At 42.6% G+C, this 144,179-nt stretch overlaps 1 protein-coding gene across 2 annotated transcripts; it reads left to right on the top strand.

The window, feature by feature from the left end:
• Window positions 1-32,588: 32,588 nt before the first annotated feature.
• PIK3C3 (phosphatidylinositol 3-kinase catalytic subunit type 3) lies at window positions 32,589-137,953 on the top strand. 2 transcript variants are annotated; one of them, XM_087927554.1, is made up of 26 exons: window positions 32,589-32,725; window positions 33,922-34,110; window positions 34,881-35,024; window positions 35,962-36,091; window positions 37,731-37,757; window positions 46,827-46,913; window positions 51,247-51,342; window positions 52,179-52,250; window positions 54,109-54,213; window positions 55,371-55,463; window positions 59,898-60,083; window positions 64,253-64,407; window positions 68,262-68,352; window positions 70,517-70,584; window positions 73,799-73,904; window positions 76,962-77,078; window positions 78,436-78,567; window positions 82,505-82,633; window positions 83,550-83,619; window positions 86,353-86,417; window positions 90,539-90,623; window positions 91,107-91,181; window positions 101,602-101,770; window positions 109,368-109,458; window positions 130,404-130,529; window positions 137,331-137,953. In XM_087927554.1, the coding sequence occupies exons 1-26, from the start codon at window positions 32,658-32,660 to the stop codon at window positions 137,343-137,345; spliced, it is 2,691 nt and encodes an 896-aa protein (XP_087783680.1). In that variant the 5' UTR covers window positions 32,589-32,657; the 3' UTR covers window positions 137,346-137,953. The 2 variants fall into 2 exon arrangements, with proteins under 2 accessions (XP_087783680.1, XP_026569682.1); XM_026713897.2 differs by lacking the exon at window positions 37,731-37,757.
• The last annotated feature ends 6,226 nt before the right edge of the window (window positions 137,954-144,179 follow it).

Below are 144,179 nucleotides of genomic sequence, written 5' to 3'. Positions count from 1 at the left end.
GGAGTGCATGCAGTGGATGCGCGTGCGCGCGATCACCGAACCAGTAGAGGAACATGTAGGATCCCACTGCTGCTCTGGCTGCAAATAGTCCAGTGCGATACTGTGATCACCACAGCAAGAAATCCATCAGGGAAAGTTGAGGAGTCCAGGAACCAAAGGAGCAAGGCAAGTATTCAGAAATCCAGAAAGAACGCAAGGAATTTAGAAAAGTTCAAATGTCAGCACTCAACATTCCATGAATACAGCAGTCGTTCCTGACAAACGCCCCTCCCCACAGCGTCTCCTTGAGACTTAGTCCCCAGGTGTGCCTTGTGAAGAGCGGTGGGGTGCTCTCCTCCCAAGTAGCTGGGTCAGTCAGCACTGTTCTCGCTTACTCTCCACTCTCTGTGCCTGAGGATTAGGAGGAGGCAGTCCCTGCTCAGTAGCCTGAGCTCTGTTCACTGCTTTAGCCTCTCTTGGTCATCCTGCCCTCATTCTTTCCTGCCTACAAGCCATCCCAATCCTGAAAAGCTCTGGTCTGACTGGCCCTGATCCTCCCCATTTTCCTCCCAAGCCAATAAAGCCGCCCCCTCAATCTCTGATGGCTCCAGTTCCAGCTCATCTTCCCCTGTAGATTCAGTCTCCAACGGGTGCGTGACACCCAAGATTTGAGCTTAACCACTTCTAAGAAATTAAAATTATAACCCCCCCCCCCCAAATTGTATAATCCACTTTGCACATGGTTTTGAATCACTCAAATTTGGTAACCTTATACAGGGAGTTTTTGACATACAGCCACAGTTTCTGTTGCAAAGCGAGACAGCAGTGGGGTGAGTTTTGACCCATTTTCCAACCTCTTTTGCTGCAGTTGTTAAGTGACTCACTGTAGTTGTGGAGTTAGTAACAGGGTGGATAATTGAATATGGCTTTCCCGTTGACCTTGCTTGTCGGAAAGTCACAAAATGGGGACTGCTTGACCCTGGGAGGACACTGCAACTGTCATAAATAGGAGTCCAAGTGTTTGAATTTTGATCATGTGACCACAGGGAGGTTGCAACAATTGTGTGAAAAATGATCGTGTGACTTTTTTCAGTGCTGTTGCAACTTCAAATTGGTCACTAAATGAATGGTTGTAAGTCAACGACTATGTGGTTAGAAGAAATAGCCATCTGGTTCAGTTCCAAGTGGGGAGAAAGACACTGGAAACATGGAGGTTGATTGGAAAGATGGTTTAATGATGGACAGGACAACATGGGTTTGAAGACCTAGGCAGCTGAACACATGGTGTGGAGAGTGTGGGTTATTTATACCCTCCCTTGGCTCTTGCCCTTGAGTTTCCTGTTCCTGTGGCAAGGTCATGTATTCTATTGGTTTCTGAAGGGGTCACTGGTAACCAGGTAATCAGTTCTGGAGTGGAAATTTTGAGTAGTTCAGAGAACCGGCAAATCCCACCTCTGACTGGCCCCACCAACCCCATCTATTCTCTGCCTCCCAAGTCCCAGCTGACTGGCTGGGTCTTCTTTGGTTGTCCTACACAGGAGAACAGAGCTGGAAAGCAGGTTAGTGGGGTGTGGAGGGAACGGGATTTTGCAGTAACTTTCCCCCAGGAGTGCGGAGGAAATGGGGATTTTGCAGTATCCTTCCCCTGCCACGCGGACCAAGCCACGCCCACCAAGCCATGTCATGCCCACTAAGCCACGCCCATAGAACTGGTAGTAAAAACAATTGAATCCCACCACTGACTGACATCCGTTAAACTCTTCTGAAGATGTTACCTTCTAAAGATGGTAACAAAACATTCAGAAACCAACCCACAGGCTTGGAGAATGAATCTTCACCCTCTCTGTCTCTCTGTCTCTCTGTCTCTCTCTCACACACACACACACACACACACACAAACTTATGTATAAAGTTAACTTTTACTAAAGTTTTCAATCAGTGTACAAGGGTGGGCTTCAAAAATTTTAGCAAAGGGTCCTCTGCCCAGTTGCTGATTGGGTCTGGCCATGGTGGGTGTGGCCTAGTCAGCCTCCTACACCATCGGGGGCATGTTTTGCCCTCCCTGGGCTCTGGAGGCTTTCCTCAAGCTTCCAGGAGAGCAAAAACGGCCTCCTCGGGCTCCGGAGGCTCTCTGGAAGCTGGAAATGGGCCATTTCCGGCCTTCCTGAACATCCAGGAGGCCCATTTGTCACCCCTTCACCAAGCCTCCGTGAGTGCCCTGCACTTACCTGCATCCAAAATGGGACACGTGGGGACTCCTGGGAGGGGTGGGGCAGGGTGGGAGGGGCCAGCCAGGAGTGGGATTTGGAGGTTCTCTGAACTTCACAGAATCTTAGCTAGGGGCTCTCCTGGACCCCTGTGAGACCCCAGCAGCCCACCCCTGAGTGTGTGCTACCTGCTCTAACATATGCCAGTGAAACATGGACAGACTAACCTCACATATCTGAGAATCTGAAGTACCAATGATCAAAGCAAATCGATGTTAGATAAGAGTCAGTGGAATTCAAATTGGGTGGGTGGATGTCTATTGAGTGCAAAGAAACTCAAGAGTGATGACATATTTTACCCCACCCTTGGGCTCAACCTGTTGTTTATATATTGTCTTCCCAACTACGTTATTTACAAATACATAACACCTACAATAAATAAATAAGTAAGTAGGTAGGTAAGTAAATTAATAGATCTTTACAGTTACTTTAATTGCAAAAACAAAAGGCCATACTAATTGCAGAAGGCTAAAAGCATTGCTTTAAGAAAACTGCACTGCCACATCAGTCGACCAACAATCTGATGGATAGCTACTTTCCATAGTTATCTAAATCAGCAGTACACTTATCTTAACTGGTGGCTTCATTTTGCAGCAGGAAACAATAAGGATAAGATGCTAATTGAGATTTGTGTGAGTAAACCTGGAAAACAGCAAGTTAAGCCATAAAGAACAGCTTTCAAAAGGACTAATAAAGAAAGCGATGAGGACAGCACATGGATAGAGGCTGGAAATGTGTGTGTGTGTGTGTGTGTGTGTGTGTGTAGGTCTAGGTGTGTTCGGATCTTTTCCTGTGTAAGGTTAAGAGTATCTTGGTGATGTTTCGGCGAGGTCGCCAAGATATTATTAATCTTACACGGGAAAAGACCCGAACACACCTAGATCTACACACACACACACACACACACACACACACACACACACACACATATATATATATATATATATATATATATATACACACAGACACAGACACACACATAGATATATATAGAGAGAGAGACTCAAGTGCCAAAATGTTAAAATGGAGACCTGAGTTACTGAGGATTTATATATATATATATATATATATATATATATATATAAATATATATATATATATATATATATATATATATATATATATATAACCCTTGGAGATCTTGTATGGAGCAGCCTAACATCATCATCATCATCATTATTATTATTATTATTATTATTATTATTATTATTATTATTATTATTATTATTATTTAACAAGAATAACGATAGCATGAAGGACAAACAGAGCCTTAATCCCTTTTTTTTTTTGCTGTCACTTTCTGAAAGATGAGTGAAGTCAAATGGAAGAGATTCACGTCGAGGAGAAGTGAAGTCAACTTATCAATGTATATATTTGCTTTCTAGCCTGAAAGGGAACATGAAAATGAAATATAAAGGCTCTTATAAATTATAAATATAAATATATATATATATATATATATATATATATATATATATATATATATATATCACAGTTGTAAACAGCGTTTGGGGGCTCAACTCTCTGCTGGAGGATGAAAGTCATCAACTAATAGAGGGCAAGAAAGGAAGTAACAGAATGGGAAGTTATCAGTGGGAGAACCAACCTAGAACTAAGGAGAGATTTCCTGACAATGAGAAGAATTAACCAGTGGAACAGCTGGCCCTCGGAAGTTATGGGTGCTCCATCACTGAAGGCTTTTAAGTAGAGATTAGATAGCCACTTGTCTGGAATGGTATAGGATCTCCTGCTTAACCTGGGGATTGGACTAGAATAGAAGTCTTCCAAGTTCCCTTACAACTCTGTTATTCTGTTATATAGAATAGAATAGAATAGAATAGAATAGAATAGAATAGAATAGAATAGAATAGAATAGAATAGAATAGAATTCTTTATTGGCCAAGTGTGGTTGGACACACAAGGAATTTATCTTGGTGTAAATACTCTTAGTATACATAAAAGAAAAGATACATTCGTTAAGAATCATCAGGTACCACACTTAATGATAGTCATAGGGTTCAATAAGCAATCAAATTATACTAGGAAACAGTCAATATAAATCGAAAGGATACAAGCAACAAAGTTACAGCCATACAGTCACAAGTGGGAGGAGATGGGTGATAAGGAGCGATGAGAAGATTAACAGTAATAGTAGTGCAGACTTTGTAATAGTTGAACAGTGTTGAGGGAATTATTTGTTTAGCAGAGGGATGGCTTTTGGGGAAAAAACTGTTCTTGTGTCTAGTTTTCTTCATGAGTTGTATAGATAAGAAGCAACCTATGGAAACTTATAGAAGAGAGATCGTAGTAGTGGGATTCCATCTTTTTTTTTTATGACCGGTTCTGTGGGCATGGCAGGGGAAGGATCCTGCAAAATCTCCATTCCCACCCCACTAACCTGCTTTCCAGCTCCCTTCTCCTGTGCAGGACAACCAAAGAAGATCCAGCCGATCAGCTGGGACTCGGGAGGCAGAGAATAGATGGGGTTGGAGGGGCCAGTCGGAGATGGGATTGGCCGGTTCTCCGAACTGCTCACAATGTCCACTACCGGTTCTCCAGAACTGGTCAGAACCTGCTGAATACCACCTCTGAGAGGTCTCAATGTAGAACTAAATAGAAATTTCCTGACAGTGAGAACACTTAACCAGTGGAATAATTTGCCTCTGGACTTTGTGAATTCTCCAGCACTGGAAGCTTTTAAGAAGACAGCCATTTCTCTGAAATGTTATAGGGTTTCCTTGCCTGAGCAGAATGTTAGAAGACCTCCAAGCCATCAAAGGTCCCTATCAACTCTGTTATTCTGCTATTCTATTATTCTACAATTCTCCTATTGTGAAACTAAGGTTTTGTCTTTTTCTGCAACAGAGTATTGGAAGTTAAAACCCTCCCCTCTCCTAGAAAAATGAAATATTTTTTAGGATATACTCAAAAGGTAGAATATTTCCCCTAAAAGAGAAGTAGAAAATCAGAGAGGCAAAAACTCAGCCTCCCCACCTGTGTTAATGGGCCATTAAAGCCTGTCCTAGCCTATTCTACATAACAAAGGTCTACCTCCTTCAGGCAGAGCCATTCAATGGCCTTTCATTGCACCGCCCACCAAGTTTCAACCAAACTTAGCACAAAGACAACCTACAAAGCTAGCTATGATCTCTGACAGCAACCAATCAGGATCCTCTTCCTGTACCCCAGGAAGTTCAAAGCCCAACAGAGGGCATAAAACTCTCAGCATCTCTTCCCTTGTTTTTCTTCACCCAAGAGCTCCAAGGCATGTGGTCCTGTCCACCATTAAACCATCTTTCCAAGCAGTCACCATGTTTTTAGTGTCTTCCTTCCCCACTTGGAAGTGAACCCAGATGGACATCTCTTCCAACAAGAGATAAGGAGGATTGTTTTACCCTGTTTCTCCAACAATACGTCCTCCCCCAATAGGAAGTCCCAGCATGTTTTATAGGCATGAAATGAAATTAAGCCCCTCCCCCCAAATTAAGGCCTGTATTAAAACATGCGAAATGGGGGGGGAATGGGGAGGGGCTTGCTGTTAGGAAGTACTTTTGTTGCACACCCGAATATGGTGCTGCCTGCATTGACCCCAATACGAAGTGCCCCACCAACGCCGAGGTCAACATCCAAGCCATCGCCACCCGCCTGAAGATGCAAGGTGGGGGGAGAATTAAGTCACCCCCGAAAAGATGGCCTAGCCATTTTTTCGGGGTTCAAAAAAAAAAAAAAAAAGACCCGGCCTTATTATATGAGAAACACACGGTATTTTTGTTTTAATCTTTTTGTCAGATGAACCCACGTTTACATCCGAAAGCGATTTCACTTTCCTGTTTCCTTTTGATTACCCAATTTCATACTTACTTACTTTACTTTATTGATTAGCCCTTGGGCCATATCAAAGCAAAGAGTTCCAGACACAAATTATTACTAAAATCTGATTTAAAAAAAAAAGAAAACAATTTAAAACGGAATTGGAATAAAATACGACTCAAAATGAAATTGGAATAAAATACAATCTAAAATGAAACTGGAATAAAATGCAACTTAAAATGAAATTGGAATAAAATACAATAATTTAAATTACCCAATTTCACTTCTTGCTATCTTTGCTTGTTGCAGAAGAGCCAGTTAAGAAACCTGTTTTGGGCTGCGAGTATGATTAGCTGTGATTACGTGGATAGGTTCTCTCAGGTTGGTGATCCATCCAGATTGGTTTGGCCATCTTTCTTGGAAGAGAGTTCGTTGCTGCCGGGAAACAGATATAAAGCTAGGCAATGAAAAGAAAATTCAAATGAGTGAAGGGACTTCGTGAACTGAGCTGATCATGGTTGCCCCTCGCTTGTTTTCCTTCTCGTTCAGCGGTTTCTTCTCCTGCAGCATCAATGTTGAGTGGTCTTTCCTCCCATTTTTCTTTCCCGTGGTAAGAAATCACCATCACCCAGGTCCTCTTCCGTGGTCTTTCTTCAACCTTAAATAAGTTTATATTCCATGGTGTGTTTGTATTTTTCAGATCTCAACCTCTATCCTTTTTAGAATGGCCTGTACTTCATAGAGGTCCCATTCAAAGGAGAGTGAATCCCTTGGCTTGTCAATCTCGGGGCAATTTTCTAAAATTTAGGGATCCCTTCCAGACAGAAATTGCATCTCACTGGAGCATCATGTTGAGCGGGTGCTTTTATGCACGCAGAACATATGCACTTGGCAAGCTCCTTAAACAGGGGAAGGTGATTCTTTGTGTTAGTGTCTTAGGTGCTAGGAGAAAATAGGAGTGATGTTACAGATGAGTGAAGGGACTTCGTGAACTGAGGAGTGAAAATAGGAATGGCGTTCTCAATTTAGGACAATTGTATAGCTGGGAATAGATGTGTCAGGGAATCCCAGAGGAAGGAAGGAAGGAAGGAAGGAAGGAAGGAAGGAAGGAAGGAAGGAAGGAAGGAAGGAAGGAAGGAAGGGGAAAAGGATGGAGGGAAGGAAAGAAAATTAGGAGGAAAGTAAGAAGGGAAGGGGAAGGGAAGGGATGGAGGAAAGAAGGAAAGGAGGGAAAAGATGAAGGGAAGAAAAGAAGGTAAGAAGGAAGGGGGAGGGAGGGAAGGAAGGAAGGATCTTGGCTTCTGGAAAACACAAGCTTGATTTTCCCTCCAGGTGAAAATAGGTTCCATTCCAATGAGATCTTTTTTTTGTGAAAACAGTTTTATTAATTTTTACAACAAACAAAAACACATAAAACATAAAAACATCATCCTTTCCTTCATGAGTTTCCAGACAGTGTGTCGGTTGGTTTACCACTTTTTTTTGTGCATCCATTTCATAGTCTCCATTGTAGTTATATTACATAACAGCTCATATTATCAATCCACAATTATATAGTCTGATATCATTATTAAACAATCATTTGACTATAATTTTATTAATTCATACTTTAACGAGATAACTATAGTTTAGTTCATAGCATCTTCATAGAGATGATTATCCATCAGAGATGTCCCAGCGCAGGGTTTTCAAGACTTGACAACTTGAAAACTTATGGTCTTCAACTCCCAGAATTCCTCAGTCAGGAATTCCGGGAGTTGAAGTCCACAAGTCTTCAAGTTGCCAAGTTTGGACACACCCTTTCTTAGTGGATCCTGCACCAATCGGGGGGGGTGTATTTAGAAGACCTCAAAAGTCACTGGATTATCAATGACTTTGTACCTTCTCATCTTTGCAGGAATATTATCCCTGTAAGAAAACATATAGTGACGGCTTAATGGGATCCAACGTATTACTCCAGATCCTCCTTGTATTTGGGACCACCAAATGCTAAGTCCCTCTGTCCCTTTCAAAGTAGGGATGGCGCATAAAGTGGGCTTGGATTGAAAATGAAAGTTGGAGTTGAGCACGCAAGGGGCATGTAGGCAGGGGTGCGAATCACCTGGTATAACCATCGATGCGTTGAGTGCACGCTTTGCACCCGCGTGCGCCCAACTTGCACTCTGCGCGCGCGCTCCATGTTTAAAAAAGCTAAAACTTAACTTTCAACTCAGGGGTGAGATTCCAAAAATTTTAACCATTCGGTTCGGTGACGTGGCTTGGTGGGTGCCCTTCGTGTGCGTGAACACACTTTGCATGCGCGCTTGCATCAAACACGCACTTTGCGCAGGCGCAGAGGTGTCCCAACTCACCTCCTGCAAGCCTGCACTCTCCCTGTCGCCACGCAAAGCAGCTGCGCTTCAAATTCAGAAGATAAAGACGAGTATGGGAGCCCAGGTAGGTGGGTGGGCCCAATAGCAGAGCGGCGGAAAGAAGTGGTTCGGTCTCTGCTGTTCATCACCGCTACCGACTTGGCCAAACCAGGTCGAACCAGTAGAATACCACCACTGCTTCAACTGCAGTTGAAAAAATAAATAAATAGCTGAGGCGTGGCAAACTGCTTTAACAAAAAGACATAAAGCACAGGAAAGAACAGGGGTGGGCAGGTGGATGGGCCCACATGCTTGTGAGACCAAGCCAGTTTGAAGCCAGCTGATCGTTGGAACAAGGGGTCCGCCTGAACTGGGAGAGTCCCACCCCTGCATGTAGGTCTCATTGTTTTTTTTTTTTGCTTCTGTTGTTAAAAGCACATCCAAAACATGGTTCTGGAGCTGTGTTGCTATTTTGAAGACCTGCTGCTTGATAGAGCGTCATTTGTCCCCAGCTTTCCCAAGTACCAGCTGGCAGCTAAGTGACTCACATGTGTTTTCCTGACATTTAACAAATGGGAACAGCTTGCCGATCTGTGTTAAGTTACTCTGGCAAATAGTCATCAGCTATGCGGCATCAATGTTCAGGACATTAGTGAAAACATGGACACGTACCCTCAGAGAAAGAAGGGATAACAGATAACAGATAACCAGAGTTGGAAGGGACCTTGTAGGTCGTCTAGTCCAACCCCCTGCCCAAACAGGAGATTCTACACCATTTCTGACAGATGGGGAGTCCAATCTCTTCTTGAAGGTCTCAAGGGATGGCGCTTCCACAACTTCCGAAGGAAACTTCTCTTCCATGGGTTGATTGTTCTCACTGTTAGAACATTTATCCTTATTTCTAGGTTGAATTTCTCCTTGTTCAGTTTCCATCCATTATTCCTTGTGTGGCCTTTGGGGTGCCTTGGAAAATAACTGTTATTTCCTTCCTCTTCTCTGTGGCAGCCCCTCAAATATTGGAAGACTGCTATCATGTCTCCCCCGGTCCTTCTCTTCCCTAGACTAGCCATGCCCAGTTCCTGTAACCGTTCTTCAGTCTCCAGTCTCTTAATCATCCTGGTTGCTCTTTTCTGCACCTTTTCTAGAGTCTCAACATCTTTTTTTATAATGTGGTGACCAAAACGGCAATGGAAAGATGAGAAACATAGGTGAAATAGCTGAAGGGTGGTGGTGTCCCAAAATTATTTGGGGAACAGCTTCTCTAGAGAAAGATATTTGGTGGTTGGATCTATCGAGACTGTGGAGGTAGATCTTAGTTGGCCATGTTTGTCTGAGGTCTTTGTTGCTCTTTGAGTTCAGTTGTTTTCTTGAAAACATTTCATTACCCAACTAGGTAGTAGCATCATCAGTGCAACAAGGGAGAGGGGTTTGGTCTCTCTGTTGTGGGAAGCCCCTTCTCCTTTTCGAAGGATGAAATATTTTGGGGAAAATTAAAAGAGGCAGATTATTATATTTCCCCAAAGGAAGGATGGAGAAACATGTTCCAGATCCTATTTCCTGCGTAGTAAAACAGCTTCCAGCAGAAATCTTTAGAGATGGAGATGAAGAAATCCTGGCCAATCTATTCATAAACAAAATATCTTCAGCTCCAGAGTGATGGGATTAAGAAGGACAGGACAGGACTGTTTAGGACATAATAGGATTAACCCACCACGGTTGAAATAGCAAAAGAAACAAAAGCCCCTTCCTTGCACAATCCTCAGAACAGTTCAAACTTCAAAGTCACAGAAACCTATAAAGATCCATCCACTCATTCAACCATTTGGTCAGCTGTCCCAGAACCGCACACTCTGTGTGTGTGTGTGTGTGTGTGTGTTGCTTCTACTCTTCAATAAAGAGAGTCTTTCTCTCCAATCGGACTCCATGTTATTTCCAGCATTTTTCTCCCAGCTTGGAACTGACTCAGATGTATTTTCCTTCCAACAATGTATGTGTGCATGTGTGTGTGTGCATGTGCGCACGCACACACACACACACATACACACATATTGTTGGAAGGAAGATACATCTGATTCAGTTCCAAGCTGAGAGAAAGATGCTGGAAATAACATGGAGTTTTCGAAAGCATGTAAACAATGCAAGTAGAAAAATAGGGATCACTTTGGTGGGAAGGCAACAACGTTCCGTGCACCTTCAGCATAATCATGGAGATGTCTTCGGACAACGCTGGATCTTCGGCTTTGTAACGGTGATGAACACTACCCCCTAGAGCCAGAAATGACTCTCACGCATGTGCAAGGGGAACCTTTACCTATTTATTTTTTTTATTTTATTTGGTTTGTCCATTGCTTACAAGATAATAGGTATAAGTAAAAGCATAGTTATGAACACATAGATACATATAAGAAAAATAAAAGAAACAATAGGATAGGACGGTAGGCACATTGGTGCACTTATGCACGCCCCCTACAGACCTCTTAGGAAAGGGGTGAGGTCAATAGTAGACAGTCTAAAGTTAAAGTTTTTTGGGGTTTGGGGAAGAAACCACAGAGTCTGGTAGAGTATTCCAGACATTGATCACTCTGTTGCTGAAGTTGTATTTCCTGCAATCAAGTTTGGTGCGGTTTACCTTGAGTTTGTATCTATTGTTTGCTCTTATGTTGTTATGGTTGAAGCTGAAGAATTCATTGACAGGTAGGATGTTGCAATGTATGATTTTATATACTATACTTACTATACTATACTTTTATATACTATACGTATACTCATACTATACGTATGATTTTATATACTATACCTATACTGAAGTTCCAGGTTTTCTAGGTCTAGAATTTCAAGTCTGGTGGCATAAGGTATTCTGCAACGAGTAGAGGAGTGGAGAACTCTTCTTGTGAAATATTTTTGGACTTTCTCAACTGTGCTAATATCAGATACATAATGTGGGTTCCAGACTGATGAGCTGTATTCGAGTATTAGTCTAGCAAATGTTTTGTATGCTCTAGTTATTAGTGTAATATTACCAGAGAAAAAGCTATGTAAGATTAGGTTAACAACTCTTAATGCCTTTTTGGCTATGTAGTTACAGTGGGCTCTAGCACTTAGGTGACTTGAGATGAGTACTCCAAGATCCTTGACAGAGTTTGGATCATCAACAAGTTCTTGACTATTCAGCCGGTATTTTATTTTCTGATTTTTTTTTGCCAATATGTAAGAAGAGCATTTATTTGTTGAGATTTGAAGTTGCCATTTGTTTGACCATTCTGATACATAGTTGAGGTCTTTTTGAAGGATAGCAGAATTATCTGTGGTGTTGAATAGCTTTACATCATCAGCGAAGAGAACATAGTTGCTCTTGATATGATCACAGAAGTCATTTATGTAGAGTATGAAGAGAGTTGTTCCTAGAACACTGCCTTGGGGGACACCACTGTTGACAGGTACAGAATTTGATAGGACACTCCCAATTTTGACTATTTGTTGTCTTTTTGACAGGAATACTTCCATCCAGTTATGCAGGTGTCCAGAGATACCATAAGATTTTAGTTTTAGGAGTAGTTTGTTGTGTACCACTGAATCAAAGGCTTTACAGAAGTCTAGTTGTTGTTAATGTCTGTGTGTCTATTGATGGGTAGTTTGTCAGAGTGCCAGACTTTTAGAAATCTCCGTGGCATTTTGTGGACCTGGACTTGATGATGTTACCTAATTTGGATCATGAAACATCTGCAAGAAAACCAGCAAGCTCAGACAGCATCAAAGTCTCCCCTACTCAACCAATAATACAGATATATTCACCATAATATGCCTGTGTTCCTTTCTCTTATTCCCTTCCTACACCTTTTTCCCCCCTCGTTCTATTTTCTTATATTTATTTTGAAAGAGACAGAAAAGCTGAAGTAGGCAGATGAGGATCCCATTGTAAATGGGATATCTTAAAGTACTGACAATTTTAATTAGTGGCTATTAATTCTACTAATATACTTCTCAAAAAATTTGTGCTGGCTTTGCATATATCACAGCATACAAGCTTTTATTCGTGGGGGGGCGGGGGGGAGGATTCCGAATTGATTTGAGAAGGAGTTGGCTTCCAAAGTGTGACAAAGGGGCAGAAGTGCAGGATTTTTGTTGGTTTTTTTTTTTGTAATTTTTCACAAGATGGTCTTAAATTCAGGTTATTCTTCTTTTCAGAAACAATATGGCGATGATGTGGTTTTCAGTAGAAAACAGAATAATAGGCTTGGAAGGGACCTTGGAGATCATTTAATCCAACCCCCTGGTCAATCAGAAAACCCTATACCATTTCAGATAAGGGTTTGTCCAAACTCTTCTTAAAAAGAGAGAGACATTGGCAGAATACGGGAATAGTGAGGGCTCCGGGTTGAAATGAGGGGTCTTTGGTCCTCTCTGAGCTTAGCAGTTTTCTTGCAGACCAATTATAGTCTAGTACTGTGATGGTGAACCTATGGTGTGCGTGCCAGAGGTGGCATGAAGAGCCCTCTCTCTGGGCACATGAGCCGTTGCTCCAGCTCAGCTCCTCTGTGCATGCACATGCACACCTCCTGCCGACCAGCTGGTCTTTGGGTCTCTGCTGCGTACGTGCAGGGGGGCGGGGTGCAGGTCATGGGGTGGGTGCCTGCGCAGGGCATGCATGCATTGCATTGGGCTGCACGCATGCGCTTTGGGCACTTGGGGCTGAAAAGATTAGCCATCCCTGGTACCTAGGGATGAGACAACCCAATTTAGAACATATAATGATAGGGTTGGAAGGAACCTTGGAGGTCTTCCAAACCAACCCCCTGGTCAAGCAGGAAACCCTATACTATTTCAGAAAAGTGGTTGTCCAATCTCTTCTTAAAAGCTTCCAGCGTTGGAGTTTCTGAAGGCAAGCCATTCCACTGATGGATGGTTCTCACATTAGGAAATTTCTCCTTAGTTCTAGGTTGCTTCTGCCCTTGATGAATTTCCATCCAATGCTTCTTGTCCTGCCTTCAGGTGCTTTGGAGAATAGCTTGACTCTCTCTTCTTTGGGGAAACCCCTTAAATATTGGAAGGCTGCTATCATGTCACCCCTAGTCCTTCTATTCTCTAGACCAGACAGACACAATTCCTGCAATGTTCTTCATAGGTTTTAGCCTCCAAGGCCTTTAATCTTCTTTGTAGCTCTTCTCTGCACTCTTTCTACTGTCTCAACATCTTTTGAAATATCCTGGTGACCAAAACTGGGTGCAATATTCCAACTTGTTCTTCCCTTTGAAAGACAATGGAAGAATTCAGTAGCATGGACCTCTCTGAAGAACAGAAACCCTGTAAAAATGCATTTTTATTTGATGGAATGAAGGAAAGTGGGCTGCATTTGCTCAGGTTGGACTTATTGTTGGACAAAGTTGGACTCCTTTGATAGGTTGTCCAGATTCTATTATTCTGCCCTACTACAATAAAGAACATTTTTTAAATGATCCCATATCAGTTTATGAGATGAAAACGAACCCCACATAACCCTGGTCCACAAATGAGTAATGTAGAAAAGCAATTTAGAACAGAGTTCTCCTAAGAACCTTCATTAATCATGCATTTCTGCCCCGTTTTGAGTGACAATGCTTTTCTGTTGTGTTCTTAAAGTAAGAATGAATTTAAGCTGGTGCTAACATGTATTGATCTGTGATTTCCCCTCAAACAGTTCATAATAATGCTTATTTAGTAGGTGCATTCAAATTTTATCCTTGCTTTCATTAGGGAGCTCAGAGTATCAAATATGACTCCTTTGTTATAAAATAGACGGCATTTAAAACCTGCTAGGTTAGCCAAAATGTTCAAAAATATGCCTAGCAAAGGTTGGAAATGTAACCAAAAATCTGGCACGTATTATCATATGTGGTGGACTTGTGCTAAAGCAAAAAAAAAATTTGGATATATGTATTTGGACAATTTTGGACAAAAAATACCCATGCTAGAAAAGATATCAGGAAAATATCTAGATCTTAAACCTGAACTTTTTTGTTTAAATTAGGTATAGTACCAGAACAATTTGATAAACAAAGTGTATATTTAATATTGCCTGTATTAATAGCAGCGAGGATTGTACTTGTGCAGCAGAGGTGGTATTCAGCAGGTCCTGAACAGTTCTGGAGAACCAGTAGTGGAAATTTTGAGTAGTTCAGAGAACCGGCAAATCTCACTTCTGACTGGCCCCGCCCTCATCTATTCTCCACCTCCTGAGTCCCAGCTGATTGGCTGGGTCTTCTTTGGTTGCCCTGCACAGGAGAACGGAGCTGGAAAGCAGGTTAGTGGGGTGGGGAGGGAATGGGGATTTTGCAGTATATCCTTCCCCTGCCACGCCCACCAAGCCACACCCACAGAACTGGTAGAATCCCACCCATTGTTGTTCAGCATTGGAAAAATGAAGAAATGCCACTAGATGAAGAGGTAGTTAAGAAGATATTGGACTGTGTAGAAATGGACAGACTTACACTGAAGATTAAACAGAAAGAAGATACAGTACAGAATACTACCAAACATAGAATTTATTTTATCAATGGCTGGAAAAAAGGGGGTAAAGATCAGGAATATAATTTGCACTGTCAAGCAAACAAAACAACCCAGACAATGTGATATTTATTAAGCACTAATGAATGTAATAGTAGAAAATTAATAAAACTTTATTTTAAAATATATAACTCCTTTGTTTCTATTGTTTTATCTTAGAAACATAACTTGAGCTGTAAATTAGGTTGAGGGACTGAAGGTAGACTTAAATACACGTAGTCCTTGACTTACAATTGCTCATTTAGTGAACATTGAAAATTACGACGGCACTGAAAAAAGTGACTGTTATATATAAAAATAGCATATGTATTTGCCTATTACATCTAAGAAAGTATAGAACCAAAGGGACTCCATTTTTGTTTGTAATGTGACCTTCTAGAAAGATATCTGAACACTTATATAAGCATGTTTTGTAACTTTTTATTCTGTAAAGTTAAAAATATTATGTCCTTGGCTGGAGTGGGGGTTTATACTGTATTTTGGCTTGAGATTTCATATCAGAAAGGCTGGTTGTCCTGAATTTACAGAATTGGTTAATGATCCATTGTGTTCAGAAGAACATAATAGGAAGATGTCATGAGAACAAGGGTGGTTTCCAAAGATAAGGAAACAGGTGGTATGCTATGGGTGTGGCATAGAGATTTACATAGCTAGATTGATTGTGAACCCAGGAAAGGGCAGACACTGTATATATTCCACAGCCTTCCTGGAGAAATATGTCTTTTGCCATTAGCAGAATTCCCTTTTGTAAAAGCTTAATAATAAAGTTCTTGTTTACTGTCTCCAGTTGTGTTTTGTGATTTTTTTAGACAGTGACTTAAGACCATTTTTCACACTTACGACCATTGCAACATCTCTACAGTCCCATGATCAAAATATAGATGCTTTGCCAACTGATTCATATTTATGACGGCTAGTCGTTTCTGGCTCTAGGGGTCGGTGCTCTTCTCCATTACAAAGCAGAAGAGCCAGTGCTGTCCAAAAACGTCTCCGTGGTCATGTGGATGTCATGACTAAATGCTGAAGGTGCATGGAACACTGTTACCTTCCCACCAAAGGGGACCCTATTTTTCTACTTGCATTTTTACATGCTTTCAAACTGCTAGGTTGGCAGAAGCTGGGACAAGGAATGGGAGCTCACTCCATTATGTGGCGCTAGGGATTCAAACCACTGAACTGCCGATTTTTCTGGTCGACAAGCTCAGCATCTTAGCCAGTGAACCACCACCTCCCTGCCTGAAATAGATAGATAGATAGATAGATAGATAGATAGATAGATAGATAGATAGATAGATAGATAGATAGACAGACAGACAGACAGACAGACAGACAGAGATACATACACAAAAAATTCCTTGAAGATTATTTCGCTTCATTTCCAGGGCTGAGGTTGCTAATTTAAAAATAGGGCCTCAATTGTCCTGATGAGACCAACACATTTATTGTTCCCATTGTTTAGGAAATGCAGGCTAACCACAATATGGAACACAAAATGCTAAATGATCTAGGTTTAAAAGACTTTGGATACATGCAAAGAACACTGTAGATTAGAAAACTGGGGTTAAAACTTCAAGAATGCTGAAAAGACACAGCCAGCGATTTATCCTTATTGTTTTAAAAATATTTTCAATACTGTAAATTTTCCTGCCTTCTCCTCTCTCATTCTTTTCCTCTTCTCCCTCCTCTATCATTTTAATTTCCTCCATCCCTCCCTCTTCTGTCTTTCTTTCCTTCTCCTTTTCCTTCTCCTTCTCCCCCTCTCCCATTCTTTTCTGCCTTTCTCCCTAGCCTATCATTTCAATTTCCTTCCTTCCTTCTTCCCTGCTCTTTTTCTACTCTCTCCCTAACTTATCATTTCAATTTCTTCCCTCTCCCCTCCCTCCTTCCCTTTCGTCCCTTTCCTTCCTTCCTTTCCCTTCTCCTTTCCCATTCTTTTCTGCCTCTCTCCAAGCCTATCATTTCAATTTCCTTCCTTCTTTCCTTCTTTCCTTCTTTCCTTCTTTCCTTCCTTCCTTCCTTCCTTCCTTCCTTCCTTCTTCCCTGTTCTTTTTCTCCTTTCTCCCTAACTTATCATTTCAATTTCTTCCCTCCCTCCCTTCCCCTTCTCCTTTCCCCTTCTTTTCCTCCTCTCTCCCTATCATTTCATTTCATTTCAATTTCCCCCTCCCTCCCTTCCTTCCTCCTATCATTTCAAATTCCCTCCTTCCCTCTCAATACTGAATATCTACAGTATCTAAATTGCACCCCATTCCTTCTCCTCCCTTCCCCATATCTTCCTCAGTCAACCTTCCCTCCTCCTTCCTCTCCTGCTACTGTCAAAACTGCCACGCTTGTGATGAGGAGGCCAGACCCCAAGGATGCCTTGGCTTGCTTCGATGTGAAGCCCTCTGACCTGGCAAGGTTTCCCTGCTAATCCCAAACGCCCAAGAGCGGCTTAGAGTCATGCAGCAGGAAAGAGAAAAAAAAAAACACGCAGCAGGCCCTCTTCAGCATGCACACGCTCCCCATTTACACCGTCTCTTGATTCTTTTGTGGGGGATTTGCTTCCCCCGATGAGAAAACGGAGCCTTGCGATAACGCCAAGCACGGTGAAGGCAGAAGAAAAGGTTCCTAGCGCCATCAAGTCTATTCACAATAGACTTAATATATCACAACATCCGGTAACATTGAACTGCAAAACCAGGGCACGCAAAACCTTTGCCAGACCAATTCTCAAATACAGCTCATCCGCCTGGAATCCATACTGTCTAACGGACATTAATACAATTGAGCGAGTCCAGAGGTATTTCACGAGAAGATGACTCCACTCCTTAGCTTGCAATATTATTATCCTACCAGACTTGAAATGTTGGACCTGAACAAATGTCAGCCTTCAAGATCTCTTCTACATCTTTTTTACTTCTATGCATCTTTCGGATGTCATTAGTAAGGGGGGTGGGGGGAGGGGGGATTGGAAGGGAAGAGAGCTGGAGGTGTTACATTCCTGTGTTGTAAATGAGAAGGAAGAGAGGGAGTATAGAATTCTTCTTCTTAAGTTTCTGTTTCCTTGCTCAACTGTCTTTTTACTGTGCAACTGCTAAATTTTATCAAAATATGTCAAGGTCAACGGACAGAAGCCTCATCACCACTTGCAGATGCCCACATGATCACATTCAGAACTTTTTATTGGAGGAAGATCTTGGACTTTGGGGGGGTGGGATCAATTTCACCCCTTTGTATATGTGATCTGCGCGCCTAATTTCTTAGATTCAGAATTCTACCTGTAGCTACCACTTTAAAAATTCAGTAAAAGTTCCTTTACTCTAATCTATGGAGTTGAAGTATTTCTTTCTTGGATTTTGAATGGAGCTCAGACTGACAACAACCTAAAACTATGGCCGCCTACGGTCTGATCTAAGCTTAGTACACAAAATTGTCTGCTACAGCGTCCTACCTGTCAATGACTACTTCAGCTTCAACTGCAATAACACACGGGCAAACAATAGGTACAAACTCAAAATAAAACGCTCCAAACTCGAAAGCAGAAAATATGACTTCAGCAACAGAGTGGTCAGCGCCTGAAACTCACTATCTGACTCTGTTCTTACGTCCTCAAACCCCCAAAACTTTTAACCTTAAACTGTCTACCGTGGACCTCACTCCATTCCTGAGAGGGGGCGTGCATAAGCGCACCAGAGCGCCTACCGTCCCTGTCCTACTGTTCCCATTTATTCATATTCATTTACTATGTATATATTTATACCTGTTTATACTTATAGGTGTATAAGTTATGTTCGTACTTATACTTGTTTTCTCAAACATGCTTGACAAACATCAGTTGTTGTAGTTCTATGGTCCTTGGTGCTCTCTAAGCTTGGTTGTTTTCTTGCAGATGTTTCATTACCCAACTAGGTAACATCATCAGTGCTAGAAGGGAGTAGAGGTTGCTCTCTGTTTATATACCAGTGGTTGCCCTGTTGGTGTTGGAGGGAATGTTCTAAGGGGGTGTGTGTGGTTTACTTGATTAGGTTGTTATTTACTGTGGGGTCCTTGGTGCTCCCTGAGTTTGCTTATTTTATTGCAGACATCTTATTACCCAACTAGATAACATCATCAGTGCTAGAAAGAAGTGGGGTTTGTTCTCGGTGGACCAAATTTTATATATATAGAGAGAGCAAACCCCATTCCCAAGAAAACAGCAAATCTCAGAGAATACCCAGGAACCCCACAGCCCTCCTCTTCCTCCTCCTCCACTCCACACACCCCACTCCCTTCTAGTACTGATGAAGTTACCTAGTTGGGTAATGAAATATCTGCAAGAAAACAATGAAGCTCAGGGAGTACCAGGAAACCCACAGCCCCTCCTCCTCCTCCTCCTCCTCCTCCACTCCACAAACCCCACTCCCTTCTAACACTGATTACCGTATTTTTCAGAGTATAAGACACATTTTTTTCCACCCCCAAAAGTGGGTGGAAATGTCTGTGCATCTTATACAGCCCCGCCCACCCACCAGCCCCCGCCCTTCGGCCTCTGCCTCCCAGCCATTTGCCTCCTTGCAGCAAGCAGCAAACAGCCTGGTCAGCTTCAGTACCGCCTGATTCGAACAAGCAGCTGATTGTCGTTTGGATCTGCCTCCCGACCATCAGCTGTTTCAGGCTGCGAGGGATCGCCATCGCCGATTGCTGCCTCCGCGCACCCCATTTCTATTTTTGGCTTCCGTGTGCCTCGTTTTCTGCCTGTTCCGATCCCCATCCCCCGGAATGGGCTGAAAATGGGGCATACGGAGGCCAAAAACGGAGTGCGCGGAGTCCGAAAGTAGAATGTGGAGGCCGACAATAGGCCTGTGGAGGCAGCAATCGGCGATGGAGATTCCTGCAGCCTGAAACAGCTGATAGTCGGGAGGCCGATCCAACTGACTTGTGCTAATCAGGCTTTGCTGAGGCTGAAACAGGCTGTTTGCTGTAAGGAGGCAAACGGCAGATTTTTTTTTTTCTTGTTTTCCTCCCCAAAAGCTAGGTGCGTGTTATACTTCGGAGTGTCTTATACTCCGGAAAATACAGTAGTTAGTGGGATAATAAAATATCTGCAAGAAAACAACCAAGCTCATAGAGCAACAAGGAACCCCACCGTTCTCTTCCTCCTCCTTCTCCTCCTCCTTCTCCATCTGTACATTGACAAAATTTCCAAAAAGGCCATGCTGCTTGGGTCTGCATACTTACTACGCCGATGCATTATAACATCCTAGGAACCTGAAAAGAATTTGATGCGTACAAAGGCCAACACAGCTAAAGAAGCGGCAGCTGTGATTTCACGTTGTTGTGTATATAATACTCACAACGCATCTTTCCTGCCATCTAGTGGCTGTCCAGTGGCACAGTCAAAATCCTTATTGATGCTCTACGATCAGCACTACAAACCAAGCCAAAATCATAAAACAGACCCTGACCGTGTTGCTGTAATTGGATGCCACGTCGGTATTGTGGCCGGTCATAATTTGAAATACGAAGAAGCCAGTTGGCATAAAAAATATCCTTTCTGCTTGGAAATTGCGTCGAAGAAGCAGAATGTGAATTGTGAGAATGGAGGTTTGTTCTCTGAATTTGTGGGTGGGCTTCTGAATATTTCATTACCGGGGTAGGTAACAGCTTCAGCAAAAAAAATAAAAAAAAATAAGAGAATGTCAGTGTTGATATTCTTCTGCTTATAACGGCTTTGTGTGGCGAGTAGGTCTTGCAACAGGAGGGTCACATCAGGTGAGAAACTTGTGATGGGTCTCGTGCTAGTGATGGGTCAGGTAAGGGCGCTCCAAGCCTGGGATTCCACAGGTAATTCCATCAACAGGTGCATCAACCTACAACTAGCCACAAATCCCTGCGAACTCAAATCAACCGCACAACCAACTAGCGACAGCACCTACCCTCAACTAATCCATGCAACCCCCCAACCTCCTAAAGACCCTCACCTGATGTGACCTCTTCACCACAAGACCCATTACAAGTCCCTCCCTTGACATGACCTACCCTTGACCCCTCACATGATCCATCACAAGACCCACAAGACTGTTGTCTGACCCAAACCTTGTTCCAAGTAAACAAACAGGAAACAGAGGTAACAGCAAAAACTTTTCATGATTCTTTACGAATTCCGTTCCTTCCCGGTTAAAAGGCTGTTTCAAACCAATTGTCTCTGATAAGAACGAGCCTTGCCGAGGTTGTGCAAGGCTGCCAAGAACACTAGATAAAGTTACTAAGAAATATTTCAAACACAAAGAGTCTCCAACTACCGACCAAGATATTCCGAACGTCCACTAGGCTTGAGTGCAAAAACTTCTTTGCTTCCTGCAAAGAACTCCGGTTTCTCAGCTGGCTTTTATCTCTTGAGGGAGGGGCCATTGCCTTGCAGCCTTACTCCCAAGTCACCCATGCTGCTGCAGCTGCTCTTTCCTTCGAGCAGTCCAGCGCGCACACGCACTGGGCACAGGCTCCTCGGGGGACTCTTCATCACTGCTTCCAGCCTCCACAATCTCTGAAGGTCGCACTCCACTCCCTGATGGTCCTGGCCCCGTTCCTGCCTCACACGCAGGACCCTCATCTGAGTCCTCGCTCTCCGAGACCTCAGCCATCCCACCTGCTGCCGGTGAACCAAACAGACTCTCACCTGACGTGATTCACACCTGATCCATCCCAAGATCCTCACCTGACATGACCTCCCCATCATCCAACCTACTGACTCCATGAAGCCCTTATAAGCAGAAGAATACAGACACTGATATCCCCTAAATGCTGCTGAAAATGTTACCTAGCTTGGTAATGAAACCAACTTCAGAAACCAACGCACAAGCTTGGAGAACGAAGCTTTGCTCGCATCCTACATCCCAGCCAGAGATATTCAGAGCTCTTGCATATCAATTATGGACCCGACTTGTCCTGAAAATGGTCAGCCAAAAATCAGCTGCAAGCTTGCAGTCCTTTCTTCTGTCATAAAGTTAGTTTAGACCTGTCCCTCTCATCTTAAGCCACCTCGCAGGTAGTCCTTGACTTACAACCATTCATACAGTGACCGTTTGAAGTCACAATAGCACTTGAAAAAGTGTCTTTTGAATGTTTTTCACACTGATGACCACTGCAGCATCCCCAGGGTCACATGATCAAAATTCAGATGCTCGGCAGCTGGTTCATACTTATGACTGTTGCTGTGTCACACGGTCCTCCTTTTGCGACCTTCTGACAAGAAAAGTCCATGGGGAAGCCAGTTTCAGTTAACAACCTTGTTACTAACTTAACCATTGCGGGGATTCACTTAACATGAGAGGTTGAAAAATGGAGCAAAAATTCATACGACAAATGTCTTATTTAGCAATGGAAATTTGGGGCTCAATTTTAGTTGTAGGTCGAGGACTACCTTATATGAAGAAAATCGGGGAATGGGAGCATCATAGTATATATCCTTGACTTGCCTCATCCAAATTCGGTTAAATGTCCAAATAAAAGTAGTGCAACAGCCTAAATCCAGCTCTGTTTCTAAGAGAGAGTCCGTATCCTGCAAACTGAGATGACTAGAGATAAAGTGACAATTTCTGGAGGAGAAATTTATAAATAAAACGTGCTATGAGATCCTCATCAAATGCATGCCAAATGTCACCGCTATCCTCCAGCCATTTCTTCTTCTCTTCAGTTTATCCTCTAGGTACCAAAAACATCCAGCCTCAGAGGCCACAATAGCAGAGTGCCAAACTGAAAAGGCTGTTCTGCAATCTTTATTCTACAACAAAAATGGACTGGATTTGAGTTAAGGCATTAGTCTATGGGTATGGATCATCATCTCATTTTAGCCATTAAAAGGGAATGATTGGTGCAAAATCACACGTCTGGCTTTTATGGCTAAAGTAGGACTGGAACTCACAGTCTCCTGGTAATTGGCCCAAAATCATGTAACTGGTTTTAATGTCTAAGACAAGACTAGAACTCACAGTCTCATAACTTCTAGCCTGCTGATCCAACAAGAGACATAATATCAGAGCACAATGCTGTATGAATTAACACCAATGTCTCCTAGGTGGAATAAACAGAGACTTGCAAATCAGAGGATATAAATTCAAGGTATGCATTTAGATCTGTATTGGGATGACTACGAAATGACTCATAAATTTTTTTTCTATCTCAGGAATATTTTTCAAGATGTCCATTTTTCTTTTCAAGCTTAAAACAAATAAAAAGAGGTTTAGTTCTCTGTTTATGTCAATTTCTTCCCTCATTCTTAGTTCGGTTTGAAAAAATATCTTCCAATTCTCTTCCAGAATGCCTTTTTTAAAAAAAATAACTTTAAAGCATCAATATTGGGTGGAAAAGTTCCTAATTCTTGTGCTTTGTCTCCATCTAGTGGTCGACCCCTGAATATGCCTTTCAGAAATCTTTTGGTATAGATGTCTTAATGGAATAATGCTGTTTTTTTAAAAAAAAATAATAGTCAGATAATTGTGCTGATTTTTAATTAGTGCATTCGTTTTTCAAGCATGGGCAACTGGCATGTCAACATGTGAAATTTATTGTTGATTTATTTATTGATGGTGCCGAACCAAGTAGCAGGAAAGCCTTGCTTTAAAGATGCCTGCCCCAATTCCTTTTTTCCAAATTAATATACTTCTTAAAAATCTTCTTAATGAGTTTACAATTGCTTCTACTACTTGCGTTGATGAAGATTAAAAGCTTTGAAGCTCTCAGTTTTTCCCCAGATCCTCTGGTCTCTTCTCAGTGGTGAGGATTATAAACGATAAATAATTAAATGAGGGAAGAAGGGAGGGAGGAAGGAATTGTTTGTGAATGACCCAAAGACTGCTAGAAAAAAAATCCATCACAAATTTCTTTTAAAAACCGGATGGGTGTTTGACTAGGTTGTTGACTGAATGGACAAAACATTTTGGATGTTCACCAGCATGCACTTCCAAATATTTCTTGTCTGCAAAATTATGCCTAGGAGGTATGGAGATTTGAGCAAAGACACCAACATGACTTTCTTAATGTGTTTGGGTTTCATAGTTTTATTGTGGCTTTCATGCTGTTTTAACTTTTGATTGGGGGTGGGGCGGGGACACCCAGAGTTGGTGAAAAGATGGGAGGCTTTATAAATATTTTAAATAAATGAGTAGAATAAATAATGTATAAATCACAAAACCACTTCTTCTTCCTCCTCCCTCTTCTCCTCCTTCTCTTCCTCCTCTTCCTCCTCCTCTTCTTCTTCTTCCTTCCTCCTCCTCTTCTTCCTCCTTCTCCTCCTCCTCTTCTTCTCTTCCTCCCCCTCCTCCTTCCTTCTCCTCCCTCTTCTTCCTCCTCCTCTTCCTCTTTCTTCTTCTTTCCTCCTCCTCTTCTTCCTCCTCCCTCTTCTTCCTCCTCCTTCTCCTTCCCTCCTCCTCTTTCTTCTTCTTCTTTCCTCCTTCTCTTCTCCTCCCTTCTTCCTCCTCCTCCTCCTCCTCCTTTCTTCCTCCTCCTCCTCCTCCCTTTTTCTTCCTCCTCCCTCTTTCCTTCCTCCTCCTCCCTCCTCCTCCTCCTCCTCCTCCTCCTCCTCCTCCTCCTCCTCCTCCTCCTCCTCCTCCTCCTCCTCCTCCTCTTCTTCTTCTTCTTCTTCTTCTCCTTCTTCTTCTTCTTCTTCTTCTTCTTCTTCTTCTTCTTTCTCCTTCCTCCTCCTCCTCCTCCTCCTCCTCCTCCTTCAGAGACTCTTAAGAAAACATTCCATTAAGTATCAATCTTCTTAGCACTTTTTTCTTCTTTACAGCCCACAGAATAATACAGACTTTTCAATAATAAGTGAGGGCATGCACAGGAGATTAATGACTTGGATTAGGAACTGAATACCCAATTGAGATGATTAGATATAGGAGGTTTAAGTCAAAGTTAAGCCATGCAATTTGAATTTTCTCATGTCATTAGCTTTACAAAAGCCATCAGGCTTTCTCTCTGGGGAATGGACCCCCATCCTTTCCGGTGGAGGAAGTATCCTCTGAAAAGCTCTCCTCACCCAAACATATAACCCCAATATTTCTTTTCATGCCTGATCTTCAGAATACATAAAAAAGAGTAGCCTACCTTCTCGGAATTTTGCTGGATAGCCCAGATATTTTGATATTTGAATGTTAACCTTTCTTTTAAGCAGATTCATAAAGGTAGTTCTTGATTTATGATCATAACTTGAGCCAGGCAATTGTCCGTAAATCAAGGACTACTTGTATTTTATCTGTCATGTTTGGTTGCTCTGCTTTCTGCTTTCTTACAGAAATGCAAGATCGAGATTGCAAAGATGCACATAACCACCAGGGAGCAGCAAAGTCACAACATTTCAGTTTCTCTCTCCTGCCCTCCTATGGTCTCTGAAATTTTTGCACTCTAGATCTGGTATTCCCTGGAGGGAGGAAGGGAGAGAGAGGGAGAGAGACACAGAGAGAGAAACAGAGAGAGAGAGAGAGAGAGAGAGAGAGACAGAGGCAGAGAGAGAGAGAGACAGACAGACAGACAGACAGACAGAGACATAAACCTTATTTATGGGGAATATTAGTTCCTCTCTTTTTTTCTTTCCCAGTCAAAAATCACTTCAATATTTTTTTTCTCCTATGTTTTAGATCAAGCGTCTTCAAAGCTGGCAACTTTAAGATGTGTTGGCTTCAACTCCAAAAATTCCTGAGCCAGCCATGCTGGCTGGGGAATTCTGGGAGTTGAACTCCCCAAATCTTAAAGTTGCCAACTTTGGAGATCCTTGCTTTACATATTAATAGTCATTACTCATTTTGATTTGGATCTGAATTTGATTAAGGGGGTGGTGGCTAAAACATAGGAAGAATAGTTACAGGTATTGGTTATGTCTAGTTTAACTAAAAGAAGGACTAAGGGTGACATGATTGCAGTGTTCCAATATCTCAGGGGCTGCCACAAAGAAGAGGGAGTCAAGCTATTCTCCATAGCACCTGAAGGCAGGACAAGAAGCAATGGATGGAGACTAATCAAGGAGAAAAGCAATCTGGAACTAGGAGGAATTCCTGACAGAACAATTAATCATTGGAACAACTTACCTCCAGAAGTTATAAATGCTCCAACACTGGAGGTTTTTAAGAAGATTGGATAACCATTTGTCTGAAACGGTATAGGGGTTTCTGCCTGTGCAGAGGGTTGGACTGAAAGATATCCAAAATCCCTTCCAACTCTGTCATTCTGATTTGATTGTAATCCTAGAGGCAAGTATATAGGGGAAGGAGTGAGCACTCCCATGTCACAATGGGAAATTGCTCTGAGGAGTTCTCAAATTGCTGGACAGACCCTTTTTGCTTGCAATGGATCTGTTACTTGGAACCCTGATACCTATAGTGTCAACAGACAGGGTTCAATAAATGTCAAAATGCCTCTTTTTTCCACTTGAAGAGAGAGAATAGAAGAGAAGAGTTGGAAGGATCTTGGAGATCTTCTAGTCCAACCCTCTGTTTAGGCAGGAAACCCTATACCATTTCAGACAAATCCCTTCTTAAAAACTTCCAGTGTTGGGGGTTTCCGGTTTGAGTTTCTTCAGCGACAGACCAAAACCTCGTCTCTGCAAGGCTTCGATCCGTGCTAGCCGCTGGAGCGCCCTGAACCGGTTGGTTTCGGGGCTAAGCCACCCAGTAGAGGTGGTGAAGAAAGGGGAGACTGCCTGCAGGGTTGAGGAGAGCCGCATCTCTCCTCCCCAGCTGGCCATTACTCCCTTTCCCGAAGGCGGTTGCAGCAGTGGTCAGAAATGGCCAGCACAAAGAAGAACTCGACCGGAAAAGAATGTGCAGGAGGAAGATAAGAAAAGAAAGTTTTGGTTGACCGGGTCAAACAGCAAAAGCAACAAATAAGGTACCCTGGAATTGAAACTGTTAAAAAACAATAACATTGTCCCCTAAGAAGATTTTTAAGCTGTGAAGGAGAGAGAAAAAGGAAAAGATTTGGTTTTCTCCTTTTCCTATACTGACAGCTAAGAGACTTAAGCAAGAAATTGGAAAAAAATCCTCTTTGACATCAATAAGCATTTAATGCTGAAAATAAAAAGTCAAAGGGATAATAAAGATTTCTGGATAATTGAAAGTTTTTGAAAACAGGAAAGGAGAGAAAAAGAATCAAAGGGCAGGATCTGGAAGTGGGGAGACTGCCTGGAATTAAAAAAAGAACTTACAGCAAAATCTCAACAAGACTTCCAAAAGATATATTCTAACTGAAATATCGCAACAAAAACCCCAGGAAGAGAAAGTCGAAAAAGAAATAAGAAGATATAACTCAGGACTATCTGGATTACTTGATGATTTCTGGATTCTTGGTTATTGTTTTGAATAACTAAAATCAGTCGGGTGGTTGTTTAAAACTGTTTAAAATGGCCCCACTTTTAGAAGAACTGAAAATGGAACTTAAAAAGTACAAAGAAGATGCACAAGAAGGGAGAGGTTCTTTTGGCTTCGTATTTTAGTTCTTAGAAATGGAGATTTGGAATTATGAGAAACAACAAGAAATGCCTGCAGAACAAGAAGATTGCGACAAAGAAGAAGCCATCTTTAATGAACAAGTAATCTTAGACAGGGGGGAAAAAGGAAAGGGGGGAAAGAGAATGGAAAGTTTAAGATTGGGAAAAACAGCTCCAAAAAAAAAAAAAATAGAGTGAAAAATAAGTATAAAATCAGAAAGCAATAGAAGAGGGAAATGCAGAAGAGGGAATTAGAACTAGAGAGACAAGGGGGTAAAAATGGGAGGGAGAAGATGAGAGGGAAGAAAGAAAGGAAAAGAAGTTATAAAGGACAGAAGCAAAATATAGAGAAACAGGGTCTATTTAGAGATAATGGGTGAAAACTTAATGGAAAAAGGGATTCTGCAAAGGTACATAAGACAGTATGGTTATATTAGAAATAGAAATAATTTTAGAAAATATGAAACAATGTATGATTAAAATGTCTGATAAAATAGCTATCGTAATTCAGTGGAATGCTTGTCAATAAATAAATGTAACAAAAGGTGTATTTAATGATTTATAAAACATATGTGAAGAGAAATAAGGGAAAATTAATTATGGAGATTATATGTGTTTTTAAGGAAGTATGATATTTAATTGAAAAGAAGTGTTGAAGATGTTAAGATTTTAATGATTATTAATGATAGAACTGAACTGGAATGGAATGAGGTTTTAAAATTACATATATTTACAATCTTTCTTTTTTTAAAAAGAATATAGTGTGTATTATAAGAATGTACCAAGCAGAATTTGATTGGAAGTTATGTATTATGTATTATACTGAAGGTCATAAACTTAAGTATATATTGAAGTTTAAATAAAAGTTGAATGGATGTAATTAAAAGATATAAAGGTGCCATACTACAATTAGTAACTACAGGAGAAAATTCGTTTAATGAGAAAAGATAATATGAAATTGAAACAGAACAGACAAAAGTATAAATATAATGATTTGAATTGAGATGAGATAATCAAAATAAAATTTAGAAAATTAAAAGAGGGGAAAAACTATATAGAAAATGTAAAATAGTATAAGATATGGGATAGAATACAAAAAGGAGTGTGAAATTGAGTTTTGTGTCTGTATTAAGAAGTTCAACCCGGGACCATGCTATTTTTAAAAAAGATATTTTACTTGTATTTTGTATGTGTGAAAACCCAAATAAAGTTTTATTAAAAAAACAACAAAACACTTCCAGTGTTGGAGCATCCACAACTTCTGGAGGCAAGTTGTTCCACTGATTAATTATTCTCACTTTCAGGAAATTTCTCCTTAGTTCTAAGTTGCTTCTCTCCTTGGTTAGTTTCTATCCATTGCTTCTTGTCCTGCCTTCAGGTGCTTTGGAGAATAGATTGATCCCCACTCTTCTCTATGGCAGCTTTGGTATAATTAGATGCAAAAGAAATCTTCCTAATGTAAACTATATGTGTATGAATAGAAAAAAAAGAATAAAAGGAAGCGAAAAGCCACAAAGCTGATGGAAGACTTTCTCTTCCAGAGATAACTTTTGACTGAGATCTTTTATTCTTCTGGATAGACTTGAAACCAACCTGAAAAAAGGCCAGATATACATATAAAATATTGCATAGAGATCCGATCTTTGGAAGGTGTAAAACTGTCTGATGGGAAAAATATCCTGATGATATTAATGTCACCCTTGATGGAAATATAAAATACTTGCATTGTTATCTCAAGTCATCCAAACAAGGAACATTTGTACGTGCAAATCTGTATCAGTTTATCACCACAGACAAACACGCAGTTGGCTTTCTCAAACGTAGAAACCACATTTGTGGCTTTTTTTGCAAGTCGAAGAGAGTTACAGATTATCTTGGAAGGAAAGATATTTTCACAGCCGAAATAGATCAAGAGGGAATTGCAGATTCTTGATTTAATAACATCAACCACCCGTTTTGCTTTCCAAATACACACTTGGATACCTGTACAAATGGTCTGAAGCTTTATGTAGAAGGCCAAATAAATTCAGGGCAAGTTATACACTGTTGGGAGAATATTTTCAGGGAGTGGGGGGGAGAGTGTGTTGAACTATAGACTTGTTCAAATGATTTTGTGCATTAGTGTCTCTGAGATTTCAAATGTAGCTGTTTTAACTTTTGATGGGGAGTCATCCAGAGTTGGTTAGAAGCATGGCAGCTATATAGATTTTTTCAAATAAATACAAATAAGGGAGTGAGCAAGGGAGGGAGGAAGGAAGTGGCGATGGAGTGAGGGAGAAAAAAGAAAAAGAAAGGAAAGAAAGAAGGGAGGGAGGAGGAGGAGCAAGAAATAAAATGAAATGAAAAAGGAAGGAAGGGGAAAAAGAAAGAGAGAGAGGAGGGAGAGATGGAGGGAAGAAGGAAGGATAAAGAAGGAAGGGAAAGGAAGGAAAGGAGGGAGGGAGGAGCAAGAAATAAATGAAATGAAATGAAAAAGGAGAGGAGAGAGAAAGAAAGAAAAAGAGAAAGAGGCAGGAGAGAGGAGGAAGGAGGAAGAAAGAGTAGAAGAGAGCGAGGGTGGCAGGAAGCAAGGAGGATGGAAGGAAGAATGGAAGGAAGGAGAGAAGAAATAAGGAAGGGAGAGAGAGAGGGATTATAGAAGGTAGGGTGGCAGGAAGCAGGGATGAAGGAGGGAGAAAGAAGGAAGGGAAAGGAAGGAAGGTAAAAGAAACAAGGAAGGAAAGAAGGGAGGAAGGGAAGGTGGAAGGAAGGAAAGAATGTAGAAAAATCTGATCCCACCCATGTGTTTGTAGCACAGACTTTCTAATCTGATTCATCAAAAACATTTGATGCAGCTTCACTCCCCAAAAGTTTTTTTCTCTCCTCCCCATCTAACATAAGGCATAGTTAAATTTCCCACGGCTTACTTTTGTTAAGATTCTACTCACAGGTTTTCTTCTTGTATGTTTCTAAGCAAAGCAAATATTTGAATAGCAATTCATGTCCACAATACTTATTTTCCATTCACGTTCCACGCTCAGTATAATATCACACGAGCAAGCTCTCATCAGCGTGGAAAATCAGAGACTGTAACAATGCATTTGTGAACTTACAGCATAAGCATCGCTTCAATTTTTCTATTACAGTGCGATTTTAGCATTTCACAATAAAAACATGGAGGGAGAGCTCAGAATTCATTATCTTTTACCTTAACGTTGAGGGGTGTTTAGCAATTAGATGCTGAAATATTTATTCAACAATGCAAGCTGTGTTTGGCGAGATATTTGACCATCTCCGAAGTCATTAATTGTTTCTTTGTTGAAGAATAACATTTGCATCATGGGCTACATAATGTTTGTCTTGTAGAATAATAACATTTCATAATAAAAAGCTGCAGGCAGGTCCAGCTTTGTTATAAATTCCTCTTTATTGTTTAATGCTGCCCAGAATCACCCCGTGGTTAAGATGGGTGGCAAATAAATTTAATAAATGAATACATACATACATACAAAAAAATTAGGTTATGTAGCAATGAAAGGTCCAAGGAAACACATAGACCTCCAGAATGTCTATGCAAAAACCTTAATAATGCAGTCATTTAGGGTTACGGACTGCCTTCCAAGAAGCTTTGAAATAGAATACTTTATTGGCCAAGTGTGATTGGACACACAAGGAATTTGTCTTGGTGCAAATGTTCTCAATATACATAAAATAAAAGATACATTCGTCAAGAGTTAAGAATCATAAGGTGCAACACTTAATAATAGTCATGTGGTACAATAAGCAATCAAGTCATACTAGGAAACAGTCAATGTAAATCGTTAGGATACAAGGATAAAGTTACAGTCATACAGTCACAAGTGAGAGGAGATGGGTGATAAAGAGTGACGAGCAGATTAATAGTAACAGTAATGCAGACTTTGTAAATAGTTGTACGGTGTTGAGGGAATTATTTGTTTAGCAGAGTGATGGCGTTCGGGGAAAAAAACTGTCCTTGTGTCTAGTTGTTCAGTGCCCTACAGCGTCGTTTTGAGAGTTAGGAATTGAAACAGTTTATGTCTGGGATGTGAGGGATCTGTAGATATTTTCACAGCCCTCTTTTTGACCTGTGCAGTATACACGTCCTTGATGGAAGGCAGGTTGGTAGTAATTGTTTTTTCTGCAGTCCTAATTATCCTCTGAAGTCTGTGTCTGTCCTGTTGGGTTGCAGAACCAAACCAGACAGTCATAGAGGTGCAGATGACAGACTCAATGATTCCTCTGTAGAACTGGATCAGCAGCTCCTTGGCCAGTTTGAGCTTTCTGAGCTATCTATCTACCATTTATCTATCATCTATCCATCTATCATCCATCTATCATCTATCTATCATTTATCTATCATCTATCATCCATCCATCCATCCATCCATCTTTTATCTATCTATCCATCCATCATCTATCATTTATCTGCCATCTATCATCCATCCATCCATCTTTTATCTATCTATCCATCCATCATCTATCCATCATCCATCCATCCAGCATCTATCTATCATTTATCTATCATCTATCATCCATCCATCCTTTATTCATCCATCCATCCATCCATCTGTAGCATCTATCTACCCTGTCTCTTTAACTAACTAAAAACTATTCCGTTCAATTCCCTTTCCTCTGTTATTCCTTTTTCTTTTTTCCTTCTTAGTTTATTTTAGTTTCTATTCCATTTTCCTCTTGCATCTTAAAAATTTGAATAAAATAATATTTATTTTTTTAAAAAAAGATTTTAACCCCCCCTCCCTCGCCCGAAACTGCTTTAGACGGTCCCAGCTTCTGGAAGTGCAAAGTTCATAAACCGACTTAGAAATAAAAAAATCTGCGGACGAAAAGAAAACAAACTCCACCTCACCCAGTATATTAAACCGAATTTTTTTTTTTTTTTGGTCCAAATTCTTCTCTCTTTGTACGGAAAAAAAAACAAAACAAAACCACAGGGCGCTGCCATCTTGGTCCATTTCCCGTGGGCGCGGCCATCTTTTCCCCTCCCTCCTCTCCCCACGCCCTTCTTCCGTACAACGCCGCTCGCCATCTTAGCGTAGGGCAAAAGAAAGCCGCCCCGCAACGAGGAAAAGGGTTGTCGTTGCCCTTTCTCGGACCGTAGAGTGGGCGGGGCGCTCGCGCTCCAATGAAGACGCGCCCCCGGGAGCGCCTCCGGCCGCGGATTGGACGGCTGGGGAAGAGCGCGGGGGGAGGGAGGCGTACGAAAGCATCAGCTGGTTGCCGATGACAGAGCAGCGGGAGGGTTGGCGCACCAGCCGCCATGGGGGAAACGGAGAAGTTCTACTATGTGTACAGCTGCGATCTGGACCTGAACGTGCAGCTGAAGATGTGAGTGCCCCACCACCCCGCCCCCGAGGATGCGCATGCTCTGTCCTTTCCCCCCAGTTTTTTTTTTTTTTTTTTTTTTTTTTTTGCGGAGGCGGGGGTGATGGGGGCATTGGTCCTCTCTCCCAAGGGGTCAGACTTGGGGGAAGGGAGGAGAGGTCCCTGCATTGCAATGAGTTGGGATGAGAGAGGAGGGGGCGGAGGTCCCTGCCTTGCAAATAACTGGGGAGGGAGGAGGGGTCCTTGCTTTGCAAATAATTGGGGAGGGAGGAGAGGTCTTCTTTGCAATGATTTGGGACCCTTTTCTTCTCTTGCTGGATGCCTAACTACCCCTGTCTTGCAAGGTGCATCTCTGTCCCCTGGTGATTGGTCCAAAGTCACCCAGCCGGCTTTCATGCCTAAGGTGGAACTAGACTAGAGCTCATGTCTCCTGGCGATTGGTCCAAAGTCACCCAGTTGGCTTTCATGCCTAAGGTGGGACTAGACTAGAGTTCATGTCTCCTGGTGATTGGTCCAAAGTAACTACCCCTGTCTTGCAAGGTGCATCTCTGTCCCCTGGTGATTGGTCCAAAGTCACCCAGCCGGCTTTCATGCCTAAGGTGGGACTAGATCTCACCTTCTCCTGGTGATTGGCCCAAAGTCACCCAGCCAGGTTTCATGCCTAAGGTGGGACTAGACTAGAGTTCATGTCTCCTGGTGATTGGTCCAAAGTCACCCAGCCAGCTTTCATGCCTAAAGTGGGACTAGACTAGAGCTCATGTCTCCTGGCGATTGGTCCAAAGTCACCCAGTTGGCTTTCATGCCTAACCTAAGGTTGGACTAGAACTCACCATCTCCTGGTGATCGACACAAGATCACCCAGTTGGCTTTCATGCCTAAGGTGAGACTAGATCTCACCCTCTCCTGGTGATTGGCCCAAAGTCATCCAGCCAACTTCCACGCCGAAGTGGGGACTGGAGCTCACTATCTTCTGTCGATCGATCCAAAGTCACCCAGCCGGCTTTCACACCTAAGGGGAGACTAGAACTTAAGGTCTCCTGATGATTGGTCCAACATCACCCAGCCAATGTTCATGCTTAGGGCTCAAATTCACGGTCTTCTGCTTTCTAGCCTGGTGCCTTAACCACTACACCAAACCTCCATTATCATGTTCGCTAATAACATACTCAAATCTTTGTTTTTCTGCTTTGTCCACTTAGAGGCAGCTTGGAAGGGAAGAGAGAGCAGAAGAGCTACAAAGCAGTTTTGGAAAATCCCATGCTGAGGTTCTCTGGGTTGTACCAAGAAACGTGTTCTGACCTATATGTCACCTGCCAGGTGTTTGCAGAAGGAAAGCCTCTCGCTCTCCCTGTCCGGACGTCCTACAAAGCTTTTAGCACCAGGTGGAAGTAAGTCCTCTGGGTTGAGGATCACTAGCGTGGATCCTAAAGATCTCATCTGGACGTCTATGGAGATTCTCTGTCATCCTGGTCAAAAGAAACAAGAGGAAACTGGACTTTCTGGTTTTTCTTTAAAGATGTTTTGCTTCTCATCCAAGAAGCTTCTTCAGCTCTGACTGAATGGTAGAGGATGGAAGAATTTATACTCATTGCAGACAGCTGGTTATTTGCTCCTTTTAGAAGTCATTGAGCCACCTATGTCAAAATTAAACAGCCCTCTGTCAACAGAGGAGGAGGAATACATTATTTATCTCCACTCTACAATTTTCAACAGTTCCAAGATGGTTCCACACCCATTTGCACCACTCGGCTGAGCCTGAGGACACAGATAAACCTCCAAATGGCCTCAATAATTCTCTAAAATAATGCAAGTGACCAGCCTTTTTCAGGGAATATAAATCCTTCCATTCCTCATCATCCAGATCTCATCTGGATGACTATGGAAACTCTCGGTCATCCAGGTTATAGTTGTCCCAAGTGTTCTTTTTTTTCAAGAGGCAACAAGTCTTAAAGTTGCCAAGGTTGGAGAGCCCTGTTTCAGAGTTCATCTAGAAATTTCTACAAGATAGTTTATTCATTATGGTGACGGCAATGGAAATAAATGGATTGATCATGTTAACAGTATAGTGGGGTCAATAACTGAGTCAGATTTTGAGGTTCTAATCTAGGGAGGGTTAGACCGGTGTAAATCTGAACTAAAACTTAACTTTTCTCCTCAGCTGGAATGAATGGTTAAAACTGCCAGTTAAATACCCTGATTTGCCCCGAAATGCTCAGGTGGCCTTCACAATATGGGACATCTATGGACCTGGGAAAGCAGTCCCTGTGGGTGGCACCACGGTCTCTCTCTTTGGGAAATATGGGTGAGTTGTTTTTCCTTCTCTTCTGCTGTATATTGTTATAATGCTATTATCCTTCTCATCTTTTCTATAGGACCTTCTCCTATTGGTATCTCATGGTTATATTACTTTGCTGTTTATATGTACACTGAGAGCTTATGCGCTGGAGACAAATTCCTTGTGGGTCCAATCACACTTGACCAATAAAGAACTATTCCTACTCTACTCTACTCTACTCTACTCTACTCTACTATTCTACTCTACTCTACTCTACTCTACTCTACTCTATTCTTCACTCTACTTCTCTACTCTACTCTACTCTCTCTACTCTACTCTACTCTACTCTACTCTACTCTCTCTGCTCTACTCTACTCTACTCTACTCTACTCTATTCTGTTCTGTTCTGTTCTGTTCTCTGCTCTGCTCTACTCTACTCTATCTCTATTCTTCTATTCTATTCTATTCTATTCTATTCTATTCTATTCTATTCTATTCACTCTACTCTACTTACTCTACTTCTATTCTATTCTATTCTATTCTATTCTGTTCTGTTCTGTTCTATTCTACTCTACTCTACTCTACTCTACTTCTATTCTATTCTATTCTGCTCTGCTCTATTCTATTCTATTCTATTCTATTCTATTCTATTCTATTCTATTCTATTCTATTCTATTCTACTCTACTCTACTCTATTCTATTCTATTCTATTCTATTCTATTTTATTCTATTCTATTCTATTCTATTCTATTCTATTCTATTCTATTCTATTCTATTCTATTCTATTCTATTCTATTCTATTCTATTCTATTTTACTCTACTCTACTCTACTCTACACTACTCTACACTACTCTTATTCTACTCTACTCCTGTCCTATCCTATCCTATCCTATCCTATCCCATCCCATCCCATCCCATCCCATCCCATTATAGCTGTCTCTTTAAATCTGCCTTCCATTCATAGGATGTTCCGTCAAGGAATGCATGATCTCAAAGTATGGCCCAATGTGGAAGCCGATGGTTCTGAGCCCACCAAGACTCCTGGGAAAACAAGCAGTACCTTTTCAGAAGACAAGATGAGTCGGTTAGCCAAGGTAAGGAGAAACTCTCCTTGTTTGTTGTTCTACTTCACCTGAAGGCAGGACAAGAAGGAATGGATGGAAATGAATCAAGAAGAGAAGCAACCTAGGGTTAAGGAGGCATTTCCTAACAATGAAAACAATTAATCAGTGGAACGCCTCCAGAAGTTGTGGGTGCCCCATCTCCAGAGGTTTTTGAAGAAGAGATTGGACAACCACTTGTCTGAAATAGTATGGGGTTTCCTTCCTAAGCAGGGGGTTGGAGTAGAAGACCTTCCAGGTCCCTTCTAACTCTCTTATTATATTACTAATGGTTTGATTGCTTACAGTTATGATTTTACCATGGTTGTTTGAGAAGGATGTAAACCAGAGTTGAAGCCATGAACTGAATCAAGAGTTCATTCTAGAAGTTAAAGCACGTTTAGAGGCAGTTTGGTTTAGTAGTGAAGGCACCTTGCTAGAAAGCAGGAGACTGTGAATTCAAGTCCCACCTTAAGAATGAAAACCGGCTGGGTGACTTTGGATCAATCACCAGGAGATTGTGAGTTCTAGTCTAAGTCTTAGAAGCAGCTGAGCGTTCTTGTGAGAATAAAAGACAGGAAGCTCTGTTTTATCTCTCTCCGTTGAGACTCAAATAAAACATATAGTTTCGTAATTCGTGGGATCTTTGGATCAGTTAATGCCAGATGCCCTAGAAACGTAGGTCATCTTGCAGACCTTCTATGCCAGGGATGTCCAACCTTGGTGACTTTAAGACTTGTGGGCTTCAACTCCCAGTATTCCTCAGCCAGCCATGCTGAGGAACACTGGGAGTTGAAATCCACAAGTCTTAAAGTCATCAAGGTCGAACATCTCTTTCTATGCTATCTTTTGCAGTGATAGGAACACGACATTCCCATGGGGAGTTTCCATCTTCATCGGTCACTCTGAAGATCCGTTTCTGGGAAGGGAGATTTTGTTTCCTGTTCTCAAAGAAGGACTATCTTCTCCCATCTCATGTCTTAGCCATGGAGATTCTCAGTCATTCAGGTCATGGTTGTCCCAAGGGTGCTTTTTCAAAAGGCAACTGGACTTTGTTTTTTCCTTGAAAAAGTTTCACTTATCAGTCAAGAAGCTTCTTGAAGTTGAAGAACTTCAAGTTCTTCAGAACTGAAGAAGCTTCTTGGATGAGAAGCAAAAGGTCTTCAAGAAAAAGCAAAGACCAGTTGCCTTTTGGGAAAGAAAACACCTTTGGGATCTCATATCTTATTTCTTCACCCTGTCTCATCTTTGGGTCTGTTCCTTGTTTCTCTTGTGATGCTGTTCTTCTTGGGATCAATCACTCTTGCTAGATAAAATCAACCTATTTTCTGCTTTCCGTATCCCTCTGGCTAAGCTTAACCACATTGCTAAACCTTTGACCTATTAGATGAAGGGTCTTCAAACTTGGGCAAGTTTAAGACTTGTGGACTTCAACTCCCAAAATTCCTGAGCTAACGTGACTGGAGGAGGAATTCTGGGAGTTGAAATCCACAAGTTTTAAAGCTATCAAGTTTGAAGACCCCTGCTCTAGTTAGATCAAGGTCCCATTTCCAGAGGAATTCAAGGATGGGTAAAGATCTCAGTTCCATTTTTGAGACGTGCAGCTAACAGATAGGTTTTTTTTTCAATGTAGGCCTCAGGCGAGGAACATTTGGAGGAAGTAAGTACCAAGGAACCATGGCTTGTTGTTGGCACCAGTCTTTGGAAAAGCACATGGTTGCAACTTCCTGAGGACTAACATCCTAATTTAAGCTTTATTAGATTTGTCCACATGTCAGTTTGCTCCTTTAGTACCTGTTAACCCTCCTGAGCTTCATAATCGGGTTTCAGCATTGGCCAAAACTTTCGTTTAGCTGCATACGTTACATGACAAGCTTTAAACCATGATTCACAATCCACAATGATGAAGATCACGTATTGTGCTGAGTCAAAGAAGGAATATAGTAGTTTTAAGTTGGAGTCCAAACCTGTTCTGCCCAGGGCTTCCCAAAAGCACAAAACTCCTGATCCCGATAAAACGCCTTTTATTTCGGTTAAAGTGAATTCCTCTCATTCACTTTCCAACATAGTCCCGGCCAGTAATCTTTCAAGAGATTGTACAACTACAGACCTTTATCAGGCTTGGACAGTTGCCAGACTGATATCTTCCAAACGCCACTCTATAGCAGACAAAATACTTGGCAAGAAGTCAGATCTTCACCCTAATAAATTGAACTAAATTGTCTCCTGCAAACACTACTGCCCTTTCGCTTCTCTTTATTCCCTATGGAAGGGGCCATTCACCATCCACCTTTACTCCCAAGTCGACCCTTGTTTCTTAAATGTTCCCTTCTCCTGCCAGCTCTGTGCATGCGCACATTAGGAACAGGCTCCAGCTGTTCTTCTTCCCCACTGCTCTCTGATTCCAAAGACAGCTGATAACTGTCGGCCCCATCTCTGTCTCCAACACAGAGCATTTGTCAGAGCCTTCCCCAGATTCCAGGACTGGCCCATGTTCCTCCCCAACCTCCTCACTGTCCGAGTCTGTGGCCACAGAACCCAGTGTGAGACAGACCAGAATTTAATGGAGTTTTATTATCCCTAGAATGCAGGTTTTGATAATAAGTTAAGATCCATGCTTGAAGTATATGTATCGATATCTATACAGGTAGTCCTCGACTTATGGCCACAGCATTTCTTTTGCTAAGTGAGACAGTTGCTAACTGACTTTTGTTCCAACTTACCACCCTTCTTCCACTGTTTTTAAGTGAATCATTACAGTCGTTAAATTAGTCACACGGTTGTTGAGTTAATCTGGTTTCCCCAGTGGAATTGCTTGTCCGAAGGTCTCCAAAGGGGAATCCCAGGACCCTGGGACAGTACAGCGGTCATAAATGTGAAACCAGTTGCCAAGCATCTGAATTTGGATCATGTGAATGCTACAACGGTCGTAAGTGTGAAAAATGGACTTCAGCAGGGATGAGATTCAGCCGGTTCGGGCGAATTGGATGTTAAATTTATATCTGGTTCGCTGAACCAATAGTTGAATCAACTAACTGACCACGCCCACCCCTCCCCTCCCCTTCCGGCCCAAGAGTCTCCACGTGGTCCATTTTAGATGCAGGTAAGTGCAGGGTCTGCACGGTCTCGGGGAGGGCAAAAAACGGCCCTCCTAGAAGTTCTGGAAGTCCAGAAACGGGCCTGTTTCTGGCTTCCACAGGGCCTCCGGAGCCCGATGGAGGCCGTTCTCATCCAGAGGCCCTAGGGAAGCCTCCGGACTCTGGGGAAAGTGAAAAATGGCCCTCCTGGAAGTTCCGATAGACCACGCCCACCATGGCCACATCCACCCAGCATCTGGTCAGAGAACCGGTTGTTAGGATTTTTGAATCCCACCCCTGGATGTAAGTCACCTTTTCCAGTCCCACTGTAACTTAGAAATGTCGCTAAACGAACTTGTAAGTCGAGGACCACCTTGTAACATATAAAAAAAACTAGATACATTTGGCTCTTTGTAATTGTCCTGATGGATTTTTATTAACATTGTTGTGGACATTTTTAGATTATAGCCCTGGTACTTTCCTAATGATTGCCCATTCAATCAGTAGTCCAGGACGACACTGCTTAGCTTCTGTGAGCAGCCGTAGTTGACTAGATAATTTTATTTATTTTTATCTAGTTGTTCCATTTGAGCCGCCAGTCTCAACTTAGTGCCTCTGGGTTTAACTAGTTGCTGGAACAAATTAACTTTAGTCATAAATAAAGTCTCATTTATCCTAGTGAATCTCCCTTCTTATGCTTGGCTCAGAGTTTTTTTTTGTTGTTGTTGTTGTTCTGTAATAAATCAGAGAGAGATTACTAATTTGCAGGCAGGCCTTTGTCTCCAATGACCATAAATATTATTTTCCTATTAATAAAGACTGACATATAAATACTTGGGCACTTTTTCATTCATCTCCAGTTTAGTGGAAATATTTCAAAAAACAACAACAAAAGGCAACCATGTTTAGGTGATTCTCATCTTCTGATATTAACGCTGGCTGGATTTCCATTTAATTATGGACCCTTTTGATATGGCATAAAAGTTACCGAGGTGCAGAATTTGGAAGTGTGAATGTCTCATAACATACTTAATCCGATTAGATGAAGACGGAGCAATTATAGTTACACGGCACACTAAGTTTGATTAACGCCAACCATTCTTAATTTTTTAATGGGTTAGCATGATGTAGGAGTCTCCCTTGGTTGATAATTGGCATTCAGGATCCTCAATTGTACAGCTAGTCCTTAACTTACGACCAGAGATGGGATTCTACCGGTTTGGATTGGTTCAGGTGAACCGGATGTTAAATTCACATCTGGTTCGCCAAACCGTTAATTGAACCAACTGGCTGGCCCCACCCTTCCCAGGAGTCTCTACGCAGCCCATTTAGTTGCAGATAAGTGCAGGGTCCACGTGGAGGTTCTGGGAGGGTGAAAACCGGGCTGAACCAGAGGTTCTGGAAGTCCGAAAGCAGGTCTGTTTCCGGCTTCCGGAGGCCTTCCAGATCCCCAGGGGAGGCTGTTTGCGCCATCCCAGTGGCCCGAGGGAAGCCTCTGGACTCTGGGGAAGCGAAAAAATGGCCGAACCAGAAATTCTAGAAGTCAGGAAACAGGCCTGTTTCCAGCTTCCAGAGGCTCTTCAGAGCCTGGCGGGTGGACATTTTTACCCTCCCAGACACCTGAGGGAAGCCTCCGGACTCTGGGGAAGTGGAAAAATGGCCATACTGGAAGTTCCGGTAGACCACGCCCACCATGGCCACACCCACCCAGCAACTGGGCAGCGAACTGGTTGCTGGGATTTTTGAATCCAGCCCCTGCTTACGACCACAGTTGAGCACCAGATTTACATTGCTAAATGAGACATTAAGTGATACTTGTGCCAGTTTACAACTCTTCTTGCCTCCTATCTTGTTAAGCGAATCATCGCAATTGTTTAAGTTAGTGACACGGACGTTAATTGAATCTGTCTTCCTCCTTTAACTTTACTCGTCAGAAGGTTGCAAAAGCAGGTCACGTGACCCCAGGGCCCCGCAACCGTCATAAATATGAAACCAGTTCCCAAGCGTCCATATTTTAATCGCGTAACCATGGGAAGATACTGCAAAGGTCATAAGTGTGAAAAAAAAATCATGTCTCTTTTTTTCCCAGTGGCAGTGTAACTTTGAATGGTCACTAAACAGACTGTGGTAAGTCTAGGACTAGCTGTACACCTAAAGTCTATATAGTTGCAAGCTGTAGACACATTTCATAAAACAGAAGCAAGTCTTTATATATAAGCGAAATACCACTCACACATCATCACAAAATCTCCTGAACCGTAAAACCTACAAACTTGAAATTTGGCATGTATGTTCCTTGGCTCCTAGGTGCTCACTAAGAAAGGATTTTTCAAAATGACCATCGGAGCGTTAGTATTTCGTATAATATTATTAACACGCTCTGTTGCTAAGGAGTTCTACCCTCCCGCCCCACCTGAAAAGAAATCTCTTCCAAATGCAAAAACACAATCAGAGGAGTTTCAGTTTCACAGCACCAAGCAGCTTTAGTACAGAACAGTTGAGCTAAGCCACGCCCAGGCTCCTTGCTGTCTCCTTCTTGCTCACAAAGCAAATACTGTTTCAGTTTCCAAACAGCCCTCAACTCTCACACACTGACAGGACGCTAGCCAAATGAATACCGATGGATGCTGGTAGGCAGAGGAAGATTTCCTCCCCCCGTTATTTTCCTCCCCAAAAAGTAAGCACAACCACATAGTTTCTTGCAAAGTATGGATATCGGGCTAGTAAATGGATAAATACAGAGATACTCAGTCATCCAGGTCATGGTTGTCGCCGAGGTGCTTTTTTCAGGGGGCAACTGGACTTTGTTTTTTCTTTGAAGATGTTTCGCTTCTTATCAAAGAAGCTTCTTCCGCTCTGACTATGGGTGGTGGGGAAGGGGAGGATTTATATTCCAGTCAGAACTGAAGAACCTTCTTGGATGAAAAGTGAAACATCTTCAAAGAAAAAACAAGAAAGTCCGGCTGCCTCCTGGAAAAAAGCCCAAATACAAACGCCAACAGTAAAGTAATAATTGGCTTACAGATGATTAACTTTCCACTTTCACATCACATTAAACCCTTAATACCTCAGAGCCTAGACATTTATCTTATCAGAAGGCATAAAATTCCATATTTGGGGTATACAACCCCATATCTGTGGAAAAATGCACGAACATGGGATGGTTAGGGTAAAGCAAAAATAATAATAATATTGAAGTTTTAACGATCCCATTGGGATCTATTCTAACACCTCAAAGCGTAGGAGGGTTAATTGAATAGATAATAGCTTTGTGATCGCTGCTGGTTTTTCTCAAATTTTATTTTAACTGTTTTGACTAAAACTGTTGCCTCAAAAGTGTGTAGCAAAGCTTAATGTTGCCGTCCTGATTTTTTTTAAATGTCTTTTTGGAATGATTTTCTTTTCTTTTTCTTTGCATTTTGGTATAGACCAGTTCCCCCAATGAGGTTGCTGTGTGAGGTTTATTCCGAGTACTAATTTTAAAAGCTTTTTACTGTTTAATCCCATAAGGAAACTTGGCATGTTTGATTTTCTGTTGATGCTTTCTGGTTTTCTGAGTCTTGATGAGTCTTTGAAAAGTACCCCTATATGTACCGCATGTGTTGAGATGTAATGATAGAAAGTAATAATTTTGAAGGCTTTACGTGTTGGAAGGCCCAGTCTACAACAAAGCTAAACCCAATGCAAGATTTGCTGCCATCTCCGAGCACTTCACAAAAAAGTTCTGGGTTTATTGTCACAAGAATATACGCCCTGCCCTGTCACTAGACTAGACACACCCATGAAGCAATGGGGTACGTCTAGTCTAGTGAAAAAGGAAGACTGGGGTAACATGATAGTAGCGTTGCATTGAGAAGAGGGAGTCAACCTATTTCTCCAAAGAACCAGAAGGCAAGATATGAAACAAGGGATGGAAACTAAGCAAGGAGAGAAGCAACATAGCAGTAAGGAGAAATATCCTAACAGTGAGAACAATAAAATAAGATAAGAAAAAATGAGATAAGATAAGATGATAAGATAACTTCTTTTGACTTTTTTGTGAGCACACTGGCCCACATTAAAAGTAGAATTCTGTTGCCTGCTCTCAAGAGAAGTATATCTATCCAAAACACATACATAACACTTACACACATGCCTTATACATACAAATATATATCTGCACACACACATACACACACACAGACACATACTGTCAGCTGTGCCTCCATTTAAAATCCAAGAAAGAAAACCTTAGGCTCCATTTTTACAGAGAAAAGTACTTTTACTGGATAACAAAGGAAATATAAGATCTGAGGCAAAAGGCGTGGAAATTAAATTTTGAAAGTTATCCCAAGTCCCCTCCCCCAACAATTCAAACTGAATATCCAATCTGAGGTGTGTATAATGTCATGTGGGTACATCTTCAGGTGGCGTCTCATACATCTGGTGTGCCAAGACGGTTGACCTTGACCTAGAAAAGATAAGTGGCTGCATTTGCACGCTAAGCAGGAAAGCACCCCAACTTTTACAGTTCATATAACTTCAACATCCAGCACCCTTCCCCCCCAAAAGGCCCAATTATCCCTCCCCCCATTTCCATGGCAACTGGCAAGAGCCAATCAGGAAAAGATGTCAGGACTTCCTGTTTTGAGCTTCCCCAAAGACGGACCACTGACCACGATTGTGCGCGGCTTTGGTTAGTGCTTCGGCATCGGAGAACCCCAATCCTTTGGATGTGGGGCAGAAGCTACCTCGTAGGGGTGGCAGAGGAAGGGGAGACCGTCAGCTGGGTAGAGGGGAATCACAAATCCCCTTCCCAGCTTGGCAATTGCTCCCTCCCAAAGACGTCTGAAGCGGTGGTCTAAAATGGCCACCCTGAAGGGGAAGATTAGACTGGAATAAGATTGTGCAGGAGAGAGAGAAAGAAGCGAACAACAGGAGGAACTGGAGGATATAATCAAATGGAAGATATCCCCAGGATTAACATTTCAAATAATCTTTAAGAAAGGATCTAAGTAGCGAAGGAAAAGATGTCAGGAAGAAGATCTGGGAGGCTGACACACACATATGTATTTAATCACTGTCCATTTTAATACATAGTGGAAAGAGGAAACTTGAGCGATCAGAAGGTTGATACTATATGGAACAAAACTCTGAACTAAATTTAGATGACTGAATTAACTGGGGGAGCAGCTTGCTATCCCAAAGTTGTGGGTGCTCCATCACTGGAGGCTTTCAAGAAGACACTGGACAGGCACTTGTCTGGAATGGAATAGGCAGGGGTGGGATTCTACCGGTTCGGATAGGTTAGGGCAAACCGGGTGTTAAATTTACATCTGGTTCGCCGAACCGGTAGTCGAACCGACCGTCTGACCCCATCCACCGCTCCCCTACCCTCTCAGGAGTCTCCATGCGGCCCGTTTTAGAGGCAGATAAGTGCAGAGTCTGCATGGAAACTCTGGGAGGGCGAAAAACAGACCAAACCGGAAGTCCCGCAAGTCCAGAAATGAGCCTGTTTCCGGCTCCCAGAGGGCCTCTAGAACCCGGGGAGGCCGTTTTCACCCTCCCAGAGGCCCGAAGGAAGCCTCCGGATTCTGGGGAAGGCGAAAAGCAGCCCTCCTGGAAGTTCCGGGAGGTCACACCCACCATGGCCATGCCCACCCAACAACCAGGCAGAGAACCAGTTGCTGGGATGTTTGAATCCCACCCCTGAGAATAGGGTCTCCTGCTTGAGCAGTGGGTTGGACTAGATGAGCTCCAAGGTTTCTTTCCCTACCAGAGCAATTCTGATTTATCTTTCCTGTTTTCCTTTCCTTCCAAACATGGTCATGGGACACCAGCAGAATATGCTGACAAACTTTATCAGCTAAGCTAGTTTTATAACTGCATTGAGTGATCTTAGACTTACTGGGAAAAAAACACACACAGACATATACCCATAGACGCATGTAGCCTTCATTGCTAAATGGTTTCCTAGTGGTATTCACACAACCCATAGTTTACTTGTGCTAAATGTAGAGTCGGCTTGGTTTTATTCCATTTTCTGAGTTTGCAGATACCGAACTGTTAAGAAAGCTGTAGGCTGGATTCCTACGAGATACAGGTTGTTGTTGTATTTATTATTTATTAACAATATTGATAAATATTAATATTTATGTATTAATTTATATGGCCACCAAACTGACTCATGAGGGTCCTGGGCAGTTTACAAACCCAGATAAAGCCCAGATACAAACCCTAATAAAGTCCTCTCTCTCTAATGATAACAATCAAATCAACTACTTGATGGGCTCCATATTACCTTGGATTATACATGCCTCGTGGCAAAAACCATGTCTTCAGGGCTTTTGGAAGGAATATTAAAGTGAGGGCCAGCTTTATCTCCATAGCCTTGGTGGCGCAATGGTTAGAGTGCAGTACTGCAGGCGACTTCTGCTGATTGTCGGCTGCCTGCAATTTGGCAGTTCAAATCCCACCAGGCTCAAGGTTGACTCAGCCTTCCATATTTCTGAGGTGGGTAAAATGAGGACCCAGATTGTTGGGGGCAACAGGCTGACTCTGTAAACCTCTTTGAGAAGTGGTGAAGTGGTATATAAGTCTAAGTGCTATTGCTATGTTTCACAGGCTGGGAACCACTACAGAGTAGGCCCTTCTTCTTGGTTACACTAAATAGACCTCCTTAAGAAAGAGGCTCCTTGACTTACCTGTTTCTCTGCTCTGGTGGATTGGGTAGATGGAACCCATGACCACAATCACAGGACCTGGAGATGAACAAGGAAGTATTGTCCTTAGTTCAGTGTCTTAGCACTCTATGGCTCTTTAGTTTACCTCTGTGCCGAATCCATGTAATGCAGTGGTGAAAATATTGGACTAAGAGACCTATGTTCTAATCCAGATCTCTCCAAAGTCAGCAACTTTAAGACTTGTGGACTTCAGTTCCCAGAATTCCCCAGCCAGTATGGCTGGTTGAGGAATTCTGGGAATTGAAGTTCAAAAGTTACCAAGTCTGGAGACTTCTGTTCTAAGCCAACCTTGCCTTGACTTTGGGATGGTTGTTGTCAACTCCAACAACAACTTCTTCTCCTTCTCCTCCTCCGCCTTCTTCCTCTTCCTCTCCTCCTTTTCCTTCCTTCTCTTCCTCAACTTCTTTTCTTCCTTTTTTCCTCCTCCTCCTCCTTCCTCCTCTTCCTTAACTTTCTTCTTTTTCCTCCTCTCCTCCTTCTTTTCTTTTCTTCCTTTCCTCCTTCTCCCCCTATGAATGATAGATGACAAATGATAAATAGATAATGGATAAAAGATAGCTTGATAGATAAATAGGTAGTTAGACAGACAGACAGAAATATGTAGGTAGGTAGATACATAAGTAGATAGATATGCAGGTAGGTAAATAGATAGATATGTAGGTAGGTAAATAGATATGTAGGTTGGTAGGTAGATACATAGGTAGATACGTAGGTAGCTAGATTCCTAGGTAAATAGATAGGTAGGTAAATAGGTAGCTAGATACATAGGTAGGTAAACAAGTAGGTAAATAGATAGATAGCAAGAGAGAGAGAGAGTGAGAGACAATCAATGAGAATACACACATATACATATTAATGTGTATAATATCTTCAACATGGCAACTTCTTTCTGTCCAGCAAAATAACAATCTTCTATTTTTTTCCTTCCAGCTCACCAAATCTCACAGGCAAGGGCACATGGTCAAAGTCGATTGGCTGGATAGGTTGACCTTTCGAGAAATTGAAATGATCAATGAGGTACGTCATGGGCCTTGATGAGTTTTGGAGCCATGGCTAATGGGGAAACAGTGGTGCACAACCGGTGCCTGATCTTTCAGGAAATATTCTCAGTTCTGCAGTTTTCTTCTCATCTCAGGTTGTTAGCACTCTCTCTGAGAGCTGTTGAGGACACTTGGGTTTAATGTATGCCCTCAGCGTCACTTCAGTAAAAGTGCAAATGGGTGTGGAATCTTCTTGGAGCCGCTGAAAGGACTGAGTTTGTTAGTGTTTGGGGACAAACCCCCAAGCAGAGTGCACAGCAGCAGTCAAGCCAGGCAGCCAAATGAGAAGGAGGCTGGGCCCAAGAGTATACACACACTGGAGACAAAAACACTGTTTGTAGTTTTAAATAGTTATTTAATTCACACAGAGTTTAAGCAGTGTCAATCAGTCCATATGTCATTATCCAATATATCCATCCAGTAACCTAGTCCATTAACTAGTCAGTACTATGTCTTTATCTGCTTGTAAATCGTCTCCTTCCGATACCTTTCTCTCGAAGACAACGCTGAGTATGCACAGGATATCAGCTCACCAAGTAAACAGTCCTTTTGTTCAGTAGAAACGGTATCCAGCACAGTAGCCAACAAGCAATAACAAGCAGACGTCTCATACAGAAGTAAACAGCAGGCAGGCAGATAGCAGAGAGACGGACCAGGGACCAGTGACCAGGGAGTGTTACGTTTCTCTCACTGCCTTTTATTGCAGCTTGCAACCGCACCCTTAATTATCTAATTACATTGCAGTTTGGTGCTTAAAGCTACAAACACTTAAACCTAGGTTTATATATTTAGTCACCCAAACCTAGTTGGTGTATCCATATACCCAACAGAGTTGTAGACAGGATGTTCAATCCGTAGTAGAATAGAATGGAAAGGAATGGAATGGAACAGACTAAGACAAAGACTAAGACATTAGAACAGAATAGAAATAGAAATAGGAATAGGAATAGGAATAGAATAGGATAGAATAGGATAGAATAGAAAATACGGAATGGAATAGAATGGAATGGAATGGAATAGAATAGAATAGAATTCTTTATTGGCCAAGTGTGATTGGACATACAAGGAATTTATCTTTGGTGCATAAGCTCTCAGTGTACATAAAGAAAAAATGAAATACATTCATCAAGAATCATAAGATACAACATTTAGTGATAATCATAGGATACTAATAAGCAATCAAATCATACTAGGAAACAATAAAAACAATATAAGTTGTAAAGATATAAGCAACATAGATATATCCCTAAGTAGGAAGAGATAGATACTAGTAAGGATGGGAAGAAGAATAGTACCGTGTTTCTCCAACAATACAGCCTCCCCCAATAGGAAGGCCCAGCATGTTTTATCAGCATAAAATCAAATTAAGCCCCTCCCCAAAAATTAAGGCCTATAGTAACCATGTGAAATGGGGAGGAATGGTATGTGTGGGGGGTTGCCATTAGGAAATACTTTTGTTGCATACCTGGGTATGGTGCTGCCTGCGTTAACTTTGGCGTTGGTGGGGCAGTTCATATCAGGAGACCTTCCTCCACTGTTGCTTTCCCTTCTCCCTTGCTGCCACGGCATTTAGAGCAACGCCGCAGAGTTTGGCGCAGCTACGCGCAGCCAGGCAGGGCTCCTCCCTTCAACTGGAGCCCGGTGGAGACACTCGGCTTCAGGTGCTCCTGTCGCCGCCTTCCCTTCGCCTTCAAAGGCAAAGCCAATTCTTTTAAAAACGACAGCCTACTATCTGCCTGAGAGGGCAGCCCAACCCCACGTGGGGAGGTGAATCTCCTGGGGCTGCAGCGCAGGATCGGCCCACCCCAGGAGAAGCACCCCAGCCGCTATCCCTGCCTGGTGCCTGGCAGAGTGCAAAGAGCTTCAACTGGGGCGCCAGGTGGGCACTCCTGCCCGGTGGCAGAGCTCTCGCCAAGGCAGCGAGCGCCTTCCGTTGGATCCTCTGCTCATCCCGCCAGGGCCGCGCCAGAGCCGTGTGGACTGGGCAGAGCCAGGAAAGCAAGCCGCAGGTGCGCGCCCGCCTGCCAAGTGAAAGAGCCGGGCCGACCCAAGCTTGGTTTCCTTCCCAAGTCCCTCCAGCCTGAACCTGAAGGGGCCACGGGGAGAGGCCGCCCGCGGCAGTGATAGCGGCCACCCATCCGTGGACAGGGAGGCAAAGCAATGACCTGCATCGCGTCTTTCTCCGAGCTGAGCCCTACCGAGTCAGCGCCTCTGCCTGATGCCCGTTCCGCTGCAGTGTTTGGAGCTACTGGCACATTTGGAGATGCGTGGGGACGGGGACGGGCTGGGCTAGGGGTGGAAAGGACGGGCAGCTTTGGGCTCTCTCTGCCGGTCAGGGAAGCAGTGCTGCCATCACCTCATCTCCCTGTCTGCGGACGGGTGGGCGCTATCATTGCCTCAGGCAGCCTCTCCCGGTGGCCCCTTCGGGTTCGCACTGGAGGGACTTGGGAAGGAAGCCAAGCTCAGGTCGGCCCAGCTCTTTTGCTTGGCAGGTGGGCGCGCACCCGCAGCTCGCTTTCCTGGTTCTGCCCAGCCCGCACGGCTCTGGCACGGCCCTGGTGGGATAAGTGGAGGGTCTGGTGGGGAAGCACTCGCTGCCTTGGTGAGAGCTCCGCCGCCAGGCAGGAGGGCCCGCCTGTCAGCTGCGCTGGGCGCGCCAGGCGAAGCTCTTCGCGCTTTGCCCGGTGCCAGGCAGGGATGGCGGCTGGGTGCTTCTCCCAGGGTAGGCCGATCCTGCGCTGCGGCCCTGGGAGATTCACCTCCCCACGTACGGTTGGGCTGCCCTCTCGGGCAGGGGAGTCTTTGTTGTAGTAGGGCGTCATTTTTAAAATAATTGGCTTTACCTTCGAAGGCAAAGGGAAGGTGGCGACAGGAGTGCCTGAAGCCGAGTGTCTCCGCTGGGCGCCAGTTGCAGGGAGGTGCCCTAGCTGGCCGCACATGGCTGCGCCAAACGCCACGTCATTGCTCTAAACGCCGCGGCAGCACGGAGAGCAGGGAAAGCAACGGTGGTGGAAAGTCTCCCGATACGAAGTGCCCCACCAACGGCAAGGTCAACATCCAAGCTGTCGCTTCCCGCCCACCCGAGGATGCGGGGCGGGGGGGAATTAAGTCATCCTTGAAAAGACGGCCTAGCCGTTTTTTCATGGGGTCAAAAAAAAAATAAGGCCCGGGCTTAGTTTGTGAGAAACACGGTAATACAGTCTTAGTAGTTAATTTGACGGTGTTATGGGAATTAGTTGTTTAAGCAGAGTGATAGTATTTGTGGGGAAAACTGTCCTTGTGTCTTGTTGTTCCGGTGTACAGAGCCCTGTAACGTTGTTTGAGGGTAGAAGTTGAAACAATTTGATTTATTTTTTTTTTAAAAAAAAAGGTGTTCAAAATACCTGCAGATGAAACCATCTGATCCAGGCTGTACTCAAGCCCCTGTTTTAATATCTTTCACCTATTATGAAAATAAGGTGGTCTTCAATCATGCAGTGTTAGTCGCTGTCTTGATTACTTCTCTCCATTTATTTCTATTAAATTATTTTATTTACTATTTTATTTATTATTTTATATATCTGTATATATGCAAAAAAAAGAGCTATTAAAATGATTGAAGGTCTGGAGACTGAAACATATGAAGAATGGTTGCGGGATTTGGGTTTGGCTAATCTAAATAAAAGAACAACTAGTGAGGACACGATAGCAGGATTCCTGTATTTGATGCCTTAGGCATGAAAGCCAGCTGGGTGACTTTGGGCCAATCACTGGGAGACTGTGAGTTCTAATCCTGCCATAGGCATGGAAGCTGGATGGGTGACTTTGGACCAATCACCAAGAGACTGTGAATTCTAGTCCCACCTTAGACTTGAAAGTTGGATGGGTGACTTTGGGCCAATCACTGGGAGACTGTGAGTTCTAGTCCCTCCTTAGTCATGAAAGTTGGATGGGTGACTTTGGGCCAATCACTGGGAGACTGTGAGTTCTATTCCCACTTTAGTCATGAAAGCCAACTGGGTGACTTTGGGCCGATCACTGGGAGACTGTGAGTTCTAGTCCCGCCTTAGTCATGAAAGTTGGATGGGTAACTTTGGGCCAGTTCCTCTCTTCTCTCAGCCAAATACACCTCACAGGGTTGTTGTTGTGAGGATAATAGGAGGAGGAAGGAGTATTATGTACATTCATCACCTTGAGTTCCTGATGAAGAAATAAAGGCGAGATCAAGACATCCAATAAATATTGGCATGAGTTATATTGATTTTGCAAATTAAAGTTCCAAGTTTTTCACATAGCTTTTTTTCTCCTCTCTTCTTCCTTCTTATTCTCAGAGCGAGAAGCGGAGTTCTAATTTTATGTACTTGATGATTGAATTCCGTTGCGTCAAATGCGATGACAAAGAATATGCCATTGTGTATTATGAGAAGGTATGCAACGCTTGCCGGTTGTTGATTTTCATCTCTGTGGTTCGAAGTGCCGCCCGATATGCTATACAGATTGGGAGGATCTAATGCTAAAATATGGCTTTGAAGGATCCAAGAAAGCCACTTACTTTTCACTCTTTATCTCATATGGGGTCAAATATAATCCCCCCAGAACAGAAGCGGAAATTTGCTCTAAATCAGTTTTTAATATCCACATGTCGAGCAAATAGAAAACTTGGTGGAAACTTTGAATTTAGAATTTAAATTTAATTTAGAAAGTTTGGGTTTTGTAAAATCTCCCAGGTGGAACAAGGAAGGCTTTGTTGAAGCGTGAAGAAATGAACTGAATCAAGATTTTCTGACTCACAGCTTAGTTTGGCTGTGTAATTTCATTCACTCACTCACTCACTCACTTATTCAGTATCTATGGAGGTTCTCAGTCATCCCGGTATGTTTGTCCCAACGTTACGGTCTTTCAAAAAGCAACTTGACTTTCTTGTTTTGCTCGAATACGTTTCACTTCTCATCCAAGAGGCTTCTTCAGTTCTGACTGAATGGTGAAGAATGGATTTATATTCCTTGCAATCCGTGCGCTCTTTTATATAGAACAGAAAAAGCAGCGAAATGGAGAGTCTCAGTCATCCAGGTCATGGATATTCCAAAGGTGCTTTTGCAAGAGGCAGCTAGACTTCCTGGTTTTTCTTTGAAGCTTCAAATGTCTTCAAAGAAGCGAAACCTCTTCGAAGAAAATCCAGGAAGTTTTCTTTCTGGAATCAATTTTGGTTCAAATTGACTATTTTAGATGCTTTCGCTGATTTTTCTTTAACTTTCTAACCTAGGATGGTGATGAAGCATCTCCCATTTATACAAGTTCCGAGATTGTTAAGGTTCCAGATCCGCAGATGTCCATGGTAAGAATGTTTGGGTACCACATAACTTGGGGCGGGCTGAATTTGGGAAGAAATACCTGTTTCTGAGTCTTGGGGCACGTAAATATACAAACAGAGGTTCCAGAGGAGGAGACGGCTTACATTTCAAACAGTTCCTGGGGCCAAAATCACCAGCAACAAAACTGACAAAGAAGAAAATTAAGCAATGATAGTGGTGAGATCCTTTTAGCTTTCTGTGTGAATCAGGAAAAAAAATGAAATTGTGATATAAGGATATGAGGATTAGAAAAAAAGTAGCAGAAAATAGAAAAATCGAAGTTATGTTGTAACCTTAGAATAAAAGGTTGATTTAAATGTATAAGGTGAAGGTCAAGGTTCCTCTCGCACATACGTGTTAGTTTTATCTGGCTCTAGGGGGCTCTGCTCATCTCTGTTACAAAGCCGAAGAGCCAGCGCTGTCCGAAGACGTCTCCGTGGTCATTTGGCCAGCATGACTAAATGCCAAAGGCTCACAGAACGCTTTTACCCTTCCACCAAAAGGGGTCCCTATTTTTCTACTTGCATTTTTACATGCTTTGGAACTCCTAGGTTGGCAGAAGCTGGGACAAGTAACAGGAGTTCACTCTTTTACGCAACGCTAGGGATTCAGACTGCCGAACTGCCAAACTTTCTGATTGACAAGCTCAGCGTCTTAGCCATTTTCTCTTTTCTACCTTACCTATTATTTTTATTAGTTTTTATCTTTCTAGTTAAAAAAAAAAATGCTGATAGAGGTATCTTTAAAAAAATACCAAGCACTATCTCTTTTTCTTTCTTTCACATCCCCAATGGCTTTTCTTTTCCAAAATGCAATTGGTTTGGCTAACCGTCTTCATTACACATCTTTACTTATTGGTATAGTTAGACATTATTTTGATATTATTATTTGCAAGACTATGCTGAAACAATGTCAAATGTATGAGAGGAACATTAGGTAGGGAAGGATAAATTTCTATTCTGCCCTTCTTGGCTTAAATGTTTCTTGGCTACCATGCGTTGAATTTCCTCCCTCCCTCCCTTATTTACTTACTTATTTACTCCATTGGAAGTAAAATTACATATGATTCTCTATACAATATTTCTAACACAGTTATAAAAATTATAAATTCCTTCCTTCCTTCTTCCCTATTCTTTTCCTCCTCTCTTCCTAACCTATCATTTCAATTTCTTCCTTCCCTCCCTCCGTCCCTTCCTTCCCCATCTCCTTTCCCATTCTTTTCTTCCTTTCTTCCGACGCTATCATTTCAATTTTCTTCCTTCTTTCCTTTCTTCCTCCCTCCGTTCGTTCCCCTTTTCCTTTCCCATTCTTTTCCTCCTCTCTCCCTACCTTACCATATCATTTCAATTTCCTCCCTTCCTCCCTTCCTTCCTTCCTTCCTTCCTTCCTTCCTTCCTTCCTTCCTTCTTCCCTATTCTTTTCCTCCTCTCTTCCTAACCTATCATTTCAATTTCTTCCCTCCCTCCCACCCTCCATTCCTTCCTTCCCATCTCCTTTCCCATTCTTTTCTTCCTTTCTCCCCACCCTATCTTCCTTCTTTTCCTTCCTTCCTCCGTTCGTTCCCCTTTTCCTTTCCCATTCTTTTCCTCCTCTCTCCTACCTTACCATATCATTTCAATTTGCTCCCTCCTTCCCTTCCCTTCCCCTCCCTCCCCTCTCTCCATTCCTCCCTCCCTCCCTCCCTTCCTTCCTTCCTGATCTTCCCTGAACCGTTGAAGTCTCACAATTAATTTGGCCTTGCATAAAATTCTGTGTCTTCTCAACTTCTGTCAATTCAGAGCAGAGGCAATTTCACATTGATTTTTAAACTGATTTGTTTTCTAATTGTTATTATATTTAAAGGAGAACTTGGTGGAAAGCAAGCATCACAAGCTGGCCAGGAGCTTAAGAAGCGGTCCTTCGGATCATGACCTTAAACCCAATGCCACTACCCGAGATCAGCTGAATGTAAGCTATACCTTAAAAGGGTTGCATTATTATTTATTTAATTTTATCCTGCTTAGAATTCAGAAGAACAGAGTTTGAAGGGAATTTGGAGGTCTTCTAGTCCAACCCCCTGCTCAAGCAGGAGACCCTATACCATTCCAGACAAGTGGCGGTCCAAACTCTTTGTCAGCGTTCCAGAAAACCTCCACTCCAACAAATAATTCTGAGGCAGACATCGTCTCAAAAGTTCTGTTTATTTGGATAGTAAACTGATACATCTGGGGAATCCTGAATCTGAAAGTTCTGGGTTTTCTTGCAAAACTACCAATCCACCCCATGCACCCGTCATCGCATCACGTGCCCCAATCACATCCATCCCAACTTGAGACGTCCTCTCAACCAGGTGCAGAGACAACATGACCTTGACTTCGAAGAAGAATGCTATTATATCTAACCCCATACACTCCCAAGAAATTTCCTCCTCCCATTTTCCCAGGCTTAAGAAGGTGGCAGTGTGGAAGCGTCTGGTATCGATACGGCTTCCAAAGCTGACACTCTTCTTTAAAAATCTCCAGTGATGGAGCACCCGCAACTTCTGGTGGCAAGCCGTTCCACTGGTTAGTAGTAGTTGGACCGTGTGGGACACTGTCAGCCAGAACTTGTCTTGCTTATATCCTTAATCTAGAGGTAGCCTTCCTTAATACAATCATTTAACCGAAGGCTACCCAATCATAGTAGGGCTTAATTCCTGTTAATTTACAGTATCTGGTTGGTCATTTCAGGTCTTTCAATGGGGCAGTTGAGAATGCTTTTGCAAACTCTGGGAAAATTTCTTTCTTCTGGTTGTGGAAAGGAAGCAGTCCATAAATCATCATCCTTTTTTAAAAACGACTCTATAATCGTTATTTGGTGGAGTCTGGGCAACTGAATGGAGCTGAGTGTTTACGGGCCAGATGCCCTTCCTATTGCCAATGCGTGGTTAAATTCAGCAGATAAATTCTCAGTGTGCCCAGAGAGAGAAATATCTGCCTCTACCCAGGATCGAACTCACAACCTCCTGATTGTGAGGTGAGAGCTCCACCTCTAGGCCACCGCACCAGCAGTCCATAAATATTTGCTGGGGTTTTTGTGTGTGTGTGTTTTGTTTTATTTTGTTTGGTTTTGTTGTTTTGTTTTAGATCATCGTGAGTTACCCACCTACAAAGCAACTAACATACGAAGAACAAGACTTGGTGTGGAAGTTTCGATACTACCTTACCCATCAAGAAAAAGTAGGCACGAAAGCTTAAAGCGTTAGCATGATCTGCTTGTTGCCATGACTTACAACTGATATTTGGGCACTGGGATTCCCATCAGGTTCAGAGGAATCAGAATCCAGGGAAACAAGAGACATTCTGGGGATTCTGTTTGAGGAGATGTAGATGAGGTGGTTTGAGAAAGTCTATGGACACATTGGGTGGTGGCGGTGGTTGTTTTCAAGTCGTAAATGGGCAACATTTATTCTTTATGGCTCGGCTTGAAATTTAATCTTGTGAAACGTCCCGTGCTGTTCTATCACTCTAGAAAATGTGAGAGCAATAATTTGTTTTCATTGTATTGATTGACTAAAAGCGTCACGTTCCAGCGTGAGGTTACAAGATCTGGAGTGCAGCAATTACGGTCACCTCTAGATGGCAGGAAGAGTTTTTGGTAAACTTACTCTGCACTAATATTTCTTTGCTAAAGATTTTTCTTCCTTTCCTTTCCTTTTTTCTCCTCTCTTCTCTCTCACTTCCATATTTCTCCCTTCCCTTCCTTCCTTCCCTTCCTTCCTTCCCTTCCTTCCTTCCTTCCTTCCTTCCTTCCTCCCTCCCTCCCTCCCTCCCTCCCTCCCTCCCTCCCTCCCTCCCTCCCTCCTTCCTTCCTTCCTTCCTTCCTTCCTTCCTTCCTTCCTTTCCTTTGTCCTCCTCTCTCTTTTCCCTCCCTCCCTCCATCCCTTTCTTTCCTTCCTTCCTTCCTTCCTTTCTTCCTCCCTTCCTTCCTTCTTTCCTTCCTTCCTTCCCTCCCTCCCTCCTTCCTTCCCTCCCCTCCCTCCCTCCTTCCTTCCTTCCCTCCCTCCCTCCTCCTTCCTTCTTTCCTTCCTTCCTTCCTTCTTCCCTTCCTTCCTTCCTTCCCTCCCCTCCCTCCCTCCCTCCTTCCTTCCTTCCTTCCTTCCTTCCTTCCTTCCTTCCTTCCTTCCTTCCTTCCTTTCCTTTGTCCTCCCTCTCTTTTCCCTCCCTCCCTCCTCCATCCCTTTCTTTCCTTCCTTCCTTCCTTCCTTCCTTCCTTCCTTCCTTCCTTCTTTCCTTCCTTCCTTCCCTCCCTCCCTCCTTCCTTCCTTCCCTCCCTCCCTCCCTCCCCTTCCTTCCTTCCTCCTCCCTCCCTCCTTCCTTCTTTCCTTCCTTCCTTCTTCCCTTCCTTCCTTCTTCCTTCCTTCCTTCCCTTCCTTCCTCCCTCCTTCCTTCCTTCCTTCCTTCCTTCCTTCCTTCCCTCCCTCCCTCCCTCCCTCCCTCCCTCCCTCCCTTCTTCCTTCCTTCCTTCCTTCCTTCCTTCCTTCCTTCCCTCCCTCCCTCCCTCCCTCCCTCCCTCCCTCCCTCCTCCCTTCTTCCTTCCTTCCTTCCTTCCTTCCTTCCTTCCTTCCTTCCTTCCTTCCTTCCTTCCTTCCTTCCTGCTTCCCTTCCATCCATCCATCTGCAACCCCCTTGTCTGCTTCTGTTCCCCGTTCTGAAAAGATCCAATGGGAGGAATTCCCTTGGAATTGAATTGAGAGTCATCCGAGGAAAGCAAAGGGGTCATTTGCGCACCTTTTCCCCTCTGATCACTGAATTCACAGCAAGAACCTGGCATTTCTCCCCTTAAAGAACTTCCACTAAAATTCCCTTCCCTTTTGAAATAAATTTGCAACAGCAGAAACAAACAGCTTCTTTTGCCACAAGAGATCATCAGGTTTTCACCAAAATCAGCACAATATGTAAACAATTCTATCCCCAAATAAATATATAAATATCTATATATATCTATCTATATCTATCTATCTATCTATCTATCTATCTATCTATCTATCTATCTATCTATCTATCTATCTATCTATCTATCTATCTATCTATCTATCTATATCTATATCTATATATCTATATATCTATCCATCTATCCATCTATCCATCTATCTATCTATCTATCTATATAACTCTGGAACATCCCGAGCAATTGCAATCGACAGATGACTTACCCTCTGAAAACAAATACTGTGGGGGTAAGTCACCCCTAACATCCCTCAGGGTGTGGGTGTGTGCCTTAAAATGGCCTCTACTGTACAGCACAGTGGACTTGCCATGATAACGGCTTCATAGTCCTCTAGTACTCCACAAGGGGCCTTCCTCTCAGCCCTCCAAGGAAATGTCAGATGATTGGCCAAGTGCAATAAAAAAAAAATGAAATACCAGTGTGGACAAGAAACTCCCGAGGAGAGAGAATAGAAGACTTGCGACGCTGCGCGAGAGACTGTACAACAGTGTAAGTCCCGACTACAGGATTGGGATAAATAAATACCCCGGGCAACGCCGGGTTATCAGCTAGCGTTGAAATATTTCTGCTTTTGAAGTGAAGGGCCAAGATTTGAGTCATTCAGTCCACCCATCACCCTTTTATTAATATTTGGGTTAATCAATAGTAACGATACCAAGGGCAAAGACAAACATCCCCTATTATTCTTCAAAAAGAGAAAGAAGAATAAAAACCCTTTGTTGCTATTGTAGCTCTAATAAACCAAGTCACTGTTTCTTGAGATTTAAAAAAAACCTTCAGATCTGTGAAAAAAATAAAAATCCCAATAACAACAGGGATTATTCATCCTGTGAAATACCAATGCATATGGATTTCTTTATTTAAAATATTTATCTTTCCCTCCTTCATGCATCGCGTCCCCTGAGAATGGGCAAAATTAAAAATGCATTTGAATGCAACAAACAACATCTGTAGTGCAGCAAAATATGATTTAAAAAACCCCATTATTCTCACAGAGTCCTTAATGAGATGGACTGCACCATGTAGTTGAATGCTCTACAATTCCTAAATGAATGAAATTGCATATATTAGTGATCCTTGCTTAATGGCCACTCATTCAGCCACTGGTCAAACCTACAATAGTGTGGAAGGACCGGTACTTATGGCCAGTCCTCGTACTTACAACAGGTCAGTCACAGAGTCTCTTCTGTCTTTGTTTGTGACCTTCTTTCATCGGCTTCCTCCAAGCAAAGTCGGTGGGGAAACTGGCTGGAGGTTTCAGAGGGCAACCAAGTGATGCACTTGCTTAATGACCTGCAGCGATCGCTTAACAACTGCAACTGGAAGTTCTGTCACGTGACGTTGAATTTAAGGGCCGTGTTACCTAGCGGTGCCATCTGTGATGCTCTCTGAACTTGGTTGTTTTCTTGCAGATGTTTCGTTACCCAACTAGGTAACATCATCAGTTCTATCATGTGGTGATGATGTTGCCTAGTTGAGTAATGAGATGTCTGCACGAAAATAACCAAGCTCAGAGAGCACGAATAATCCTCCTCCTCCTCCTCCTCCTCCTCCTCCTCCTCCTCCTGCTCCCCTCAAACACCACTATTTCTAGCACTGATGGTGGGTAATGAAATGTGTGCAAGAAAACAAACAAATAGTTCTTACCTGGCTCCCAAACACAACAAATCCTATATAGTTAAATAAATGTTCCCTTTATTAGGAGCACCAGCAGCCCTGATAAAAAGTCTCTCTCTCTCTCTCTCTCTCTCTCTCTCTCTCTCTCTCTCTTTCTCTTTCTCTCTCTTACTCTCTCGCTCTCTTGCTCTCTCTCACAGGAGGCTAACTAGTCTGTCTGGCAGACTTGAGATGAATAGTTGTCTGCCACACCTATTCATCTCCACCCCCTGCCTTTTATCCCCAGAGCTAGGGTGAGGCTTCACTAGCAGTAGTGGCTCTTTCTTCCCAAGAACTGGCCCATTGATTTCCACTGCTCTCCTCTCCTCTGCCTTCTGTGCATCCGTGTGTCAGGCACTGGAGCCAGCTCTTCCTCCTCTTCCCCATCAGCCACCTCCAGACCTGGGGGCTGTTGACTCTCCATCTGAGGGCTGATGGATGGCCCAGGTTCTGCCTCTCTCTCTCTCTCTCTCTCTCTCTCTGCCAACTCCATTCCCTCTTCCTCCTCGGAGCTCTCAGGTTGCCTTGATGCAGGCCTTGACTCCGATGTTTCCTCCTTCTCCTCTGATTCGGCTGGTGGAGGGGCTGGCATTCAACAGGCCATAACACAGATTCAGAGAGCACTAATCCTCCCCCTCTTCCTCCCACTCCTCTTCTTCTTCCTCCTCCTCCTCCCTGCCTTCCCACAAACTCCACTCCTTCTAGCACTGATGATGGGTAATGAAATGTGTGCAAGAAAACAACCAAACTTAGAGAGCACCAAGGACCCCACAGATCAATCCTAAACTACAGATGTTTTCTTCTATTGGTGAACCTTATCCGTGGAAATTTCAGTCCCAATTATTGTCATTGTGAGAGGCCTAGTGGTAACTTGTTGTAAGATCAGCTCATCATTTCTTCCGACACTCCATTAAAAAACAAACAAACCAACAAACCTCTTTTCTTGTTTAATGTCACCTCTGCGTTGGGGAAAGAGATGTTGACAGGTTTCTGACTTTTGATCCCAGGCCTTGACCAAATTCTTGAAGTGTGTCAACTGGCATCTTCCTCAAGAAGCAAAGCAAGCTCTGGAACTCCTGGGCAAATGGAAGCCGATGGATGTAGAGGACTCCCTGGAGCTTCTGTCTTCGCAGTTCACCAACCCAACTGTGCGGCGTTATGCTGTGGCCAGATTGCAGCAAGCAGACGATGAGGTAACAGAGTGACAGAATAACATAGGCATAATTTTTTATGTATGTATTCATTCATTCATTCATTCTGTCATGGTTATGTAGTGTATATCAGAGCTGGTGACTGTTTGAGAGCTGTATACAACAAAAATTCATTTTTAAAAAAAAACAAGTTTTATTGATTTTACAAACAAACAAACAAGACAAAACATCATTAAACATTAAAAACATAAAACCTCTTTCCATTGTAGATCCTTACAAGGCAGGTAACATATTGCTTTATATCACATACTTATAATTTATCCCATTTCCATATAAACACGTAAATTCCCTTTACCAAATTCCACATTGTTTCTCTTTAATCATTATTCAATCATATTTCCTTTCTGATTTATCTGCTGGCTTGTTTATAATTATTCTCATCTAGTCTTCTTCCGAGATTTTATTATTTAATTCTTAATTAAACACACACACATAAAACACAGACATAAAAACATAAAGCTTTCTTCTAGAAAGTAACTTGGCCCCAGATTACCTCTTTTTGTATGGACTCAGTTGTATTCACGCTTTTCTTATATACCATTACCCATCTTATTTACCATTCTATATCTATTATATAACTCCTCTCCACTTTTGCCTCATCTTAATTCTGTTTTATATATTTAATCTTGTTTTTTTAAAAAAAAATATTTTTATATCTTTTGTCCATTTCTCCATTTACATCTGTCTCATTTCCAATTTAAGAAAGAATAGTTTCCCCTGGAATCACTAATCGGAGTATGATGCCTTTCTATCATTCCCCTAAGTTAAAATTTAAAATAACACCTAAATCCCAATCAGATTCTGCTTAGTACATTCTACTATTTCAAAAACCAATACTACAATAATAAATCCATAACAATCAACACATTAATCCATTAAACTCTATATTCAAACTAATATTTTAAACATTCCCTTTAGTATTTTATTAAAACTTATTATCATTCATTATTAAAACTTTTAAAGTTATACCTTGATATTTTAGCCTTTTATTAGATCTTAAAAAGTTCTGGTTATCTACTTATAATACAAATACCACTATTACAATACTCATGTGTACTTTGCAGAATCCCCCCCTTTTTAAAAAAAAAACCATATATTACCCATTATCCCTGAAAAAAATTTCCTTTTCTCCATCTTGTTTTATACCTTTGTAACTTTTTTCCCCCTTTTCCCTTTCCTTCTTAGTCTGCCTAAACTTTTTACCCCCTCCTCTCAAAACCTCTGCCTTCTTAATTTCCCATTTCTGCATTCCTCTTTCCTTTTGCTTTCTAGCATTCTGTTGTTTTTGCATCTTCTTTTTCTCTTTCATAAATATTTTTTTATTTCTTAAGTCCTTCCTTTTCGCTCCTCTTTTTCTCCTTTCTTTCTTAGTCACACCATTTAGTTCATTAAAAATGGCTTCTTCTTCCTCGATTTCTTCCAGCTGTTGTTTAATTTGCTGACACATAGCAAGCGCCATATCTAGGAAACAAAGGGCTTCTCCCATAACATCTTTGCCTTCTTTCTTTGTTTTTAGAAATTGTTTTTTTAATTCATCAAGAGATAGAGCCATTTTAAAGTTTCTTCTTCTCTTTCTGTATCCTCTTCTTAAACCAATCAGTTATTTCAAGGCTTAAAACAGTTCCCAAAAGTCCCAAAGTCCCACAGTCATCAAACAGTCCAGGCAGAGTAGAAGCTTCTTCTTTTTACAGTTTCTCTTCTAGGGGTGAAGTCAAATTAGGGAAAGAAAATTCTCTTTATCTTCAAGGCATCTCCTCCAGCAAAGTCTTAGAGTAAAAATTTGTTTTCCCAAGCCTCTCCCTTCCCACTTATAACAAAGGAGTTTAGGTTTTACCTTCTACCAAAAGGCTGGTTTCCCTTGTCCATTTGTTAATTCCATAGGGAGGGAGAGTAACTTCCCCTTTTCGTCACTTTTCTTCGCAGCTGAAAACATCAATCGGGAACAATAGCTTCCAAGTCACTACTTTCCCAGGTGTTAAATATATCCTTAAGGTCCCAGTTCGACCAAGAAAAACTTTCTTTAAAAAGAAAAGAAAACTCCTTCTCCTCCTGCGCATTCTTAATCCAATTGCCGGCTTCTTTATGGTGGCCATAAAAGACCACCGCTGGAACTGTCTTGAGAAAAGGGGGTTATTGCCGGCTGGGGTGTGGGGTTGCGATGCCCCTCATCCCCGTCCGGATCCCCCTCTCTTCAGCTGCCCCAACAGGGCAGCCTTAGCCTCCAAATCCGTCAGGATCGGAGGCACCAAAGGCGGCTAGCACAGCAGGAATCGCAGAGAAGGCGAATCCCTGCTGTCAGCAAAGCCGACAACCGATTAATGCCGATTAATGTACGTTCAAAGTGACAATAAAATTATTGTTCTGTTCTATTCTATTCTATTCTATTCTATTCTATTCTATTCTATTCTATTCTATTCTATTCTATTCTATTCTATTCTGAGTCTATTATTTTCTATGCTATTCTATGCTATTCTGTTCTATTCTATTCCTATTCCTATTCCTATACCTATTCCTATTCCTATTCCTATTCCTATTCCTACTCTACTCTACTCTACTCTACTCTATTATTTTTCTATTCTATTCTACTCTATTATTTTATATTCTATATTCTTCCCCTTCCATTCTGCTTTCTCTTTTTGTTTTCCCCTTCCTAGGCCTCCCCCAACCATTTCTGGCCTCTTCCTTGTTGTAATTTTTTTTTCTATATTCTATTTTATATTCTGTTGTGTTCTCTTCTCTTCTATTCTACTCAAATAATGTTCTATTCTATTCTGTATATTTTATTCTATTTTATATTCTATTTTCTATGTTCTATGTTCTATTCTATTCTATTCTATTCTCTGTTCTGTTCTATTCTATTTTCTACTGTATTCTAGAATAGAATAGAATTCTTTATTGGCCAAGTGTGATTGGACACACAAGGAATTTGTCTTGGTGTAAATACTCTCAGTATACATAAAGAAAAGGTACATTCATTAAGAATCATAAGGTGCAACACTTAATGGTAGTCATTAAGCACTGATAACAAAGTTGGAAGGGGCATTGAAGGCAGTAGTAGGATGCTGCTGGTGTTACAACTGGTTCAATCATCGTGCGCTGTTTCAAAATCCCTTTGTCGGGTTTTAAAGCACGGGTCTCCAAGCTTGATGACTTTTAAAACTTGTAGACTTCAACACCCAGAATTCCTCAGCCAGGATTTTGAAACTTGTCAACTTTAAAACTAGTGGACATCAACTCCCTGAATTCTCCTCTCCCTGAAGAGGTGGCTGGCTGAGGAATTCTGGGAATTGAAGTCCAAAATTTTTAAAGCCGCCAGGATTGGAGACCGCTGTTTGGAAGCAAGGACATGCTTTAAAACAGGGGTCTTGTCCACTATAAGACTTGTGGACTTCAAATCCCAGAATTCCTTAGCCAGCCACCTCTTCAATTTATAGCAGGAATGAGGACAATTATGATGATGATATTGCTATTATTGTTGTTATGGAATATGTTCCGACCCGGCTCCCAAACACAACAAACCCTCTGTAATTAAATCAATGATACCTTTATTAGGAGCTCCAGCATCCTGGCATCCCTCCCCCCCTTATACACACACACACACACACACACACACACCACCAAGGAGGTGAATAGTTATCTGCCACACCTATTCATCTCTGCCTGCTGCAGCGATGGCTCTTCCATCCCAAGGACCGGCCCATAGATTTCCACTGCTCTCCTCTCCTCTGCCTTCTGTGCATCTGTGCATCAGGCACTGGACCCAGCTGTTCCTCCTCCTCCTTATCAGCCACCTCCAGATCTGGGGGCTGTTGATTCTCCATCTGAGGGCTGACAGACAGCCCAGGCTCCGCCCCTCTCTCTCTCTCTCTCTCTGCCAGCTCTATTCCCTCTTCCCCCTCAGGTTTCCTCGACGCTGGCTCCCATCATCCCTGACTCCCATGCCTCCTCCTCCTCTGATTCAGCTGCTGGAGGGGCCGGCAGCTGACAGTCCACAACAGGATTCTTCCCCTTCCATTCTTCTTTCTCTTTTTGTTTTCCCTTTCCTAGCCCTCCCCCAACCCTTTCTGGATCCTTCCTTGTTGTAAAAAAAAAATAATAATAATCAAATTCCTATATTGAATTTCCCTGCGTCTTCTGTTTTCTGCCCCCAGGACCTGCTGATGTATTTACTGCAGCTTGTCCAAGCTCTGAAATACGAAAATTTTGATGACATCAAGAGCGGGTTGGAGCCCACAAAAAAGGAAACGCAAGGATCCGTGTCGGAGAGTATGGCCACATCTGGAGTCACTGCGCCTGAAATAGAGAGGTAGGTGAAAGATTTGAACGTGAAGCATTTATACTGATCTCCCAACGGTGCCTTTTTTCAAGAGGCAACTGGACTTTTTGGTTTTTCTTTGAAGATGTTTCGCTTCTCATCCAAGAAGCTTCTTCAGCTCTGACTGAATGGTGGGGAATGGGAGGATTTATATTATACTCCTTGCAGACAGCTGGTCATTTGCTTCCTTTTAGAGGGTCCTTGAAGCATTTCTGAGGTTTATCTGTGTCCTCAGGGTCTCCTGAGTGTTGCAAATATTTCCTGGGATGACCCGGAGTGTAACACAAATGTAACAAAAAACATAAATAAGTGTCCTTTAATGCCTCCAATTTGGCTCCACTGTTCAATAATTCTCAGTTGGAGATAAAACATACTCAAAAATAGTCTTCAAACGAAAGCAATACAGTCCGAACTTAATGAGCAGATAGAGGTGAAATAAAAAAAAAAAAAAAAACTACAATGAAGAAATTTCCACAACGGACCAGGATAAGTAATTACCAACTTCAAGGAGATAACAAGGTACAGCATGTTGGAAGGACGCCGACCGAGATAACTTCAACCCAAAATAAAACTCGCTTTGCTTCTGGCAACGCTGTGTTGTAACTGTCTCTCTTATATACTATTCTCCCCAGCTGCAATTAATGAGGGGGATCATGGCCGCTTCCTCTCTCGTAAGCCAAGTTGTTTTCTTCTCCATTCCTCCCTGCGTGTCCTAGGATGCAGAGGGGATCGGCCTGGTTCTTCTGACTGCCCAGCCGGCCTCTGCCCTTCCCCAGCCTCCTCTAACAACCTTTGGAGCCACACTTCCACTCCCTGTCGGCTGTTCCTCCTCTCCCTCGGAGTCAGTCTCCAACAGGGGCATGACAATAGGAAGTTCTCAGGTTGTGACCATAATGGAGCCTGCCCACTCTGGTTGTAAGTCACGATGGTTGTAATTTCGGTTACCTATTAGAGTTCCCTGATTTTATGACCTTTTCTGAGGCTATCATTAATCGAGCACCATGGTTAATTATCCCCAAATATATCTAACCTTGCTAAACAGCTCCCTTGTAAAGGAAAGATTTGAGCCTAGGGTGCTTAATGAGAACATATCTGCTGCCATTTGAAATTATAAAGCAATTATGGTATTCATATTTAGAGTTTGCTCTTTTAAATCTCCTTCGTAGGAAGCAACATCCATTCAACCCAGCAGGACCATGTTTGGCGTGCTTACTTCTGAATAAATGTGCTTACATCAAAATTATTAAATTAATAATTAATCCTCTTCAGCAGGCAAACGTTTGGAAGGTTAATGGCAAAATCATAAAAAGAGGCATTGCCTTCCTTGCCGAAAACAATTCTCGCCAGCCAAGGAGATTTTATTTTGTTCACGAAGCGTTGGCTAATTGATTTCACACTTTTTAAAAAAAAAAAACCATTCATCATTGAAGACGTGTGTATGTTCACATAGGACAGTGGGGATAATTGCTATACGTGTAATTGCAAAATCGCAAAGAAGGGGAAGGGAGAAGGAAATTCACGAATGTGTTCGAGTTTTTTAAATACCATATTTTTTCACACTAAAAGATGCTCCAGATTATAAGGTGCACCTAGCTTTTGGGGAGGAAAGCAAGGGAAAAAAAAAATCTGCCTCCCAGCCATTTACCTTCTTGCAGTAAACAGCAAACAGCCTGTTTCAACTTTAGCACAGCCTGATTGGCACAAGCAACTGATTGGTGATTGGATCGGCCTCCCGGAATACCAACGATCAGCTGTTCCAGGCTGCGGGGATCGACACTGCCAATCACCGCTGCTATCACCACCTCCGCACGTCCCATTTTCGGCCTCTGTGTGTCCCATTTTTGGCCCGTTCACTACTGCCTGGAATGGGCTGAAAATGGGACGCACAGAGGTTGAAAATGGAGCACGCGGAAGTCAAAAATGGGGCGCACGGAGGCCAACAATGGGAATGTGCCAATACCGTTAACCAGCTGCTTGTGCTAATCAGGCTGTGCTGAAGCTGCAAGGAGGCAGATGGCTGGGAGGCAGAGGCTAAAAGAGGGGGGCCGGCAGGTGGATGGTGCTTCAGCAACATTCATTGTATAAGATGCACAGATATTTCCACCCACTTTTTTTGGGTGGGGGGGAGTGTGTCTTATAGTGTGAAATATATGGTACTTTATACATTTAGGAACATGGATTAATTTGCTTCCTTTGCTTGCTGTGGGAATTTATTATCATTGGATTTGAATTTTATCCTGCTTTTATTACTTTATACACTTGGGGTGGAGGTGAACATACTTAAATGCTCCTTCCGCCTCCTATTTTCCTAAGAATGACCCTATGAGGTAGGTTGGTTTGAGAAAGTGCAAATGACCCTAAGTAATCCAGTGATTTTTGTACGTCAGACAGGACTAGAACTCACAGTCTCTAGGTGTTTGGTCCAGGAACCTGAGCCAGTCATCAAGAGATGGTGAGTTCTAGTTCCACCATAAGATATGAAAGCCAGATGGGTGACTTTGGGTCAATCACCAGGAGACAGTGAGTTCTAGTCCTGCCTTAGGCATGAAAGACAGCTGGTGACTTTTGGTCAATCACCAGGAGACAGTGAGTTCTAGTCCTGCCTTAGGCATGAAAGACAGCTGGGAGACTTTGGGCCAATCATTGGGAGACAGTGAGTTCTAGTCCTGCCTTAGGCATGAAAGACAGCTGAGTGACTTTGGGCCAATCACTAGGAGATGGTGAGTTCTAGTCCCGCCTTAGGCATGAAAACTGGATGGGTGACTTTGGGTCAATCACACTCTTTCAGCCCAATCTACCTCATAGGGATATTGTGGGGAAAATCAAATGAAGTAGGAGGATTAGGTATTAACTTGTTTATTAAGTTGTTTATTAAAAATAATAAAGGCAGGATATAAATAAATATAAATAAAGATGTTTTTTTCCTCTAATACAGGGGTCCCCAAACTTGGCAACTTTAAGACTTGTGGACTTCAGCTCCCAGAATTCTTCAGCCAGCATAGTCTTAACAAGTCTTAAAGTTGCCAGGTTTGGAGACCTCTTCTCTAATACTATATTGAAATGAGTTATAACATGAAACCAAAACAAAGCCATGATAGGACATGACCAAACTGTATGAGTCAGAGCCTACAATATTCTTGCAATACCAAGACAAGGAATCCATTGTAAAGACATCTCCAGTAAAATTTGAATCCTATTTTCTGACGAGTTAAATTCAGTATATTATATTAATTCAGTTCAATATAGGGTCTCTTACTTGAACAGGGGGTTAGACTAGAAGATTTCCAAAGTCTTATGTGTTATTCTATGTCTTCATTTCTTCCTCTAGTTTAATTTCCAGAAAATAACTATATAATTTTTTGATCACTTTTTCATCAGTACCTGTCAAAATCCTATCTAAGTCAGTCAATTTATCATAAAATCCCTCTGTTTTAGAATCTTTAAGATACCTTGAGTGTATTTGCGCATATGAAAACCAATTCATCCTTATACCTTGTTCTTCTAGATTTTGCATCGTTTTAAGTTCACTCTTTTCATCCAATATTTCCCCATATCTAACTGTTTGTTCCTTCTCGTATGTTATAGGATAAGAAAAAGCTTCAATAGTTGATAACCAGACTGGGATTTTCAAATAACATTGTCTCTTAATTTTCTCCCAATTCAACCATAAAGACTCCCGTATATAATGCCTTCTAAAATAGCCCTGCGATTTAGTTCCCTTATACCACAGAAAAGCATGCCATCCCATTCTATGTCTTCATTTCTTATAGCAGAGACCCACTGATTTTTTTTCCCTATATTATTGTATATCAAAAATGTCTCTTATTTTTTCCCCCTCTCCTCAGCTCACAGATCATCACCAGCCCACTGCCCCTCATTTCTTCCCCGCTACCAACGGCAAAAACGAAAGAATCGGCTGAGAATGAAAACCTTGAGGTGAGCAGAGTAATCGAGAGTTGAGGTCAACTTTGAAAGGATAAGCTTTGGAAACGGGCAGAGCCTCTTGTATTTTTGCCTGCATTGTGTGCAGGTGTCTGGATCTGGGTAGGTGTTGAAAAACTCAGAATGATGGCCACAATCATGCCTGGCCTTTTTCTTTTTAAAACCATCCTTATAAAGTGTGAGTGGTCTGATTCCAACAGACAGAAGCTCATTGAGGAGAGAAAGCAACCTAGAAATACGGAGAAATTTCCTGACCGCAAGGACAATGAATCAGTGGAACGGCTTGCCTCAGGAATTCATGGGAAGCTCCATCACTGGAGGCTTTCAAGAAGAGATTATTATCAAGAAGAGAACTATTTGTCTGAAATGGTAGAAGCTTTTCCTGCCTGAGCAAGGGAATTGGACTAGTGTTCTGACCCAAGCCTCGTTCAAATCAAACGCAAAACATAGTTAAAAGCAAAACCTTTTTAATGTGTCTCTGTAAATTCTGCTCAATCACAGCAAAGCATAATTAAAACTAATTGTCCCAGATAAGAACAAGCCTTGCCAAGGTTGTGCAAGGCTGCCAAGAACACTAGATTAAATTGCAAGGAAATAATTGAAGCCAAAAGTCTCTGAAAACAAACCAGGATAGACCGAACTTCCAGAAGGACTTGAAGTGCAAAACCTTCTTTGCTTCCTGCAAAGAACTCCGGTTTCTCAGCTGGCTTTTATCTCTTGAGGGAGGGGCCATTACCTTGTAGCCTTACTCCTGAGTTGCCCGTGCTGCAGCAGCTGCTCTTTCCTTTGAGCGGCCCTGCATGCACACGCACTGGGCACAGGCTCCTCGGGGTCCTTTTCATCACTGCTGCCAGCCTCCACAATCTCCAAAGGCAGCACTCCACTCCCTGATGGTCCTGGCCCCATCCCTGCATCACACACAGGTACCTCATCTGAGTCCTCGCTCTCCGAGACCTCAGCCATCCACACCTGCTGCCGGCAAACCACAACAACTAGATGATCCCCAGGGTCCCTTCCAACTCTGTTGTTCTGTTACTCCCTGTAACTTCTTCACTGCTTAGTTGATGAAGATATCAGGGTTCCAAGTGATGTACCCACAAAAAACAAACTCCCAGGCACTCATGTTCCTCAAATAATACTTTATTGGATATATCATATTGGCACAAACTGGTGAAAACCGACTCTGAGGTTTCCCCATGCCTTTCACCTAATTAAAAGTAAATGTTTTCCCCTCCCCGCCCCCCAAGTCACTAGTCACACTGTCCAATCCAGAAGCTGGCCGGTTGCTAGATTACTTGCTCCTCTTCTGGCCAGCCACCTGTGAGAATGTCCTTGGCTCCCACAGGAAAACTCTATTGTTTTGGCTTCAAAAACCCCTCTAACTATTTCCCTACTCCCACTGCTGTGTGGCAACCCTGAAGCCTCCAAGATGGCTTCAGCTAGGCTCACATCAGGCTTGACAGGAGGAAAACAAAAAATCATGGTTTTCATTCATTGTTTGTTTGTTTATTTAATTCGTTTGTCACTCATTTCAGCAAGACTCTGGGCAACTAACAACATCATATTGTTTATTTGCTGAACTCTAGAGTACCTGCAATGAAGATTTTTTTAAAAAATTGCAATTTTGTTGTGCTTTTATACAGATATGGATCGCTGAAGAGGATGATAGATAGATAGATAGATAGATAGATAGATAGATAGATAGATAGATAGATAGATGGATGGATGGATGGATGGATGGATGGATGGATGATAGATAGATAGATAGATAGATAGATAGATAGATAGATAGATAGATAAAGATATAGATAGATAATAGATAGGTAGGTAGGTAGGTAGGTAGATAGATAGATAGATAGATAGATAGATAGATAGATAGATAGATAGATAACAAGTAGGTAGGTAGGTAGATAGATGATAGATAGATAATAGGTAGGTAGGTAGATAGATAGATAGATACTGTAGATGAGAGAAAGAGAGCGAGAGAGCGAGAGAGAGAGCTGATAGATAGATAAATAGATGGATGGACGGATGGATGATAGGAGGTTGAGCTATAAGACCTCCAAGGTTCCTTCCAGCTCTATTCTGATTGAAATCTTAGATCTGTCAAATTCCTGACTTTTTTTTAAAAAAAGCCTCCTTTATTTTTTTCTTCCAGCAAGACCTTTGTACATTCTTAATATCACGAGCATGCAAGAACTCCACACTGGCAAACTATTTGTACTGGTGAGTAAGCTTTTGAACTTCTCAGTGCTGAAAATTGTCCCAGGTACAATTTTAATAGAGTTCAGAAACACGGAGTTTCTTGTTATTAATCAGTTGTGGGTGGTCCATCAGTGGAAGTGTTTAAACGGAGACTGGACAGTCATTTTTCTGGAATGGCACAGAATCTCCTGCTCGAGCAGGGGGTTGGACAAGAAGACCTCCAAGGTCCCGTCCATCTCTGTTATTCTGTTATTCACTTGCATTTTCTTGTAAGAAAGAAGTAGGAAAGAATTATGAACTACCACAATGTCAGTCATGTGACAGGAGCTTTAGGGCTCTGGCTTGTTCCCAGTCCCACATCCATTCTACTCTTGTCAGCTCACTTCAGGACCCTTCCCTTTGGCCAGGTGGGATAACGTGTCCTTCATGAGCGAGAGGGGATATAGGTTGTTTACACACGGTCCATTGATTGCTCTAAAATCAACGCATAACCTCATGGTCCCATCTTTTTTTCTTTGAACAGGACAGGGGCTGCGACTTGTGGCTTGGTTGGTTCGATGAAACCCCTTTTTAAGTTTTTGTCTATATATCTGCACATTTCTTGCATTTCACGGGGTGTCATGGCGTACATTTTGGGCTTTGGTAACTTTGTCCCAGGGATGATTTCTATGACGCAGACTATTTCGCGATGGGGGTGGGGTAGGATGTCACACTCCGTCTCGCTGAATACTTCAGCGAGCTCTTGATATTATAGTTACAGGAACTGGGCTTGGCTAGTCTAGTAAAGAGAAGGATCAGGAGAGACAGGATAGCAGTCTTCCAATATTTAAGGGGCTGCCACAGAGAGGAAAAGGTCAAGCTATTTTCTCAAGCGCCTGTAGGCCAGACAAGGAATAATGGATAGAAACTGAACAAGGAGAGATTTAACCTGGAAATAAGGAGAAACTTTCTGACAGTGAGAACAATCTACCAATGGAACAGATGTTGCCTTCGGAGGTTGTGGGAGCACCATCACTTGAGACTTTCAAGAAGAGATTAGACTGCCATTTGTCAGAAATAGTATAGGGTCTCCTGCTTAGGCAGGGGGTTGGACTAGATGACCTACAAGGTCCCTTCCAACTCTGATTATCTGTTATCTGTTATTCTCTGGGGATCTGTCTGACCTCTGGGGTTCTGTTGGAGGTGGCTGCCAGTTGTTCTGGTGAACCCTCGGAGGGGGTTTCCTGCATTGGTCATGCCTCCATCTCTATGCCTTTATTTGAGACTCTGTATCCCAGGGAGTCCAACTGTCTGTGGTGAAATTTGCATTTTGATAGCTTGACGTACAGATTTGCTGTTAGAAGTTTTTTCAGTACTTGGCACACTAGGGGTACGTGGTCATCCATCATCTCAATATAGATGAGGATGAGGCTCATGATTTAACTGACGGAATCCTGACATCCTGACGGTTTCATTTTGCAATCCAAACTGTTGTTTCTTCTCAGATGGGAAGGAAATAATGTTATAAAATCATACATTTAACCCAACTTGGGGGTGGGGGGGACATGGAGGACTTGCACAAGTTCATTTAGTGTCCATTTGGCATCACAACGCCACTCGAAAAACTGACCTACAACCATTTTTAACACCTACGACCGTTGCAGCATCTCCATGATCACATGATCAAATTTCACATGCTTGGCAACTGACTCGTGTTTATGACGGTCGCAGTATCCCAGGGTCCTGTAATCCCCTTTTATAACCCTCTACACAAGCACAAGTCAATGGGGAAGTCAGATTGATTTAACAATCGCATTCCTAACTTAACAATTGCAGTGATCCACTTAACAGCCTTGGCAAGAAAATTCGTAAAATGGGCCAAAATTCACTTAACAGCTGTCTCACTTAGGAAGAGAAATATTGGGCTCAATTTTGATCATAAGACCATCTGTATCTTCAAGTGAAAAATCTGAAATTTTCCAAAATATAGAACTGAATTGGTTCTATGGAATATTCTCAACCAAACTGAGGGGGGGCGAAAAAGAGATATTTTATCTGACTTTGTTTCAGAAAGTCAATTCTGTGCTACTCAATATCCGTGCAGAAGCTTGGCCCAGCTTTTATTAAGTAAATATATTGATTTGAATCTAATAATACCAATTAAATATGAGTTAAAAGTGAGCAGCGGGAGCCCAAAAAAAGCTAATGAAACCCTAAATTGCATCAACAGTGGGATACAATCGAGATCAAGTGAGGTACTAATCCCACTCTATAAAGCCTTAGTAAGACCACACCTAGAATTACTGCATCCAGTTTTGGTCACTACACTAAAAAGATGTTGAGACTCTAGAAAAAGAACAGAGAAGAGCAACCAGGATGATTAGGGGACTGGAAATTAAAACATATGAAGAACGGTTGCAGGAACTGGGCATTATAAGTCTAGTGAAGAGAAGGACCAGGGGAGACATGATAGCAGTCTTCCAATATTTGAGGGGCTGCCACAAAGAGGAAGGGGTCAAGCTATTTTCTAAGGCACCTGAAGGCCAGACAAGGAACAATGGATGAAAACCGACCAAGGAGAGATTCCACCTAGAAATAAGGAGAAATTTTCTGACAGTGAGAACAATCAACCAATGAAACAGGTGTTGTCTTTGGAAGTTGTGGGAGCTTCATCACTGGAAACTTTCAAGAAGACTCTGGACTGCTTTTTGTCAGAAATGGTATAGGGTCTCCTTGGGTGGGGGTTGGACTAGATGTCCTACAAGGTCCCTTCCAACTCTGTTAACCTGTTTTTCTACATATGCAGAAGGAGAAGCTGTAGACGCGTACAAGCAATTCCTGACTTGCAACCATTCACTTAGCAACTCTTCAAATTTTACAATTGCATCGATAAAGAAAACAGGCTTACGGCCAGTCCTTTGCTTACAACCATCACAGCAAAGTCATGTGACCAAAATTTTGGGTACAGTACTTGATAACTGACATTTATTTATGGCAGTTGCAGCTTCCGAAACTCACTTAATGGCCATGGGATTCACTTAACAACTGCTTAGGAACCAGGGCAAAAAAAATAAATAAATTGTAAAATCAGGCATGGCTCATTTAACAAGCGGCCTTGCTTAACAGTCGAAATTCTAGTCCCCGTTTAAAGTTGTAAGTTGAAGACCGCCTGTAGACATTATCTTCTCTCCCTGAACTGGTCCTTTGCGGCTCTTTTTCCACCAGTCATCCCAGCTTCTTCTTGTCCCCATGAAAGGTACGTGATTGTGGAGTGTGAAGACCGAGACACACAACAGAGAGATCCCAAAACACACGAAATGTACCTCAACGTCATGCGTAGGTTTAGTCAAGCCCTCCTCAAGGTAAGGATTATTATTTTTTCCCCCATTGTGTCATAGGGACATTGGAAAAAAAAAAACTACAAGTGAGAAACGAAAGAGAATATTTCAGGGTTGAATGACTTGTTTTTCCGAAGAACCAGAAAGCAAGACAAGAAACAATGGTTGGAAATCTCGAAAAGGTTAAATCATGGCTACTGGATCAATGTTTATTAAAACGGAGGGGCTTCGTTACTCATCCAAGTAACTTCTTCTATCAAAGTGAAAATTTTGGGTAGAGGCAAGTTGTTGGAACGAACCAACTCTTGCCATATAGACCAGTGGTCACCAACTGGTGGACTGGGGACCGCTGGTGGGCCGCGAGAAAATTTTGGTGGTCTGCAGAGAAATGTCCCCCCCCAAAAAAAACAATCCAGGCTGCACAGGAACACATGGCCCGCCCACCCGTTTAGCCCCCACCCTTTGGCTGAGCGCAAACCTTACCTTGAGTAGAGCCACATGAGCTGGAGGTAAGACCAACGGCAGGGGAGGGAAATCCACCGCGGGGTGGCTTGCTGACATTGGTGGGAAAGTCGGTCCCATATTCCAGAGCTGCAGGAATCACAGGACTGGCCCTTTGGTCATCCCGGAGCAGCTGTTCCTCCATCCGGGTGCACCAGCCTGTCCTGGATTGGAAGAGCTGCTCCGGGATGACCAAAGGGCCAGTCCTGTGACTTCTGCAGCTCTGGAATATGGAGACAGTCATTCCCACCTAAGTCAGCAAGCCATTGTCAGTCAAAATTCATATTAGTGGTCCGTGGGATTTAAAATTATGAGTTTGGTGGTCCCTGAGGTCCAAAAGGTTGGTGACCCCTGATACAGACTACAGGGAAGGGGGAGAAATTCAAACTCCCTTTTGGTTTCTCCCCCAAAATGAAAAGCAATATGTCAATGAAGATTCAATCATCCAGGCCAGCTTTGGTCCAGTTGTCATGATTGAACTTTTTGAAATACTTTTGGCCTGAATCTTCATTTACACAACGGATGGAAGCTAATCAAGGAGAGAAACAACCTGGAATTAAAAAGAAACTTCCTAACAGTGAGGACAATTAACCAGTGGAACTGCTTGCCACCAGAAGTCGTGGGCACTCTCCATCACTGGAGGATCCCACTGGAGACTGGGCAGACATTTATCTGAAATGAGATAGGGTTTCTTGCTTCAGCAGGGTGTTGAAGGGCTCCTTCCAGTTCTATTCTGATTGCAACTGGTCCTTGGTGGAGTCTGAGCTGGGTGCTTTCCTTGCAAACGTTTCATTATCCAACTAGATGACTTCATCAGGCGAGAAGGGAGTGCAGTTTGCTCTCTGTTTAGATATAAGTGGTGTGTCCTGTTGTTGGTGAGGATGGTCTGGTTTTACAGCCTAGATCAAGAAGAAGGAAGGAAGGAAGGAAGGAAGGAAGGAAGGAAGGAAGGAAGGAAGGAAGGAAGGAAGGAAGGAAGGAAGGAAAGAAGGAAGGAAAAAAGAAAAAGAGAGAAAGAGAAAGACAAAGGAAGAGAAAGAAAAAGAAAAAAGAAAGAGAAAGACAAAGGAAGAGAAAGAAAATAAATAAATAAGGAAGGAAGGAAGGAAGGAAGGAAGGAAGGAAGGAAGGGAAAGAAAAAGAAAAAAAGAAAAAGAGAGAAAGAGAAAGACAAAGGAAGAGAAAGAAAGAAAATAAATAAGGAGGGAAGGAAGGAAGGAATCTCAAGCCAATAAAATTGGCAGGTAGAGTCTGGGTCCTACTGTGGGGAATATCATTTGTATCTTTTATAATGAGAAAAAGAAAAAGAAGGAAGGAAGGAAGGAAGGAAAGGGTAAGAAAAGAAAGAAAGCTTTTTTTGCCTCCTGATTTATCTAGGGTATCAAATCCATCCAGGTGATGCATTCCTTGTCTCATTTATCTGAGTTGGTAGTTGCTTGATTGAGGTATTATTTACTTCTTGATTGTTGGCCTAGTGTTAATCTGCATTTCTGAGTGCTGATTGCTGGTAAGGAGGTATTTTGGTCTCTTTGTTTCATTTTTGGAGAGTGTCCTCCATACCCTTCTCGCACTGATGATGTTGCCCAGTTGGGTAATGAAACGTCTGCAAGAAATCAACAAAGGTCAGAGAGCACCAAGGGCCCCACAGTTTAACTTTGAACTACAAATATTTTCTTCTATTAGTCTTTCATTTATCATGGATTTCCTTGCCATTCTACAATGCCTCGCCCCCACCTCTCTCAGCTGCAAATTGGCTCATGTTCACTTTTAGAATGATTGTTATTGACAAAGCTGTGGAAAAGCTAGAAGGTCAGTCAGCCACCTTCTTACTATAGGGAGCTTTGATTGCATTACACATTGGGGGGAGTGAAGGGGTCAGTGGGTAAGTGGGGGAAGGAACAAACATTTCTGTGGAGTGAATGTCATAGTTTGTTATCTACTTAGAAAAAATTGCTCAAAGCCAACAGAGGAAGGGAGGGAGGGAAGGGAAGGGAAGAAAAGAGGAGAGAAGGAAGGAAGGAAGGAAGGAAGGAAGGAAGGAAGGAAGGAAGGGAAGGAAGGAAGGAAATGGGAGGAAGGGGAGGGAGGGAGAGAAAGAAAAAGAGAAATGAAAGATAATTAGGAAGGAAGGAAGGAAGGAAGGAAGGAAGGAAGGAAGGGAGGGAAGAGAAGGAGAGAGAAAGTGAGAGAGAGAAAAGAGAGAGAAAGAAAAAGAAAGAAAGGAAGGAAGGAAGGAAATGTGAGAAAAAGAAAGATAAAGAAATATAGGAAGGAAGGAAGGAAGGAAGGAAGGAAGGGAAATGGGAGAGAAAGAGAGAGAAAGAAAAGAGAGAGTGAATGAGGAAGCAAGGAAGGAAATGGGAGAGAAAGAAAGAGAGAAAGACAAAGAAAGAAAGAAATATAGGAAGGAAGGAAGAGAAATTGGAGATAAATAAATAAATAAATATTGGAAGGAAGGAAGGAAAGAGTGAAAGAAAGAAAGAAAGAAAGAAAGAAAGAAAGAAAGAAAGAAAGAAAGAAAGAAAGAAAGAAAGAAAGAAAGAAAGAGAAAGGGTTTTCTTTTCCTTCTGATTTACCCAGGGTGACAAATCAGTCCGGGTGATGCGATCCTTGTTGGCCGCTCAACAGACTTTTGTAGATCGGTTGGTCCATGTAATGAAAGCCGTGCACCGTGAAAATGGAAACAGGAAAAAAAAGGTAAGGATGTCCAGACAATTAACAATGGACCAGGAACCAACTTCACCAGTGAGATGCACCCGGCTGAAAGCAATCTTGGTTCCATTATCAGCTAAAGTCAATTAAATATTTCCAGCATATTTGCTGCCTTCTTATCTGGCTAACAACCCCCTTCTGTTAAGTTTGGCCCCAGCAAAGTTACCCAAAGTCTGAATTTCAGCAACTCAAATTGAATGAAAGACCCCAAACCTGGACATGTTCAAGTGCATGCCGTAAATTTCACAGTGAAAAAGCAAAGAAAAAGAAATGAAATGAAAGTTATAAACATTCTCAGTGTCTCAGCTGTATATTAAATACTGAACATCGTATATACACCTCCAATTAAAAAATAATGAGTAAGATACTATTGTACGCTTTAGGGAAATATCCCTGCATCTTGTGCAATTTTTAGACCGATCCAAAAACGATCAAAAAGGGATAAATTACACATCTCCAGAATCTTAATATCTGGAAGGACACTAGTCAATCACCAAGGAGACGGGACTTGGAGGGCTGCCTTTGCAAAGACTTTTTTTTTTAAAAATAAATCTTTGAATTGTGAATCAGACTTGTCTCAGTATCGTGAGGATAAAATAATTAGTGTCATACATATCACAAGAGTATGTTCCTAAAGATAAATTCTCTTGAGCAGTTGTGTGTCAGAACAATTAATCAGCGGAACAACTTGTCTCCAGATGTCAAAGAGGTGGGCTGATACCGTTTCGCACCGGTTTAGGAGAACCGGTATCTAATTTTATGGCCAGTTTGACGAACTGGCAAATCCCACTGCTGGCTGGCCCCGCCCAACTCTCCCTTCCCAGGAGCCCCCACGAGGCCCATTTTGGATGGCAAGTAAATGTGGAGGCTCGGGTAGGGAGAAAAGCAAGACGTATCCGGCCTCAGGAAAGCCTCCAGAGCCCAGCGGGGCCATTTTCACTCTTCCGGAAGCTCAAGGAAAGCCTCCGGAACCCGGGGAGGGTGAAAACGCCCCCCTATAGCCCGTTTTTGCTCCCAGGCCAGAGTGGTGTAGGAGGCCTACCCAGCAACTGGACAGAGAACTGGTTGCTAATTTTTTTTGAAGCCTACCCCTGCATAGATGCTCCCCTGGCAGTTTTTAAGAAGAAATTGGACAACCATCTGTCTGAAATTGTATAGGGTCTCCTATTTGAGCAGGAGATTAGACTAGAAGACTTCTGAGGTCCCTTCCAACTCTGTTATTCTGCATTCAGTGTAAATCTCATTTTATTATTCTGAGCATTGTGTGTGTGTGTTTTTTTTAAATGGGGTTATTATTTGCATATCATATATTCTCCCTTTTGCTTATCTTTTCCTCTTCTAGAATGATAGATTGCAGACTCTCCTGGCAGACAATGAAAAGATGAACTTATCAGATATTGAACCCATTCCTCTGCCTCTCGAACCCCAAGTGAAAATTAGAGGAATAATCCCTGAGAAAGCCACTCTGTTCAAGGTAACAATACCAACCTGTCTTGCAATCAATGTGACTTGTAAATGTAAGATGTAATTATATTGATGTTTGTGTGAATTCTCAGTCCTTCAGGTCATGGTTGTCCCAAAGGTGCTTTTTCAAAAGGCGGCTAGACTTTGTTTTTTTTTCCTTGAAGAGGTTTCACTTCCCATCCAAGAAGCTTCCTCAGTTCTGACTGAATGGTGGAGGATGGAAGGATTGACATGTTCTATGTGACATGTGATCAGTTCTTCCAATATTTGAGGGGCTGTCACAGAAAGGCGGGGGTGTCAATGTATTCTCCAAAACACCCAAGAGCAGGACAAGAAGTAACAGATGGAAACTTCTGGAGAGATCCAACCTTGAATTAAGGAGAAATTTCTTGGTCTTTGAAACAATCTCTGCAACGGCTTGCCTTTGGAAGTTATGGGTACTCCATCACTGGAGGTTTTTAAGAAGAGATTGGACAGTCATTTGTCGGAAAAGATACAGGGCCATGATGGTGAACCTATGGCACATGTGCCACAGGTGGCACGCAGAGACGTTTGTGCGGGCATGTGAGCCCCAGCCAAACTTACCTGCATTGCGCATGCGCGTGCCTCTCAGCTAATTTTCAGCCTGCTTGAGGCTGTTTTTGCCTTCCAGGAGGCTCGAGGGAAGCCTCTGCAGCCTCGGGAGGCCGAAAAAACGGGCCTTCAGGAAATACCAGAAGTGCCAAAATGGGCCCATTTTCAGGCTCCAGAGGCTTCCCTCGAGCCTCCGGGAGGGTGAAAATGGCTGCTCCTGGGCACCAGAGACCCTTTGGAGGCTGAAAACAGTCACTTCTAGTATTTACAGAAGGCCTGTTTTTCGGCCTCCCAAGGCTGCAGAGGCTTCCCTTGAGCCTCTGCGAGGGTGAAAATGGCCGCTCCCAGGCGCCAGAGACCCTCCGGAGGCTGAAAACAGGCACTTCTGGTATTTAGAGAAGGCCTGTTTTTCGGCCTCCCAAGGCTGCAGAGGCTTTCCCCTCGAGCCTCCGGGAAGGTGAAAATGTCCTCAAATGGGCCGAAAATCAGCTGGGAGGCGTGTGCATGCTCAGTGCAGGTAAGGTGGGGTGGGGCTGTTGTGCATGCATGCGCGGGCACATTGCATGGTGGGTGCCGGCACGCATGCACTTTCACCACACCACAACAAAAAGGTTTGCCATCACTGGTATAGGCTTGAGCAGGGGGTTGGAGTAGAGGACCTCCAAGGTGCCTTCCAACTCTGTCATTCTGTAATAATAACATTCTAATGGTGAAGAATGCAAGCATCTTAGTAGCACTTAGAGTACAGCATCCAGTTTTGGTCACCACACTATAAAAAAGAGGCTGAGACTTTAGAAAAAGCGCAGAGAAGAACAACCAGGATGATGAGGGGACTGGAGACTAAAAGTTATGAAGAACGGTTGCAGGAACTGGGCCTGGCTAGTCGAGGGAAGAGAAGGACCAGGGGAGACAGGATAGCAGTGTTGCAATATTTGAGGGGCTGCCCCAGAGAGGAGTGGGGGTCAAGCTATTTTCCAAGGCACCCAAAGGCCAAACAAGGAATAATGGATGGAAACTGAACAAGGAGAGATTCAACCTGGAAATAAGGAGAAACTTTCTGACAGTGAGAACAATCAACCCATGGAACAGAAGTTGCCCTCAGAAATTGTAGGAGTCTCACTTGAGACTTTCAAGATGAAATTGGACTGCCATTTGTCAGAAATGGTGTAGGGTCTCCCGCTTCGACAGGGGGTTGGACTAGATGATCTACAAGGTCCCTTCCAACTCTGTTAATCTGTTGCTCCATCTCGGTTGCTTTTGATAATAATTCCTGATTTTTAACGTCTGCTGTTCCACCCTATCTGCCTTTTCCAAGCTGACGTCTTGCAAACGTTTGGGGAATACTTGTTGGAGGAGGTATTCCAATGAGAGGAAAATCATTTGAGAAAACAGGGTTTGATTACCGTATGAAAAAGAGTTTACTGCTTCAACATTCCTTGTGCGAAAGCAAGAGAGATCCAAGGACTCGATCATGTCAAACTGATAAATATATATTTTTTGCAGGGGCTAATTGATTCACTCCCCCCTTCTTCCTGTTCTTTTTATGAGAGGCAAATTTCCAGCTAAACAAATTAAGCTTTTTTTTTCCCCCAGAAAGGGCATTTAAAATGGAATTGCTATCTAAGTTAATTAGAGAAGAGAGTTAATTGCTTTAAAGTTACCCTCCTTTTGTGTCGCCCCCCCTCAGTTTAGAAAACAATGGCTGCGGCCTCCCCATTTCCGTTCAATCCCAATTACATTATTGTGCCCTTTTAAGTGGCATTGAAATGTTCAAAAACAGATGCAGGAGACAAATGATTGGAGTTCTTTCTCTGTTATAGAAGATACAAATGTTGATATTCCCCAGAGTAGCACCCAGATTCTTCCTGCCAATTTTATTGGCTTTGATTTTCTTTCTTTCTTTCTTTCTTTCTTTCTTTCTTTCTTTCTTTCTTTCTTTCTTTCTTTCTTTCTTTTTTTTCATTATAGATGATACGAATGTTGATATTCGCCAGACTCTAGGACCCAGACTCTACGTGCCAATTTTATTAGCTTGGATCCCTTCCTTCCTTCCTTCCTTCCTTCCTTCCTTCCTTCCTTCCTTCCTTCCTTCCTTCCTTCCTTCCTTTCTCCTCCCTCCCTCCCTCCCTCCCTCCCTCCCTCCTTTCTCCTCCCTCCCTCCCTCCCTCCCTCCCTCCCTCCCTCCCTCCCTCCCTCCCTCCCTCCCTTCTTTCTTTCTTTCTTTTCTTTCTTTCTTTCTTTCTTTCTTTCTTTCTTTCTTTTTCATTATAGAAGATACAAATGTTCCCCAGAGTAGGACACAGACTTTAGCTGCCAATTTTACTGGCTTGGATCTTCCTTCCTTTCTTCCCTCCCTCCCTTTCTTCTTTCTTTCACTCCTTCTTTTCTATCCTTCCCTGTTTCCCTCCCACCTTTCCTTTTCTTTCACTCTTCCCTCCCTCCATTCCTTCCTTTCTTTTCATCTATGTCTGTCTGTCTCTGTCTGTCTATCTATCTATCTATCTATCTATCTATCTATCTATCTATCTATCTATCATCTTATTTATCTATTTATTATTCTATCTATCTTATCTTATCTTATCTATCTATCTATCTATCTATCTATCTATCTATCTATCTATCATTCTATCTATCATTCTATTTATCTATTTAGCTCTATCTATCTATCTATCAATCATCTTATTTATCTATTTATCATTCTATCTTCTATCTATCTATCTATCTATCTATCTATCTATCTATCTATCTATCTATCATCTATTTATCGTCTTATTTATCTATCATTCTATCTTATCTGTCTGTCTGTCTATCTATCACTTATTTACTTTATATCCTGCCTTTATGATTTTTGCAAATAACTCAGGGCAATGAACCTATGGGACCATCAAGATGCTGCAGTGGTCCTAAGTGTGAGAAGAAGAAAAAACCCACAGCCCTAAGTCATTCTTTTTGAGAATGTTTGCACCTTTGAACAGTCACTAAATGAATTGTTGCACACCAAGACCTGCCTGTATTTATTTTATGAGTGTATGGTTTTTATTTTGCCAATTCTTGTACCCCAGGAAAGAGATCAGCCCGTGTTCCTCCCAGCGGAAGTAGCTACCTCTTAGACCATTGACATGTTTGATACCTTCTGGAAAATTCGTAAAAAATGGAGGGACAATAGGAATAAGAATTGTAGAGATAAGAAGAAGGTATAGAAATGTATATAAATAATTAGACATGTATGGAGATGTGTATTTGTAACAAAGATGCCTCAGTACCGTTAAAGATGATTGAGATGTGAAAAGAGAAAAAAGTGCCATAAAAATAATTTTAAAAAAAGAAAAGAAAACAGAAAAGTTTGATGCCTCCTTTTCTCCTTCTCTGATCAGAGTGCCCTCATGCCAGCTCAGCTCTTCTTCAAGACTGAAGACGGGGATAGCTACCCTGTAATCTTCAAGCACGGAGATGATTTACGCCAAGATCAACTCATTCTCCAGATCATTTCGCTAATGGACAAGGTGACATTTTGAGATGTAGTTATTCAGCCCTGAAACCTAGTTAGTTCCAAGAGGAGATGGACTGGGCGGTGGGTGGGAATCTGTTAAATGTTTAACAGTGATGGGGAAGGACTCAGTCCCATCCAGAATAACCATTAAAGTTGTGGGAGTCTTTGATACTGTCTGAGTGGAGGGTTGGACTTAGAAGACCTCTAAGATTCCTTCCAATTCTGTTATTCTGTTACATATCTGCCAGATCAAAATAATGCTATTAAAGGCATTGCACAACAGAACAACTAGACACAAGGACATTTATTTTCCCCCATGCCATTATTCTGTTAAACAACTTGTTCCCACAACACTGTCAAACTAGTCACTTATCTTCTTATCACTGTAACTTTGTCACTTGTATCTTTAAGATTTGTATTGTTTTATTTAGTTTCCCAGTACGATTTATGTCGATTGCTTATTTAGTATCATATGACTATCGCTTAACTGTTGTGTCCAATGATTTAGGATGAATGTATTTTTACGATCGCTAGGATCGTGAATTATCACTTATAGCTTTTATGTACACTGAGAGCTTATGCACCGGAGACAAATTCCTTGTGTGTCCAATCTGACTTGGCCAATAAAGAATTCTACTCTACTCTACTCTACTCTACTCTACTCTACTCTACTCTACTCTTTTTGCTTGTATCTTAGGATTTATATTGTTTTATTTACTTTCCTAGTATGATTTGGATTGCTTATTTAGTATCCTATGACTATCGCTAAGTGTTGTATCTTATGATTCTTGATGAATGTATTTTTTATGCACACTGAGAGCTTATGCACCCAAGACAAATTCCTTGTGTGTCCAACCACTCTAGGCCAATAAAGAATTCAATTGTTGCTTGCAAATGTCTCATCGTGATCAACGTTTTTTATCCCTTAGCTCTTACGCAAGGAGAACCTGGATTTGAAGTTGACTCCCTACAAAGTGTTGGCTACAAGTACCAAACATGGTAAGAGTGTTTCCTCTTCCTTCTCCATCTTCTTGCTCTCTCCCCTATTTGGAGAAATAAAAAAATACAGGTAGTTTTCGACTTTGGACCACAATGGAACCTTCCCATCATGGTCATAAGTCATAAAACAGGCTCTAGTCTGCAGTAGTCATGAAATAAATACCCCCAGTTGTTAAGTAAACTGTCTGGTTGTTAAGGAAACACCGTGGTCATGAAGCAAACCCTGCAGTTATTAAGCAAAGCAATGATTCAGTATGGACATGCTTTTGCCAAAAAGATTTAGTAAAACCGTTGTAAAATGAGTGACCACAGGAATACTGCAAATGGCCATAAACCCAAAGCACGTTGCTAAACCACCACCCAGCCTAGGCTACTTCTACGTCCTCATTGGCTGACTTAGTTGCTATGCTTATTCATTGGCTGACCGTGATGACCCAGGGTGTTATGCAAAACAAACACAGTCACAGGAAACCGGTGAAGCCCCTTTATTCCTTCACTTTGCTTCCAAGCTCTGAATATCTTTGATGGAAGACAAAAAAAAACTCCCACACAAACAGTTACAAGAAGAAGGGAAAAAAAGCAACACAAACCAGGCAAGATAAGGGCTGCAGGACGTACACAGATAACAGAACACACACTGGGAAGGACGCCAAACTCAGAGAGGAACCATAAACTGGAGATATTTCCACGCTTTGTTTCCAGCACTGGCCTGTACGCATGTCCATCCCTCTTATCCAATTGTCACATCTGCAGCCCATGAAGGGGATCAAGGCCCTCTCCTCTCCCCAGTAGACAACGTCTCTCCCTTATCCTCTCCTCCCTGCATGCCCTAGGATGGAGAGGGGATGGGCCTGGGTCCTCCTCTGACTGCTCAGCCGGCCTCTGCCCTTCCCCAGCCTCCTCTACAACCTCTGGAGCCACATTTCCACTCCTTGACGGCTGTTCCTCTTCTCCCTCAGAGTCGATCTCCACCAGGGGCACGACACTGACCTTTTTACCATGCTGTATTCCAATTCATGAATATACTCTGACATAGAGGACCCCTCTATTTTGAAAGTTCTCGCTCTCAAAGAGGCCAGAGCTCGAACATGGAAAACGATACGATCCTCTTTCAAACACATATGTACCTTTCTGGTTTATCTACTCCTTGCTTTCTCTATATAGGTGGTCCTTGACTTACAGCTGTTTGTTTAGTTCGAACTTGCAACAGCACTGAAAAAAAGTGACGTACGACCGCTTTTCACACTTGATCATTACAGCATCCCCATGATCCTGGGGTCAGAATTCGGACACCGGGCAACTGACTCGAAGTTATGAAGGTTGCAGTTTTTCGGGGTTGGATTATCCCCTTTTGTGACCTTCCCAGTTGGGGAAGCCTATTCACTGAAGTACTGCACAATTCACTTAACAACCACGTGTTTCATTTAACAGCCAGATGATTCACTTAAGAACCATATGATTCACTTCACAACCCTACAGTTCACTTAAGAATCACACAATTTGCTTAACAATCACACTATTCATTTTAACAATGGAATGATTCACTTAACAGCCACACAATTCACTTAATAACTGCATGATTCACCTAACAGCCACCACAATTCACTTAACAACTGCATGATTCATTTTAAAAACCACACAGTTCACTTAACAACCTCATAATTCACTTAACAGGCACACAAGTCACTTAACAACTGCATGATTCACTTAACAGCCACACAATTCACTTACTAACTGCATGATTCTTTTAACAACTATATGATTCAATTAACAACCACATAATTCACTTAACAACCACGTGGTTCACTTAACAACTGCATGATTCACTTAATAATAGCTGTGATTTGCCTGACAGTGTGGCAAAAAGGTCGTACAATGGGGTAACTCGCTTAACAACAGACCTCCACCAAAGCACATTCCCATATTCATTTTTATCAGTTCTCTCGAAATTCCACTTCTTTTCTTAGAAGAGCAGCAAGTCTTTTTTATCGGTATCAGTAGTCCTCGACATATGACCACAATTGACCCCAAAAATTTCTCTTGCGAAATGAGACTGTTGTTAAGTGAATTTTTGCTAAGCAAATCCCTGCAGTCGTTCAGCTAGTAACAGCATTGTTAAGCAAATCTGGCTTCCCCGTTGATTTTTCATGTCACAAGGTCGCAAAGGGGGTTCTCGTAGTAGTTTTAAGTTTAATCGTCGTAAATACGAACCAAGTCCCTGGATTTTAATCATGTGACCATGGAATTCTTCCAGCCATCGTAAGTGTGAAAAACAGTCTTCGTTCCCTTTTTTTCAGTGCTGTTGTACCATTGGTCACTAAATCATCATCATCTTTTGATGACCCCATAATCCCTTGCGGGGTGGAGTCTAGGCAACTGAAGGGAGCTAACATAGTGTTTCCTGGCCTGATGCCTCTCTTGTTGCCGATGTGGAGTTTTGTTCAGCAAAATATATTCTCAGTGTGCCCAGAGAGAGAGAAATATCTGCCTCTGCCTAGGATCAAACTCACAGCCTCCTGATTGTGAGGCGAGAGCTCCACCTCTAGGCCACCTCCCCACTCACCTTTGGTCACTAAATGAATGGTTGTTAAATGGGGCATTGTCCTCTTCTCACCTTGCAAAAGAATATGTTTCCATTCTTCTTCCCATAATAGGAGCCTAAAATGCGATAAGGAGTAAAACTTGAGGTTCTTCTGAGCTCGGAGAGTCCTGATTTTCTTTCTGCTTCTCCAGGTTTCATGCAGTTTATCCAGTCGGTACCGGTGGCAGAGGTTCTCGCTACTGAAGAAAGCATCCAGGTGGGTCTTCTGACTTAAACCAGGGTTGGAGACGGAGACTGAACCCTGGTGATGCAGTGGTTAGAATGCAGTATTGTAACAGGCTGACTCTGCCGACTGCCAGCAGTTTGATTCTTTTTCCCAGCTAATTTGCAATACCATAATCCTGTATTCCATTTCCAGACATGTACTTTTTTTTCTCTCCACTAGGTGGCAGCAATAAACCAACCTTGGTTATTCTCAGAAAGCTAAGCAGAGTCAGGCTGGGTTGTTATTTGGATGGGAGCCACCAGGTGATATCTGTGATGTGGGGTAGATTGGGAAACTGAGAAACACCTCAAAAGCGGTTTTTGGACAAGCTGTTCCTTATTCTTGCCAATTAATTGAGATGGATGGGTTTCCGATATCACCAGAGGTCAACCTGCCACTGGAAGAAATTTCATGTTTTAATCTTTAAAAATCTTTTCTATTGCTCCCACTGAATTAACTTCTCCAAAAAAACACATTTTCCCCACAACAACTACCCTGTGAAATGTGTTGAGTTGAGAGAGAGTGACTGGCCCAAAGTCATCCAGCTGGCTTTCATGCCTAAGGCATAACTAGAACACAGAGTTTCTGGTAATTGGCTCAAAATCACTCAGTTGGCTTTCATGCCTAAGGTGGGACTAGAACTCCCAGTCTCCTGGTGATTGGCCCAAAGTCACCCAGTTGGCTTTCATGCCTAAGGCGGGACTAGAATTCCCAGTCTCCTGGTGATGGGCCTAAATTCATTGAACCAGATCTCATGCCTAAAGCAGAACTAGAATTCCCAGTCTCCTGGTGATTGGCCCAAATTCATCCAACCAGATTTCATGCCTAAAGCAGAACTAGAACTCCCAGTCTCCTGGTGATTGGCCCAAATTCATCCAACCAGATTTCATGCCTAAAGCAGAACTAGAACTCCCAGTCTCCTGGTGATTGGCCCAAAGTCACCCAGTTGGCTTTCATGCTTTAGGTGGGACTAGAATTCCCAGTCTCCTGGTGATGGGCCTAAATTCATTCAACCAGATCTCATGCCTAAAGCAGAACTAGAATTCCCAGTCTCCTGGTGATTGGCCCAAATTAATCCAAACCCGATTTCATGCCTAAAGCAGAACTAGAACGCATGGTCTTCCACTTTCTAACCTGGCATCTTAACCACTAGACTAAACTGGCTCCAACTTGTCTACTTTATCTTTACTTTATCATATTTTAGGCTGACTCAAAGCTGCATTTGCAACTGTGAGCCTGGAGACTCTTTCCTTGTCTCATGATTTTACCATTAATGTATGTTTCGCCATTCACATCTTGTATCTTAATTCAGCACTGCTTTGAATTGCTAATGCTATTTAAATGTTGCAATCCAGGCGCAGAAGGGAATATATCTGCATTTGGAAGCATTTAACCTTCCCTGTAATTACACAGTTTCTGCACCTGAAACTGTAATGTCTTCCAAAAACACGGATTTTAAATCTTTGCATTCTGTTGTTTGTAAGCTAAACACTAAATACTAATGCTTAAAGGAATATATTCAGTTGGCCTGACTGGTCATTGCTTAATTTGATAGTTTATGGTGATTCTCAATCATCCAGATCATAGTTGTCCCAAATTTACTTTTTCAGGAAGCAACTGGATTTTCTTGAGTTTTTTTTGTCTTTTGAAGACATTTCGCTTCTCACCCAAGAAGCTTCTTCAGTTCTGACTGGATGGTGGGGAATGGAAGGATTTATACTCCTTGCAGACAGCTGGTCATTTGGATCCTTTTAGAGAGCCCTTGAGGCCACTTAGAGGTTTATCTGTGTCTTCAGGGTAGTTATTTCCACCACTCAGGTGACCCCGAGGACACAGCAAAACCTCCAAGTGGCCTCAACCACCCTCAAAAAGGATGCAAATGACCAGCTGTCTGCAAGGAGTATAAATCCTTCCATTCCCCACCATCCAGTCAGAGCTGAAGAAGCTTCTTGGGTGAGAAGCGAAACGTTTTCAAATTTATACAAAAAAGTCCAGTTGCCTCTTGAAAAAAAAGTACCTTTGGGACAACCATGACCTGGATGACGGAGAATCTCCGTAGACATCTGAACATGTACCTCCCCATAGTGTTTTACACCAGTTTACAAAGTCATTGTGTTGCCCCCAAATAACTTGGGTCCTCATTTTACAAACCTTGGAAGAATGGAAGGCTGAGTCGACCTTGAGCCTGTCAGAATCGACCTTCAGGCTGCGGGCAGAGTTAGCTTGCAATATTGCATTCTAACCACTGTCACCACAACTTGGAAGGAAGGGAGGGAGGGAGGGAGGGAAAGAGAAAGAACAGGAGTAAGAAAGGAGAGAAAGAGGATGGAGGGAGAGTGGGAAGGAGGGCGCAAAGCAAGGAACGAAGGAAGGGTGGAAGGAAGGAATAGCACTTAGACTTATATACTGCTTCATACTGCTTTACTGCCTTCCCTAAGTGGTTTATAGCATATTGCCCCCAACAAGCTGGGTCCTCATTTTTCTGACTTCCCTCCCTGAAGGAGGGAAGGCTGAGTCAAACTTGAGCCTGTCAGGATCGAACTCCTGGCTATGGGCAGAGTGGGCCTGCAATGCTGCGTTGTAACCACTGTACCCTCAGAGCTCTTAAGTAATGAAACATTTCAAACCAAGAAGAAAAGAAGTCCAGTTGCCATGATGCAACTTCCAGACAACTCTATCTGGATGATTGAGAATCCTCATCAATATATTGGTTGGCTTCTATATAAATATTGGAGGCCAGTTCACCATTGAGTCTTGAAGCCTTTTATGACTGTCTATCTGTCTGTCTATATGTATGAATATATATCTGCCTATCTGAATATCTGAATGAATGTCTGAATGAATCATTGAATCAATGAATGAATCAATGAAATCAATTAATGAATCAATGAATCAATGAATGAATCAATGAATCAATCAATTAATGAATCAATCAATCAATGAATCAATGAATGAATCAATGAATCAATGAATAGAACTGCAACATTAGCCCAGGGTGATGAGTTTTCTCCACAATCCTTTTATCATCTTGGGGAATTCATTTTGTGCTGGTCCAAAACATTCAGGCAGTCTTTGATGTATGACCATTCTCATACAGCTCACCTAACAACCACATTGCTTAGCGACGGGTGTTCCAGGTTAATGACCATTGGAAATTACAATGGCACCTTGGAAAAGAAATGTGATTTATGACCTTACAATCTTTGCAGTGTCTCCACGGTCACCTGATCCAAATTTGGGCATTGGGCAACTAACATATATTTACCATGGTGTTGTGGCCCGCCGCCGGCTAGCGGAGCTGGCCGCAGAGTCGGACAGCGAAGAGGTTGGGGAGGAACATGGACCAGTCCTGGAGGCTGAGGAAGGCTCAGACGAGGGCTCTGCATCAGAGGCAGAGAAGGGGCCAGGGCAGTCTGACAGTGGTCAGCTGCCTTCAGAGTCAGACAGCAGTGAGGTGGGGGAGCAGCGGGAGCCGGTTCCCATCCTGCACATGCGCAGAGCTGCCAAAAGAAAAGAACAATTAGGAACTAAGGGTTGACTTGGGAATAAGGCCACAGGCGGATGTTGAATGGCCCCTTCCATAAGGATTAAAAGAGGAGCAAAAGGGGAGGGGGCTTTTGCAGGAAACAATTTGTTCGCTGCAGCAGTGTGAAGATCTGTCTATGCATCTCGGAGAGTCTGTGCCGAGTCCTTCCTTGTCAGCACTGCGTTTGGAAATATTTACTAGGCAGCTCTCCAAGCTAGATAAGGTCTGTGCTCCTAATTGCGCCCTTGAAAGACTGTTTGCCAGGCCTTTGACTGAAGGTGAATGCAAGAAATTCACCTTCGTTGAATAAAAGGGGTTTTGCCGAGACCAAGAGTCTGCTTAGTGCTTTTGGGGGAACCTAGGTCAGAACACATGGATGCAACATCTTGGGTCCCATGATCGCAATGTGCAACCTTCCCAGGAGGCTTACAACAGGCAGAGTCAATGGCGGAAGATAGGTTTGCTTAGTCACTACGTCAAATTGGGCATGGCTCACCTAACAACCACATTGCTTAGCGACGGGGGTCCCAGTCCTAATTGTGGTTGTAAGTTAAGGACCTGTAACTCTTCTGCTTCGCTTTTGCAGAACTTCTTCCGGAAATACGCCCCGAGTGAAACCGGGCCCCATGGCATAAGCGCGGAAGTCATGGACACCTATGTGAAAAGTTGCGGTAAGCATTGGCGCACACTTCCATGGTTCTGTCTGCAATTGAGAAGACAGGGGTTTCCTAAAAAACTCTTTACTTTAATGAGTTGATTACTAATAGCCTTTTCCCAGAAGTGATCAATTTTTGCTCAAGGAGTAGTGAAAAGAATTTTGAGAAACAGTTTGTATGAAGTTTTGGGTTAGAAATGATGGAATTAAGAGACATTTGATACACTCTGAGTTCAGTTGTTTCCTTGAAGATGTTTTATTACCCAACTAGGTAACATCATCAGTGCCAGCAAAGGCCCTTGGAGATCCTTGGTGCACTCTGAGATTGGTTGTTTTCTTGCAGACGTTTCATTACCCAACTAGGTATCTTTATCAATGCTAGCAAGGACCCCACAGGTTTCTGACAAAATAATCTAACTTGCTTTAGTTTGGTTTTGATCTTCAGGAGTTATAACATTTACAGAGAGCTATGCTAATTTTGTTTTGTTTTAATTTTCAGCTGGGTATTGTGTGATCACATATATACTTGGAGTTGGGGACAGGCACCTGGATAATCTTTTGCTCACCAAAACAGGTAAAGAATTCACTTTTTTTCGGGAGGAGGGGGTCAAATGTTGGGGCATCTCCACAGTACAAGAAAATCATGTCCTTTTGAAATTGTGTGTGTTTCCGTACGAGTGCAAGGCTTGTTAAAGCGATCTTAAGATTTTTATAAAATTGCCTGAAACTATTGGAGCCGCACAGTATAAAAAATATATATTGCTGGACTTTGCATAGGAGGCAGAATTAACAAGGCATAACTTGTGGATTTAACCATCTCAACATTTAATAAAATGAGATGGTTGTAGCGTTCAGCCAGCAAACGTTTACAGTTTCCTTTCCATTTTGCTAAATGCTTTATTTGGTCGTTGTTATTCCTTTTATACGATTTCCCTGCCATCCCGTTGTGTGACTTGGGGTAGGAGAAAATGTCAACTCATAAAGCATTCCTATGCCTGTTTTAGTAGTTGCCTTTAAAAGGGGGGAGAGGGAGGAAAAGGAAATCTGAAAGAGCGGTGCAGCAGTTTGAAAGCAAAATTACATTATGTCATGCCCTTGGTAGAGTCGGATTCTAAAGGAGAGGATGAATAGCCGGCAGGGAGTGGCGGTGTGGAGGTTGTGGAGGAGGCTGGGGAAGGGCAGAGGCCGGCTGTGCAGTCAGAAGAACCAGGCCCATCCCCTCTGCATCCTAGGACATACAAGGAGGAACGGAGAAGGAAACAACTTGGCTTAGGAGAGAGGAAGTGGCCATGATCCCCCTCATTGGTTGCAGCTGGGGAGAATAGTACATAAGAGAGACAGTTAAAACACAGTGTTGCCAGCAGCAAAGAGCATTTTATCTTGGGCTGAAGTTACCTTGGTTGGCGTCCTTCCAACAGACTGTGGTTGTTAATCTCCTTGTAGTTCGTAATTACTTATCCTGGTCCATTGTGAAATTTCCTTCATTGTAGTTTGTCTTGAGAATCATGATTTAATTAGAGTGATTGCTGGAATCCTGATACAAAACATACAACGCATTAAATTGCAGTCAAAGGATGGATTTGATAAATAAGATTAGCTGATCCAGTGCAAAGAAACCAGGGGATTAAAATCCTAAAAAAAGAGTTGTTGTAAAGGTAATTGTATATGTGGGTGGATATACTGTTAAGTCAACGGAAGAGGTGCATATCTTGATCCCAACTGTTTTAGTTTCATTAGAGGTGCGGGGAACACTTGGCATATCTTGCAAACTTATATGAGCAGAACAGCCAAGTTCTACCTGTAGCAGATGGCCCTGTGGTCTCCGGGATCCAAGCCCATTCTACTAAGCATGAAAACTGAGGCTGAGAGTTAACTACAATGATCAATTTAATAAAGAAATCTCTGTTAACCATCAAAAGCAGTGCCTGTGAGTGGGACCTTGGAGTCCTAGTGGACAATCACTTAAATATGAGCCAGCTGTGTGCAGCAGCAGCCAAAAAAGCAAATACAATCCTTGGTTATATAAACAGAGGCACAGAATCAAGATCGGGTGAAGCATTAGTATCACTTTGTAAAGCCTTAATAAGGCCACATCTGGAATACTGCATCCAATTTTGTTCACCACATTAGAGAAAAGATGTTGAGACATTGGAAAAAGTGCAAAGAAGAGCAACTAAGATGATTAAAGGCCTGGAGGATAAAACCTATGAAGAAGGGTTGCAGAATTTGGGTTTTTCTAGTCTAGAGAAAAGAAGGACTAGGGATGACATGATAGAAGTGTTCCAGTATTTGAGGGACTGTCACAAAGAGGAGTGGGGTCAACCTATTCTCCAGGCAGGACAAGAAACAATGGATGGAAACTAATCCAGGAGAGAAGCAACATGGAATTCAGGAGAAACTTCCTAACAGTGAGGACAATTAGCCAGTGGAACAGCTTACCTGGAGAAGTTGTGGTTCCTCCATCACTGGAAGGTTTTTAAGAAGAGATTGGACAGTCACTTATCTGAAATGGTATAGGACCTCCTACTTGAGCAGGCTGTTGGGCTAGAAAACCTCCAAGGTCCCTTCCAGCTTCTATTTTGATTAAGATCGATCATCAAATGAAACTGAACAACTGGCCAGCCTACCATGAACTGGACTGCCCACAAATTTGTTCTAGTCACCTTAATACCCAAAGGAATCTCAGTCCCAAGAAAGAGGGCAAAGAAGAGCAAGCAAAATGATGAGGGTCTGGAGACTTAATTGTAGGATGACGAGCCACGGTAGCACAGTGGTTAGAGTGCAGTACTGCAGGCTACTTCTGCTGCCTGCTGGCTGCCTGCAATTTGGCACTTCACATCTCACCAGGCTCAAGGTTGACTCAGCCTTCCGTCCTTCCAAGGTGGGTAAAATGAGGACTCCAATTTTGGTGGGCAATATGTTGACTCTGTAAACCGCTTAGAGAGGGCTGTAAAGCGGTATGTAAGTCTTAAGTGAAGCTAAGGGAACTGGATAAAAAAGGGTAAAGGTTCCCCTCGCACATACATGCTAGTCGTTTCCAGCTAAATGACGAAGGTGCACGGGACGCTGTTACCTTCCCGCCAAAGTGGTCCCTATTTTTCTTCTTGCATCTTTACATGCTTTCGAACTGCTAGGTTGGCAGAAGCTGGGACAAGGAATGAGAGCTTACTCTGTTATGCGAAGCTAGGGATTCGAACCACCAAACTTCCATTCCCCACTATCCAGTCAGAGCTGAAGAAGCTTCTTGGATGAGAAGTGAAACGTCTTCAAGAGGAAAAAAAAAACTAAGAAAGTCCAGTTGCCTCCTGAAAAAAGCACCTTTGGGACAACCATGACTTGGATGACGGAGAACCTCTACAGACTTTTAGCTATGCAATTTGGGATGGACACCCTTTGAATTGTGTAGGAGAAGGAATGGACTTCGGGAGGAAAAAATTGCAGACTACAGGAACCACTTGCACTAGTCAGGTGACCCTGAGGGCACAGGTAAACCTCCAAATGCTTCAACCACCCTCTAAAAGGATGCAAATGACCTGCTGTCTACAAGGAATATCAAATCCTTCCATTCACCACTCTCCTGTCACAGCTGAAGAAATTTCTTGGATCAGAAGCCAAATGTCTTCAAGTTGTAATGACGAGGCAGTCGAGGTGTTTGATCATGATCAACTGAATCATGATGACTTTATTGGAGTCTAGTCTTGCATTTATACACATTTTTAGTAATCCTCCAGCATTGGTTAACTTTGGTTATTGCTTAACTTTTGTTACTGTTTAGCATAGTAATTAATACAATTAATTATCTCTAGTTAAAGTCTAACATGTGTTTACTTCCTCTCTCTAATCCTCCTTTACATTAGTGACTTTTTTTGCCTGAGTTGTAATTACTAGTAAACATTCTTAATCTGAGGTTTGCCATCCAAGATAAGAACATTCCTGCAATTACAACTCTACATCTTCAAAAGAAACAGATAAGAAAACCCTTTAAGAAAAAGCATCTTTGGCACAACCATGTCCTGGATGACTGAGAATGTCTACAGACTATGAGCCACTTTCTGTAGACTGTGAGTCATGAATGTGAGTGATGAATTTAACTTAGGTTCACAAATTGTCGTCCTGGTTAACCAATTCATTAAGGTGTTAATCATTAAGGATCAACCAGGTGGTATGCAATGATGCAGTGGTAGTGATGAGTCAGCAAGGTTATTTGACTGCTACCACTTTAAGAGGCTGTAATATAAGAGAAGCCCTGTTTGGGGTGTGTTTTTATCTCCATGTGTGCTTCTTTGCTGTAGCTGCTGATTGATTTGTTTGTTCAAGGCCTGTATCAAAGTACTTGTATGTATACATGCTTTTGGTGGGATAAAACCACTATATGTAAATACAAACCTGTGTACTCTATTTGCTCCTGGATTATTTCACCTAGTCACACTGCACACTCCGGCAAAACATTTTTTTTTTTGAGACATCTATAAGGCTGCCCGATCCTCCCCAACTCTAAAGGGCATAAAGGATAAGAAATACATATAATTTTGTCATATTGCTAGGCATCTGGGCTCCCCGTAGACCAGACTTATAGATGTTAACAAGAAAGATTGTACGAAAAGAACTTAATAGAAAGGAACTCGGCTAGGAGAAAAAAAAATCAGATTAATATCATAATTGAAGATCCAATGGAAAGGAAACAACCTCTTTATTCAGTCTGGAATAAAATTATGGTCAATACTTAATTAGCTACGACTAATACATGCTTATTAAACATGCACTGTATTTTGAAGGCAGCAGAGTGTATAACAGTACTACGTTTGTCGAACGTCTTTAGCAAATCTTACAAACCCAAGCATATAATTAACAGATCTCGAAATAGTATGTCTGTGTGTGTATATGTGCCTCTGTCAAGTGCCAATTAGCTACGTTATTTTATAAAGAACAAATTAGGCAGATTGGAAATGATGCCGACGTTTTTATAAATCCTTTTAGGAGGTTTTATTTTCTTTCGGCCCATCTGCCGACGTCTCGGAAACATTGCCTTGGATGACTTAACGCCAACAATCCAATTGTCGCTGCAAATGTTTTTTGAACTGCTGACACCAGTTGCGCCGAATATGTGTTTTATCATCTTTGCACAATGATTAAGTCTGCATGAAACAGTGAATCTGGTTCCTTCCTTAACTCTTTCACTGGGTTCAAAGAAGAGGCTGGACCATGAAAAAAGTTGGACCCATCAGAAGAAAAAACGTGTTTCATCTAACAACAATATGACTAACTTAAGAGCTGTGAGGATTCATTTCACAACTGTGGCAAGAAAGGTCATAAAACCTGACTTTAACAAATGTCTCATTTAGTGTTGTGGGCCGCCAGCTGCCAGTGGAGCTGGCAGCCGATTCAGATGATGAGGAGGTTGGGGAAGAACTTGGACCAATCCGGAGCCTCTGGATGTTCAGTGTCAGACACAGAAATAGAGCCAATGCCGTCTGATATTTCCCAGCCACCGGAGAGGCTTTGGAGAGGCCTTTGGAGACAGAGATGAGTGAGGAGGAGGAACAGCTGAAGCCTGTTCCAGATGCACGTATGAGCAGAGCTGTTAGGAGAGGTGAACAATGGAGGACAATGAGCCGGCTCGGGAAGCAAAACAAATGTGGATGCTGACTGGCCCCTCCCTGGCTGGGGAATAAATAGGAGGAAAGGGGAGTGGTTTGGTTGTTGCGGACAACTGTTAGCATTTCTGGAAAGTTTGCTCCTTGTGTGTTTTGTGCGACCAGGACTGCCTTGCCAGAGCTGAGATTTGTCTATTTCTCTGTTTGAAGTGACTTAATTTGCAGCCTCCCGGGAGCTCATTTATCATAATAAGCTAATAAGAACTATTGTTTCATTTAGCACCTTGCAGGATTCTTGCCTGGACTTTCTGTTGGTGAATGCATTAATTCCCCATGTTTAAATAAAGATGGTTTTTTTTCTTTGCAGGGAGTCTGTTTCTTGCTTCTGAGAAGGCCAGGTCAGAACACTTAACAACAGAAATTTTAGACTCAACTGTAGTCGTAAATCGAGGATTGCCTGTACAGGAAGAGCAGGACAAGCCTAAACTATATGAGCTATTGCATCCATCCTTGTTTCTCCTGTTGAGAACTGTCATGCCCTTGTTGGAGTCTGATTCTGAGGGGGAGATTGAGTAGCTGACAGGGAATGGGAGTGTGGCTCTGGTGGCTGTGGAAGGAATGGGGGAAGGGCACAGTCTGGCTGGGTATTCAGAGGAAGACCTGGGACCATCCCCTCTTCATCCTAAGGCACTCAGGGAGGAACAGAGAAGGGAGCAACATGGCTTATGGGAGAGAAAAAGGCCCTGATCCCTTTCATTAGTTGCAGCTGGGAGAACAGGATATAAGTGGGGCGTTTGCACATAGCTCCTTGCTGGGAGCAAAGAATGCATTATTGTAGTCGAGGGTTATCTGGGTTTTGGCGTCCTCCCAACTGTGGTTGCTGCATTATCTTGTGGAAGTCTGCAATGTATCATCCTGGCCTGCCGTGTTAATTACTTCAGTGTGGTTTGTGTTGGGTTTTTTTAATTTATAATTATCTTTACTTTGGGTTCGGACTGCACTTACTCCCTTCATAGACTGTTTGATATCCAGCCGAGGATAATTGGACATTGGGGCCCAAGTTGGTGGCATTCAAGGGAATTTATTCTATTTTTGTAACTTTGTTATTTTTGTGTCACGCTCCGGGTCATCACGAGAACTTTCTTAAAAGCCCTCAGGGATATAATTTCTGCTCTGCTGACACCAACTTCCTATACGGACATATTTCACCCTGCATTCATTTATCTAAATTCCCAGCATTAATTCCACACGGTTTGACTTAAGATAATATTAAAAAAAAAAAAACCAGAATCCCACAAGAATCAACTCTGTTGTACCATGTGGAACTGCCTTGGGTTACTTCCCCTATTGATTAAAAATAAAATTGGTAAAGGATATTACTCACACAAAGCACAACACATAAAAAACAACAACACCATTTTAAACCAGCAGGCTTTGATCTATGTTGTAAAATCACACGAGTTATTTAATTACGAACATTTAGAGAGATTCTTCTCACTGCTAATTTATGTTGAGCCTGTCCTCATGATGAGTCTAGAGATCCATGCTTTTTATATGCAGGGGGAAAAAAAAAAAAAGGAAGACAAAGAATAAGTCCTGAGACTGTAATTATAGTTCTTATCCAGCACGGTACAGAGCGAATCAGAGCCATTAATTCATCTTAGGAATATTTGCATACGTAACTGGTACGGTAGATCTTGTGCGCTGATACATTTCCAAAGCCATCAGATCAGCAAGGATGACTGTCACAAAAAAAAGTTAAATGGAGCCTCCATTCTTAACCTTAATCCATCACTGGAGGTTTTTAAGAAGAGACTAGACAGCCGTTTGTCCATAAATGGTATAGGGCAGGGGTGTCCAACCTTGGCAACTTTAAGACTTGTGGCTGGCTGAGGAATTCTGGGAGTTGAAGTCCACAAGTCTTAAAGTTGCCAAGGTTGGACACCCCTGGTATAGGGTATCCTGCTTGACCAGGGGGTTGGACTAGAATGAGTGGTCGCCAACCAGTGGGCCGGGGACCACTAGTGGTCTGTGAGAAAATTTTGCTGGACCGCAGAGAAATGTCACCCCCAAAGCAATTAATCCAGGCTGTGTGGGAACACGAGGCTGTGCCATCCACATGGTTCTTGGGAACACAAGGTTTGCGTCGCTTGCATTGTGAACAACACGAGGTAGTGAGGGGAGGGGGGAAAGGGCGGAGAGGAGGAACTTGCCCCACTCGCCCCATGTGCCTCGCCTGGCCACCAGGCTACCTCTTTCCACTTCTTTCTTCTTCTGCTTTTGTCTGCATGCAAGGAAAGCAGCAAAAGTCTTTCTTTCTCTCCCCCAAATTCTGCCAGAAATGAGTCTTTGGGACCCTGCAAGGCATCCTGCTCCAAGAGGCTGCGCCAGGAGAGACTCATTTCTGGTGGAGTTTGGGGGAAAGAAAGAAAGACTTCTGCTGCTTCTGCTGCTTTCCTTGCTTGAAGCCAAAAGTCCCAGTCAGTCTCCCTCCCTCTCTCTCTCTCTCTCTTTCTCTCTCTCTCTCTCTCTCTCTCTCCCTGAGAATGGTATCCTGTGATCCCAAATAAAGAACTGTCAATCAATAGGAAAACGGTCCTGCAGACTTTGGGGGGGATTTTCCCAAGTTCTCTGGTCTGTGGGATTTAAAATTATGAGTTTGCTGGTCCCTGAGGTCCAAAAGTTTGGTGAACCCTGCACTAGAAGACCTCGAAGGTCCCTTCCAACTCCGTTAATTCTGTTTCTGCAGGTTTCCACACCTTGCTTAAGTAGTTGAGAATGGAGAACTAAAAGTTCCATGAAACGTGCAAAGTGTAGGAGAATCAGATGACCTTGCATCAGTGGTGGGGTTCCAAATTGCACACTACTGGCTCTGCGTGCTTGTCGTGCGTGCACACTGCACTCTAAGGTCACTTCCTGCACATAGGCAGCACTCACAGATCGCTTCGCATGCCCTCACAACACTCGCATATCACTTTGCACGCATACGCAGCACTCACAGATCGCTTTGCACGCGCAGTGCTCAAAGATCACCCTCAATGAGGGGAGCTGTTTTTTTGAGCTCAGCTGAGGCCCGGCAATCCGCTCTGCTGTGTGAATCAGCTGAGTTAAAAATCAATGGAATATAGGATGGGAAAGGGCGGGGGCAGGTGGATGGGGCTAGTCAGAGGTAGTATTTGCCGGTTCTCAGAACTGGTCCAAATTTTCACTACAGGTTCGTCCGAACCGATCCGAACCAGCTGAATACCACCTCTGCCTTGCCTGTTCTTCCTGGAGGGTTTTGATAGGAGACTCACCCCAGTGTTGCAATCTCTGAGTTTCTCCAAACATGCCCAGTTTACCTACTGAGAAGCCACACACAATTCTGCCAAATTTATCGTGTTCACGCCATGTCCTCTATAGCGTTGTCTTTCTGCTTTCCGAAGAAAAGGAGAAAGCAGGAATATTCATTCTCATCGTACTGTCGTGATCAGCGTCTGAAGTAGCATTACATCAGATAATATACCAGGCGGTGCATTCATCAAGTCCGGCATCCGTTGCTTATTCTGACTGACAATAGTATTCACAAACAAAAACTGACCTTATCTCATCCTGATCCTTTGAAATGGAGATCCAGAGAGCCCTAAACTGGAAACAGATGACTGCACATGTGGGTTTATGAATATGAACATTGAGCTTCTCTGCTGAATGGAATTACAGAATTATAGAGTTGGAAGGGTCTTTGGAGGTCTTCTAGTCCAGGGGGTCACCAACTGGTGGGCCGCGGACCGCTGGTGATCCGTTAGAAAATTTTGGTGGTCTGCGGCGCACCCGGGTGAAGGAATTGCTCCGGGATGACAAATGGGTCAGAGGCTAGAGCTCTGGATTATTGGACCAGCCAGGCAGCTCATGGTTAGCCTGGATATCAGCACCGTAGAGGGAGGAAAGTGCAACTTGCAACTTTGCAGGAGGTGCAAAGATCAGTGCAGCCCTCGCTGCTCGGAATGAGGCAATTGGGGCTGTTATGGCAAGATGGGGTGGAGGAAGCAACTGCTGTCAGCAACTCGCGGCTCTTTCTTCCCCCTGCTGTGGCTTCTTGTCGGCTGAACCCAGCTCCGCTCCTCAGCCACCCTTCCCACTCACTCCTCGCCTGGGGGATGGACAATTGCTCCATACTCCTGCTATTCCAGATTGCGAGCGAAGCTTCATCTCTTGCTAGATCTCTTGGATGTTTTTTCTGGCCCTTGGTGCTATGTGACTGGGAGACACGCGACTTCCTCTCCACCCCAAAACACTGACTGGTCCAGCTGAGAGAGATGAGAGAGAAGTATGTGTGTGAGAAATATAGATAGATAGATAGATAGATAGATAGATAGATAGATAGATAGATAGATAGATAGATAGATAGAAAAATAGACGGATGAATGGATGATAGATTGATGGATGGATGGATGGATGGATAGATAGATAGATAGATAGATAGATAGATAGATAGATAGAAAAATAGACGGATGAATGGATGATAGATTGATAGATGGATGGATAGATAGATAGATAGATAGATAGATAGATAGAAAAATAGATGGATGAATGGATGATAGATTGATAGATGGATGGATAGATAGATAGATAGATAGACAGATAGATAGAAAAATAGATGGATGAATGGATGATAGATTGATAGATGGATGGATGGATAGATAGATAGATAGATAGATAGATAGATAGAAAAATAGACGGATGAATGGATGAATGGATGATAGATAGATGGATGAATGGATGATAGATAGATAGATAGATAGATAGATAGATAGATAGATAGATAGATAGATAGATAGACAGACAGATAAATAGATGGATAAATATATGGATGTATAGAGATAGATAGATAGATAGGTAGATAGATAGATAGGTAGATAGATAGATATAGGGGGAGAGAGAAAGAGGGAGATGAGAGAGCGAGAGATATTTGTGTGAGAGAGAGGGAAATATTGGGAGGGGGGAGATGAGAGAGAGAGAGATGAGAGAGAGAGAGAAAGAAATACTAAGGGAGAGATGAGAGATCCCAGTGGTATTTTTTTCCTGTGGGAAATGGGTCCAAATGGCTCTTTGAGTGTTTAAGGTTGCAGTAACAGGTGGCCAAGCCAAATGCCTGAAGGACCCCATCCCTTCACTGGGAGTCCAGGCGCTTCAGCGAGCAGCACACGGGATTCATATCAGTGGTCCGCGGGATTTAAAATTATGAATTTAGTGGTCCCCTGAGGTCCAAAAGGTTGGCAGTCCCTAGACTAGAAGACCTCCAAGGTCCTTTCCAACTCTGTTATTCTGTAATCCTAAGTACTAAAGAGAGAGCTGAACCTTGTCAATTCCGTCCTCGGTGTAAATCTAACCTTTTTTTTTCTTCTGATGTTCCCAATGCAGGCAAACTTTTCCACATTGATTTTGGCTACATTCTGGGACGTGACCCGAAGCCTCTTCCTCCACCCATGAAGCTGAATAAGGAAATGGTGGAAGGAATGGGAGGGACGCAGAGCGAGCAGTACCAGGAGTTCCGCAAGCAATGCTACACGGCCTTCCTTCACCTGCGCAGGTTGGAATTTTTGTGGTTAATTAACCCATAACCCATTGGATCATTGTTCTGATCTACGCCCTTTTCCGACAAATCAAACACAATCCAAAAGGAACAGAAACCTTGTAATGCTTCTATAAAATAATTAGCTGCAATAAGCACAAGCCTTGCCAAACTGTGCGAGACTTGCCCAAAAGATAACAGACCAGAAATAATTTGCAATACAAGAATCTTCAAATACAAACTCGGGATACTGGAATGTCCACGAAGCTGGCGTTTCAAAAGGTCTTTGCTTTCTGCAAAGTACGTTCATTTCAGTTCGGCTTTTATCTTCTTGAAGGAGGGGCCATTACCTTGCAGCCTTACTCCCAAGTTGCCGGTGCTGTTGTAGCTGCTCTTTCCTACGAGCAACCTTGCACGCAGACGCACTTGGCACAGGCTCCTCGGGAACCTCCTCATCGCTGCTGCCAGCCCCCAAAATCTCTGAAGGCAGCAGTCCACTCCCTGATGGTCCTGGCCCCTCATCCGAGTCCTCGCTCTCCTCAGCTGTCCGCACCCAGCTGCCGGTTAGCCACAACAATCATTCTTCCAGAGATATTTCCTTGCCAGTTTTCTCAGCTCCCAAGGACAGATGTTTAATCAACTACCTGGACTGGAAAATGTGGGGTCTATTCAGACATAGCAGTTTTCCAAAATTTGAGAGGTTCCTACAAAGACCAAGGGGTCAAACTGTTCTCCAAAGCACCAGAAGGCAAGACAAGAAACAATGGATGGAAACCCTATGGAGATTCTCCATCATCCAGGTCATGGTTGTCCCGAAGGTGCTTTTTATTCAAGAGGCAACTGGACTTTCTGTTTTTTATTTGAAGATGTTTCACTTCTCATCCCAAAAGTTCTTCAGCTCGGAGTGGATGGTGGGGAACGGAAAGATTTATACTCCTTGGAGACAGCTGGTCTTTTGCATTCATTTAGCACCACTCAGGTGACTCTGACAACACAGATAAACCTCCAAGTGGCCTCAGTGGCTCTGTAAAAGAACGCAAATGACCAGCTGTCTGCAAGGAATATAAATCCTTCTATTCCCCACCATCCTGTCAGAGCTGAAGAAGCTTCTGGGATGAGAAGGGAAACATCTTCAAAGAAAAAAAAACAGAAAGTCCAGTTGCCTCTTGAAAAAAAAAAGCACCTTTGGGACAATGGATGGAAACGATCAAGAAGAGAACCAAGTTAGAACTAAGGAGAAATTTCCTAACGCTGAGAACAATTAACCGGTGGAATAGCTTTGCCTCCAGAAGTTGTGGATGTAGCCATTTGTCCAGTAAGATCTCCTGCTTAAGCAGGAGGTTGCAATAGAAGACTTCCAAGGTTTCTTCCATCTCTGTTATTCTATATGCTGTATCTCCTTTGAAAGTACCCCCTGTTGACCTGCATGACACAGTCAAACATCAGGGGAGGAACTATTTTATGACATTTTGCATTATGTGATAACAGCTTTATTATAACAGAAGAATGGAGGAACAGAGTTGGAAGGGACCTTGGAGGTCTTCTAGCACAACCCCATGCTCAGGCAGGGAACTGTTGGAAGAAATATCCCCCTGGTTCAGTTGCAAGTGGGGAGGAATAAACTGGAAACGTGGAGGCGGATTGGAAAGAGGGTTTATTGATGGACACGGGTTTGAGGTTGTGGGCAAGTGAACCACATGGAGTAGAGAGTGAGACTTATTTATACCCTCTCTTGGCCCTTGCCCTTGAGCTTCCTGTTCCTGAGGAAAGAGCATGTGTTCTATTGGTTGCTGTAGGGGCTCAATGGTAACTTTGTAGGCTGTCTGAGTCCCAGGTTTCGTTGAAGCTTGGGCTGATGCAATGAAGGGACTTCGTTGTGCAATGTCTATTGTGGCTGAAGGGCTTTGCCCTGAAGGATAATCCCATCGTTGTGGAGCTGAAGATCTTTTGTTTTGTAGATGGGCTGGCCCAGTCCTTCCCAATGGGTACCAAATAACTGCTGGTGCCAAGGAAATGAAGGTCTCTTTAAAATATGTTTCTCCTGTAGGGAAAATATAATATACTGCCTTTTGAATATTTCCTAAAAGATTTCATTCATCTAAGAGGGATGGGTGCTAATTTTCTACAAAACCTTATACCATTCAGACAAGTGGTTGTCCAATCTCTTCTTAAAACCTCCAACTTCTGGAGGCAAGTTGTGTCCACTGATTAATTGTTTCTTCTTAGTTTAATTCATTAATTGTTTCTCCTTAGCTTCCAGATGACCTGTATCAGATCAGATTAGCTGAAGTGACATTCCCCGTAAACCTGGAGAAAATTTTCTTGGGATTATGATAAACAAAATATATAAAGATGCCCATAATTTTGCAGTTTGCATCAACTAGCCAAATCCAGTTACTCGGAGAATTGCTAAGCCGGATTAAACCTGCTTAGTGCTTTAAGGAAAAGCTGCCAGAAAAAACTCAGAAGTTGAAAAATCATTACAGGAAAAGGGGATAGAAAACCAATTCCACATTATTGCCAGCTGGCTTCGGATTAGCAAAGGCAGTGGAGGAAGCCAGATTCGTTTAATGACTCCATGGTTCACTTAACAACTCCAGAGATTCGCTTAAACAACTGTGGGGGGGAAAGGCCATAAAAGGAGGAAAATTTCACTTAATGACTGCTTACCAATGTAAATTGTCAACGTACGTCGTGCCATAGGTTCGCCATCATGGAGCTAGGAGATAGTGAAAGCCAACCTATATATTTATTCATGTTTTATTTAATTCCTTAAATTGGTTTGCCACCCGTCTCGCCACGAGATGGGCCGCAAATTTCCTTATGAATGTACTCTGCGACAAGCTGCATTCGCTCGGTGTATCTGAGAGTTTGAAACCAAATTTTAATAGATAGTAAGATGAACGGGTGAAAAAGCATTCTGGGTTTAACATTTGCAGCCTGATTGCCTTTGAAATACGACCACTAAGGTAAGACACGGCTAGCGAGCCCGTTTTTCTCTCCTACTTGCCTGAACTGAGTGAGAATGGAAAGGGATATAGACATCTTTATGGGTGCTTTATGATGTATGGGGAATAAAATCCACAAAAGTGGGGAATATTAATGAAAATAATGGGAAGGAAATACGCTTCGCAAAGGCCCGCTCGCTGAATTCACTTGAACCAGGGGAAGGAAGCTTGGGTTGCGTTGGGTGGGAGGAAAGAAATAGAGATAGCACCGAAGCAAATGCAGGCAGTCCTCCACTTGCGACCATAAATGGAGTCCAACATTTCTGTGGTTAAGTGAGACACTGAAGTGAGTTTTGTCCCGTTTTACGACTTTTCTTGCCACAGTTGTTAAGTGAATCAATACAGGGACACGGTTGTTAAATGAATTTGGCTCCCCCCCTTCCTTGAGTTTGCTTGTCAGAAGGTATTCACATGCCCCCCCCCCCCGGACACTGCAACGGTCGTAAATACGAGTCGGTTGCCAAGCACCTGAATTTTGATCCTGTGATCAAAAGGTCATAACTGTGGAAAACGATCATACGTCCCTTTTTTCTTTGCCGTCGTAACTTTGAATGGTCACTAAATGAACTGTCGTAAGGCGAGGACTACCTCAACTTCAGCTGAAATCCCCAATGGATTGGATGGTTATGAAACATGTACAGGCAGTCCTCGACTTGCAAACGTCAAAATGCGGAGTTTTGTTCGGTAGATATATATTCTCATGGTGCCCAGAGAGAGAGAGAAATATCTACCTCTACCTAGGATCGAACTCACAGCCTCCTGATTGTGAGGCGAGAGCTCCACCCCAGGCCACTTCACCACTCATTTGCATAACTACAGATGTACTCCGAGAATTGTTAGGAGGAATTGATTTAATCCTCTCCCTTCCCAGCAAACCTTTCTTGCTTCCTTGCCTCTTTGACGTCTGGAATGCAGCCCCTCCCTTCTGGGAATCCAGACTCAGTTCCACCCCACTCAGGGGTTTTTTTTGATACACCACTTCTGCCTCCAGTTTTGGAGGCACAATTTAGTAATTTTCGCTGCTAAAATACCTGCATTTTATGTATTGAAATATTCTTAATATTCTCCTCCCCATTTTTGCTTTTTAATCAAACCCGTACAGGTAGTCCTGGACTTAACAGTGGTTTATTTAGTGACCGTTCAAAGTTACAACGGCGCTGAAAAAAAGGGACGAGTGACCGTTTTTCACATTTGTGACCGTTGCAGCATCTCCCTGATCACCTGATCAACATTCAGACGCTTGGCAACCGGTTCATATTTATGACGGTCGCAGTGTCCCAGGGTCACATGATCCCCTTTTATGACCTTTGGACAAGGAAAGTCAGTGACGCAGCCGGATTCATTAAGAACCGTGTTTCTAACTTAACAGCTGTCGTGATTCCCTTAACAACTCTGGCAAGAAAAGTTGTGGGATACAAAAGAAATACAGTCACAGAAAACAGGTGAAGCCTCTTTTATTCCTTCACTTTGCTTCCAAGTTCCAAATATTCTTGACAGAAGCTAAAAAAAAAAACCCTCCCACACAAACAGTTACAAGAAGAAGGGGAAAAAAGCAACACAAACCAGGTAAGATAAGGGCTGGAGGACGTCTAGAGATAACACACACTGGGAAGGACGCCAAACTCAGAGAGGAACTATAAACTAGAGATATTTACATGCTTTGTTTCCAGCGTTTGCCCGTACGCAAGTCCGTCCTCAGAATTCAGTTGTCACAGCTGCAGCCCATGAAGAGGATCAAGGCCCTCTCCTCCCCCATAGACCACGTCTCTCCTTTATCCTCTCCTCCCTGCGTGCCCTAGGATGGTCCTCCTCTGACTGCCCAGCCAGTCTCTGCCCTTCCCCAGCCGCCTCCACCACCTCCGGAGCCACACTTCCACTCCCTGACATCTGTTCCTCCTCCCCCTCAGAGTCAGTCTCCACCAGGGGCATAACAGGTTGTAAAATGGGGGAAAAAAACCTCACTTCATCCATGTTTTGCTTAGCAGCAGAAAGTTTGGGTTTCATGGGCAGTGGGTTGGACGAGATGACCCACAAGGTCCCTTCCAACTCTTGTTAATCTGTATCTGTATCTAACTAAGGGGAAATTGTGGTCGTAAGTCAAGGACCACCTGCATTCCATCATGATAAAACAGCACCTGGACCAAAACAACAACAACCCCAAAATGTAGAAACGAAGATGAAATGTTCCTCTCCGAACACAAGATGGCACAGGGCTGCTATAAATGCTACAAATCCTTCTGCCAGGATGGGATACCAAGATGCCAGCTAAAGCTTCCAATAAATTATTGCAGGCTGGAAGAGAGTCGAAATGGTTATTTTCTCAAGCAAAACCTGAGGATATGCATAAAAGCCTTAAGTGTGCATACAGAAAAAGAAAGGAAGTGTTTAACACACGTAGTAAAGAGCAAGAATAAGCAACAAGAATGATTATAATTGACTTCAGGAGGAAGAGAGATGTGCATTTATCATTGTGCATAAATGGTGAGGAGGTGGAGAGGGTTGGTAGTTTTAGATTTCTGGGCACTTCTATATCAGAGGACCTCTCAGTGGACTTTGAATGCTAACATGCTTGTGAAGAAGGCACAGAAGAGGCTGTACTTCCTGAGATTGCTCAGGAAGATAAATCTATTTCAGCATCTACTTCTGTCCTACAACCTCAGCACCATTGAGAGTGTCCTGACATACGGCATTCTTGCATGGTATGGGAGCAGTTCTGTGGCGGACAAAAAAGGCTCTACAGAGAATCATTAAAATTGCCCAGAATATCATTGGGCTCCAGCTCCCAGCCCTGGACAACATCTTTGCATCTCTCTGTTTGAGGAAGTTGCACAACATTCTCAGAGACTCTTCCCATCCTGCTTACAATCTTTGGGAACTGTTGCCTTCTGGCAGAAGATACGGAGCAATTAAAACTCGGACCAGACGTTTTCTGAACAGTTTTTAATCCCAGGGCTATAATGGCAGTTAACAATGAACTTAAGGACCACCATCAGTGAGCTGTTGGGCAGTATTAGTTGGTCTGTTGTGTGGAGGTTTGTGTGTTTTTAGGGAGTGAGGAATTTTGGCGGGTGGGGGTTGTTTGGGGATTGTCATGTGTGTGTGTGTGTGTGTGTGTTGGGTCTGGTCTCTGGGTGTTATGTGAATTCCGTTGTATGTATACTATGTGCATACGTACAATGACAATAGTAAAGAATTCAATTCAATTCAATTAGGGGGCTGGAGGCTAAAACATACACAGGATGGTTACAGGAATTGGGTATGTCTAATCCAGTGGTGGGATTATTATTTTTTTTACTACCGGTTCTGTGAGCGTGGCTTGGTGGGCATCGCATGGCAGGCATGGCTTGGTGGCCCTGGCAGGGGAAGGTTACTGCAAAATCCCCATTCCCTCTCCATACCACTAACCTGCTTTCCAGCTCTGTTCTCCTGTGCAGGGCAACCAAAGAAGACCCAGCCAATCAGCTGGGACTCTGGAGGTGGATAATAGATGGGGGCGGGGCCAGTCAGAAATGGGATTTGCTGGTTCTCCGAACTACTCAAGATTTCCGCTACCGGTTCTCCAGAACTGGTCAGAACCGGCTGAATGCCACCTCTGATGAAAAGAAGGACTAGGGGTGACATGACAGCACTGTTCCAATATTTGAGGGGCTCCAACCAAGACGAAGGGGGTCCAATTATTTTTCAAAGCACCAAAAGGCAAGATGAAACGATGGATGGAAACTTAACCAAAGAGAGAAACAACCTAGAACAGGGGTGTCAAACTCAATTTCATTGAGGGCCACATCAGGGTTGTGCTTGACCTCGAGGAGGGGGTGGTGTGGCCAGAGTGGGCATGTCTGGGGTGGGCACAGCCAGTTCGACATCACTCTTGTCGGGGGCATTGTGATGGTCAAGTGCTAAGAAAGGATTTCACTGAGACCCTCCCTCACTCTCATTATAATCTATCTTCCTTCCTTCCTTCCTTCCTTCCTTCCTTCCTTCCTTCCTTCCTTCCTTCCTTCCTTCCTTCCTTCCTTCCTTCCTTCCTTTTCTTCTTTTCCCTTCTCTCTTCACTCTCCTTTCTTCCTCCTTCCCCTCTTTCTTTATTTTTCCTTCCGGGCCCTCTTCCCACCTTTCCTTCTTTTTCTTTTGTCTTTCCTCTTTCCCTTTCTCCTTTCCTGTCCCTTCTTGGGCGCTCAAATGCAAAAGGGGAAACATGTCTCCTTTGGTTTGCTTTTAAGTTTGTTTTGATAGCCCTCTGCCAGCAGAAACAGACCTGGGGAGGGGCACGCATAGCTGCCCCAGGCCCCGTTTTCAGCCTTCCTGGAGCCCAGGGTGGCCCTGTTTTTACTGACAGAGGCACTGCAGGGCCGGTCCAGTCTAGAAGACCTCCAAGGCCCCTTCCAAATGCTGTTGTTTTGTTGTTCTTCTGTCTTTGGGTTGGTTTGTTTTCTTTGTAAAGTATCTCTGTTGGCCTCATTCGTTTTTCCTCTTGGTCATACCAATCACGCTCATTGTTTTCCGGGGAAAGGATCGTCCTGATTTTGAGGCTGGTGATGAATTTGATCCTTGATATTCCGCATTGCACAGTTGTATTTGTCTCTTAGTTGGCCTTTTCTTCTTTACAGATATTCCAACTTGATTTTGAACTTGTTCTCTCTGATGGTTGATGCCAACATTCCAGATATCGCTCTTGAACCGGACAAGACTGTCAAAAAAGTAAGGAACCAATTTCTTATAACACCCCCAATAAAATATATATCCAGATATGGGATACTATAAGGTCAGGGGTAGGATTCTACCAGCTTTCACCTATTCTCTAGAACCGGTTGTTAACATTCTAAGCGGTTCAGAGAACCGCTTGTTAGAAGAAATTACTGGCTTAATCCTGTAAGGAAGGAAGGAAGGAAACATTCTGGTGTTGCTTACAGAAACTGCCTCTCCATTAACCTTATTACATTCTTGGCAGAACTAGACTTCCTGTCTCTGGAACTTCTCTGGAGTTTTTTTTCCTCCTTTGCTGGTAATTTTCTTGTGTGGAGTGATCATTCAAAGTTACAATGGCACTGGAAAAAGGGACTTATGACCATTTTTCACACTTACGACTGTTGCAGCATCCCCACAGTCATGAGAGGCCAGGCGAGGAGATTCATGCCTCGATGTGAGTGATGTTGAGTTGGCCACACCCAGCCAATAACATGACCACCAAGCCATGCCCACCAACTAAGCCACGCCCACAGAACCGGTTTTTAAAAAATTTGAATCCCACCCCTGTGTAAGGTTGCCCATCATCTAGACTTTCAAGAACAGAGATTCAGTTGGACTCAAAGAGTGATATTGTCAGCCGGTCTTTATAATTTCCCATGCTGCACTGAACTCAAACAAGATTACGGGTGTAAAATTGGTGCCTTCAAATCTTACAGAAGTTTAAGATTCGCCTTTTGTATCTCAATTTCAAGTTTATTGATTTCTTTATTACATTTTTTATGTCGCCCGTCACCCCTACAAGGTGACTGGGGATAGATCACTTCTTCAGTTTTTTTTTTAACCTATTCATGGAAAAAAAGAAGAGAGATTCAAAAGTTTGTGCTGCGCGCATGCCAGGATGCCAGGTGGATGGATAGAAACAGTGTATGAAAGGACTGAGGAGGTCAATCACTCCCTACTTCATGGAACCATAGCATCCTATGGCTGGAAGGGACCTTGAAGAGACCTCTTTTAGTCCAACTCCCCACACAGGGCAGGAGACCTTAAACTATCAAATCTCTTCTTGAAAACTTCCAGTGATGGAGCATCTATAACTCCGGAAGGCAATGGTCAAAAGTCTTTTTCATTGTTAGGAAATTCCTCCTTATTTCCAGGTTGAATCCACCCCCCCGAGGAGCTTCCAGTCCACCCATTGCCTCTTCTCCTGCCCTCGGGTGCTTTAGAGAATATGTTGGATTAGGATTAGATTAGGATTAGATTAGGATTAGAAAATAGGGTTGGAAGGGACCTTGGGGATCATCTAGTCCAACCTCCTATACCATTTCAGGCATGCTCTAACACTGGAAGTTTTTAAAAACATGTTGGATAACCATTTGTCTGAAGTGGTTTAGAGTTTCCTGACTAAGCGGGGGGTTGGACTATTCTATTCTATTCTATTCTATTCTATTCTATTCTATTCTATTCTATTCTATTCTATTCTATTCTATTCTATTCTATTCCTCTATTTTCCCTTCTCTTCCCTTCTTTTCCATCCCATCCCATCTCCTGTTCTATTCTATTCTGTTCTGTTCCATTCCATTCTATTCATCAATTTTCTCTCTCTCTCTCTTCTCTTCTCTTCTCTTCTCTTCTCTTCTCTCCTCTCTCTCTCTTTCTCTCTTCTCCTCTCCTCTCCTCTCCTCTCCTCTCCTCTCCTCTCCTCTCCTTTCTTCTCTTCTCTTCTGTTCCATTCCGTTCCATTCCATTCCATTCATCAATTTTCTCTTCTCTTCTCTTCTCTTCTCTTCTCTTCTCTTCTCTTCTCTTCCCTTCCCTTCCTTCCCTTCCCTTCCCTTCCGTTCCGTTCCGTTCCATTCCATTCATTCCATTCATTCCATTCCATTCATTCTTATTCAATTCTCTTCTTTCCATTCTCTTCTCTTCTCTTCTCTTCTCTTCTCTTCTCTTCCATTCTTCTTTTCTCTTCTCTTCTCTTCTCTTCTCTTCTCTTCTCTTCTCTTCCATTCCATTCCATTCCATTCCATTCATCAATTTTCTCTTCTCTTCTCTTCTCTTCTCTTCTCTTCTCTTCTATTTTATTCTGTTCTATTCTATTCTATATGGCTGTTCAGTCTCTTCTTAAAACCCTCCAATGATGAAGCATTCACAACCTCTGGAGGCAAGCCATTCCACCAATTAATTGCTCTAACTAAAAGGGAAATCAGTCCTTAATTCCAGGTCGCTTCTCTCCTTGATTGGTTTCCATACATTTTTTTTCCCTTGTCTTGCCTGCTTTGGAAAATAGGTTGACCCCCTCTTCTTTGTGGCAGCCCCTCAAATATTGAAACACTGCTATCATGCCACCCCTAGTCTTTCTTTTCTCTAGACTAGTCATGTTCCCTAGACTAGCCACCCCCTCTTCTCTGGGACAGCGGTACCAGAAGATGGTTATCATGTCTCCCCAATCCTTCTCTTCATTAGATTAGACATACCTAGTTACCTCAATCGTTCATCATATGGTTTAGCCTGCAGGCCCCTGATCATATTTGGGGCTCTTCTCCGCATACTTTGTAGGGTCTTAAAGGGTAAAGGTAAAGGTTCCCCTCGCGCATCCATGCTAGCCATTTCCGGCTCTAGAGGGCGGTGCTCATCTCCATTACAAACCTGAAAAGCTAGTGCTGTCCGAAGACGTCTCCGTGGTCATGTGGCCGGCATGACTAAACGCCGAAGGCGCACGGAACGCTGTTACCTTCCCACCAAAGTGGTCCCTATTTTTGTACTTGCATTTTTACATGCTTTCGAAACTGCTAGGTTGGCAGAAGCTGGGACAAGTAACGGGAGCTCACTCCATTACGCAGCGCTAGGGATTCGAACCGCCGACCTTTCTGATCGACAAGCTCAGCGTCTTAGCCTCTTAGTAGGATAATCTGTTTTGGAATGTTGAACAAACCATAGTTATCAGTTTCGAAAGTTGGGTAGTTTTTCACAAGATGACACACGGAAGGAATCTTTCCAAGAATAATGTTCTTGTCATTATTATTATTATTATTATTATTATTATTATTATTATTATTATTATTATTATTATTATTATATTTCCCTTAGACACGTATGTTGAGTTGAAATAATGACATGTATGCGTACGTATATAATGGAGATATTAACTTTATTCGGGGGACATTCTGGTTTGTTTTTTCTCTTTGTTTTCAGTGGTTGATATTTCATGTAGTTGTCAAAGATATATAATTGGTGGAAACGTGGCCATTGAAGAGTGGAATTAGCAGTCGTTCTGGATTTTAGCATCTTTATTTCTATCTATCTTTCTCTTTCTCCCTCCCTCCCTTCTTTCTTTCTTCTTTCTTCTTCCCTCCCTCCCTCCTTCCTTCTTTCTTCCTTCCTCCCTCCCTCCCATCTGTCTTCCTTCCTCCCTCCCTCCCTCCCTCTTTCTTTCTTTCTTTCTTTCTTTCTTTCCTTCCTTCCTTCCTTTCCTTTCCTTTCCTTTCCTTTCCTTTCCTTTCCTTTCCTTTCCTTTCCTTTCCTTTCCTTTCCTTTCCTTTCCTTTCCTTTCCTTTCCTTCTCTTCCCCCAACTTGCTTTCATCTGTATCTTTCAATTTGTGATTTAACATTTAATCCCATCCTTTATTTGTCAGGAAGGCCCTGCTGTTTGACGTGATGGCATTTGTGTTCCTCTTGCACATTGTCTCGGAAGCCAGCTTGTCCACTTAAAAAAAAGATACAAAAATCAAATAAGCCTCATTGCTTATGTTTCGTCCCAATTAAGCCACAGCTTGCCGAGTTTATTATGAATATCTGGCATGTAGCTTACATGTTTTGTTTGTGTTGAACTCCTTACCTGTCTGTCGGGAAGTTCAAAAGCATGCAATCAGGGGGTTTCTTGTTCTTTTTTCTTTCTCTCTCTCTCTCTCTCTTTCTCTCTGCATTCATATTACCTTTCAATATGTCAAACCCTTAAAGCTTTTTTTTTTTCCTTTCAAGGTTTAGCAGGGCTTTGTAATCTTTCTGAAAACGGATTTCATTATACAATTGTCATCCTTGCACCTCTGAATTTTATTTATTATGCTGACTCTTTAAATTGCATTTTGCCAACATTTCTTTTTTTTTGCAATTGATTTTAATAACCGAGTCGCTAGAAGAGGCCCCGTTGCCTTTGTATGCTGTATCTTCTTCGCTTTAATGACAAGTTGAAAAGAGTATAAAAACCCACAGCTTTGGAAAATCGCTCCGTCTGATAACTTGTGATCCCCTCTGTAAGCTTCATAATCAATATCTCTAAGGACGGAAAGTTGGCCCTTTATAGTAATACATTATCTTGAGAGAATAAAGCAAACAGTGTAAAGAAAATGCTAACGTTATGATTGGAAGGTCTGTTTTCTTTTTTCCCCCAGTTATATCTACCCAACCCACCAGAATGTAGAAGTGGCATATGGTAAGGATGACCTCTCTTAAGAAGGTCCATCTGGCGGGACTAAGAAGAAGAGCCTTCTCTGTGGTGGCTCCCTCCTTGTGGGTTGAAAGGAGGGTTGCTTCAACAATTCCAAGAGGGTTAGACTGGGAGATAAATTATAATAATACCGACAGAAAAGAATATTTGAACGTTATGGTTGAATTGTGGAATCCTTTCTGGTCTCTGAGGTTGTTGTTTTTTTTCCTTGTATATATTTTCCTTGTGTATATAAGTAGGTAATAACTGGGTTTGTGGAGAGGAGGAGGAGGAGGAGGAAGAGGAGGAGGAGGATGATGATGATGATGATGATGATGATGAAGAAGAAGAAGAAGAAGATGTGGGGTCCTTGGTATTCTTTGAGCTTGGTTATTTTCTTGCAGATGTTTCATTACCAAACTAAGTAACATCATCATTTCTGGGAATGGTAGTTAGGTAATTAAATTCCTGCAAGAAAACAAGACTACTGAGTACCATAACAACAACAATAACAACAACTACAATAATAATTATAACTTGACATGGGCATGGCTTAAGATGGGAACCATCAAGAAATAAACGGAAGGTTTTTGTCAAGAACAAGCACTTGCAACAAGTTGAAACCGTTTCACATTTAATATGTGAGTGCAACAAAATCGCACAAACTGATTACAGAGCTAGACATGGCCGAGTTGCTAAATTAATCCACTGGTCATTATGTAAAAAAAATATGACTTACCTGTATCTGAAAAGTCATGAGAGAAACAAAGTGAAAAAAAAGTTGTCAGAAATGAGAAGGTGAAGATGCGGGACTTTCGAATACAGATAATAATAATAATAATAATAATAATAATAATAATAATAATAATAATAATAATAATAATAATAGAAAATGGTCCATCCTAATATTATTGCTCGAGAAAACCACATAGACATGTCTGTGAAAATACCAGACTTGTCTCCCAAAGAGACAATTTAATTTTTATTAAATTGTTCATTTCATCGATTTTGCTTAAATGGGATGGAAACATCACTAGAAATCACAAAGCTGTTTGCAGTAAGACTAACTGGACTCAAAGAAAAAGAATACTTGACTTGCAACAGCATCCCGCCATCTAAAACTCATTGAAATGAGATGATTCTGTAGGGAGAAAAAATCAAAAAGATGTGTTTGGTGCTTGGATTGATTTTCCCACTCACACCCCGCCCTCCTCAAAGCTTTAACAAGAAATCCATATATATTTTGAGAAACTCAAACAGGATAAAAATCCACTTTGCCTTGACCTGTAAAATTAAATTACCTGCTGGGGGCAGATGAAGTCCGCAGCTCGTTTTTTCCAGCCATAAGTTTGCTTTTACAGTAGTGGTAGGAAACATGCTGTGTTTCTAAGGTAAAGGTTTTCCTGTCCGGTTGTGTTGGACTCTAGGGGGTGCTGCTCTTCTCTGTTGGCTGCTGATCAGCTCTGTCAGACTCTAGGGGGCACTGCTTATCTCTGTTCGCTGCTGCTCATCTCTGTTGGACTATAGAGGGCACTGTTCATCTCTGTTGGCTACTGATTATCTCTGTCGGACTGTAGGTGGTGCTGCTCATCTCTGTTGGCTGCTGCTCATCTCTGTTGGCCACTGATTATTTCTGTTGGACTCTAGGGGGTGCTGCTCATCTCTGTTGGCCGCTGATCAGCTCTGTCAGACTCTAGGGGGCACTGCTCATCTCTGTTGGCCACTGATTATCTCTGTCGGACTGTAGGTGGCGCTGCTCATCTCTGTTGGCTGCTGCTTATCTCTGTCGGACTGTAGGTGGCACTGCTCATCTCTGTTGGCCGCTGCTCATCTCTGTTGGCCACTGCTCATCTCTGTCGGACTGTAGGGGGTGCTGCTCATCTCTGTTGGCCGCTGATCATCTCTGTCAGACAGTAGGGGGCGCTTCTCATCTCTGTTGGCCACTGATTATCTCTGTTGGATTCTAGGGAGATAAAAGGCAGGAGGAGGAGATCAATAGACGTGGCAGACAACTATTCATCTTCCGGCTGGCCGGACTTTTAGCCTGCAAGATCATTTTTTGCCGGGGCTGCCAGCTCTCCTAATAAAGGAATCCTTTGAGTTCACGTCAGAGCTGTTGTCGTGTTTGGGGAGCTGGGTCAGAACACTTACATGTAATCAAAATTTGGACCTTTGGTAAATGACTCATGTTGATGATGGTTGTAGTGTCCTGGAGTCACGTGATCCCCTTTTGCAACCTTGGGACAAGTAAAATCATTGGGGTAACCTGATTCATTGAACAAACATGTTACTAACATGATTTACTTAACAGCTGTGTCAGGAAAGCTTGTAAAATGGGAGGGGGGAAGGAAGGGAGGAAGGGAGGGAAGAATGAAACAGAGGGAAGAATGAAACAGAGGGAAAGGGAGAAGGAGGGAGGGAGGGAAGAAGGAAGGAAGGAAGGAAGGAAGGAAGGAAGGAAGGAAGGAAGGAAGGAAGGAAGGAAGGAAGGAAGGAAGGAAGGAAAGGGTTCTTTTATAATTATTTGGATGTGAGGAGCACATATCAAACTGTTGGAAGAAATATCCTTCTGGGTTCAGTTCCAAGTGTGGGAAAAGACATTGGAAACATGGAAAGATGGTTTAATGGTGGACAGGACCACATGGCTTGGAGCTCCAAAGTGAAAAGTACGATCACACGCTTCAAGATGTTGGGTGAAGGAAAAGAGAAGGAAGGGCCAAGATGCTGGGAGTCCCTGGGTTTTATGCCCTCTGTTGGGATTTGAATTTGAGCTTGTATTCTGATTGGTTGTCAGACTCCCATGGGGCCACGCAGGGGCAACTCTGTAGGCTGTCCTGAGTCCCAGGCTTGGTTGAGCCTTGCCGGAGGATGATGTAATTGCCCAGGCTTTGGGCAATTCCTATTGTAGCTCTACCTGATCTTTGTTATGTAAAATAGACTGGCCCAGGCCAGAGTAATGGTCCATTAGCAAAAGGTGGGAGACTAAGTTTCTGGCTCTGAGTTTCTATTTTTCTTTTTAGGGGAAATATTCTGTCTTTTTAGTATATCCTAAAATATTTCATTTTCCTAGGAGAGAGAATGGGTTTTAACTTCCACCAAAACCTAATCACAAGAGCACATCAAACTTAATATCAATGCCACTTTCTCTGAAGACAGTTCACTCTATGCACTTCAATTGCTTTTAATGAAGACTACAGTTGCTATAGTGATCCAAGACATAGAAATATTTTGGTCGACAATTTCCTCCGTAATGCTTAAATATCAGTGGGTGCAAATTGGTCCATTTAAATGACAAAAGGGATTGGTAGAAGGAAATGAATGCTTTTATATTTCAGACATTTGATATCAAACCTCAGCTTTAAACACCCACAGAAGGAAGAGCAGTGCATAAATTTGCACTCAGTTTCTGTGTTTGTTCGAAATAACTACAAAAATGAAGGCTTTTTTAAATCCCTGGAGGTGCCAAGGTCACAAGGGAAGAATCAGAAAACAACTACATCTAAATTTACTTGATTTCTCAGTTAGGGCATAATTTAAATGTTTTCCTTGCCAAAAAAAAATGTATATAATAGAGGGCACATTCTCAGCTCATCTAGTGCTAAAAAAACCCCACATTTTTCTTCCATGTTCAATCCAGTTGCCGGCTCCTTTTCCAACAGTTTTGAACATCTGTGTACATATCTGAAGTATAACTCAGTTGCTTAAATTGGCATAGTTAATTCACTGAATTTTATCCGACCATATACATTTTCATATGGCCAGAAGAAAAGGCCCTCGTTCAAAATTCCAAATAGAAATAGAATAGGAATTGGAAGTCCAACCACCTGCTTGGACAAGAAACCTGTACCGTTTCAGACAAATGGTTGTCCAATCTCTTCTTAAAAGCCTCCAGTGTTGGAGCATTCACAACTTCTGGAGGCAAGTTGTTCCACTGATTAATTGTTCTGACTCTCAAGAAATGTATCCTTTGTTCTAGATTGTTTCTCTCTTTGATTAGTTTCCACCCATTAGCTTCTTGTCTTATCCTCAGGTGCTTTGGAGAATAGCTTGACTCCCTCTTCTCTGGGGCAGCCCCTGAGATATTGGAAGACCGCTATCATGTCTCCCCTAGTCCTTCTTTTCATCAAACTAGACATACCCAATTCCACCAACTACTCTTTGTATGTTTTAGCCTCCAGACCCCTAATCAGGGGTTGGATTCTACCGGGTCGGACCGGTTCTATAGAACTGGTTGTTACGATTCTGCGCAGTTCAGAGAACCAGCAAATCGTGCCACTGGCTGGCCCCTCCTCACCCACTCACTCCTTACCTCGCATGCGTGCCATCCAACTTGCCTGCATTGTGCTTTCGCCTAATTTTTGGTAAGTTGCTATTTTTTCCTTCCCCACCCCCTGACCATCAGCTGTTCCAACTATCAGCTGTGCTGGGAGATTTAGATTAGCTAGAAAGCAAGATATAGTCAGATTTCTGGCTTTCTAGCTAATCTAAAAGCAGAGCTGAACCTTTGTGAGAACTGAAGCTTCTATTTTTCAGTGCAGACTCAGGTAGCAGATTGCAGAATGGTAAATCTCTGAGTGAATTGGGATTCCGAGTGCAACTCAATCTGCCTGCCTGCTTTGCCTGATTTTGGGTAAAAGTTGCTCTTTTTTTATTAAAAATGCAATATTTACATTCATGGTGTGTTGTGAGTTGATTTTATGAGTTTGCTTGCAAGCAAATTTTATGTGACAGACTCAGGCAGCAGATTGCAGAATGGTAGATTTCTAAGTGAATCTGTGATCCTGGGAGCAACTCAATCTGCCTGCCTGCTTTGCCTGATTTTGAGTAAAAATTGCTCTTTTTTAAATAAAAAAATCAATATTTACATAAATATTTACAATATTTACATACAAGCCATGCCCAGCCAGTTATGTGACCACCAAGCCACACCCAGTCAGCAAGCCATGCCCACCCAGTCACATGACCAAGCCACACCCACAAATTAGGCCACGCCACAGAACCAGTTGTTAAGAAATTTGAATCCCACCCCTGTCCCTAATCATTTTTGTTGCTCTTCTCTGCACTCTTTCTAGAGTCTCCTTTTTTTTTTTCAACAACTTTTTTACATATTGGAAGCAGTCGGTCCCATATTCCAGAGCTGCACTAGTCACAGGACTGGCCCTTTGGTCATCCTGGAGCAGCTGCTCCTCCACCCGGGTGCACCAGCCTGCCATGGACTGGAGGAGTAGTTGCTCTGGGATGACCAAAGGGCCAGTCCTGTGACTACTGCAGCTCTGGAATATGGGACCGACTTTCCCACCAATGTCAGCAAGCCACCGTCAGTCAAAATTCATATGAGTGGTCCATGGGATTTAAAATTATGAGTTTGGTGGTCCCTGAGGTCCAAATGGTTGGCGACCCCTGTTCTAGTCCTAGCTTTTGGTCAAGTGGGAGACGCTATACTATACTGGATAAATGGCTGTCCAGTCTCTTCTTAAACACATCCAGTGTTGAAGTACCCACATCTTTTGAAGGCAGACTGTTCCACTGGTCAATTGTCCTCTCTGTTAGAAAGTTTCTCCTTAATTCCAGGTCATTTTTCTTCTTCTTGATTAGTTTCCATCCATTGTGTCTTGTCTTCTTGCCTTCTGGTTCTATGGAAAATAAGGTGACCCTTTTTCTTTGTGGCAGACTGTCATGCTCCCATTAGAGCCTGAATCTGCGGGGGAAGACGAGCTGGAACTGGAACCGACAGAGATTGAGGGGGCAGCTTAGTTGGCTTCAAGGGAAAATGGGGAAAGGCTGGGCCAGTCAGGCCAGGGCCTTTCAAGATTAAGACAGCTTGTAGCCAGGGAGGAACAGGGGCAGGATGTCCACGAGCGATAGAGCTCGGGCGATGGGCAAGGACCATCCGCTCCTGATCCGAGAGCACGGAGAGTGGAGAGAAGGCGAGAACAGCGCAGACTGACCTGATTACTCGGGAGGAGAGTGCCCTGCCCATCTTCAAAAGGCACACCTGGGGACTGAAACTTAAGGAGATGCTATGGGGAACAAATGCTGAATTCATAGAGTGTTGAGTGCTGACCTCTGAACTTTCCATTGCATTCTTTCTGCACTGATTATCTGGATACTTCGCTTCCTGGATTCTTCAACGTGCCCTGCTGGATTACTTGCTTTGCGACCGTGGTGGGCTGGACTATTTGCAGCCAGAGGCTACTTGAAGTAGGTGCGGCTGTTTGTCATCACTTTGCTCTGGGACTTGCCATAAACATGGGAGCATCTGGGCCAGCTTTCATGCCTAGGGCAGGGCTAGAACTCACAGTCTCCTGGTAATTGGCCCCAAATCACCCAGCCATCTTTCATGCCTAAAGCGGAATTAGAACTCACTGTCTCCTGGTGATTAGCCCCAAGTCACCCATCTGGCTTTCATGACTAAGGCAGGACTAGAACTCACTGTCTCCTGCTGATTGGCTCAAAGTCACACAACCATCTTTCATTCCCAGGTCAGGACTAGAACTCACCATCTCCTGGTGATTGGTCTCAAGTCAGCCAGCTAGCTTTCATGCCTAAGGCGGGACTAGAACTCACTCTGTCCTGGTGATTAGCTCCAAGTCACCCATCTGGCTTTCATGCCTAAGGCGAGACTAGAACTCACTGTCTCCTGGTGATTAGCCCCAAGTCATCCATCTTGCTTTCATGCCTAGGGCAGGACTAGAACTCACTGTCTCCTGCTGATTGGCTCAAAGTCACACAGCCATCATTCATACCTAGGTCAGGACTAGAACTCACCGTCTCCTGTTGATTGAGCCAATGTCACCTCGCTGTTTTTCATGCCTAGTTCAGGACATGAAATCACCACCTCCTGCTTTCTCGCCTGGTGCCCTACCCATTAGACCAAACTGCCTCTCGATATAGAGTTTAGCCTACCCGAGAAAAGGGCGGCTGACATATTCGAAATAATTGATCTCCGGGTAATGCCTTGGAGCAAGAAACTTTACATAGCCTTGTTCTTTTTTCCTTGTTTCTTGACTTTCTTTCTTCTTTTTTTTTTAACCTAGCCAGTCTGCCTCATAGTTCAGCGTGCGTCTTCCATAGTAAGCATGACCTTTTAATAAGAAAGCATCTGGGGATCAATGAGGCATGTGCAGCAGACAAAAGGAACACGGAAGCTCCTTGCTTTCAGCTAAGACCGGACTTAATTTTTCTCTTGCAGCGAGAGGGCACTCTTGCTCTGTCTCCAAAGCTGAAGAGGACAGATGATAAGGAAGCTGCCTTCGCTTTCTCTGGCAACCCAGATCATTCCACACTTGTGTCTTTAAACTCTTGAGGTTCTCCAGCTCTTTGTTCTGACCTCAAAAAAAAAGGCTTCCCCAAAAGCACAAAGCCGACTTCCTCATCCCGATAAAAACCCCTTTTTATTTAGTTTACAGTGAATTCCTCTCCAGACAACAGTCTTTCAAGAGATTTCACAACCACAGACCTTTATCAGGCTGGGAGAGCTGCCAGGCCAATATCTTCCAGACGCCACTCTGTAGCGGACAATACTTGGCAAGAAGTCAGGAACAGATCTTCGCCCTAATGAATTGAACAAATTATTTCTTGCAAACCCCACTCCCCTTTCGCTCCTCTTTTATTCCCTATGGGAGGGTCCATTCAACATCCACCTGTAGCTTTACTCCTGAGTCAACTCTTGTGCCTTAACTGTTCCCTTCATCTGACAGCTCTGTGCATGCGCTCACTGGGAACAGGCTCCAGCTGTTCTTCTACCCCACTGATCTCCAACTCTGAAGGCAGCTGATAACTGTCAGACAGCCCTGGCCCCATCTCTGCCTCCAACGCAGAGCCCTCATCAGTCTTCCCCAGATTCCAGGACTGGCCCAGGTTCCTCCCCAACCTCCTCACTGTCCGAATCTGCTGCTGGCGGGCCACAACATCCTTAGAAAAGAAGCAGCCGTCCAAATTCAGCCATCCAAGAAGGAACTTGGCGGATATGGCAATGACAAATTCTCGTTCCTTACTTTTCTGGGCGCTAATCATTTATTTCTCCGTCTTAATTATCAAACACCAGAGAGGAGGAAAGGCAAAGAGAAAACTGTAACTTAGCTCCTGCCGTTCCCTCTTCGCCTCCTTCAGCATCTCGGAAGGGTGGTGTTTTTCAGAGATAAGAGAACAACGGGTAGTCCTCGAATTACAAACAAAATTAGGACCAACATTTCTGGGGCTGTGGCATTTGTTAAGTGAGTTTTGCCTCCTTCCTTGCCACAGTTGTTAAGGGAATCACTGCGGTCTATAAGTTAGTTCAGTGATTCTGGTTTCCCCATTGACTTTACAAATTGACAGAGTTGGAAGGGACCTTGTAGGTCATCTAGTCCAACCCCCGCACAAGCAGGAGACCCTACACCATATTTGCTATTCTATTCCATTCCATTTTTCAATGGCAAAAAAGATACAATCCTCATACATGTACACTCCTGGGACGATGCTGCCTAAGTCCTGGAGGACCAAAGATGATAAAAAGGGATGGAGTAACTGTCCCTTCCTGAATTGTGATCTTGAACATAGAATCATAGGGCTAGAAGAGTCCTCAGGGATCCTCTAGTCTAACCCTCTGCTCAAGGCAGGAGCCTTACTTCAACCTGGTCAAATGGTTGTCCAGCCTATTTTTGAAATCTCTCGTATCCTTGTTTGCTTGGGATAGCAGTGTTCCAGAATTTGAGGAGCTGCCACAAAGAGGAAGGGGCCAAACTATTTACCAAAGCACCAAAAAGACAAAACAAGAACCAATGGATGGAAACTAATCAAGGAGAGAGCCAACCTAGAACTAAGGAGAAATTTCCTGCCAGTGAGAATAATTAATCAGTGGAACAACTTGCCTCCAGAAGTTGTGGGTGTCCCATCACGGCAGGCTTTCAAGAAGAGACTGGACAGTAACTTGTCTGAAACAATATATGGTTTCATGCTGGACCAGGAGGTTGGACCAGATGACCTCCAAGTTCCCTTCCAACTCTGTTATTCTATGTTCTATGTTTTGCATTGCAAAGTCATGACCTTTCTAGGAAGTGGTTCATTGAAGTATCCCCACAAGGTTCTATAAATATGGTTATTGTTTTAGCAACAGGTACCGAAGCTTTCAGAGTGATTGACTAATTATTAGCAGTTTGAATGAAATATCTCGCTGAGAAACGTTTATAAAAGGCTATTGGGCAAGGTTTGGATGGGATGTGAACGTTCTCCTTTGTGTTTGTGAGTGAGTGAGTGAGTGTGTGTGTGTGTGTGTGTGTGTGTGTGTGTGTGTGTGTAAAACTCCAAAGCTGTGACATATGGTCATTAAACATTGATACTAAATTGCCCCAAGGAGCTGAGGCAGGCATTGTTAGCTTCTGTCTGGAAAAAGAAAGAAAGCTAAATTTATTCTGCAGGTTCTTAATCCATTATTCCCCAGAGGCAGATTATTGCTTTATGGGCAGTCTTATGTCTGAAACCACACACACACACACACACACACACACACACACACACACAAAACAGAGAATCATGTCCCTAGTTGGTTAGATGAACCGTGTCGGTTAGATAAATGTTAATTTTTTTCCTGTGTTGCTTGCTTCATGAGATCAAAGATGAACGGATTTGAACTCTTCCTGTTTTTTTTTTTTTAATCTCTTTCTGCTTTGGTTAGATGTAGTTAAGTGAGGTATGGCTCACGTATAGATCATGTATGGCATGCAAAAGTTTCCATAAAGCTCCAGCTAAAATGATACTCATGAAGGTAGGAAAATTTCTGTGTCCTTAGATCCATCCTTCCTTCCTTCCTTCTTTCCTTCTTTCCTTCCTTCCTTCCTATATATCTACATCTATCTGCCTGCCTGTCTGTCTGTCTGTCTGTCTGTCTATCTATCTATCTATCTATCATCTATCTATCTATCTATCTATCTATCTATCTATCTATCTATCTATCTATCTATTTACATTATATCCTGCCTTTATGATTTTTGCAAATGACTCAGGACAATGAATGTATATGACCATTGCTCTTTTGCTTTCTTTTTTCCTTCTTCTCTCTATCTTCCTTCCTTCCTTCCTTCCTTCCTTCCTTCCTTCCTTCCTTCCTTCCTTCCTTCCTTCCTTCCTTCCTTCCTTTTCTTCCTTGCTTCCTTCCTTCTCAACTATCTATATCTAACTACCCACATACCTATCTGTCGGTCTATCTATTTACATTATATCCTGCCTTTATGATTTTTGCAAATGACTCAGGGCAACAAACCTATATAACCATCCCTCCTTCCCTTTCATAAACAGATCGAATGAGTAGATAAGTAGGTAGATGGAGAGAGAGAGAGATTAGAGAGTTGGATAGATGGATGTATAGATGGATGGATGGATGGGTAGGGAGGTAAGTAGATGGAGAGAGACAGACGGATGCATGGATAGATGGATGGATAGATAGATAGATAGATAGATAGATAGATAGATAGATAGATAGATAGATAGATAGGCAGGCAGGCAGGCAGGCAGACTAGGTAAATAGGTAGACAGAGAGAGAGAAAGATAAAAGAGATGGATAGGTAGGTAGGTAGGTACTGTAGATAGCAGTGAGGCTACTGAATGAATGAAGTCTATTTAAGCTACTCTCATATACCAAGGCTAACCTTTATTGAACCTGATTCACTGGTGTTTAATAAGCTGGCATCTTTAATAGTAAGTAAAACCAGCCTTGGCATCAGTAATTCCAGTGACTCTGGATTGATGGCCACATATGGATAAGCAAATTCAGTAGAAAAATGATGAAAGGCTTATTTTGTTTCAATGCCCTGGAGAATCTTTGCTTGAGGAGGGAGCTGCATTATCTGGGATCTTGTGAGCTGTTGAGCAAAATTTGCAGTTCAGGCTGACACTAATGGAAAGCATCCCAGGAAGTTGCGATGTGTATCAGTTTAAAAAGCTGCCTTTGCAGTTACTGTGTTTTCTAAGACCCGCTAAAGCCTTGGAAAATCACTTTCTATTTTCTGTATTATCTGATAGTATGTCCCACAAGTTGTATCTTCTGTGCTTAGTTTGAATTTATTGAGACGGTGTTCTGTCCTCACTACACGTTAGTCTGTGTGAAGCTCGACGTGCAGCTAAACCCACCTATCCTCCAATAAAAGGTTGGTAGCAATTGTTTTTTGTGAAGTCGTAATTATTCGCTGAAGTCTGTGTCCGTCCTGTTGGGTTGCAGAACCAAACCAGACAGTTACAGAGGTGCAGATGACAGACTCAATCATTCCTCTGTAGAACTGGATCAGCAGCTCCTTGGGCAGTTTGAACTTTCTGAGTTGGCGCAGAAAGAACATTCTTTGTGGTGCCTTTTTGATAATGTTTTTGATGTTAGGTGTCCATTTTAGGTCATGTGATATAGCAGAACCTAGCAATTTGAAGGTCTCTACTGTTGATACTGTGTTGTCTAGTATTGTAAGAGGTGGTACTATGGGAGGGTTTCTCCTAAAGTCTACCACCATTTCTACAGTTTTGAGTGTGTTCAGTTCCAGATTGTTCCAGTTACACCACGGAGCAAGTTGTATAACCTCCTGTCTGTATGTGGATTTGTCGTCTCGAATGAGACCAATCACTGTTGTGTCATCAGCAAACTTCAGTATTTTAACAGATGGATCGTTTGAGATGCAGTCATTGGTATATAGGGAGAAGAGAAGTGGAGAAAGCACACAGTCTTGGGGGGGGCCCTGTGCTGATTGTACAGGTATCGGATGTGATTCCGCCTAGCTTCACCTCCTGCTTCCTGTCTGTTAGGAAGCTTATAATCCACTTACAAGTGTGTTCAGGTACCGCTAGTTGGTTTAATTTACTTAGAAGTGTGTCTGGAATGATGATATTGAATGCTGAACTAAAGTTTACAAAGAGGATACATACAACGAGATCCAAATCCAAGATTGAGCAGTATCGAGTTATTGCTGAACACAACAATTAATAAATACAAGCAATTTAAATCTCATCAGCTATGCTGTGTGTGGGGTGTGTGGATTGGTCCTTGGATGACCATGCGCCACAGATTCTTTTTTTGTGGTTGTCTTCTCCAAATGCTTCCCAGTGAATCTGGCTTCCCAGTGTGCACTTGTTTTGAGAGTGCAGGTTGATGGGTTGGGTCAGCTTCAAGCAATATACTTGGTATTTGTCTCTCCACACACTATATGCGGCTAGAGAGCAACAACAGTATATAAAGATCATATGTTGGGCCATGACAGATGGACTTTAGTGAAAAATAGTCTTGCCAGAGACTTCTGAGATTTTAGCTATCATAATCGTCTACATAGATATTTAGTGTCTGGGAACTGTAGAGACAGGTAGTCCTCAATTTATATCCACTCCCTTCCAGCACTGATGATGTTAAGTAGTTGGGTGATGAAGCGTCTGCAAGAAACAGCCAAGCTCACAGTCACCAAGGACCACACAGTCCTCTTCCTCTTCCTCCTCCTCTTCCTCCTCCTCCTCCTGATCCTTTCCACACACCTCACTTTCTTCTAGCACTGATCAGGTTACCTGGTTGGGTCCTAAAACGTCTGCAAGAAAACAACCAAGGGCCAGAGAGCACCAAAGACGCCACAGTTCAACCCTGAGCCGCAAAAATTTTCTTCTGTTGCTAATCAAAGTTTATCCATCTTGACAAGATCTGTCAACTTCACCAGTCATTCCTCCATAGCGGATAGCATCAAATCTTTCCATACCTGTATATTTAAAAAACCCACTGCAGGAATCCTAGGCTAAAATAATGTACCGTGACTTTTTTCTAACTGTTTTATCCATCAAACCTAAGGAGGAAAAGTTCTGTCTACAATTGAAAAGATTGAATTATCATTCTTTATGTCTGCGACTAATATTGGACCAATAACTTGTAATCTTCAATTTTCCTCTGGCCTTCCACTTTATTGTCAGGAAATACAAATGGTTCAAAATCTATACCTAATTAGATGCTATTGGAAAGATAATTGTAACAGCCTCTGTAGAAGCACTGCAGAAATTATATCTCAATTTCTTTATCTTCTTCTCCTTCTAAGACACTGTTTATTAGGAAGGCATTTATATTCTTAACTGCTATCTAAATGAAGGTCTAGTTTTAATAGAAAGTCACAAACATACAAAATCCCAAGTATGCAAAATGCCATCTGTGAATTGTATACTTGAATCCTGCCTTCCTCACTTGCTGTTTTATTTTGGATTTGTGCTAAAAGGCTTCCACAAATGCTCAGACTTAAAACAAAACCATCTGTGTTCCTCATAGAACATACAATAATAAAGTTGGAAGGGACCTTGGAGGTCTTCTAGTCCAACCCCCTGCTCAAGCAGGAGATCCTATACTGTTCCAGACAAATGGTTGCCCAGTCTCTTTGTTTAACAGATGAACAGAGTTGGAAAGGACCTTGTAGGTCATCTAGTCCAACCCCCACCCAAGCAGGAGATCCTACACCATTTCCGACAAACCTTAATCTTAGACAAAACTTTAACCTTAGACTGTCTACTATTGACCTCACCCCTTTCCTAAGAGGTCTGTAAGGGGCGTGCATAAACGCACCAATGTGCCTACCTTCCCTGTCCTATTGTTTCTTTTATTTTTTTTATATGTACCCATTTCAAATATTCATAACTATGTATATACTTATACCTATTATCTTGTAAGCGATTGACAAATCAAAATAAATAAAATAAATAAATAAATGGCAGTCCAATCTCTTCTTGAAAGTCTCAAGTGATAAAGCTCCCACAACTTCCGAGGGCAACTTCTGTTCCATTGGTTGATTGTTCTCACTGTCAGAAAAATTTCTCCTTATTTCTAGGTTGAATCTCTCCTTGTTCACTTTCCATCCATTATTCCTTGTCTGGCCTTCAAGTGCTTTAGAAAATAGCTTGACCCCTTCCTCCTCTCTGTGGCAGCCCCTCAAATATTGGAAGACTGCTATCCTATCTCCCCTGATCCTTCTCTTCACTAGACTAGCCAAGCCTGGTTCCTGTAACCATTCTTCATATGTTTTAGTCTCCAGTCCCCTCATCATCCTGGTTGCTCTTCTCTGTACTTTTTCCACAGCCTCAACATCTTTTTTATAGTGTGGTGACCAAAACTGGATGCAGTACTCTAGGTATGGTTGTCCGCGTTCCAGCGAACCTCCATTCCAATCAGTAACTCCGAGACAAGCATAATCTCAAAAAGTACCTTTATTAGAATAGCACGTGGCACATCTGTAGAATCTCAAAACTAAAAGTTTTCCGGACTTCCCACAATGTCCCAAACTACAATCGATTCCCTTTTCTCTCATCATCACATCACATGGACCAATCACGATCTGTCCCAGTGTAAGATCCCCTTTTTCTCTCTGCTGCGCCACACTTAATAACATTGAACTAAGAAAAGAATCTTATTTTGTCTACTTAGAGCTGCTCAGTTGAAATCACACACACCCCTCCCACTTTCTCAGGCTACGTGGCAGCGTGGAATATGGCTTCCAAAGCTAACGGGTCTTACTAAGGCTTTATAGTGTTAGTACCTTACTAGAGGCTTTTTGAAAGCCTCCAGTGATGGAGCACGCACACCTTCTGAGGGTAAGTCCTTCCATTGGTTAATTGTTCTCACTAGCAAGAAATTTTTATCCTTTGTCCTAAGTTGGTTATCTCCTTGATTCGTTTCCAGACGTTGTTTCTTATTTTGCCTTTTGGTACTTTGTAAAATAGTTTCCCACCCCACCAACCTCTCAAAGGTTGCCCCAAAGAAGAGGGAGTCAACCTATTCTCCGAAGCACCTGAAGGCAGGACAAGAAGCAACGGGTGGAAACTGAACAAAGAGAGAAGCAACTTAGAACTAAGGAGAAATTTCTTGACAGTTAGAACAGTTAATCACTGGAACAACTTGCCACCAGAAGTTGTGGATGCTTCAAAACCTGGAAGCTTTTAAGAAGAGATTGGACAACAATTGTCTGAAATGGTATAAGGTTTCCTGCCTAAGCAGGGGGTTGGACTAGAAGACCTCCAGGATCCCTTCCAACTCTGTTCCTCTCTTATTCTCCAATATTTTGATCTGCCTTGTAGGACATTGTCTAAATGGAATCTGCCCTTATTCATCTTGATCTTACAGTGACCTCCCAAAGAAATAGTGCCCTGCCAATTTCTCCCTTTCTTAATTGAATTGCACCTTAATTGCACATTTCCTTGAAGCAACAGAGGTTGCAACCAACTTAGCAGTACGGATACATAACTGAGTCTTTTCTTTACTTATTCTGTTCTACAAAGCAATCAAAGCAGTGTGTGCATATCTATCTGTCTGTGACACATACATACAAACAGCTCGCCCTCAACTTAGAACCTTAAAGGGGTCTACCCGTTATGGTCATAAAGCGAGTCATTCACCCAGGTTTACAACCTTTCCTTTCTTTCTTTGTTTCTTCCTTCCCTCTCTTTTCCTTCCTTCCTTCCTTCCTTCCTTCCTTCCTTTCTTTTCATTTCTGCAGGGAGAACAGAGAAACTTGTGTGATTTTCTGTCTGGTTCTGTCACTGTGGATGAGAATAGTTTTAGGACTGAAAGAGAACGAATGATACATGGTTAAGAGACTTACAGTAGTAAGTTGTACAAAGGAGGCATCTTATTGTACAAATAATTGATTTTAAATTAACAAATGTTTACCTATTGTCCTGCTTTTAGCCTTTTTTGGAGTGTGGCTGCTGGTGTGTGTGTGTGTGTGTGTGTGTGTGTGTGTGTAATCTCTATACATATATCCATACATATATGCACGTTTGTACACATATAGAAATGTCTGACTTGTGCAATTTATGGGGGGTATACATACACAAGGTTGGATTTCTGCTGGAATTGATGACTAGATTGACACCGTGAGTTAGGTGAGCATAATATGGATTTTTTGCTTGCATTTTAGATAGAAGAAAGATAGATAGATAGATAGATAGATAGATAGATAGATAGATAGATAGATAGATAGATAGATGCGAGATAGATGAGAGAGTGAGATGAGAGAGAGATGATAGAAAGATAGATGAGAGAGAGATAAATGAGAGAGAGAGAGATGATAGATAGGAAAGAGATAAGAGAGATGAGAGAGAGATGAGAGATTGATAGATCGATAGATTGATAGATCTAGATTCTAGGTCGATAGATGAGCGAGAGAGATAGAGAGAGAGAAATAATAGATAGATAATAGATGAGAGAGAAAGATAATTAAATACATAGCTACATTACATTACATACATACATACATGAGACAGACAGACAGACAGTATATTTGTAGCTCAGAAGTCATGTGGTGTCCTTGATGCCTTTGAGCTTGCTTGTTTTGTGTGGACCTTTCATTATCCAATTAGGTAATGTATTTTTAGCACTTATGGTGTAACCTAATTGAATAATGGACCATCCACAAAAAAACAACTAAGCTCAGAGAACATCAAGGACAAGAAAAAGAATGTGAAAGAGAAAGGGAGACAGAGAGATTAATATTTTCTGCCCATTTTGTGGAGATGATCCTCAATTCAGAATCATCTTCTTTGATCCTTCATTCTTGCTCTTCTCAGGTTCAGGACAAGTTCCGTCTGGACCTGTCTGATGAGGAAGCTGTCCACTACATGCAGAGCCTGATTGACGAGAGCGTCCATGCTCTTTTTGCAGCGATGGTGGAACAGATCCACAAGTTTGCTCAGGTAAGAACTTCATCGAGATTCTCCTAGAAACTAGAAGTTTTGGGTCTCCTCTTTCCTCATCTAACAGAATTAAAGATTGCCATCAGGAAGGCAACCATATTCTCTCCTCAGAACAGTGATGGCTAATCCCCCAGATCAAACATAGACCCCACAAAATGTTTGATATGAAGTCTTTATGAGGTAACGCTGCTAGAATTCAGCATCAAAGTGGTTAATGGTCATTGGGGCACTTCTTTCCCCTTCCTCAAAATTAGGAGTGAATAGGAATGGGAGACCTTCTGGAATGTTCTCTCTTGTGTTTCTCCTTGTCGGATTGTCAAGGCATATTCAAGGAAACACTTCAATTAAAAAAAACTGAATATAAAAATTAAGAGATAAGGTACAGATCTTGAAACCTGCAAGAGTAACTTCCAGCTCTCTTTTATGTGTGAGTCCATTAAAGCACAGCTTTATTATGTTTATAAATACTTCACCATGGTGAATATATCCAACGCACCTTCCTCCTTCTGTTTTCCCCACAACAACAACCCTGTGAGGTGAGTTGGGGCTATAAGAAAGGGGCTGAATGGTCTCCTAGTGATTGGTCCAAAGTCACCCAGCTGGCTTTCGTGGCTAAGGCAGGACTAGAACTCACAGTCTCCTGGTGATTGGCCCAAATTCACCTAGCCAACTTTCATGCCTAAGGTGGGACTAGAACTCACAGTCTCCTGGTGATTGGCCCAAAATCATCCATCTGGCTTTCACAGGACTTGTTGTTGGCTGTTGTTAATTGTGAAGTCGTGTCTGACCCATTGTGACCCCATGGACAACGTTCCTCCAGACCTTCCTGTCCTCTACCATCTTCTGGAGTCCATTTAAGCTCACGCCGACTGCTTCGGTGACTCCCTCCAGTCGCCTCCTTCTCTGCCATCCCCTTCTTCTTCTTTTTCCCTCAACTGTTCCCAGCATTAGGCTCTTCTCCAATGAGTCCTTCCTTCTCATGAGGTGGCCAAAGTCTTTGAGTTTCACCTTCAGAATCTGGCCTTCTAAAGAGAAATCAGGGTTGATCTCATCTAGGACTGACTGGTTGGATCACCTTGCACTCCAAGGGACTTGCAGGAATCTTCTCCTCCAGCACCAGAGTTCAAAGGCCTCCATTCTTTGGCGCTCAGCCTTTCTTATCGTCCAACTTTCACAACCATGCATTGCAGTTGGGAAAACCAGGACTACAACTCCCAATCGCCCAGAGACAAAATTCATTGCAAAGATATTTCTTCTTGTTCTGCTGTTCTACCGAAGCTCAGAGGCTCTTCATAACATTCATTTACATTCTTTCAAGAGAGTTGCTGTGGCCACCTGGAGGTTTATCTGTCTCCTGAGGGTCACCGGGTGGCCTCAACAATTCTCTAAAAGAATGCAAATGACCAACTGTCCAGAAGGAGTATAAATCTTTCCATTCAGTCATTCCACCATCCAGTCAGAGCTGAAGCAGCTTCTTGGATGAGAAGCGAAACATCTTCAGAGAAAAACCAGAAAGTCCAGTTGCCTCAGACCTGGATGACAGAGAACCTCCATAGATATTTTCCTATGTGTTTACTCTTGGTTCTGCCTGGCAGGTTTCTTCTTTTAATTAGAAGGACAATCAATTGCTGCTTTAATTCCTCCACAAAGTGACTCATGAAGTTGACAGTTTTTACAAGAACAGATACTTATTAAAACCTCTTATCTGAACCAGCGTAGCCAACTGTCCTGTTGATTTTTGTTTCGCCCCTATGGTTAGGCTCTTCTCCCACCAACCCCACCCTAAAAAAATATGATCTATTTGACAAGAAAAACAGATTGTTTGGGGTTTCTGTATGAACCAGATGCGTAGTATGAACCAAGATAATCCCAATGGTGCGTTTTTTCAAGCACGACCTTCTGGTTTTCTTTGATGCATTTGCTTCTCACAGGAGCTTTCCTGTTGTTCTTTGGATCATTTCCCTTTTCGTTGAAGCCACTAAGAGATTCATCTGTGTCCTCAGGGTCACCTGAGTGGCGCAAATGGGTGTGGAGCCTTCTTGGAACTGTTGAAAGGACTGGGTTGTAGACTGGAGATAAGTGATCCCATATCCTTCCCCCTCTGTTGAGAGAAGGCTGTTCAGTTTTGATACAGATAGCTCAATGACTCTCTAAAAGAATGCAAATGTTGATGATGCTGTTGTCCCAAATCATTGGCCATTGTCTTAACTTATTGCACAAAATGTGAGCTTGCAGGAGATGAGCTGGAAGGTGAGGTTAAACGTGTCATCTGTTTGGAATCATTGTGCAGCCACAAGAGACCCAAATCCTGGCCCCCATGAATTCTGTTGACCCTTACATAGTGCCAGTTTAGCTGTGATTGTTACTTGACCACATTCTGATGTATTGGTCTCTCTCATGTTTCCTCTTCCCACCATATGTATATTCCAAACTGATGACATATTTAACTCCGCCTGCTCGTCTCCTACAGAGCTCTTCTGAATGGCTTACCAAACTCAATTTCTGTAACCTCAAATGATTTTAAAAAATCATTTACTGTTCAAACAGAATAAGTTTCCAATAAGTGTAATAAATTATCAGTAGACACCATAAATTTACCAATAAGCGTCTTGATGTGAGAAACACACAAAAACTGTAGCTTGAGTTTTAAACGTACTTAGCACAACTTTGGAAAGCACAGGAAGAAACAGTCTGGTCCCTCTTTCCTTATTTTGAGGGTGGGTGGGAGGGATTGGTAGAGAGATACATTTTACTTCCCTTCAGAAAGTTAAATATTCCCCAGGCCATCAAAAGGTTGCCCAGTCTTTTATGCTGGTTTGTAAAAATTCCTCCAAGATAATTTCATGTAAAGCACTCTCAAAACAGCTATTTTAGTGTTAAGTATTATGCCACAGTATCCCTTTGAGCACACTTAGAATTGGGTTTTTTTTTTCCTCTCTCTGTTCTTGGTTCTTTGCCAGGTAAATTTTAACTCGTTCCTTCCTTCTCTTCCCTCCACTGTCAGACTAATAAAGCTTGCCAGATATAATACAGGGAAAGAAACTAAATATAGTCTCATAAGGCTTGAAGGAACACAGGTTGTACTATTTGATAATGCCGTACCTTTTCATAGAGGACAGGTGTCAATCCAAAGCTAAGAACGTCAGCTTTGGAAGCCATTTTTTTATGTGGAAGCTTCGAGGCTGCCACATTCGATGCCTGGGAATTTGGGAGAAGGGATTTCATAGTGGGGTAGACCAGACACAACAACATTCTTTCTCAGAGAGTCAAGGACATGTTGCCCTGCACTTGGAGGGGAGGTCTCCAGTTGGGACGAAGACTTGATAGGGCCATGTGATGGACTGGTGAGTGGCAGGGGACGGATCTTTGATTTCTGTTTTGGGAAGGGAAAACCTGAAATTCTCAGATTCAGGTTTTTCCAGATGTGCCAATATGACAACTCTAATAAAATGGAACTTTGAAGAATTGATTGTCTCGCAGTTTATTGGTTTGGAGTTAGTTGGAATGCTGACAGAGAAATGGTTAGGAAAATTAAGCTTCATTCTCAACCATCTTCAACTGGGTATCAATAGAAGATATAATTCAGGGTTGAACTGTTGGGTCCTTGATGCTCTCTGAGTTTGGTTGCTTTCTTGCAGATATTTCATTACCCAACTAGGAAACATCATCCTTGCACATCTTAGATGAGGGAATAAATGGGGAACGCATCAAATTTGCAGATGACAGTAAGCTGGCAGGAATAGCCAACACCCCAGAAGTTCAGGATCCAAAAAGATCTTTACAGCTGGAATCATGGGTCCTATCTAACAAAATGAATTTTAATGTGGATGAAAGCGAAGTTTTACATTTAGGCAGGAAAAACCAAAGGAATAAGTATAGATTAGGCAAGACTTGGCTCAAAAATAGTAACTGTGGGGGGACCTTGGAGTCCTAGTTGATAATCACTTGAATATGAGCCAGCAATATGCGGCAGCAGCCAAAAATGCTAATACAACCCTGGGTTGTATAAACAGGGACATAAAATCAAAATAACGTGAAATATTAATACCACATTATAAAACCCTAGTTAAGGTCACACCTGGAATACTGCATCCAGTTTCGGTCGCCATACAACAAAAAAGGTGTTGAGACTTTAGAAAAAGTTCAGAGAAGAGCAACTAAGATGATCAAAGGCCTGGAGACTAAAACATATGTCCTAAAACATATATCCTTCCACAATTGAAGGATTTTGATTTGGCTAGTTTAGAAAAAAGGACGAAAGGGGACATGATAGCAGTCTTCCAATATTTGAGGGCTGCCTCAAAGACAAGGGGGTCAAATATTCTCCAAAGCACCCGAAGGCAGGGCAAGAAGCAACGGGTGGAAATTCCTCAAGAGGGAAATCCAATCTGGAACCACAGTGTCAGTCCTGCCCCATTCCGATCCCTTAGGAAAGAAAGACCCTCAACTCCATGTGGTCGAAGTGATAGGTTCTTTTACTAAAAGATTCGGGCTGCAGTGAAGTCAGGCTAGAACTAAATTTCCCACACTTAAAAGATACAAAACATTTCCCCTCCCCCCATGACCAGTCTTTCTTCAATGAAGATTCATCTAGGTGTTTTGAGAATGCTGAGATGTTCCTCAGGGTATATGGCCTTGAGTGCTGGCACAAACTGGTCCTGACCTTCTCTGTTCTTCGTCAAGCTGTTATTTCTCCCCTTCCCCATTTTTTTTGCCCATTTGTTCATCCACCTGTTGAAAGGCTGCAAATGCCTTTCTTCCGAGGGTTCTTTTTTCCTGCTGGGAGTATTTTCAGAGTTAAGACACAGACAGACAGCTATTTGAAAGCAAGTTTGCTTTAATTTTCAGGAAGGCAAGAGATAGCAAGAAGTCTGCGTTCCTGGAGCTAGCTCGGGCACGTGTAATAAGCTCCTGATTTTTATACCTGTCCTTCTTCGTGTGTGAGTGCTTAAGTCCTGTGGGGGGGTTGTCTCCATTTCCGTCAGGGGGTAAACTCTGCAGGGTGGTTTGATTGGATTATTAGTTTCATTTCCCATATTTGTTTAGTGGCAATCTCCTGTCTGCTATCGGTCTTTTGTCTTATTTGTTTTGCTGATTTGGCATGGCCCATTGTCTGCAAGGGATTTTGGTCCTAGCTTTAATTACCTGGCTTTTGCCTAGGGGGCTTCTTTCAATACCTTTTATCAAATCTCTTTTCCTATGCAAGTTTGCTTTTATGGCTAGCCTGATGTTCCCCTCGCATTTTTCCTACTTGGATGTCACCCCTGCCCTGGTGAAGTTCCCTTTCCACACACCCATGCCCCCTCCCCCCTCGCATTTGATGGCAGAATGCCAGTGAGTCACCAGGCCAAAGATGGCGAACGTGACATCAAGAGGAATTTCCTCACAGTGAGAATGATTCATGTGAGAATAATCACAAAATACAGCTGGAGGCACGTGAACTATATGAAAGAGCTTTATTATTAAGCTTTTGCAAAAGGGAATTCTGTTCATAACAGAAAACATTTTCCCCAGGAAGGCTGGGGTTTATATATACAAGTTCAAATATACAGTCTCTGCCCCTTTCCTGGGTTCACAACCTATCCAGCTATGTAATTCCCTACGCCATACCCATAGTATACCACCTGTTTCCTTATCTTTGGAAACCACCCTTGTTCTCATGGCATCTTCCTGTTAAGTTCTTCTGAAAACAATGGATCATTAACCAGTTCCATTCAGGTCAGAATGACTTAGCATCTCCTTCTCATATCTTTAAGCCAAGATATACAACCCCCATGTTCCAGCCCAAAACCTGACATTTTACTTTATAACATAACAACATAACAAATTACAAAACATATTTTTTTCCGGTTAAATAGTTATATAATTGTCCAGTAATCATTCTGGAAGGCCCCATCTTGAACAAAGATGGAGTCTCTTTTGTTCTTCATTATCTCACGTGTAATTTGCAATACATATGTTATCTCCACATATAACAATTAATCAATAGAACAGCTTGCCTCTCAAAGTTGTGAGTGCTTCAACACCAGGAGGTTTTCAAGAAGAGATTGAACTACCATTTGTCCAGGCAAGGGGGTTAGACTAGAAAACCTCCAAAATCCCTTCCAACCCTAAGATTCTACAACTATAATAACAAAGTCAGAAAGGACCTTGGAGGTCTTCTAGTCTGTTCCCCTCCTCAAGCAGGAAACCCTTTACCATTTCAGGCAAATGGTTATTCAACCTCTTTTTAAAAACCTCCAATATTCAGAAGTTCCTGAAGTTTGAAAGCATTGAGATTGTTCCTAGTTAGCCCAGGGCATTCCTGTATAAACCCCATAGATGAAAGTAAATATCTATATCTATATCTATATCTATATCTATATCTATATCTATATCTATATCTATCTATCTATCTATCTATCTATCTATCTATCTATCTATCTATCTATCTATCTTAAGTTTTCGCGGGTACTTACATGTATGGCATTCAGCTTTGTTTGGGTGTTTTCCCATGTCATTGTAGTTGTGCTTTTAAAGTTGTAGCAAAGTGTCGGCAGAATCTCATCTGCCATCATCAGGCTTCTGTATAGTATTCATCTGGATGAACACTATACAGAATACAGATGAACACTATACAGAAGCCTGATGATGGCAGATGAGATTCTGCCAAAACGTTGCTACAACTTTAAAAGCACAACTACAATGACGTGGGAAAATACCCGAACAAAGCTGAATGCCATATATATATAAATAAATAATAGGGATTTTTTTTTAAAAAAAAAAGTTCCTTAATGTTTTCTTTTTCTTTCCCTCATTCAGTACTGGAGAAAATGAGACCTCATCACTTCTGAAAGCAAAAAAAAAAATCCAGCTGCTTCCTGAAACTGCTCAAGAGAACATCCTACAAGGATGCAATTTTTCTACCATGGATAATGAATTTATCCAGAATTGCCATTCTAATCTAGGGCAAAGGTGTATGTTCCTCACTCTGGGCTATCAGACACAGTTTGGAAAAAAAAAAAAAAAAGGCCAATGCTGCCCAGAACCACAATGACAAGAAGAAAATAAATGTCCGATGTTTTTTGAAGGACATATATGCACTTATTACTGTGGTCCCTCTAGAAGAACACAACTATGGAGAGATACGTGTGGCCAAAGCTTATGAACTTGGAATGGAAATTTGGTGTTATTTCTAAAACTTGAGCTGGACCTACCTTTTAGAGTAGGTTAGTTCCTACAGATGCTATAGATCTTTTTTAGAAGCTCTTTACAAGCTCTCATCAGATCTGGACCTTAACCAGAAAGCAAAGTCCTCAAAAGATATTCAGCGTCGGACTTCAAATGCCTGATGGGAAAAGAATGAAAGTTTTCATTTTCCATACAACAACATAATGTATGTTTGACTGTATATGCCAAATCTAATAAAATGATTTTGGGACGAACTTAAGTTCTTATTTAAGCTTCTTCGGCTTCGTTCTTCTGCTCTGCACAGCCTTAAATATAAAAATCCATTTAAAGATTTATTTCTAGCCTTTCTGTTCCAGATAGGCCCACTTCAGCTTGGTATCAAGTTCTTTTAATGATCCCATAATGCCGGGTGAAGTCTGGTGAACTGAACGGAGCTGGGTGTTTACTGACCAGATGCCCTTCCTATCGCCAATGCGGACTTTTATTCAGCAGATATATTCTCGGTGTGCCCAGAGAGAAAAGTATCTGCCTCTATCCAGGATCGAACTCACAGCCTCCTGATTGTGAAGCGAGAGCTCAACCTTTAGGCCAGCGCACCACGCTTCAGCTTGATATGATTGACACTAAATCTAGGATCTCTTAACTCTTAGGCTAATATTTTGAAATTGGGTTACCACTTAACTCTTACAGAAAAGAACCAAGCCAACTGCAGGCTGTGCTCAACTTACAACCATCCATTTAGCAATTGTTTGAAGTAACAACGGCACTGAAGAAAAGGGACTTACAACTAGCTGATCCTCGCACTTACCACCGTTGCAGGTCATGTCATCCAAATTTGGGTTGTTTACGAACTTCCCAGCCATCTTCCAACAAGCAAAGACAATGGGGGAAGCCAAATTCACTTAATGACCACATGATTCCCTTAACAACTGCAGTGATTTTCTGAACTGTGGCAAAACAGGTAAAATCAGGCACAACTCACTGAACATCTTGCTTAGCAGCAGAATGTCAGGGTTCCAAGTAACGTACCCATAGCAAACAGAACTCTTATTGGATAGATAATATTGGCACAGACTGGTGAAAAACCGACACTAACTATTCCCGTGGTTTTCACCTAATTGAAAGTAAACGTTTTCTCCCCTTTTCTCAAACAATCAGTCACATGCTCCATTCAAAGCTGTGATGACCCAGGGTGGGATACAAAAGCAACCAAGTCACAAAAACCGGCAAAGTCCCTTTTAATTCCTTCATCTTGGTTTCAAAGCTTCAGTTATTATTGACTGGAGAAAAAACTCCCCCACAAACAGTTGGGAAAAGGAAGAAATGCCATTCAAACTCAAAATACATATAAATTATAAATAGAAAAAAACAACAGCACAAACCACATTGAAGCAATTAATGAGACCAAGGAAGGATAAGGGCTTGAAGACATCTACAGATATCGAAATACCCACACTGGGAAGGATGCCAGAACTCAGATAAGAACTGAAAGACTAGAATTATTTCACGCTTTGCTTCCAGCACTGGGCCATATGCAGTTTGTCCTTTTAAACAGTCCTCACAGCTGCAGCCCATGAAGGAGATCAGGGCCCTTTCCTCCCCGCTAAGACCACGCCATTCACATTTCTCTCTTATCCTCTCCTCCCTGCATGCCCTAGGATGGAGAGGGGATGGGCCTGGGTCTTCCTCTGACTGCCCAGATGGCCTCTGCCTTCCCCAGCCTCCTCCACAACCTCCAGAGTCACACTTCCACTTCCTCTCCCTCGGAGTCAGACTCCAACGGGCATGACAAAAGCTCTGTCCGGTTGCTTGGTAACTTCTCTCTTCCTCTCTCCAGCCACCTGTGGGAATGTCCTTGGTTCTCAGGGGAAAATATTTTGTTTTGGCTACACATTCCCTCCCCCCGCAGCTATCTCTGTTCCCCCCTCCCTAACCCTCATCTCCATTGGGGCAACACTGAAGCCCCAAAGATGGCCTCAGTCAGGCCAGCTTCAGAGTTTTGACATAGAAATTCTGGTATCAAGTGTCGTAAATCGAGGACTACCTGTGCAATTGAAAATTAATCTATGGTGGTAGGCAACAGATTACTTACACCATCGCATCTTTTGCAGGTACGAACTAACACAATGTGAATAATTTCAGTGTTTATCTCAAAGCTCTTTTGCCGCTACACATTCTTTAGCATGTAGTAGTAATGGGGAAAACGTTCTTTAATTGGCTTGGTATATTTTCCTCAGTTAATAACCAGGTTCCGTGTACTGAATGTTCTCTCTGTCCACTTTTATTGTGTTAGTTAACTGGTGCAGGGGGACATTTTGTTGTAATGACACCACAACATGAGATAAAATAGGTACCGGCTTTCCAATGCATTTGTATCTTGCACGTTGGAAGGAGGGGAAATGTCGCATCTTAAGGTTTTCGTTTTTTCATTATAATTATTGGCTCTGGTTTGCCTTTGGAGACACCTCCTCCTTCCCCTTCCTTTTTAATTTTTAATCGGCTTCTGAAATTGTTCTCAAGCCCATTTTTCCCCTTCTTACTTACACACCACATTCTCCTTCTGTGCTCTGTTTTTTTTTTTTTTCTTTTTCCAAGCGTGAAAAAAAAAATGTCTTCTGAGCAACGGGCCATCTATAAAGTCAAATGGTTCTCCGGGGCTTCCTATCATAACGTTGCTGTTTTCAGCGACACAATCTCATTCACCGGCTGGGGACTTGGGAGAGGTTATAACTGTGTGGTAAATTCTTTTTTTCTGTCCATGTTCCTTTTGGGGCACGGATGAAAGCTTTGAAATCTCAGTGTCTGTGGAGATACTCAGTCATCCAGGTCATGTTTGTTTCCAAAAGTGCTTTTCTTTCTTTTTTTTTTTCAAGAAGCAACTAGACTTTCTGGTTTTTCTTTGAAGACGTTTTGCTTCTCATCCAAGAAGCTTCTTCAGCTCTAACCGGATGGTGGGAAATGGAGGGATTTATACTCCTTGCAGACAGTTGGTCATTTGTATCCTTTTTAGAGAGTCATTGAGGCTACCTGGAAGTTTATATCTGCCCTCAGGGTCACCTGAGTGGTGCAAATGGGTGTGGAGCCATCTTGGAACTGCGGAAAGGACTATATTATAGACTGGAGATCGATGATATCTTATGCCTCCTGTTGAGAGAGGGCTGTTCAATTTTAACAAAGACGGCCTGTCTTTCAAACCAGCGGTCCTTTCTGTCCAGAATATAAATCCTTCCATTTCCCAGCCCTGTCTAAACAGAGGGGGAAGGATTGTCTCTTGTCCTCTCCGCCGTTCCAAGAAAGCTCCACATCCATTTGCACCACTCAGGAGACCCCGAGGACACAGACAAACCTTCAAGTGGCCTCAATGACTCTAAAAGCATGCAAATGACCAGCCCTGTCTGCAAGGAGTGTAAATCCTTCCATCCTTCACCATTCATTCAGAACTGAAGAAGCCTCTTGGATGAGAAGCAAAACATCTTCAAAGAAAAACAAAAAATGTGCAGGTGTTTCTTTAAAAAAGGGATCTTTGGGACAACCACGACCTGGATGACTAAGAATCTCCGTAGACTTTTGAACTTGGTAGTTTTATTGTAGACATTTCATTACCCAGGTTGGTAACATCATTAGTGATGTTCAGTCTAACCCACGTCTTAGGGGTTTCTTGCTGATATGCCCCATCCAAGCACAAACCATGATGGATGCTAGAATTTGTTGAAATTGTCCAAGATCAACCAGAAGGTTTCAAAACAACTATCAGGATATTTTTCTCATGTGGAAAACCTACCACTAATTTTAATCCTGAGTCAGTATGATTGCCCATACTTTAATACTCATTACCTAAGGTAGAAGCAATTTATATGCTTATGTTTATTTCAGTTTTTTAAATTATGCATTTACAAGACACATTTGTAAGCATTCTAGCTTGCTTTTCAATAAAAAAGTGTGATAAAATGAAGTAAGTTTAATGACCTATATATAATCCTCTTTCCTGCCTAGTGAACCAAGTCACATATTTTGCCCCTTGGTTGACATTTCTGTTAATTAGAGTGATTGATTAATTCCATTAATGTATTTATTATCACAATTGATTGATCAGGCTAATAAATAAATATTTTACATGAGTCGGTGCACAAACTTTTTCGGAGCGAGGGTCACACACTAAAACCTTTTCTGTGCTCGAAAAGGTTCAAATGTAGGCTGGCCATTAAAAAAAAAAAAAGCAATAAATTTGAAAGTGCCGAACTGGAAGTGAAGGGGAGGAAGAATGTCACTATAAAAAATAAGTCTGAAAAACATCAGACCTCACTTTACCAAAACTGCACTTCCTACCTGGTCAAAACATCTAGAGAGGTTTTAAGAGATTTTAGGCTCTGTTTTAAGAGATCCATCATAACCTTAGTAAGGCCACACCGGGAATACTGCATCCAGTTTTGGTCACCACATTACAAAAAAAAATGTTGAGACTTTGGGAAAAGTGCAAAGAAGAGCAATTAAGATGATTAAGCGCCTGGAGACTAAAACATATGAAGGATTGGGGTTTGGCTAGTCTAGAGAAAAGAAGAACTAGGGATGACATGATAGCAGTCTTCCAATATTTGAGGGGCTACCACAGAGAGGAAGGGGGTCAAGCTATTTTCCAAAGCACCAGAGGGCAGGACTGGAAACAACAAATGGAGACTAGTCAAGGAGAGAAGCAACCTGGAATTAAGGAGCAACTTCCTGACAGTGAGAACAATTAACCAGTGGAACAACTTGCCCCTAGAAGTTGTGAATGCTCCAACACTGGAGGTTTTTAAGAAGAGATTGGACAACTATTTGTCTGAAATGGTATGGGGTCTCCTGCTTGAGCAGGGGGGTGGGATGGACTAGAAGACCTCCAGGTTCCCTTCCCGGGACAGCCACCTGTCTGAAATGGTATAGGGGAGTGATGGCTAACCTTTACGTCACCGCATGCCAGAAGTGTGCGTGCGAACGTATGCCTGCACCCATAATGCAATGTGGGATGACACCACCGCCCCCTGTGCATGCGCACTCATCTCCCATGCATGTGTAGCAGATACTCAACAATTAGCTGGCTGGTGGGAGGTGTATGCACATGACAGGGGATCTGTTCCAGGCAACGGCTCACATGTGCCATGGGTTCGTCATCATGGGTATAGGGTCTCCTGCTGGAGCACGGGATTGGACTAAAACAGGAGTCACCAACCAGTGGACAAGGGACTGCTGGTGGTCTGTGAGAAAATGTTAGTGGTCTGTAGAGAAATGTCATCCACAAAGCACCCCCCCAAAGCAATTAATCCAGGCTGCGCGGGAACACAAAGTTGTATCGCTTGCATTGCGAACAACACGAGGTAGTGAAAAGAGAGGGGGAAATGGCGGAGGGGGGAACTCACCCCACTTGCCCCACAGGCCTCACCTGGCCACTGGGCTGCTTCTTTCCACTTCTTTCTTCTGCTGCTTTTGGCTTCATGCAGGGAAAGCAGCAAAAGTCTTTCTTTCTCTCTCGCAAACTCTGCCAGAAATGAGTCTTTGGGACCCTGCAAGGCCTCCTGCTCCAAGAGGCGGCGCTGGCACAACAAGTCTCACAAAGACTCGTTTCTGGTGGCGTTTGGTGGAGAGAAAGAATGACTTCTGCTGCTTCTGCTGCTTTCCTTACATGAAGCCAAAAGTCTCTCTCTCTCCCCCCGGAAAACAGAGTTGGAGACGGTATCCTGCAATCCCAAATAAAGAATGATTGATTGGTAGGAAAACAGGGTGGGGGATTTTCCTGCAGACTTTTGGGGGGATTTTCCCAGGGTCTCTGGTCCGAGGGATTTAAAATTATGAGTTTGGTGGTCCTTGAGGTCCAAAAGGTTGGCACCCCCTGGACTAGAAGATCTCCAAGTTCCCTTACAACTAACTGCATTTTGAATGATGAGAGGTCATGGTTGTTCCAAAGGTGATTTCCCAAAAGGCAAAAGGACTTTCTTGGTGTTTTCCTTGAAAACTTCTCATCCAAGAAGCTTCTTCTGACTCTTGTCTCTCTTGAGCCAGACTTAGTCCACCTGCATAAGAAAGTCAACTTACAAATTAAAAATGCCCAATTGGCTTGAAAAGGTTCGGAAAGCTAGGCAAGAAATTGTCCAGGGGTAGGCTGATACCGGTTTGCACCGGTTCAGCCGAACTGGATGTTAATCTTACACCTGGTTCGCTGAACTGGCAGTTGCAATGTCTGCCCACCACACCCCTCCCAAAAGTCTCCACGTGGCTTTTTTTTTGGATCCTAACTAAGTGCAGGGCCTATGCGGAGGCTTGGGGATGGCAAAAAATGGGCCTCCTGAAGGCTCTGGAAGGCTGTTTTTGCCCTCCCAGCGGAAAGTGTGATGATCCAGGGCATGGCACAAAGGCAACGCAGTCAAATAAGCAAGAAGAGTCCCTTTACTATCTCCAACTTTGCCCCCAATGTCCAGGTTACCTTCGGCTGGAGAAAAAAAAAAATCTCCC

This window comes from Pseudonaja textilis, chromosome 2, assembly GCF_049901715.1.
Source record: "Pseudonaja textilis isolate UNSWEBS1 chromosome 2, rPseTex1.2, whole genome shotgun sequence".
NCBI classification, from domain to species: Eukaryota; Metazoa; Chordata; class Lepidosauria; order Squamata; family Elapidae; genus Pseudonaja; species Pseudonaja textilis.
Note: the sequence above shows the minus strand (reverse complement) of the source record. Positions and strands in the feature narration are given on the sequence as shown.

Bases quoted from the DNA above. Each gene is read 5' to 3' on its own strand.
- PIK3C3 (XM_087927554.1), top strand. From the start codon at position 32,658: ATGGGGGAAACGGAGAAGTTCTACTATGTGTACAGCTGCGATCTGGAC. The intron at 90,624-91,106 runs GTAAGCATTGGC...TTTAATTTTCAG, and splicing joins CACCTATGTGAAAAGTTGCG to CTGGGTATTGTGTGATCACA. The intron at 109,459-130,403 runs GTAAGGAACCAA...TGCTCTTCTCAG, and splicing joins CGGACAAGACTGTCAAAAAA to GTTCAGGACAAGTTCCGTCT.